This window comes from Dermacentor variabilis, chromosome 4 (assembly GCF_050947875.1).
Source record: "Dermacentor variabilis isolate Ectoservices chromosome 4, ASM5094787v1, whole genome shotgun sequence".
NCBI classification, from domain to species: Eukaryota; Metazoa; Arthropoda; class Arachnida; order Ixodida; family Ixodidae; genus Dermacentor; species Dermacentor variabilis.
Genome location: NC_134571.1, coordinates 183,508,694 through 183,652,872, shown reverse-complemented (window position 1 = coordinate 183,652,872; position 144,179 = coordinate 183,508,694). Strand labels below are relative to the sequence as shown.

General features: G+C 44.4%; 1 protein-coding gene across 1 annotated transcript; it reads left to right on the top strand.

Annotated features, from left to right (window-relative positions):
• The first annotated feature begins 31,494 nt into the window (after positions 1-31,494).
• Positions 31,495-129,782, top strand: LOC142578091 (uncharacterized). Its single transcript, XM_075687509.1, has 5 exons — positions 31,495-31,609; positions 39,394-39,544; positions 98,146-98,286; positions 104,259-104,341; positions 129,683-129,782. Exons 2-5 carry the CDS (start codon positions 39,443-39,445, stop codon positions 129,684-129,686), a joined length of 330 nt encoding a protein of 109 aa, XP_075543624.1. The 5' UTR covers positions 31,495-31,609; positions 39,394-39,442; the 3' UTR covers positions 129,687-129,782.
• The last annotated feature ends 14,397 nt before the right edge of the window (positions 129,783-144,179 follow it).

The following is a 144,179-nucleotide window of genomic DNA, read 5'->3' as shown; positions in this document are numbered from 1 at the left end:
CGTTATCCTTAATAAAAACTGATTTAAAATGAGCATTGAGTGCTTTAGAAGTAACACAGTCGCTAGTTTCTACACAGTTCATTTTGAAAACACCACTGATGACAGTACTTGCTGACATGAGACTCCAGAACCTCTCAGGAGACGACGATATGAAATTTGGAAGCTTTTCCCCGAAATTGCGTTCCTTGTCAGCCGGAACATTTGTCTTGTCCTGTGAAAAAAGTTCCATTACTCGCTGCTGGAGAGCACCTACGGCATTAAAGTTGCGTGCTTTATTTTTTAACCGTTTTAGTCGTCTTTGCATCAGCAATGTCTCTGCAAAATCCAGGGGCCCTTTCCTTTCGATCTTTTTACAACACGTGGAACAAATCCTTCAATACTGTCATTTATGAGATCCTTAAAGCTATTTCATAAACCCTGAATATCTGCAGTACTACGTCCAACAAGGGGTTACTCATGACGTCCGCGAAAGGGCTGCCGAGTTCACACAAGAATAGATGAACAAACAAATAACTAACATTCAAATTAGGCCCCTTAGATTTGTTGCCTCAAAATATTCCAGGCATCACAGTAACATAGCACTCCGCATTCCCGCTCGAAGGACAACTCTTGCTAGTTAGCAAACGGTAGTTTGGTCGTAGTTTCTTGTTGTTCTTCAGAACCACATAAATACAAGAGGGACTACCAGAAGCCTTCGCAACATCACTTTAGCGCAACTAATAAAAGAAAATGCGACAGTCCATTCTCTTGTTTTCTGTAACAAGTTTAGGCACATATTTTTCTCCTTCATCCAATGATACGCGTAACTATTTGAGAATTGACTTTGCCGGTGTTCAATTGGTTGATTTAACAGCCTGTCTAAGTTTTCTTGGGACAACGTCTTTAAAAAGGGAGGCTATACAATACTGTTTCGTTCGCAGCCGCCTTGTGGAAACCGGCTTTCTCATTTATCACTCATTAGCTAATTGGTAGAAAATATTTATCTAAATAATAAATACTTAAATATTTGCGCCAAGTAAAATGTCAAGCATAACATTGGAGACATTCCCGGTCACTACACTTATCCCAGATTTTATTTCTTTGCCTTTCGATATTGCGTCCACACGAGCAAACAAGAATGCGGGGCGAGTGCGTGGCCGCGTATCGTGCGTGCGCGACAGCAGCGCCTACAGAAGCAGTTGCAAATCCCTAACGCGACTGGGTGCCTGTTTCGACGGCCGCCTAAAGAATGGGACAAGGCTGCGGTGTGACGGGAGCTATAAGCAAAACTTACCCGCTTCTGCCGTACACCTCACTGCCGCCCTAAGCAGGTGCGCAGTCGTCCAGTGCAAACAGAAGCCGACAGCTACACGACTGCCGTGTCCGATTTTCGTGCCCGTCGAGTCCCGCCATTCCGTACAGTTAGTTGCTCTAGCAAGCGCCTAGCTTGCGCCTAGTTGCGCCTAGCATGCGCCTTGTTGCGCCTAGCATGGACCTAGTTGCGCCTAGCGTGCGCCTAGTTGCGCCTAGATTGCGCCTAATTGCGCCTAGTTGCGCTTAGCATGCGCCTACCGTGCGCGACAGCGCACGGTAGCCGCATGCTAGGCGCGTGACGGGTGCTCACTTCACACCTTTGTTCGCGTTGGTGGCTTGCAACTTGGAAGCGCGGCAGAAGTAATTAGGATCATCGTAGCAAGTTGGCAAATGTTTAATGCAACGTCTAGAAATCGAATATTCGAGTTCGCGTAGATATAGAAGCTATTATTATTGTAGCTGAATAACCTTGAAGAATTAACGAATCAACGATAACACAAAAAAGAAATATTCTCGGCTAGCGCAAGGGGACTGCCAGCTAAACACCGTTGGGCCATCGTCGTTTCTCTTAGCCCCCTTCTTTTCAACAGCTCTGCCCGAGCTAGGGGATGGACGCGATACGTGCACCTCACAGAATCGCATTTTGAGTTTTTGGTAGACTATAGGCGCCATTGAGAGTGTCCCCTCTCACCAATTTATTCACGGTACTCTTAGTGTATTGTTATTTCAATCTGTATTTTCCTGTATTGTACTATGCCTAAACATGTGAACATGGGCGTGCAGTGCCTGTTTTCTTTAATACGTTCATCTTCACATTAGGACATTTTGCAGTCTCAACACGAAATCCTTTGCCTAAGCACCCCTTCTATGTGTATTTAATGTGATGTGCCTTCGCCTGAGAAAAACATGACGAAGCCAGTTTTATTTGTAAAGAAATATAAGGTAAATTTATTACTGCACTCTTAGAACAGTAACGTCTGATCAAGGGGCATAGTCTCTAAGATTTGTCCACTTATACATAGAAATTAGATAGTAACTTTTCCTCCTGTAACCTTTAATAGAGGGGCACTTATGCGTACCTGTAAACCAGAAGTAAAATTGTAACCTTTACTCAAGTAACGAATAATACAGGGACATATTATCACAATTTCGTGCGCCTATAAAGTAAAAAGTATATAGAAACCTTTAATATCAGTACACGTAGTATTTTTGTACTGTAATCTTTCGTATCAGCCTACAGTCTTGCAACTCTTCACGCACGTGTCATTCTGCGCATGCCCACTATTATAGAACAAGTGACTCCTCGGCCATCCATCAAACTTCACCGCAATGCACTAGCTTAACTCACTGAGCAGCACTTTATATAAATTCAATTTCAAAAGGTCGGTGAAATTTCAACAAGTTTCAGTTAGCAACGTCAGGAGGATACTCTCCTGAAAATATGGGAATTTAAGGCACGCAGTCGTAACTACGACAAAGTGCCGTAAAAGCGTAAGTTCTCAGAAAAAAAAGTATCCTTTCGATGTAGGAAACGGAAAGTTCTTCAACTTAGGCTGACCTTCTCAAATACCTTTTTTTTAAGCGTTGCTCAATGAGTTACGTTAGTGCACTGCAGGGAAGTTCAATGGATGGCCGAAAAAGCCATGTACAAAATTTATGGGCATGCGCAACAGGACGCGCTTGTGGAGACGTGCACGACTCCACGCCTGTACGAAAAGTCACAAAAAAGTTAATAAAGATAGCCGGAGGGGTTACGTCCAAGATTTTTGGACATGACTCTGTCTAAATTTAATAAATGTGCTGGTGCTAAGACAAAATGACATTTTTTGCTGTGAAAGCTTTATAGCGGCGACAGAAATCAGGATTTGCGCGATAGACAATACAATTATTTAAAGACAAAATTTTAGTAATTAGCTTTTTTCATTTGCTTACATTGACAATTATCGCCGATTGTTTCTGCAGATTTTTTTTTCTATTCAGGCAGGAAATATTATAACAAAATTTCTCACATTGAAAAAAGAAATACGCTGAGTGTACCGAGCAAATGTTTCTTCGTAGAACCGAAAGCATTTCAGAGGTACGGACGAGGAAAGTATTACCCACTTAAATAGCTTGAGCGTATACTTTAGGAGAAGTGCTAGTTGCTTCTGCGGGACGAGCTCGATATGAACCTAACCTTTCAAAAGCAGAATCTGTGATTGACTGCGTCTTCCAAATAAGGCTTGTATCCTTGAACGAACACTTTGTTATTTCGCCTCATTAACCTAACTACTTAGCTCAGTAGTGGCACTTCACGTCATATTATTTTTACAAGGTGCGCCATTCTAACTGCATGGTTCGGTTCGGGTCACACAATACACCAGGTATCGTGTGGCACGACACCTCGCGGTCGGCATCGAACACGCTACCTCGTACTGAGCACTGCACAGGAAATGCTGTTGAGCTACTGGAGGAATTCCTGAGACAGTACTTGTTGCCCAAAACGTAAGTCTAAGGAAAGCGAGGGTGTACGGTTTCGAAATAGGACGATATCTCATGTCTAACGTGAAGAATTCGGATGTGATTGTTTTTGCCGGCCTTGCCACCGGGAAGCCCGGGTATACGCATTACCACTTGCGGCATAGAAACCGGCAGAGCTGCGATAAATTGTGAGTAGGAAATTGGCTCTATAATTCTGGGGCCTGTCTAGACGTTCCTCTTTCTTTCATTTCCTTTGATATGTATGGATATATCTCTTATTTATTGCATCGCAGTATCGGTTGTAGCTGAAAGGTGGTTATTCTCGGCGCAATTACTTAAAGACAAAATTTTAGTAATTAGCTTTTTTCATTTCTTTTTGTTTAGGGGACATGCCATAGCATATTGAATGCAGCCAGCACTGAAATCGTGCCTGGCACGACTTTCCAGAAATTGGTAGTCCGAATCTGCAATGAAGTGCGTTGCTGTTTTAGTTATTGTTTCTGCTCACTCTGCAGCAACATTCTGTAGATAACCATCTCGACTGGAACATCAATACATATTATGGCGTGTTCGCAGTATGTGTTCTTCAGAATATTCTACGGCTTAATGCTTCCAGCAATCAGATATGGAGTGCTGATTGAACGGCTGTGGCGCCAACCACAATTGTTTATTTACACGATAATCAGACAAGTATTGGTAATGTTCATACAAACGATTATTGTAGAAATTCTGTTCATCATCATCATCAGCCTGATTACGCCAACTGCAGGGCAAAGGCCTCTCCCATACTTCTCCAACAACCTCGGTCATGTACTAATTGTGGCCATGTCGTCCCTGCAAACATTTTAATCTCATCCGCCCACCTAACTTTCTGCCGCCCCCTGCTACGCTTCCCTTCCCTTGGAATCCAGTCCGTAACCCTTAATGACCATCGGTTATCTTCCCTCCTCATTACATGTCCAGCCCATGCCCATTTCTTTTTCTTGATTTGAACTAAGATGTCATTTTGTTGCGATTGCTATAAACTTGTTCAGCAGAAACCAACATTTCAACTCAAATTCTCTATTTTTACTATTCAAACACAGTTCGGATCATAGTGTATAAATCACCTTTACCGACTTGCTATTCTTTCAGCTCAGGTAATTTATACAAGGCTGCTTGCAGCAATTAGTATACGGGGTGTTTCAGGTAACTTTAGCAAGAGTTTAAAAATATGCCGGTGCTCTCTAAGACGACGCAACGAAATGGATGTTGCTCACTTTTGTATGTAGTGTGCAGGCTATCTTTTTGTATTTTGCACAATTATATAATTAGTCACAATTAATTAGCTAAGTTCTGCAGCAACGGATATACAATTTCACTCTTTCTATCTATTAAGTATTGCTGTTTTTCAGCTCACTGCGAATGGTCCGCGAAATAGAAAAGAAAACACCACGTGACAAGCCCGCTTGGGTGCCGTGATTACACTGCTCCCAAGCCTTCCGCGCACAAACGAGCATGGCATTTAGCCGGATGAGCTGCCGCTGCGACTGCGAGAACGTTGTTAAAATGGATTGTTTTGTATGTTGCCATTTCGGTAATAAAGAAAGAAACAAGAACGCCACTGCGACTGCATATCGCTAGCTTGAACCACCGTGAGGGAAGCACATTGCTTGCGTAAATCGCATAGCCTCCCTGCCCTGTCGCCTTTTAAGCGACTGCACGGCCTGCTAGATGCTATGTTCGTTTGTACGCTGACATTTTGGGAGCTCAAGGCCGCTCCAATTTTTTTCTTCACGACCATGAAGCAATAGTGAAAAAAACCTTCGAGCAAAGCGCTGCGTGGCAGCACACATTTATTGCTACAGCAGCACCAGGTATGATGCAAATAGACATAAATGTTGAAGGTTCGTGTACAATATGTCTATATATAAATAAATATAAGTTTAGGCTATCATAAGGAAGACGATTTCACCCCTGTTGAGGGTACAATCATGTCTCTTTGCCGCCAGTATGTCAGTTGTTAATTCTCCGATCTCCTTGCTCGTCAGTGGAGTCTACAAGAACAGAATAGTAATCTTAAAATCTTATATTTCTTTCTTTAAGTCGCACTGCACACAGCTATCAACATGTAATGAAAGATGCATAAATTACCCACAAATAGATAAAACAATGCCACAGAACATATAATGAAACAAACAAAACTTAAGTATGTTCTATCAAGGAAAGGTTGTTAACAATAAAAATTCAAGCTTATATATTTGAAAATTAATAATGAATTCAAAGTAATAATGGAAAGTAATTCACAAGTCATTTCGTACTCCACTCCAGTAAAAAAAAGAACACCGCGAAAATGTGACAGTTTAACAGTAAATACGCGATAAAAAGTGATGTTAACAAACTGAATTACCGTAATTACTATTATTTGATTCAGGATAGTTTACAATTATTTGTAAACATATGACCATATCAGCACAAAACACCAGTTCTGTGCATGACGTGTAATGCTGTGCGCACGCACAAAAGTGCGACATATACTCGAGCTCTAAGAATAAACAACACGGTAACTCACAGAGATTTAAAAAAACTGTGTTTATGAATCAAGCAAGTAATGCGATTCAATAAAACTGAGCAGCGTAAGCAGGAGCATGAATTGACGGTGAAATATACGACACGCACACACACCAGCCAATAAATAATTGAGGAAGAAGCACTGCTTACGCACCTAGGTCACATTTATTGCTGTCTTCGGCATTCGTAACAGCATTCACAATATAAGCAATGCTCACCACTCCCACGTCAGCGAATAACTTTTACCACTATTCATCAGTAATGCCGATCCTTGCAGCGGCCACACAGCGCGCCAAAAATGTCGCTGCTCTATGGCGGCAATGCTTCTTGTCAGTGGCTGGCGCACCGTTAGGAGTCTTTCTGATAACTGTACCACGCGTCACTAGCGACTGAGACACCCAAGAGGCTTGGCAAGCGCTCGCCACCAAATCGGAGAGTGTTATCACGTGATTACAACGATGAAACAAAGCGCGACACGACCGTTACAAAAAGACCGCATCGGAGATACTCTTCCCGGCATGCTTCTTGAGAGCTACACAACGTAGAGAAGATATGACTGCACTCATGCTTGGCTGAAGCTAAAGCGCGTATGATTATGGCATCTATTTATAGAGCGCAACTAAAAACAATAATCAAGCTACAGTTCCGTCAAAGTGTCACGTAGACGTATATCGTGATTCTAAGATTGTTTAGTTTAAAGGTGTTGGTGTTCCTTTGTATTTCTACATTTTCTTCCTGCTCATTTGGCCGGCCACCATTGCGACCTCATACCGTGAGCGCGCGTTCATCTCTCTATGAGACTTTACTAGAGCGGCAGTCATCCGCTGTCATGTGAATGTAGCGGCGTCCTTCTCTCGTGTTAGTTAGCGGGCACAGGTCGTGCGCGTCTGGCGTTCTCTTAGGAACCCGACATTTGCTGCAGTTTAGGAACCGCTCCTCTTAAGCGTTAGAAAGGAAAAAAAAAAAAAAAGAGCGGCATAATACATCCTGTTGCAGTGCACAAAGCATTTTTCTCCCCTACAGAATAGTTATCACTGGGCCTGCTCGACGCTTTTATTCTCTCGGTCGTCGAGCATTTACGGTATTCCAGCTTGCGCCCACCTGCGTCCTTCAGTGTGCGTCCTGCTGTCAAAGAGTGTCATGTTTTAGGAAAAGATTACAAACGCGACTACAGGAAGCATTCATACACAAAAAAAAATAAAAATAATATATTCTGCAGAAATATATATTCAATCACAATAATGCATCTGCGTTTAGTTCTTGTGTGGGTCGGTTTTATACCACAGCCTAAAATGCCTGGAGTGGCAGTGGGGGGCTTTCCATCACACTGAACCGCATTTATAATTTAAGCGACATCATCGTTCGCCACGATATATTCTGCGATCAATAGATGAAAATACGGATACCGCCGAACATGATAAGGTATAATCAAGCTTGCTGTACGAATTACGGCTAGGTGTGGCCTTCACGCGGCGCTACGTAAATCTCATCGGCCGGGCGGACAGTCCGAATTGTTAGGAATGCGGCATTCCTGAGACGACAAAACACTTGCGCATCTCCCCGCGATTTGATGTACAGAGAAAATCGCTGACAGACGTCTTGTCCGAATTTTTCGTTGGACAATTAACTAAAAAGATTCTATTGCGACCTTCGCCTGATACTCGTCATCAGCCTGATAGTCTAAAGGCTCTCAGCAAATTTTTGTATGAGAGCGGACTGGACAAGAGACTTTGAAGAGTTTTGGAGCGTGCTAGATTTTCCCCCACATCTTCATCCTGATAGTCGACGTCTTCTCTATTACTTTCGCTCTACACCCTTTCCCCTTCCCTCAGCGCCAAGGAGTAGGTCGGAACACTGATTCTGGCCGACCTCCCAGCTTTTCTATGATAATAAATACATCTCTTTGTCTCCAATGTATGTTTATGTTGCTGTGGCTTGCTTTTACATTCTAAAGGCACCTGTTCAGTAGATGTAGTTGACCACAGAATTGCCGCTAGTTGACTTGAGCATGCGGTCGTGCGAGATTTAATTTTTGTTTATATTGCGAAAACAAACATTCTGTTGGCACCAATTCAATCTTAATTTATTCCAACCTGCCTCCGTCTCGTGGCCACACACCATATTTTACACGTTAGTCCTGGCTCAAAATATGTCAGGATTGCAATGCGACACAATGATAAGCAAACTTGCAATCTATACAATAGGTCCTCCGAGCCACAAATTAATACTTTCTTTTTATAGGTTACAATCTAAAAGTTAAAAGAAATTTGGCCTTGCAGTAACCTTCAAAATAGCTACTTGGAGCTACTTCAAAATAGCTACCTCTAGCCCCGACGGAAACTAACAAAAGCACAAATATAAAGTTGGTTTCGTAACGTAGTAACGTTTATGTTAATTATAGGTTACTTGCAGCTAAAGGTAAACTTAAACCTTACCTAGCTAAGAGTGTACGGCTACTTCCAGTGCCTGCTTTAAAAGTTACCTTATCATCAGAAAATGACACTCATGAAAATTGCAATGGACCTTTGGGTATTCACTGCCGAGATTGTTCCTGCAAACCCATGTTTGAAAGCACTTCCATTCTGTACAGGACCCATAGCAGGATGACGAGGGAGATTTTTGAGGCCTACGAGATTGCAAAATTTCAGCAAAAGCGTGTAAGCAATCCTTCGGTGTCACTATCGGAAAAGCAGATACGATTCCTCGGTTTATCTTTGTAACCATTGTAGTACATGTTTTTTCTTGCCTTGCACACGTTTTCGGTTCAACGAAATGCACCGCTCAATGTTCTTTTTTGCAGTCACGTTTGTTTCCGCTCGCACGGTATATATTTAGCGATGCGTGTGAAAATAAAATCTATAGTTGAGTGTGAAGTATAGTTGAATGTGAACGCGCCTTCCTAGGAGAAAGGCGCGTTCTCTCGGGTAACCGACTGTCAAAGACAGGCAAGGAGGGGACCGTCACGCGTGAGCTCTCGTGTAACAGAATACTGAGGAGAGGTTGGAAGAAGGGGGGGGGGGATCAGTCGCGCGTTAATCCTGAGAAGCCGAGGGAAAGAACACCTGCTCTCGGGAAAGGGAGAAGCGGGCAGCGCCTGGAGGGCGTAGAAAAGGAGGCGTACGCTCGTTGGCTGGTTGCCCGTAGGTCTCCAGTCTAGTGGATTCTCGCCCACGAAACCTCAACCGCACTCGCAGGCGGCCGTCCATCAACGGCTGACGGAGTTGATGTCGAAACACGAACTTGTGGGATTGGACGCGTGCGCTCTCGGTGACTACAACGAAGAACAGCGGAAAAACTAGGGAAGACACCGATGGCAAGGGCGCGTCCTCTCGGTAAACCGCGTTGAGGATTTTGGCAGCTAACAGGTGCAGGGGGTACTGTCCCTCGACCGCTCGCTCGCTCATACGTTCGTTCGTTCGTTCGTTCGTTCGTTGGGGTTATTTGCTTACATTGACAATTATCGCCGATGGTTTCTGCACATTTTTTTTTCTATTCTGGCAGGAAATTTTATAACGAAATTTCTCGCATTGAAAAAAGAAATACGCTGAGTGTACCGAGCAAATGTTTCTTCGTAGAACCGAAAACATTTCAGAGGTACGGACGAGGAAAGGATCGCCCACTTAAATAGCTTGATCGTATATTTTAGGAGAAGTGCTAGTTGCTTCTGCGGGACGAGCTCGATATGAGCCTAACCTTTCAAAAGCAGAATCTCTGATTGACTGCGTCTTCCAATTAAGGCTTGTATCCTTGAACGAACACTTTGTTATTTTGCCTCGTTAACCTAACTACTTAGCTCAGTAGTCGCACTTCACGTCATATTATTTTTAAAAGGTGCGCCATTCTAACTGCATGGTTCGGTTCGGGTCACACAATACACCAGGTATCGTGTGGCACGACACCTCGTGGTCGGCATCGAACACGCTACCTCGTACTGAGCACTGCACAGGAAATGCTGTTGAGCTACTGGAAGAATTCCTGAGGCAGTACTTGTTGCCCAAAACGTAAGTCTAAGCAAAGCGAGGGTGTACGGTTTCGAAATAGGACGATATCTCATGTCTAACGTGAAGAATTCGGATGTGATTGTTTTTGCCGGCCTTGCCACCGGGAAGCCCGGGTATACGCATTACCACTTGCGGCATAGAAACCGGCAGAGCTGCGATAAATTGTGAGCAGGAAATTGGCTCTATAATTCTGGGGCCTGTCTAGACGTTCCTCTTTCTTTCATTTCCTTTGATATGTATGTATATATATCTTATTTATTGCATCGCAGTATCGGTTGTGGCTGAAAGGCGGTTACTCTCGGCGCCTTGGCTTCCGCACTTCACCTATTCTGGCTAGTTTATGACAAGAAGAGCAACTTAGATCGCTTCACGCACCTTGATATGAAACGATTGAGCACCTATAGAGAACAAACAGCTGGGTTATACATTTCACCTGACTTAAGCTCCAAAGAAAAGAGCAGCATCAGTCACGACGTCGTTTCGGCCATTGAGTCACTTCCGCAGACAGTGGTTCTAGCATCTTCGAACACAGCGTGTTACCCTTAAAAAGTGCAAATTTGCATTATCTCTAGCGCTTTCAGGCATAGTCGTCGTAAGTAATTTCGTCTCCTTTACGTCGAGTTGATGCTGTTACAATTTCTGAGCAACATAACCCTTTGCTGCCAGGCGGCGAGGATGGTCATCGTAAAACCTCTGTATTCAGGAAAATTCTCGCATTTCGCTGCTGTGATTGGCCATCGACGCGACTTTCACCTCGCTCTCTCACGGATTGTTATCATAAGTGGCGACACCCTCAACGTGCCAGTCACTTAAGGAACTCGTTGACCTATGAGAGCTTTGCGAACACCAACTGTGATCTCGTCTTGTGCGATACTTCTCAGTTAGGCTTATAACTAGAGTAAGTTTAGTTTACAATGAAAACAACCCAATTGCGATGTTTGTTGCTCACCTAGAGGCCGGAATTTGTGGTACTGCAGGATACCTTTACAATGATATATTTGATGGTCGGCAAGTTGCGAAATAACCTGGTTTGTCAAGAGTACAAACGTGGCTAGAAAGTAAGTTGGCACTGTATCTTTAGTTAACCATTCATTGAGGATACAAAATAATATCTCAATGAAATAAAGCTAATAATATGCTCAGCTGTTATTAGCCTTCGCAGCAAATGAATAAAAGCCTATATTTCTGCAATAAGGAGTAATTTATTTATTGTTCCATTTCGTGCGGGGCATATGCACAATCTACCTCGCACTACACAGACAAATGAAAATCAGTGTTCCTAACTTCAAAGGTATTGGAGTCTTCACTTTTCTGGCGCAGGCTGAAATTATAACACTTACTAGTAGGCATCGATTTAAAGCAACTATTGTTGAAGGTCATAATGATAATGCCGCAGCGACTTCCCTCCGCCTTAAGCTTGTTCTATCTTGCTTCATAGGTCACGGCTTTTTGGGATACTTGGACACTGTTTAACGTCCTTTATGATAGAGAGAAAAAGCTAAATCTATCAAGCGTGCCCAATCTAGGCGTCTTCTTTGCATAGCCGGGTGCTGTTTACTGCAAACATCGGCAAAACATAAAAGAATAGATAAAGGAAGCAGCACTTTGGCCCCATTGTGCAACTAAATTTTAAACACTTCAACCGCAATTACTCTGACATCATGGCGAGAAAGCTGGCTATGCTAATTATTTGACTTCGTGTTTTTTTTTATTTCACATTCAGTTTACCTGCGAAATGTGAACAAAATCATTTTTCTTCATTATTGCAATATGTTAAGACCTTGAAACCAAATGTAAAAACGGCCACTAACTAGTACATCATTGCGTTGTCAATTGCGAGGGGTTACGCAACTTAGATCGTCTGTCCGCCATTCAGACCGGTGCATAGCTGCAGAGCAGTGACAGGGGAAAGAGGCGCAGGAGATTGACACCCTACGCCACTGCCTTGCGATACTAGTCGACATTAGCGCGACCTGATGGCTACGGCACCGATAAGCTGGGTGGCCAAAGTTTAATGTTGACGACGGCGGCGGCGGCCGCGAGTGGCGAGACGACAGTTGGCTTCTTGCGGAAGTACGTAATTATTATCGAAGTTCGAAAGCAGGCTTTTGCTTATTTCAGCCTGTTTGTAAAACTGCGTCAATAGACATACATAGTAACAGTGGGAAGAAAGGCACAGATCCAAAGGCTCTTCTTCATGTCTTCCATTGGCCAATAGCAGCCTCGTATGTGGATTGGTTTATTTATTTATTTATTTATTTATATGTACTGCAACCCCGACTTGCTGTTTTAGCAGAGTGGAGTTACATTTGCTGGGTTATGTAGATTGGTCAACAAGAGTAACAATAACAGAAATACACTTAAAGCAAGTACTTAATTTGGCAATGTAAGCAGAGTGATGTACCGGAACCAGCACACGAGCATATAATAAGCTTAGCGGGACATGCGAGACAAGTCACTGCTGTAGGTATACAGGAACAAGGATTACAGATGGTTGTCAGAAGGCCTGCATTAATAGGTTTCTTTCCATTTAGTTATTGCCCTATAAAAATACTAATATTAAAAGTGTTATTTCGAGTGCAAGAAGGTGTTATGATCAAGACATGTCTCTACCTCGTGGCAAATCCTGCAAATAAAGTGTCTGCGATATGTCCACTTCATAACAAAATTTAAATAACCGAAACAGAAATTTCAATCTGAAAACACGATTTCTTTGCATTAGCGTTAGGAGTTTTGCTTTTCATAATAATGATACGATCGAGATTCACGGTAAAGCAATTATAAATAAATCTCACCACTCTCTCTTGTATTTCTTGAATTTGGTTAACGTGTTCCTGAGTGTACGGGTACCAAATTATAGATGCATAATTTAAAGTTCGCTAAACAATTGCCTTAAACGCAATAAGGCGAACAGCGGGAGTAGAAATTTCGAGAGCTCGTCTTAGGGAAAGAGTTTATAGTTAGATGAGCCACTTACAGCGTTTGTGTGTTTCGTGGAGATAAGCTCTTGCTTCCCTTGCAAGAGAAAGACGTTACAAGCTGAATATGTGTAATTAAGAGGATTACTTTTATGGGAAATTTTTCATGAAAACGGCCTTTTCAAAATTAATATGCATTTGGCATTTGTCACACCATGGAGCAGCTCTTTAAAGTGCTCCGTTCAAATGAATTTGATCTTGCTCGCTTTTGATTTCCGAGTAAAGGATTCAGTCCATCTGTATATAACTTAACCTTTACCGGTATCTCTTGTATTATATGACTTGTAAATAAAAGAAAGCAAAGAAACAAAAGGGCGCCCAAGCACGGAGCCCTCAGGGACACCAAAGTCAACTGGTACTGTGTGGGACTGGGATCAATAAAGCATATATTGTGTTTTAGATTTGAGAGATAAGCAGAAAACCAATTTACAAGCCGAGAGCTTCCACACATTACATATAATATCAAGAGTAGTTTACTGTGAGAGGCTAGATCAAAAGCTTTAGCGAAATCCATGAAAATTGCATCAATCCATTTTCCGTAATTTATGGCTTAAGCGAAATCATGTACGGTAGTTAGTAATTGAGTGCAAGTAGGAAGCCCTTTCCTGAATCTATGTTGTGAACATGACAAAATATTATACTTATCTGAAAATTCCGAAATATGCTTATGTATTATATGCTCACGAATTTTACATGAAGTGGATATTAAAGAGATTGGGCGAGAATTAGCAAGGTCATGTGTGCTTCCACTCTTACGAAGAGGCTTGACTGTGGCGGTTACCCTGTCAAATGGAACTGTGCTTTCAATAAAAGTTTTAGAGAATAGCACCGTCAGATACTTTGAAACCCACTCTGCATAATATTTGAGGAACTCAATAGGTATTCCATCCGTCCCAGGTTACTTTTTTACATCAAATTGTAAAAGTAATTAAAACAACCCTGCTTACTAATTGTCCTGTCACATATAGGTGGACACGACACATAAAAACTCGTAGGCACTGCGTTATCCTTAATAAAAATTGATTTAAAATGAGCACTGAATGCTTTAGAAGTAACACAGTCGCTAGTTTCTACACAGTTCATTTTGAAAACACCACTGATGACAGTACTTGCTGACATGAGACTCCAGAACCTCTCAGGAGATGACGATATGAAATTTGGAAGCTTTTCCCCGAAATTGCGTTCCTTGTCAGCCGGAACATTTGTCTTGTCCTGTGAAGAAAGTTCCATTACTCCCTGCTGGAGAGCACCTACGGCATTCAAGTTGCGTGCTTTATTTTTTAACCGTTTTAGTCGTCTTTGCATCAGCAATGTCTCCGACAAAATCCAGGGGCCCTTTCCTTTCGATTTCTTTACAACGCGTGGAACAAATCCTTCAATGCAGTCATTTTTGAGATCCTTAAAGCTATTTCATAAACCCTGAATATCTGCAGTACTACGTCCAAGAAGGGGTTACTCATGACGTCAGCGAAGGTGCTGCCGAGCTCACACAAGAATAGATGACCAAACAAATAACTAACATTCAAATTAGGCCCCTTAGATTTGTTGCCTCAAAATATTCCAGGCATGACAGCAATATAGCACTCCGCATTCCCGCTCGAATGACAACTCTTGCTAGTTAACAAACGGTAGTTTGATCATAGTTTCTTGTTGTTCTTTAGAACCACATATATACAAGAATGACTACCAGACGCCTTCGCAACATCGCTTTAGCGCAACTAATAAAAGGAAATGCGACAGTCCATTCTCTTGTTTTCTGTAACAAGTTTAGGCACACATTTTTTTCCTTCAGCCAATGATACGCGTACCTATTTGAGAATTGACGTTGCCGGTGTTCAATTGGTTGATTTAACAGCCTGTCTAAGTTATCTTGGGCCAACGTCTTTAAAAACGGAGGCTATACAATACTGTTTTGTTCGCAGCCGCCTTGTGGAAACCGGCTTTCTCATTTATCACTCATTAGCTAATTGGTAGAAAATATGTATCTAAATATTAAATACTTCAATATTTGCGCCAAGTAAAATGTCAAGCATAACATTGGAGACATTCCCGGTCACTACACTTATCCCAGATTTTATTTCTTTGCCTTTCGATATTGCGTCCACACGAGCTAACAAGAATGCGAGGCGAGTGCGTGGCCGCGTATCATGTGCGCGCGACAGCAGCGCCCGCAGAAGCAGTTGCAAATCCCTAACACTACTGGGTGCCTGTTTCGACAGCCGCCTAAAGAATGGGACAAGGCTGCGGTGTGACGGGAGCTATAAGCAAAACTTACCCGCTTCTGCCGTACACCTCACTGCCGCCCTAAGCAGGTGCGCAGTCGTCTAGTGCAAGCAGAAGCCGACAGCTACACGACTGCCGTGTCCGATTTTCGTGCCCGTCGAGTCCCGCCATTCCGTACAGTTAGTTGCTCTAGCAAGCGCCTAGCTTGCGCCTAGTTGCGCCTTGTTGCGCCTAGCATGGATCTAGTTGCGCCTAGCGTGCGCCTAGCTGCGCCAAGAATGCGCCTAATTGCGCCTAGTTGCGCTTAGCATGCGCCTACCATGCGCGACAGCGCACGGTAGCCGCATGCTAGGCGCGTGACGGGGGCTCACTTCACACCTTTGTTCGCGTTGGTGGCTTGGCACTTGGAAGCGCGGAAAAGTAATTAGGGTTATTGTCGCAAGCTGGAAACTGTTTATTGCAACGTCTACAAATCGAATATTCGAGTTCGCGTAGATATAGAAGATATTATTATTGTAGCAAAATAACTTTGATGAATTAGCGAATCAGCGATAACAAAAAAAAAGAAATATTCGCGGCTAGCCAAAGGGGACTGCCAGCTAAACACCGTTGGGTTATCGTCGTTTCTCTTAGCCCCCTTGTTTTCAACAGCTCTGCCCGAGCTAGGGGGTGGACGCGATACGTGCACCTCACAGAATCGCATTTTGAGTTTTTGGTTGACTATAGGCGCCCTTATCTTGTAGCTAAGGCAACGACGATGTCCAGGCTCTTTTATTCTAGCGCATTTCTGTAGCGTTCTTCATGGATCGAGTGATGTTCTGGTACTGTCTGGTTTTAGCCAATGTGTTGTGTTTCGCGCTTACTCCAGATGAATGCGGTCGGACATTGAAAGTGTCCCCTCTCACCAATTTATTCACGGTACTCTTAGCGTATTACTATTTCATTCTGTATTTTCCTGTATTGTACTACGCCCAAACATGTAAACATGTGCGTGCGGTGCCTGTTTTCTTTAATACGTTCATTTTCACATTAGGACATTTTGCAGTCTCAACACGAAATCCTTCGCCTAAGCACCCCTTCCATGTGTATTTATTGTGATGTGCCTTCGCCTGAGAAAAACTTGACGAAACCAGTATTATTTGTAAAGAAATATAAGGTAAATTTATTACTGCACTCTTAGAACAGTAACGTCTAATGAAGAGGCATATTCTCTAAGATTTGTGCACTTATACATAGAAATTAGATAGTAACTTTTTCTCCTGTAACCTTCAATACAGGGGCACTTGTGCGTACCTATAAACCAGGAGTAAAATTGTAACCTTTACTCAAGTAACGAATAATACAGGGGCATATTCTCACAATTCCGTGCACCTATAAAGTAAAAGGTATATAGAAACCTTTAGTATCAGTACACGTAGTATTTTTGTATTGTAATCTTTCGTATCAGCCTACAGTCTTGCAACTCTTAACGCACGTGTCATTCTGCGCATGCCCACTATTATAGAACAAGTGACTCCTCGGCCATCCATCAAACTTCACCGCAATGCACTAGCCTAACTCACCGAGCAGCGCTTTATATAAATTCTATTTCAAGAGGTCGGTGAAATTTCAACAACTTTCAGTTAGCAACGTCAGGAGGATACTCTCCTGATAATATGGGAATTTAAGGCACACAGTCGTAACTACGACAAAGTGCCGTAAAAGCGTAATTTCTCAGTATCCTTTCGATGTAGAAAACGGAAAGTTCAACTTAGGCTGACCTTCTGAAATACCTTTTCTTTAAAGCGTTGCTCAATGAGTGACGTTAGTGCACTGCAGGGAAGTTCAATGGATGGCCGAAAAAGCCACGTACAAAATTCATGGGCATGCGCAGCAGGACGCGCTTGTGGAGACGTGCACGACTCCACGCCTGTACGAAAAGTCACAAAAAAGTTGATGAAGATAGCCGCAGGGGCTACGTCCAAAATTTTTGGACATGACTCTGTCTAAATTTAAAAATATGCTGGTGTTAACACAAAATAAAATTTTTTGCTGTGAAAGCTTTATAGCGGCGACAGAAATCAGGATTTGCGCGATAGACAATACAATTATTTAAGGACAAAATTTTAGAAATTAGCTTTTTTTCATTTCTTTTTGTTTAGGGGACATGCCATAGCATATTTAATGCAGCCAGCCCTGAAATCGTGCCTGGCACAACTTTCCAGTGATTGGAAGTCGGAATCTGCAATGAAGTGCGTTGCAGTTTTAGTTATTGTTTCTGCTCACCCTGCAGCAACATTCTGTACATAACCATCTCGACTGGAACATCAATACATATTATGGCGTGTTTGCAGTACGTGTTCTTGAGAATATTCTACGGCTTAATGCTGCCAGCAATCAGATATGGAGTGCTGATTGAACGGCTCTGGCGTTAACCACAGTTGATTATTTACACGATATTCAGACAAGTATTGGTAATGTTCATACAAACGATTAATGTAGAAATTCTGTTCATCATCATCATCAGACTGGTTACGCCAACTGCAGGGCAAAGGCCTCTCCCATACTTCTCCAACAACCCCGGTCATGTACTAATTGTGGCCATGTCGTCCCTGCAAACTTTTTAATCTCATCCGCCCACCTAACTTTCTGCCGCCCCCTGCTACGCTTCCCTTCCCTTGGAATGCAGTCCGTAACCCTTAATGACCATCGGTTGTCTTCCCTCCTCATTACATGTCCAGCCCATGCCCATTTCTTTTTCTTGATTTGAACTAAGATGTCATTTTGTTGCGATTGCTATAAACTTGTTCAGCAGAAACCAACATTTCAACTCAAATTCTCTATTTTTACTATTCAAACACAGTTCGGATCATAGTGTATAAATCACCTTTACCGACTTGCTATTCTTTCAGCTCAGGCCATTTATACAAGGCTGCTTGCAGCAATTAGTATACGGGGTGTTTCAGGTAACTTTAGCCAGAGTTTAAAAATATGCCGGTGCACTCTAAGACGACGCAACGAAATGGATGTTGCTCACTTTTGTATGTAGTGTGCAGGCTATCTTTTTGTATTTTGTACAATTATATAATTAGTCACAATTAATTAGCTAAGTTCTGCAGCAACGGATAAACAATTTCACTCTTTCTATCTATTAAGTATTGCTGTTTTTCAGCTCACTGCGGATGGTCCGCGAAATAGAAAAAAAAAACACCACGTGACAAGGCCGCTTGGGTGCCGTGATTACACTGCTCCCAAGCCTTCCGCGCACAAACGAGCATGGCATTTAGCCGGATGAGCTGCCGCTGCGACTGCGAGAACGTTGTTAAAATGGATTGTTTTGTATGTTGCCATTTCGGTAATAAAGAAAGAAACAAGAACGCCACTGCGACTGCATATCGCTAGCTTGAACCACCGTGAGGGAAGCACATTGCTTGCGTAAATCGCATAGCCTCCCTGCCCTGTCGCCTTTTAAGCGACTGCACGGCCTGCTAGATGCTATGTTCGTTTGTACGCTGACATTTTGGGAGCTCAAGGCCGCTCCATTTTTTTTCTTCACGACTATGAAGCAATAGCGAAAAAAACCTTCGAGCAAAGCGCTGCGTGGCAGCACACATTTATTGCTACAGCAGCAGCAGGTATGATGCAAATAGACATAAATGTTGAAGGTTCGTGTACAATATGTCTCTATATAAATAAATATAAGTTTAGGCTCTCATAAGGAAGACGGTTTCACCCCTGTTGAGGGTACAATCATGTCTGTTTGCCGCCAGTATGTCAGTTGTTAATTCTCCGATCTCCTTGCTCGTCAGTGGAGTCTACAAGAACAGAATAGTAATCTTAAAATCTTATATTTCTTTCTTTAAGTCGCACTGCAAACAGCCATCAACATGTAATGAAAGATGCATAAATTACCCACAAATAGACAAAACAATGCCACAGAACATATAATGAAACAAACAAAACTTAAGTATGTTGTATCAAGGAAATGTTGTTAACAATAAAAATTCAAGCTTATATATTTGAAAATTAATAATGAATTCAAAGTAATAATGGAAAGTAATTCACAAGTCATTTCGTAATCCACTACAGTACAAAAAAGAACACCGCGAAAATGTGACAGTTTAACAGTATATAGGCGATAAAAAGTGATGTTAACAAACTGAATTACCGTAATTATTATTATTTGATTCAGGATAGTTTACAATTAATTTGTAAACATATGACCATATCAGCACAAAACACCAGTTCCGCGCATGACGTGTAATGCTGTGCGTACGCACAAAAGTGCAACATATACTCGAGCTCTAAGAATAAACAACACGGTAACTCACAGAGATTAAAAAAAAACTGTGTTTATGAAGCGAGCAAGTAGTGCGATTCAATAAAACTGAGCAGCGTAAGCAGGAGCATGAATTGACGGTGAAATATACGACACGCACACACACCAGCCAATAAATAATTGAGGAAGAAGCACTGCTTACGCACCTAGGTCACATTTATTGCTGTCTTCGGCATTCGTAACAGCAGTCACAATATAAGCGATGCTCACCACTCCTACGTCAGCGAATAACTTTTACCACTATTCATAGGGAATGCGGATCCTTGCAGCGGCCACACAGCGCGCCAAAAATGTCGCTGCTCAATGGCGGCAATGCTTCTTGTCAGTGGCTGGCGCACCGTTAGGAGTCTTTCTGATAACTGTACCACGCGTCACTAGCGACTCAGACACCCAAGAGGCTTGACGAGCGCTCGCCACCAATTCGGAGAGTGTTATCACGTGATCACCACGATGAAACAAAGCGCGACACGACCGTTACAGAAAGACCGCATCGGAGATACTCTTCCCGGCATGCTTCTTGATAGCTACACAATGTAGAGAAGATATGACTGCACTCATGCTTGGCTGAAGCTAAAGCGCGTTTGATTATGGCATCTATTTATAGAGCGCAACTAAATACAATAATCAAGCTACAGTTCCGTCAAAGTGTCACGTAATCGTATATCATGATTCTAAGATTGTTTTGTTTAAAGATTCTGGTGTTCCTTTGTATTTTTACATTTTCTCCCTCCTCATTTGGCCGGCCACCATTGCGACCTCATACCGTGAGCGCGCGTTCATCTCTCTATGAGACTTTACTAGAGCGGCAGTCATCCGCTGTCATGTGAATGTAGCGGCGTCCTTCTCTCGTGTTAGTGAGCGGGCACAGGTCGTGCGCGTCTGGCGTTCTCTTAGGAACCCGACATTTGCTGCAGTTTAGGAACCACCCCTCTTAAGCGTTAGAAAGGAAAAAAGAAAAAAAAAAGAGCGGCATAATACATCCTGTTGCAGTGCACAAAGCATTTTTCTCCCCTACAGAATAGTTATTACTGGGCCTGCTCGACGCTTTTATTCTCTCGGTCGTCGAGCATTTACGGTATTCCAGCTTGCGCCCACCTGCGTCCTTCAGCGTGCGTCCTGCTGTCAAAGGGTGTCATGTTTTAGGAGAAGATTACAAACGCGACTACAGGAAGCATTCATACACAAAAAAAATGAAGATAATATATTCTGCAGAAATATATATTCAATCACAATAATGCATCTGCGTTTAGTTCTTGTGTGGGTCGGTTTTATACCACAGCCTAAAATGCCTGGAGTGGCAGTGGGGGGCTTTCCATCACTCTGAACCGCATTTATAATTTAAGCGACATCAGCGTTCGCCACAATATTCTGCGACCAATAGATGAAAATACGGATACCGCCGAACATGAAAAGGTATAATGCAAGCTTGCTGTACGAATTACGACTAGGTGTGGCCTTCACCCGGCGCTACCTAAATCGCATCGGCCGGGCGGACAGTCCGAATGGTTAGGAATGCGGCATTCCTGAGACGACAAAACACTTGACCATCTCCCCGCGATTTGATGTACAGAGAAAATCGCTGACAGACGTCTTGTCCGAATTTGTCGTTGGACAATTAAAAAGATTTTATTGCGACCTTCGCCTGATACTCGTCATCAGCCTGATAGTCTAAAGGCTCTCAGCAAATTTTTGTATGAGAGCGGACTGGACAAGAGACTTTGAAGAGTTTTGGAGCGTGCTAGATTTTCCCCAACATCTTCATCCTGATAGTCGACGTCTTCTCTATTACTTTCGCTCTACACCCTTTCCCCTTCCCTCAGCGCCAAGGAGTAGGTCGGAACACTGATTCTGGCCGACCTCTCAGCTTTTCTATGATAATAAATACATCTCTTTGTCTCCAGTGTATGTTTATGTTGCTGTGGCTTGCTTTTACATTCTAAAGGCACCTGTTCAGTAGATGTAGTTGACCACTGAATTGCCGCTAGTTGACTTGAGCATGCGGTCGTGCGAGATTTAATTTTTTTTTTACATTGCGAAAACAAACATTCTGTTGGCACCAATACAATCTTAATTTATTCCAACCTGCCTCCGTCTCGTGGCCACACACCATATTTTACACGTTAGTCCTGGCTCAAGATATGTCAGGATTGCAATGCGCCACAATGATAAGCAAACTTGCAATCTATACAATAGGTCCTCCGAGCCACAAATTACTACTTTCTTTTTATAGGTTACAATCTAAAAGTTAAAAGAAATTTGGCCTTGCAGTAACCTTTAAAATAGCTACTTGGAGCTACTTCAAAATAGCTACCTCTAGCCCCGACGAAAATTAACAAAAGCACAAATATCAATTTGGTTTCGTAACGTAGTAACGTTTATGTTAATTATAGGTTACTTGCAGCTAAAGGTAAACTTAAACCTTACCTAGCTAAGAGTGTACGGCTACTTCCAGTGCCTGCTTTAAAAGTTACCTTATCATCAGAAAATGACACTCATGAAAATTGCAATGGACCTTTGGGTATTCACTGCCGAGATTGTTCCTGCAAACCCGTGTTTGAAAGCACTTCCATTCTGTACAAGACTCATAGCAGGATGACGAGGGAGATATTAGAGGCCTACGAGATTGCAAAATTTGAGCAAAAGCGTGTAAGCAATCCTTCGGTGTCACTATCGGAAAAGCAGATACGATTCCTCGGTTTATCTTTGTAACCATTGTAGTACATGTTTTTTCTTGCCTTGCACACGTTTTCGGTTCAACGAAATGCACCACTCAATGTTCTTTTTTGCAGTCACGTTTGTTTCCGCTCGCACGGTATATATTTAGCGATGCGTGTGAAAATAAAATCTATAGTTGAATGTGAAGTATAGTTGAATGTGAACGCGCCTTCCTAGTAGGAAGGCGCGTTCTCTCGGGTAACCGACTGTCAAAGACAGGCAAGGAGGGGACCGTCAGGCGTGAGCTCTCGTGTAAAAGAATACTGAGGAGAGGTAGGAAGAAGGGGGGGGGGGGGGATCAGTCGCGCGTTAATCCTGAGAAGCCGAGGGAAAGAACACCTGCTCTCGGGAAAGCGAGAAGCGGGCAGCGCCTGGAGGGCGTAGAAAAGGAGGCGTACGCTCGTTGGCTGGTTGCCCGTAGGTCTCCAGCCTAGTTGATTCTCGCCTACGAAACCTCAACCGCACTCGCAGGTGGGCGTCCATCAAAGGCTGACGGAGTTGATGTCGAAACACGAACTTGTGGAAGTGGACGCGTGCGCTCTCGGTGACTACAACGAAGAACAGCGGAAAAACGAGGGAAGACACCGATGGAAAGGGCGCGTTCTCTCGGTAAACCGCGTTGCGGATTTTGGCAGCTAAAAGGTGGAAGGGGTACTGTCCCTCGACCACTCGCTCGCTCATACGTTCGTTCGTTAGTTCGTTCGTTCGTTGGGGTTATTTGCTTACATTGACAATTATCGCCGATGGTTTCTGCACATTTTTTTGCTATTCTGGCAGGAAATATTATAACGAAATTTCTCACATTGAAAAAAGAAATACGCTGAGTGTACCGAGCAAATATTTCTTCGTAGAACCGAAAACATTTCAGAGGTACGGACGGGGAAAGGATCGCCCACTTAAATAGCTTGATCGTATATTTTAGGAGAAGTGCTAGTTGCTTCTGCGGGACGAGCTCGATATGAGCCTAACCTTTCAAAAGCAGAATCTCTGATTGACTGCGTCTTCCAATTAAGGCTTGTATCCTTGAACGAACACTTTGTTATTTTGCCTCGTTAACCTAACTACTTAGCTCAGTAGTCGCACTTCACGTCATATTATTTTTAAAAGGTGCGCCATTCTAACTGCATGGTTCGGTTCGGGTCACACAATACACCAGGTATCGTGTGGCACGACACCTCGTGGTCGGCATCGAACACGCTACCTCGTACTGAGCACTGCACAGGAAATGCTGTTGAGCTACTGGAAGAATTCCTGAGGCAGTACTTGTTGCCCAAAACGTAAGTCTAAGCAAAGCGAGGGTGTACGGTTTCGAAATAGGACGATATCTCATGTCTAACGTGAAGAATTCGAATGTGATTGTTTTTGCCGGCCTTGCCACCGGGAAGCCCGGGTATACGCATTACCACTTGCGGCATAGAAACCGGCAGAGCTGCGATAAATTGTGAGCAGGAAATTGGCTCTATAATTCTGGGGCCTGTCTAGACGTTCCTCTTTCTTTCATTTCCTTTGATATGTATGGATATATCTCTTATTTATTGCATCGCAGTATCGGTTGTGGCTGAAAGGCGGTTATTCTCGGCGCCTTGGTTTCCGCACTTCACCTTTTCTAGCTAGTTTATGACAAGAAGAGCAACTTAGATCGCTTCTCGCACCTTGATATCAAACGATTGAGCACCTATAGAGAACAAACAGCTGGGTTATATACTTCACCTGACTTAAGCTCCAAAGAAAAGAGCAGCATCAGTCACGACGTCGTTTCTGCCATTGAGTCACTTCCGCAGACAGTCTTCGAACACAGCGTGTTACCCTTAAAAAGTGCAAATTTGCATTATCTCTAGCGTTTTCAGGCATAGTCGTCGTAAGTGATTTCGTCTCCTTTACGTCGAGTTGATGCTGTTACAATTACTGAGCAACATAACCCTTTGCTGGCAGGCGGCGAGGATGCTCATCGTAAAACCTCCGTATTCGGGAAAATTTTCGTATTTCGCTGCTGTGATTGGCCATCGACGCGACTTTCACCTCGCTCTCTCACGGATTGTTATCATAAGTGGCGACACCCTCAACGTGCCAGTCACTTAAAGAACTCGTTGACCTATGAGAGCTTTGCGAACACCTACTGTGATCTCGTCTTGTGCGATACTTCTCAGTTAGGCTTATAACTAGAGTAAGTTTAGTTTACAATGAAAACAGCCCAATTGCGATGTTTGTTGCTCACCTAGAGGCCGGAATTTGTGGTACTGCAGGAGACCTTTACAATGATATATTTGATGGTCGGCAAGTTGCGAAATAACCTGGTTTGTCAAGAGTACAAACGTGTCTAGAAAGTAAGTTGGCACTGTATCTTTAGTTAACCATTCATTGAGGATATAAAATATTATCTCAATGAAATAAAGCTAATAATATGCTCAGCTGTTATTAGCCTTCGCAGCAAAAGAAGGAAAGCGTATGTTTCTGCAATAAGGAGTAATTTATTTATTGTTCCATTTCGTGCGGGGCACATGCACAATCTACCTCGCACTACACAGACAAATGAAAATCAGTGTTCCTAACTTCAAAGGTATAGGAGTCTTTTCACTTTTCTGGCGCAGGCTGAAATTATAACACTTACTAGTAGGCATCGACTTTAAACAACTATTGTTGAAGGTCATAATGATAATGCCGCAGCGACTTCCCTCCGCCTTAAGCTTCTTCCATCTTGCTTCATAGGTCACGGCTTTTTGGGATACTTGGACACTGTTTAACGTCCTTTATGATAGAGAGAAAAAGCTAAATCTATCAAGCGTGCCCAATGTAGGCGTCTTCTTTGCCTAGCCGGGTGCTGTTTACTGCAAACATCGGCAAAACATAAAAGAATAGATAAAGGAAGCAGCACTTTGCCCCATCGTGCAACTTAATTTTAACCACTTCAACCGCAATTACTCTGACACCATGGCGAGAAAGCTGGCTATGCAAATTATTTGACTTCGAGTTTTTTTTATTTCACATTCAGTTTACTTGCGAAATGTGAACAAAATCATTTTTCTTCATTATTGCAAAATGTTAAGACCTTGAAACCAAATGTAAAAACGGCCACTAACTAGTACATCATTGCGTTGTCAATTGCGACGGGTTACGCAACTTAGATCGTCTGTCCGCCATTCAAACCGGTACTTAGCTGCAGAGCAGTGACAGGGGAAACAGGCGCAGGAGATTGACACCCTGCGCCACTGCCATGCGAAACTAGTCGACATTAGCGCGACCTGATGGCTACGGCACCGATAAGCTGGGTGGCCAAAGTTTAATGTTGACGAGGGTGGCGGCGGCCGCGAGTGGCGAGATGACAGTTGGCTTCTTCCCGAAGTACGTAATTATTATCGAAGTTTGAAAGCAGGCTTTTGCTTATTTCAGCCTGTTTATAAAACTGCGTCAATAAACATACATAGTAACTGTGGGAGGAAAGGCACTGATCCAAAGGCTCTTCCTCATGCTTTCTATTGGCCAATAGCAGCCTCGTATGTGAATTGGTTTATTTATTTATTTATTTATTTATTTATTTATTTATTTATATGTACTGCAACCCCGACTTGCTGTTTTAGCAGAGTGGAGCTACATTTCCTGGGTTATGTAGATTGGTCAACAAGAGTAACAATAACAGAAATACACATAAAGCAAGTACTTAATTAGGCAATGTAAGCAGAGTGATGTACCGGAACCAGCACACGAGCATATAATAAGCTTACCGCGACATGCGAGACAAGTCACTGCTGTAGGTATACAGGAACAAGGATTAAAGATGGTTGTCAGAAGGCCTGCATTAATAAGTTTCTTTCCATTTAGTTATTGCCCTATAAAAATACTAATATTAAAAGTATTATTTCGAGTGCAAAAAGGAGTTATGATCAAGACATGTCTCTACCTCGTGGCAAATCCTGTAAAGAAAGTGTCTGCGATATGTCAACTTCAGAACTAAATTTAACTAACCGAAACAAAAATTTCAATCTGAGAACACGATTTCTTTGCATTAGCGTTAGGAGTTTTGCTTTTGATAATGATGATGCGATCGAGGTTCAACGTAAAGCAATTATAAATAAATCTCACCACTCTCTTTTGTATTTCTTGAATTTGGTTAACGTGTTCCTGAGTGCACGGGTACCAAATTATAGATGCATAATCAAAAGTTCGCTAAACAATTGCCTTAAACGCAATAAGGCGAACAGCGGGAGTAGAAAGTTCGAGAGCTCGTCTTAGGGAAAGAGTTTATAGTTAGATGAGCTACTTACAGCGTTTGTGCGTTTCGTGGAGATAAGTTCATGTGAAATCCAAAGACCAAGATACTTGTAGTGCTTCCCTTGCAAGAGAAAGACGTTACAAACTGAATATGTGTAATTAAGAGGATTACTTTTATGGGAAATTTTTCATGAAAACGGCCTTTTCAAAATTAATATGCATTTGGCATTTGTCACACCATGGAGCAGCTCTTTAAAGTGCTCCGTTCAAATGAATTTGATCTTGCTCGCTTTTGATTTCCGAGTAAAGGATTCAGTCCATCTGTATATAACTTAACCTTTACCGGTATCTCTTGTATTATATGACTTGTAAATAAAAGAAAGCAAAGAAACAAAAGGGCGCCCAAGCACGGAGCCCTCAGGGACACCAAAGTCAACTGGTACTGTGTGGGACTGGGATCAATAAAGCATATATTGTGTTTTCGATTTGAGAGATAAGCAGAAAACCAATTTACAAGCCGAGAGCTTCCACACATTACATATAATATCAAGAGTAGTTTACTGTGAGAGGCTAAATCAAAAGCTTTAGCGAAATCCATGGAAATTGCATCAATCTGTTGTCCGTAATTTATGGCTTAAGCGAAATCATGTACGGTAGTTAGTAATTGAGTGCAAGTAGGAAGCCCTTTCCTGAATCTATGTTTTGAACATGACAAAATATTATTCTTATCTGAAAATTCCGAAATATGCTTATGTATTATATGCTCACGAATTTTACATGAAGTGGATATTAAAGAGATTGGGCGAGAATTAGCAAGGTCATGTGTGCTTCCACTCTTACGAAGCGGCTTGACTCTAGCGGCTACCCAGTCACATGGAACTGCGCTTTCATTGAAAGATTTAGAGAATAGTACCGTCAGATACTTTCAAACCCACTCTGCATAACAGTTGAGGAACTGAATAGGTATTCCATCCATCCCAGGTTACTTTTTTACATCAAGTTGTAGAAGTAATTAAAACAACCCTGCTTACTAATTGTCCTGTCAGATATAGGTGGACACGACACATAAAAACTCGTAGGCACTGCGTTATCCTTAATAAAAATTGATGTAAAATGAGCATTGAATGCTTTAGAAGTAACACAGTCGCTAGTTTCTACACAGTTCATTTTGAAAACACCACTGGTGACAGTATTTGCTGACATCAGACTCCGGAACCTCTCAGGAGACGACGATATGAAATTAGGAAGCTTTTCCCCGAAATTGCGTTCCCTGCCAGCCGAAACATTTGTCTTGTCCTGTGAAGAAAGTTCCATTACTTGCTGCTGGAGAGAACCTACGGCATTAAAGTTGCGTGCTTTATTTTTTAACCGTTTTAGTCGTCTTTGCATCAGCAAAGTCTCTGGCGAAATCCAGGGGTCCTTTCCTTTCGTTTTCTTTACAACGCGTGGAACAAATCCTTCAATGCAGTCATTTATGAGATCCTTAAAGCTATTTCATAAACCCTGAATATCTGCAGTACTACGTCCAAGAAGGGGTTACTCATGACGTCAGCGAAGGTGCTGCCGAGCTCACACAAGAATAGATGACCAAACAAATAACCAACATTCAAATTAGGCCCCTTAGATTTGTTGCCTCAAAATATTCCAGGCATGACAGTAATATAGCACTCCGCATTCCCGCTTGAATGACAGCTCTTGCTAGTTAGCAAACGGTAGTTTGATCATAGTTTCTTGTTGTTCTTCAGAACCACATAAATACAAGAGGGACTACGAGAAGCCTTGGCAACATCACTTTAGCGGAACTAATAAAAGGAAATGCGATAGTCCATTCTCTTGTTTTCTGTAACAAGTTTAGGCACACATTTTTTTCCTTCAGCTAATGATACGCGTACCTATTTGAGAATTGACGTTGCCGGTGTTCAATTGGTTGATTTAACAGCCTGTCTAAGTTATCTTGGGACAACCACTTTAAAAAAGGAGGCTATACAATACTGTTTTGTTCGCAGCCGCCTTGTGGAAACCGGCTTTCTCATTTATCACTCATTAGCTAATTGGTAGAAAATATGTATCTAAATATTAAATACTTCAATATTTGCGCCAAATAAAATGTCAAGCATAACATTGGAGACATTTCCGGTCACTACACTTATCCCAGATTTTATTTCTTTGCCTTTCGATATTGCGTCCACACGAGCAAACAAGAATGCGGGGCGAGTGCGTGGCCGCGTATCGTGCGCGCGCCACAGCAGCGCCCACAGAAGCAGTTGCAAATCCCTAACGCTACTGGGTGCCTGTTTCGACGGCCGCCTAAAGAATGGGACAAGGCTGCGGTGTGACGGGAGCTATAAGCAAAACTTTCCCGCTTCTGCCGTACACCTGACTGCCGCACTAAGCAGGTGCGCAGTCGTCTAGTGCAAGCAGAAGCCGACAGCTACACGACTGACGTGTCCGATTTTCGTGCCCGTCGAGTCCCGCCATTCCGTACAGTTAGTTGCTCTAGCAAGCGCCTAGCTTGCGCCTAGTTGCGCCTAGCATGCGTCTTGTTGCGCCTAGCATGGACCTAGTTGCGCCTAGCGTGCGCCTAGTTGCGCCTAGATTGCGCCTATTTGCGCCTAGTGGCGCTTAACATGCGCCTACCGTGCGCTCTCGCGCACGGTAGCCGCATGCTAGGCGCGTGACGGGTGCTCACTTCACACCTTTGTTCGCGTTGGTGGCTTGCAACTTGGAAGCGCGGCAGAAGTAATTAGGATCATCGTAGCAAGTTGGAAAATGTTTAATGCAACGTCTAGAAATCGAATATTCGAGTTCGCGTAGATATAGAAGCTATTATTATTGTAGCTGAATAACCTTGAAGAATTAACGAATCAACGATAACACAAAAAAGAAATATTCTCGGCTAGCGCAAGGGGACTGCCAGCTAAACACCGTTGGGCCATCGTCGTTTCTCTTAGCCCCCTTCTTTTCAACAGCTCTGCCCGAGCTGTTGGGGGTGGACGCGATACGTGCACCTCACAGAATCGCATTTTGAGTTTTTGGTAGACTATAGGCGCCATTGAGAGTGTCCCCTCTCACCAATTTATTGACGGTACTCTTAGTGTATTGATATTTCAATCTGTATTTTCCTGTATTGTACTATGCCTAAACATGTGAACATGGGCGTGCAGTGCCTGTTCTCTTTAATACGTTCATCTTCACATTAGGACATTTTGCAGTCTCAACACGAAATCCTTTGCCTAAGCACCCCTTCTATGTGCATTTAATGTGATGTGCCTTCGCCTGAGAAAAACATGACGAAGCCAGTTTTATTTGTAAAGAAATATAAGGTAAATTTATTACTGCACTCTTAGAACAGTAACGTCTGATCAAGGGGCATAGTCTCTAAGATTTGTCCACTTATACATAGAAATTAGATAGTAACTTTTCCTCCTGTAACCTTTAATAGAGGGGCACTTATGCGTACCTGTAAACCAGAAGTAAAATTGTAACCTTTACTCAAGTAACGAATAATACAGGGACATATTCTCAGAATTTCGTGCGCCTATAAAGTAAAAGGTATATAGAAACCTTTAGTATCAGTACACGTAGTATTTTTGTACTGTAATCTTTCGTATCAGCCTACAGTCTTGCAACTCTTCACGCACGTGTCATTCTGCGCATGCCCACTATTATAGAACAAGTGACTCCTCGGCCATCCATCAAACTTAACCGCAATGCACTAGCTTAACTCACTGAGCAGCACTTTATATAAATTCAATTTCAAAAGGTCGGTGAAATTTCAACAAGTTTCAGTTAGCAACGTCAGGAGGATACTCTCCTGAAAATATGGGAATTTAAGGCACGCAGTCGTAACTACGACAAAGTGCCGTAAAAGCGTAAGTTCTCAGAAAAAAAAGTATCCTTTCGATGTAGGAAACGGAAAGTTCTTCAACTTAGGCTGACCTTCTCAAATACCTTTTTTTTAAGCGTTGCTCAATGAGTTACGTTAGTGCACTGCAAGGAAGTTCAATGGATGGCCGAAAAAGCCATGTACAAAATTTATGGGCATGCGCAGCAGGACGCGCTTGTGGAGACGTGCACGACTCCACGCCTGTACGAAAAGTCACAAAAAAGTTCATAAAGATAGCCGGAGGGGCTACGTCCAAGATTTTTGGACATGACTCTGTCTAAATTTAATAAATGTGCTGGTGCTAAGACAAAATGACATTTTTTGCTGTGAAAGCTTTATAGCGGCGACAGAAATCAGGATTTGCGCGATAGACAATACAATTATTTAAAGACAAAATTTTAGTAATTAGCTTTTTTCATTTGCTTACATTGACAATTATCGCCGATTGTTCCTGCACATTTTTTTTTCTATTCAGGCAGGAAATATTATAACGAAATTTCTCACATTGAAAAAAGAAATACGCTGAGTGTACCGAGCAAATGTTTCTTCGTAGAACCGAAAGCATTTCAGAGGTACGGACGAGGAAAGTATTACCCACTTAAATAGCTTGAGCGTATACTTTAGGAGAAGTGCTAGTTGCTTCTGCGGGACGAGCTCGATATGAACCTAACCTTTCAAAAGTAGAATCTGTGATTGACTGCGTCTTCCAAATAAGGCTTGTATCCTTGAACGAACACTTTGTTATTTCGCCTCATTAACCTAACTACTTAGCTCAGTAGTGGCACTTTACGTCATATTATTTTTAAAAGGTGCGCCATTCTAACTGCATGGTTCGGTTTGGGTCACACACTACACCAGGTATCGTGTGGCACGACACCTCGTGGTCGGCATCGAACACGCTACCTCGTACTGAGCACTGCACAGGAAATGCTGTTGAGCTACTGGAGGAATTCCTGAGGCAGTACTTGTTGCCCAAAACGTAAGTCTAAGGAAAGCGAGGGTGTACGGTTTCGAAATAGGACGATATATCATGTCTAACGTGAAGAATTCGGATGTGATTGTTTTTGCCGGCCTTGCCACCGGGAAGCCCGGGTATACGCATTACCACTTGCGGCATAGAAACCAGCAGAGCTGCGATAAATTGTGAGCAGGAAATTGGCTCTATAATTCTGGGGCCTGTCTAGACGTTCCTCTTTCTTTCATTTCCTTTGATATGTATGGATATATCTCTTATTTATTGCATCGCAGTATCGGTTGTGGCTGAAAGGTGGTTATTCTCGGCGCAATTACTTAAAGACAAAATTTTAGTAATTAGCTTTTTTCATTTCTTTTTGTTTAGGGGACATGCCATAGCATATTGAATGCAGCCAGCACTGAAATCGTGCCTGGCACGACTTTCCAGAAATTGGTAGTCCGAATCTGCAATGAAGTGCGTTGCTGTTTTAGTTATTGTTTCTGCTCACTCTGCAGCAACATTCTGTACATAACCATCCTGACTGGAACATCAATACATATTATGGCGTGTTTGCAGTATGTGTTCTTGAGAATATTCTACGGCTTAATGCTTCCAGCAATCAGATATGGAGTGCTGATTGAACGGCTCTGGCGCCAACCACAATTGTTTATTTACACGATAATCAGACAAGTATTGGTAATGTTCATACAAACGATTATTGTAGAAATTCTGTTCATCATCATCATCAGCCTGGTTACGCCAACAGCAGGGCAAAGGCCTCTCCCATACTTCTCCAACAACCCCGGTCATGTACTAATTGTGGCCGTGTCGTCCCTGCAAACTTCTTAATCTCATCCGCCCACATAACTTTCTTTCGCCCCCTGCTACGCTTCCCTTCCCTTGGAATCCAGTCCGTAACCCTTAATGACCATCGGTTATCTTCCTTCCTCATTACATGTCCAGCCCATGCCCATTTCTTTTTCTTGATTTCAACTAAGATGTCATTTTGTTGCGATTGCTATAAACTTGTTCAGCAGAAACCAACATTTCAACTCAAATTCTCTATTTTTACTATTCAAACACAGTTCGAATCATAGTGTATTAATCACCTTTACCGACTTGCTATTCTTTCAGCTCAGGTCATTTATACAAGGCTGCTTGCAGCAATTAGTATACGGGGTGTTTCAGGTAACTTTAGCTAGAGTTTAAAAATATGCCGGTGCACTCTAAGACGACGCAACGAAATGGATGTTGCTCACTTTTGTATGTGGTGCGCAGGCTATCTTTTTGTATTTTGTACAAATATATAATTAGTCGCAATTAATTAGCTAAGTTCTGCAGCAACGAATAAATAATTTCACTCTTTCTATCTATTAAGTATTGGTGTTTTTCAGCTTACTGCGGACATCCGCGAAATAGAAAAAAAAAACACCACGTGACAAGGCCGATTGGGTGCCGTGATTACACTGCTCCCAAGCCTTCCGCGCACAAACGAGCATGGAATTTAGCCGGATGAGCTGCCGCTGCGACTGCGAGAACGTTGTTAAAATGGCTTGTTTTCTATGTAGCCATTTCGGTAATAAAGAAAGAAACAAGAACGCCACTGCGACTGCATATCGCTAGCTTGAACCACCGTGAGGGAAGCACATTGCTTGCGTAAATCGCATAGCCTCCCTGCCCTGTCGCCTTTTAAGCGACTGCACGGCCTGCTAGATGCTATGTTCGTTTGTACGCTGACATTTTGGGAGCTCAAGGCCGCTCCATTTTTTTTCTTCACGACTATGAAGCAATAGCGAAAAAAACCTTCGAGCAAAACGCTGCGTGGCAGCACACATTTATTGCTACAGCAGCACCAGGTATGATGCAAATAGACATAAATGTTGAAGGTTCGTGTACAATATGTCTATATATAAATAAATATAAGTTTAGGCTATCATAAGGAAGACGATTTCACCCCTGTTGAGGGTACAATCATGTCTGTTTGCCGCCAGTATGTCAGTTGTTAATTCTCCGATCTCCTTGCTCGTCAGTGGAGTCTACAAGAACAGAATAGTAATCTTAAAATCTTATATTTCTTTCTTTAAGTCGCACTGCAAACAGCTATCAACATGTAATGAAAGATGCATAAATTACCCACAAATAGATAAAACAATGCCACAGAACATATAATGAAACAAACAAAACTTAAGTATGTGCTATCAAGGAAATGTTGTTAACAATAAAAATTCAAGCTTATAGATTTGAGATATAATAATGAATTCAAAGTAATAATGGAAAGTAATTCACAAGTCATTTCGTACTCCACTCCAGTACAAAAAAGAACACCGCGAAAATGTGACAGTTTAACAGTAAATACGCGATAAAAAGCGATGTTAACAAACTGAATTACCGTAATTATTATTATTTGATTCCGGATAGTTTACAATTAATTTGTAAACATATGACCATATCAGCACAAAACACCAGTTCCGCGCATGACGTGTAATGCTGTGCGTACGCACAAAAGTGCAACATATACTCGAGCTCTAAGAATAAGCAACACGGTAACCCACAGAGATTTAAAAAAAAACTGTGTTTATGAAGCGAGAAAGTAGTGCGATTCAAGAAAACTGAGCAGCGTAAGCAGGAGCATGAATTGACGGTGAAATATACGACACGCACACACACCAGCCAATAAATAATTGAGGAAGAAGCACTGCTTACGCACCTAGGTCACATTTATTGCTGTCTTCGGCATTCGTAACAGCAGTCACAATATAAGCGATGCTCACCACTCCTACGTCAGCGAATAACTTTTACCACTATTCATCGGCAATGCGGATCCTTGCAGCGGCCACACAGCGCGCAAAAAATGTCGCTGCTCCATGGCGGCAATGCTTCTTGTCAGTGGCTGGCGCACCGTTAGGAGTCTTTCTGATAACTGTACCACGCGTCACTAGCGACTCAGACACCCAAGAGGCTTGGCAAGCGCTCGCCACCAAATCGGAGAGTGTTATCACGTGATTACCACGATGAAACAAAGCGCGACACGACCGTTACAAAAAGACCGCATCGGAGATACTCTTCCCGGCATGCTTCTTGAGAGCTACACAACGTAGAGAAGATATGACTGCACTCATGCTTGGCTGAAGCTAAAGCGCGTTTGATTATGGCATCTATTTATAGAGCGCAACTAAAAACAATAATCAAGCTACAGTTCCGTCAAAGTGTCACGTAATCGTATATCATGATTCTAAGATTGTTTAGTTTAAAGATGCTGGTGTTCCTTTGTATTTTTACATTTTCTCCCTGCTCATTTGGCCGGCCACCATTGCGACCTCATACCGTGAGCGCCCGTTCATCTCTCTATGAGACTTTACTATAGCGGCAGTCATCCGCTGTCATGTGAACGTAGCGGCGTCCTTCTCTCGTGTTAGTGAGCGGGCACAGGTCGTGCGCGTCTGGCCAGGGGGGGGACACTCCGTATACATCCCATTGGCCGTTTTCGAGCAGACGCTCTTTCGACGCTAGCGCCAAGGTCCCCTTCAGTTACGGTCCTAACCAATGGGCGACGCATTAAGCAAAATGGCGGCGCACATGATTGTTTACGTTGTCATGGCAACAGCAACAACAGCCGCCGGGCACCTCCTCTCCCAAACGTTTTTCTTTCCTTTTTGTTTTTATTATGCCGACCCGCTCCACTCCCTTTCAACATTTCCCCCATGCCGCGCGCGCCGCTCACTTTTTGTTTGTTTTTACCCGTAAGCGGCGCGTTTTTTCTTTTTTATAGCGCGCTTGTTACCGCGCGCCACGCGCCAGCTCGCAAGCAATGCGCGCGCTACGCCGAGCATTGGCATTGCTTGCGAGCTGGCGCGTGGTGCGCCGTGGGCTATGCGTTGGCACGCACGCAGTCTTGCCCATACTTATATTATACCAGCATGTGCCGGGACATAAAAAAAATTCCACTTTCAACACAACAGATGTTTATTCTCGCTTTATTGACTTCGTTTCCGAAAAGAGATTTTTCTTACAACGTGGGGTGATACACGCTCAAAAAATGAGCAAAAGCGAGAGGTGCATGACATATACAAGAGTACTAAAGACAAGAGTTCACAGATGGTGAAATAACAAAAGAAAGTGCTAGAAAACGCGAAGGCCATTTCATGTACACACATATAAAACAAGATTTTTATATAACGTCCTCAAGACCTAAATGTAGACGAGCTCCTGATATGTGCACTAAGATATTGCACAAAATTGGACGACGTGTATGACATAGTCATGGCAACTATAAAAAGGGAAAACTCATTAGTAATGGCAAAAACAATGACACGCAAAATACCTGAAAGATAGAATAACATGCTAACATTGTTTGATTGAGAGCCATACCAAAAGAACGCTTACTTATAAATCTGCACGAAAGTATATGAAATGCTTGACATGTTCATTACTGCTGAACAAATTGAAAAAAACATGGCAGAACAAAATAACATTGTACTAAAAACTGAAACACACATTATCACATTATTTTGCACTTGGCCACAACTTGAGTAACGGTGGCAAGGGAACAGAAGATAGTCGGCTTTTGCAGCAGCACATAGAAAACATTCGCAGAAAGGCTTATTCCTCAATCAAAGACCAGGTAAAACAGGCCAACACGACTTTTCTTTCTACCCGAATGCAATGCTTAGCAATAAAATTACGTCACTTAAGGCACTAAGTCGTACCTACTGGGCTCTCCCTTGTATAATAAACACGCACTGCAAAAATCTGCATGTAGGACACTTGCAATGCTCATGCTTTCCAGAGGAAAAAAAAGCGTATCATGCCTACACATGAAGGTTGTTCGCGCGGTTTTCCCATCGGGGGTTTCTGAGATAGTACACAAACACTAACAGTAATTTTTCAGCTGTTAGTCGGTTTGTAGAACGTGATACACAGAAAAAGCACTGAGGGCGGTATGGAAAGCTGGGCAAGTTACTGAAGTTGCAGAATGAGACTTGGCACAGAAAAACACAAGTCACAGACCAGGTTACAATGAGGAATAACATCTATTTGTCAGCTTTCTTTACCGGGAAGAGGCAAGTGTAGCACAATCAAGGCGCAACGACGTCCGGAGCCTCATGGAGTACACAAATGTTGCAGGACTGTATTCGTGTACATGCGCCTTCTGATGTCCTTGGGTCTGAGCGCTCACCTGTTGTCTTTAGGCACCCGGAACAACCTTGCAGGACTTGTTTTTGAGGTATTTGTGCACCACTGTACGATGCACGAGCGGTACGAGTCGTGAAACGGGTGAAACATCGCGGAGCACAAGCACACAGCTACCGAGGACCACAGAACTGACGAAACTAGCCACGTCGGTCAACGCACAGCAGCGCACGCATCTCGATGACAGTAGATAACAAAAATAAAGCGTTACGTAGCGGACTAAGCAGCAGCCGGGCCGGCGGGGATGGCACGGCGGCGCGGACGCGTAGACAGTCGAAGGAGAGGGAGTTGAGAGGGTATTACGAGAGCGGGCGTAGAGAGAGTTGAGCGGGGGGAAGGGCTTGGCCACCTGGATCGGCGCGCGTGCGCGCGACGATCTACGAGGCCGTGAAAGGGAAACGGATTTTTGCGTCGCCCATTACAGAGATGGCGCCAATTTCCTGTGCCACCGGAACCGGGGAGTGTCCCCCCCCTGGTCTGGCGTTCTCTTAGGAACGCGACATTTGCTGCAGTTTAGGAACCACGCCTCTTAAGCGTTAGAAAGGAAAAAAAGAAAAAATAGAGCGGCATAATACATCCTGTTGCAGTGCACAAAGCATTTTTCTCCCCTACAGAATAGTTATTACTGGGCCTGCTCGACGCTTTTATTCTCTCGGTCGTCGAGCATTTACGGTATTCCAGCTTGCGCCCACCTGCGTCCTTCAGTGTGCGTCCTGCTTTAAAAGGGTGTCATGTTTTAGGAAAAGATTGCAAACGCGACTACAGGAAGCATTCATACACAAAAAAAATAAAAACAATATATTCTGCAGAAATATATATTCAATCACAATAATGCATCTGCGTTTAGTTCTTGTGTGGGTCGGTTTTATACCACAGCCTAAAATGCCTGGAGTGGCAGTGGGGGGCTTTCCATCACACTGAACCGCATTTATAATTTAAGCGACATCATCGTTCGCCACAATATTCTGCGATCAATAGATGAAAATACGGATACCGCCGAACATGAAAAGGTATAATGCAAGCTTGCTGTACGAATTACGACTAGGTGTGGCCTTCACCCGGCGCTACCTAAATCGCATCGGCCGGGCGGACAGTCCGAATTGTTAGGAATGCGGCATTCCTGAGACGACAAAACACTTGACCATCTCCCCGCGATTTGATGTACAGAGAAAATCGCTGACAGACGTCTTGTCCGAATTTGTCGTTGGACAATTAAGTAAAAAGATTCTATTGCGACCTTCGCCTGATACTCGTCATCAGCCTGATAGTCTAAAGGCTCTCAGCAAATTTTTGTATGAGAGCGGACTGGACAAGAAACTTTGAAGAGTTTTGGAGCGTGCTAGATTTTCCCCAACATCTTCATCCTGATAGTCGAAGTCTTCTCTATTACTTTCGCTCTACACCCTTTCCCTTTCCCTCAGCGCCGAGGAGTAGTTCGGAACACTGATTCTGGCCAACCACTCAGCTTTTCTATCATAATAAATACATCTCTTTCTCTCCAATGTATGTTTATGTTGCTGTGGCTTGCTTTTACATTCTAATGGCACCTATTCAGTACATGTAGTTGACCACTGAATTGCCGCTGGTTGACTTGAGCATGCAGTCGTGCAAGATTTATTTTTTTTATATTGCGAAAGCAAACATTCCGTTGGCACCAATACCATCTTAATTTATTCCAACCTGCCTCCGTCCCCTGGCCACACAACATATATTACTCGTTGGTCCTGGCTCAAAATATGTCTGGATTGCAATGCGACAAAATGATAAGTAAACTTGCAATCTGTACAATAGGTCCCCCGAGCCACAAATTACTACTTTCTTTTTATATGTTACAATCTAAAAGTTAAAAGAAATTTGGCCTTGCAGTAACCTTTAAAAGAGCTACTTGGAGCTACTTCAATATAGCTACCTCTAGCCCCGACCGAAATTAACAAAAGCATAAATATCAAGTTGGTTTCGTAACGTAGTAACGTTTATGTTAATTATAGGTTACTTGCAGCTAAAGGTAAACTTAAACCTTATCGCGCTAAGAGTGTACGGCTACTTGTAGTGTCTGGTTTAAAAGTTACCTTATCATCAGAAAATGACACTCATGAAAACTGGAATGGACCTTTGGGTATTCACTGCCGAGATTGTTCCTGCAAACCCATGTTTGAAAGCACTTCCATTCTGTACCAGACTCATAGCAGGATGACGGGGGAGATTGTAGAGGCCTACGAGATTGCAAAATTTGAGCAAAAGCGTGTAAGCAAGCCTTCGGTGTCACTATCGGAAAAGGAGATACGATTCATCGGTTTATCTTTGTAAACATTGTAGTACATGTTTTTCTCTTGCCTTGCACACGTTTTCGGTTCAACGAAATGCACCACTCAATGTTCTTTTTTGCAGTTACGTTTGTTTCCGCTCGCACGGCATATACTTATCGATGGGTGCGAAAATAAAATCTATAGTTTAAAGTGAAGCGCTGTGTCTGTGTATCTGTTTCTTTCTACGTCCTCGTCCAGTCGCGCTGATACACTCTACCATGAGTGCACTTACGCCGTCGATATGTATGAAAATTTTTGTCATCCTTGTTCATTGTTATGGCGTTGACTTCATTTGTGCTGTGTACCCAACAGGAAATAAAGGTCGGAAAATTGCTGAAAAGGAACGAGAGTTGCCAGAGACATGGCTGTGAGCCTGGTAAACCCGAAACTCAGCGTGTCTGATTCCCAGATGGCGTATTTAGAAGAAGCGAGGAGCCGGACTGGTTACCACGCGTACTTTCAAGTAAGATTTTGGGCCAGCGATTGAACGCACGAGCTGAATGTTGAGAAGGGCATGCTCATGAGTGGTTGCTGACGTCAACATGAAAGGCGGATACAATGCTAGATGTACAGTTTTCACGTGAAACGTCTTTCGGTTCGCTCTGCATAGGCATTCGCTTAGGAAAACCGCACGCCAAAAAAGCAAGAGAAATAATTTCTTCGCAACCGTGATACCCCCACGCCTTTCACTCGTATCGTTGCGCAGGAGACATAAGTCGTCACTCGACCATGCATGTTTCGCGTGCGTGAATGGCGCGATTGTTGCACCGGCCAGGACAGAATAAGAACTAAGTTTAGTCTCGAGCGTGGCATTCAGAAAGGCACACTTCAGCAGTACATTTATCAATCCGAGAGATAGCGCTCTCGTTCAAAAGCTCTCACCATTCATTAGCACACGTAATCCATCAATTCTCATCAGGAGTTGTAACGCATTCAGGCGTTCAATGTTTCCCAGAAACTTGATGGTTGTCCCGTCGCCTAAGCGCCCCTGCGTCTGACACCTGAGTTCCAGAAATGGCGTGAACTGACCCGGGAGGCAATACTGAGAGATACCCAACCTCTTTGATCGCGCCGAATAGTGTCCGTTCTCCATAGGGAGCGCAAGCGCAGAAGATGCAACAATGTCCGAGTACTGCAACCTCGAGCAGCACAGGGCAGTGTTGAGCGTCTCCAGTAGTGGGGTCGTCTCAGTATCCTAGTACCAAAACAGCATACGTAAAAAAAAAAAGAAACCGGGCCCACCGTGAATTGAGAAGCAGCACGATTACACAAAAGCTCACAAATAAGTTAAGATTTTAAGCTATATAATACGTGTAAAAAGCTGCCTCTTTTGTGGTAACAGTGCAAAAAGTGCCGCAAGGCGTTGTGTTCCCCTTTGGCACCATACTGTGCCTCTGGATGAAATGGCTTGGTGGCCAGGGTCATTGCGGCGAGAAAGGCAACTCCGCCGACTACGCGCTCTCTGTGCTGTACAATACGGAAAAGGCAGCATGCACCGCCTTATCTCTGAAGTCAGGCCAGTGCTCCTCAAATCATTCATAATTTGTTCGGGCGAGCGATGCGTGAAAAGAAAGAGACCGTTGGCACACAAAGTCAATTTACTGAAAATGACCTGATCTTGGACTAGTCGTTTCATAGTAGCAAAAATCAAAATTGTAGCATCGGAGATGCTACAATTGCAGATTCTTAGATGGCTCGTGAGCTGGAAGAGCTCGGACACGTACTGACGGCCCCGGGCGGTGAATATTTCGGTAAGAATGTCAAAGGGCAACACATGAGAAAATGCGGTAGATGTGATGATCTCGGCAGTAATGTCCTCTAACAGCGTCAGCTCAAGCAACCTTCTGGATCTGCCAACAATACTCAGAATTTAACGGAACCCTTCGGATGGCGCCAACAGTCTTAGAATATTGACATAAACGAAGGCGAAACGCACGTCGGTAACCGTGAACTTCACCTATACGGCTTGGAAGTTCTGGTTCTAGAAAAAAAAAAAAAACGGCTCCCGCCTAAAATTCTTTTGCGAATACGGGATCTAGCCCTTTACATTGAATGCGAAAACGGTTTCTTGTTACTTTAATATTTAGTATGTTTGGTATATCGCATCCTTGTGACGCACGTAACACGAGTAGTGTCCTAGGACAAAGTGATCTAGTGTCCTATACTTTTTAATGTACATACTGCCTTACAATAAAGGTCCAATAACCACTTGAACTTTCCGACTGGCCCTCATGTGGCCCGCCCACGCGCGTACGGTACAGCAGGAAGGCAATATGCAAAAGGCACAAGCCTAAAGTTTGTTGAAATTGCTGGATCTTCGTTCTTGGGCCTCTCATTAAGCCAATGCAAAGGAGCACGACGACAGGATCCTGTCTTATCGGAACCTCTCATTAGGTCGTCAGCACATGCTAAAACTTGTTTGTATTGACTTTCTTTCGTTAACACAAAAAAGAACACCGCAGAAGCGTTAGAAAATTTACCCACACGTATAAATGAGCTGGAAAATGCCATCAGAAATGTATTTCCACATTCACGTAACGCCACTTGTTTTCTATCATTACCCAAACACCCAAGGAGAATAATGTACCACCTAAGAAACTGTGCGAAAATTGGTGCGGAAAGTCAGCTCGTATTACGAATTTCTAATGCCGTCGGCAATTTTGCGTTTACTTCGACAAAACTAGTTTTATATGGAACGCATGTAGCTAGACGTTCCTTTACATGCGAAAGTGATAGAACACGCCAGCACACCGCGATGCCAGCACACTGCGACGCTAGGCTACGCGGACGAAATACACTATAATATCACGACAACTAACCTTTCATGAACACGCCTATGTTGCTTATGTTGCTAAAATACGTACTACAGCAGCTTCCACGACAATGGGCAATCTTCACAGACTCGGAAGCAACACTGCAAAACCTTTTTGTATAAAGCTATAAATCAAGCAACTACATTTTGCCCTAACTAGCTACATTTGCAACTTAACCTAAGTACATTTAGCCCTAACTATGCCCTAACTCGCGTATAGTAAGGTTAGTTAGGGCATAGTTAATTAAGATATAGTTAATCGAACTCACTGCCTATAGTGGTAGTGAAGAATAGGAGCCCTCGACCTTTGGTGGCAGTCGAACCCACTACATTTGGTGTTTATTAGGTCAAAGCTAATTAAGGCGCAGTTAATTGAGACTGGTTTAATAAGGTACTCGAACCTACGACTTTAGTAGGAGTCGACACTCAACCTCTGGTCGCAGTCATATCCACGACCTTTCTTATTATTTATGTGGAAGTTAATTAAGGCACGATAACCCACGACCTTTGGTGTTAATTTAGGCCATGCTAATTGATGTACAGCTAATAAACAAGGAGTTAAAAATGGCCTCCCAACTATCGTCTTTTAGTGGTAGTGGAAAGCATGAGCTTTGGTAGTAATTAAAACTTAGTTAAGACACACTTCATTAACATCGAGGTAATTAAGACACTCGACCCCACAGTCTTTGTAGGGGCTCGAACACTCGACATTGCTTTTCATTAAGACGGCGTTATATTGCGATGACTGAAAAAGCATAGGTGCTGCGCGGTGGTCCTAATGCTTTCGAATTCATCCGCGATAAAATAACTAAGTGCCCCTTGAATTTTTTCACATTCAACCTCGCAACAATGCAGCGAAATGAACTAGCCGCATTTTGAGTGTAATGTCATTCGCACGTGAACCACGGAACTATAGGTATTGTGAGATTCGCTCTAATGTTTAGCAGCCAATTTCGCAGAAGAGCGGCAATACGTAAACCGTTTTGCAGCGGACGGCGAGCCCAGCGAATGAGTGGCTAGATCAGTTGGCTTGAAGAGAATGAAAGTGCGAGGGCAAGGTACTTAGGGCCTGTGAGATGCAAGAAGATGTCACTGAACCAGGCAATAGAACGCGAACTGATCGCGAAGGAAGTGCGGCATTCTTTGAACAATTCAAGGAAAAAAAATTCAACCTAGACTCCGAACTCAGCCTTAATTGCCTCGCAAAAAACAGTGATGGTGGCGAAGGCCCCAGTTAGTTGGGGACGATGCGAAGGCATGCGATGCACATTTTTTTCGGCGAAGAGACCGCCAACTTGACTGTCCACGCTCCCCGTACTTCCGAAGCACTCCAGCGCTTTTCTCTGACGAGGACGACTTCATTTGCGACAGGGCGCTGAACAACCGAAAAGACCGCTTGATATTTCAGCATGAGCCCGAGTTCCAAAGGTCGTGCACAGCGCCTCCGCGATGCTGGTGGCGGCTGTGGCGATCGATTTGGCTTAAGTCACCGCGCCCCACATTTTCGAATATAGTCCGAGGATGATCTCCGACTGTTATGACTACGCTCTGAAAACGGCTACGAGGCCGTGGATGTACAAGGCGGCCGTTAGAAGGAGACACACTTTCCAGTGGCGTTCACCCCCGGTGCACAAGACAAGGCACACCCACTCGCGGCTTTGCGACAAGGTGCCGTCTCACTGAAACTCCCTGATCGCCAGCGTATCGCTGGCAATCCGGCAGCGCAGCTGCGCACGTCGCGCTTCTTCTTTGTAGAATGAAACAATTCTGGAGTTTTACGCACCAAAACGACGATATGATTATGAGGCACGCCGTAGTGGAGCACCCTAGATTAATTTTGAGCACCAGGGGATATGTAACATGCTCGCTAGGCAAGCAACACGGTCGTTTTCGAATTTCGCCCCCATCGAAATGCGAATGGATCCCGCGTCCTCGAGCTTAGCAGCGCAACACCGTAGCCGCGAAGCCACCAGAGCGGGTGTGCCGTCTTATTGGTCTTCGAATTTGTGGCTTCCCTTCATTTTCGACTGCAACCCGTTTGAATATTATGTGTGCGACGTCCTTGAGGCAAAGGTCAACGGAAAGCACCGATGCACCAAGGATACCCTGAAGACATTCATAAGTTGGGTGACAATGAACTTTGGTGGTGACGGGGGTCACCATCGAGGTTCACTGTCACCTATTCACGGTGAAAAAAGGTCACTTTTGTAGTTTTTATGGTTGTTAAAATGTTCCCTAGCGATTTAATTCTACGCTGGAGAAGGTCGTGGGGGCTGACTAAGGTAATTTTGTGATGACCTCGCATATAGGCTACTTCTATGAAGTACTGCTCGGTGTAGAGATGTGTCAAGCACTTTACATGTATTTAGGGGACTCTATGCGGAACCGAAAGGACACAGATATCGCGATTCTCTTCTTTTCGCAGGGCGATGGCGAGTCTACGACTAATAAGTTTGATTTCCCGCTGTCCAGTACCCCGACCATGTCCTCACCAACCATTGTCCTCGCCGTAAACATCGCTGTCGGATTCAAATCGTGCGTTGTCACCTAAGCTGATTTTTATTGTCTTGCTGGGCTTTACGCCTCGTGTAGATTATTTTCTTATTTCACGAGGCTGCATTTATCTCGGGCTATGCGTAGGTGTTTCCGAGAGCAATAGTGACAGACAAATGACGCTGAAAAGGCAAGAAGGTTAAACGGATGAGAGATAATTATTGCAGTGTCAAAATGTTTTGTCAAGATGAACTATTGGATGGACACAAGTGCATCAATAGAACTGGTAATAACCGCGAAATTAGCCGTTGACTCTATGAGTGGAGTGACGCATTTCAAATGTATCGCTAAAAAAGGGTACTACTTGTAGCACATGGGATCACGCTAACGTACTAATACGCTAATGGGTGGCAGAATGGCACCTTGAGGTGGAGGATGACGTTTTCTCGTTATCCCCTTTTATATGGGTGCGGATGCAGCTATACAGCGCCCGAACCTCAAGAGAACAAAATTATTTAACTGTCCAGCGCCAGATATCGATTTGTCGCGAAGCGCCAAGCACCATGTAACTGACGGTACGGCAAAACTAAGAACTAAGCATAGCTCTCTCAACAGCATAGCGAAGGTGCTTTTCACCCTTGCTTCTTGGTTCCCTCCCACTGCTGTTCGCTGCTATAAGGCAAGCAATGGTTTAATAGTGCTACGTAACAATAGCAACGGCAAAAACACTCCAGGTATTTTCGCTCTGCTTTCGGTAGTTGGCGCAACGTATATACACTAAGAAAAAAGAGAGTATCCCTTACTCTTTTCGAAGAGTCTGGACTCGTCACGTATATGACACACTTTGTGGGAGACACCCGGACTCTCTTTTGGCAGAGAGTCCCGAGACTATCTGTGCTCAATACAAGGTGTTTGTGTGACACAATAGTCATGCATACTCTGTTGTAGTAGTCGCCTATACCTTCTCAAAAGAGTTACAAGACTAGTGCTGAGGGAGTCAGCTAACAATTCTAGATGAGTCGCACGACTCAAGATAAAGTGTGACATGAACACTGCAAGAATGATTCAGGTAACTATTCTAGATGAGTCTGATGATTCCAGCAGTGTGTGTCAAGTTACTCTTAGTGTGTGGTGCCGGTCTCTTGCAAATGAAGTAATGTAACTAATCCATGTAAGTCGTTTCACTCTTGGATGGCAGTGTCGAGTCGCTTTTCAAAATGTGTCAACAACTCTTGCTGTAAGTACACACGAATACGGCTAGTTCTCAAGAAGACTACTGCGAAAAGACAACATAGGATAACAAAGAATCCACAGTAAACGTGCCAAAAAGCACATGGCAAGTTAGCAAGAAAAAGTTAATATTTCATCAGTCTTTCTAATTGTCTTCTGGAAAATTCAAATGTATCAGTCAGCACAGAATCACTATGAAAGCAAGACAGTTCTCATTACTATTAAACTGGAATCAATAGCCAACCAAGCAAAGTAGTCTTAAATAAATATCCAATATGTAGCCTGCAGCTTCATATTCATGACACTGCAATGCCACTCAGAACCATGAGACCCCAAATATTATGTAACTCATGTAGAAGTTTAATTCACCACCGCACAAGTCTCTTATAATATGTCAAGAGATTTATAAGTTCAACGTATTTCCTTGTTCTAAACTTACGACTTGACATTGTAAGCAAGTAAGCTGCACATAACAAATAAGAAAGGCTGCACTTATGTGCAAAGGAGACCCATATAATGAAGTGCAATGAAAACAACATTCCAACTTAGATTACATTATCTATGCATTATACTATGCCTGTTGAAAACAACTGGTTGGCAATTGATTATCCAATCTAACAGTAAAAACAGCTGTCTTACCTTATGGTACTCTTGTTGGCACTTTTTCCCACACAATTTGTGCATGTTAGCGTGAGATGAAAATTGATCTGAAAAACACCACATTAAAAAGTTGTGCATCAATTTTATTGTTATACAACATGCAACAGTGTATGAAAACTTCATAACTGACAAAATTACAAAAATAAATACAGCAATACTTATACTGATCATTCATTTATGTTGAGAAACGTACTTTTGCCAGACTAAGTATAATAGCTGACACAGACAATTCCACAGGTAGAAATAACCGCTAATACAAAACTTTCCATAATGCAAACACGCTGACAAAATAAGTAGCACAGGTAGCTGTATTTTGTTACGGCAAAGATAGCGCACGAATGATGAGGACAAGGGAGGAAGCAGAACACATAAACAAACTATGCCCAACTACATGCACGCAGCTGTAACAATACACATAGTGCACAAAGATTCAAAAGAAAGAAAGAGGAAGATGTGAGGAAGGCTTCTTTTACTCATCACAAGTCATCCTGTGAGAGCACATTATGCACTGGCTGTAATCTATCCTCAGCCCATACATGAATAAGTTACATTAGGTGCCACATTTACAAATCACTCATACAATGTTCTTGTGATTTCCCTTATTCCAATCTTTAACTTAGGAAGCATGACTGAGTTACGTAAAGCCTCCCTACGGCTTGGCACGTATACAGAAAGAATTGTTTCTATAAACACTGGAGGTCACGGACGGATGACTGACACATACCTCTTTTTATTCTTTTGTCTTTGTGATTATGATTATCTATCACAGTAGTCTTTTGTAGAGTGAAACACATCCAGATAATACACTGTGGGCAACCAAGTGTGAATACCTGTTCTCGATTTCTACCTTTCTCTGGTGTCCCGCTAAGGTAACAATGGCGCAAAGGATTGTCTTCCCAATGTATGCGTTCCCATACAACAGGAGCAGATGATAACCACATTAATGGTGCGTGAAATAAAACATCTGTGCTTAACTTTCCACTGCCGCTCCAATCTGGAGTGATTTTTTTTGCTTTGTGTACACTAGCACAGGTGCTACGTAGTCCCCTTGGTGCCCAAAGCAACTCTCACACCACAGCAGGATGTCCATATTTTTTAGTTCTAAGCAAAACTCTGGTTATGGGGGACAATTGCGAACTTATATTTTTGCTTTGTATCTTAATTAGGTTGTTCACCTTTAACTTTAGCCACTTCGCTACTTTTCTGCAGGTGCAGACAGGCCATTGCACCAATGCTAGGTTTTGAAAACACCAGAGCAGGGTAGAAAGCAAGAACAGATAGTTATAATTTGGGTGCCCACTCTGCATTGCATGGATATGTTTCAATGAACGATAAAACTACTTGGTAAATAAACATATGAAAGATAAGAGAATTAAGCTCGAAGCCTACCACATCAGTAACTGGAAATTTCATGTGTAAATGAACTTTTGTGATTCCCAGTGATGAAGAAACAGTTTTGACAATATGTGCCAAGGCCACCAAGTCACTCATGCTCACAGAGGAAACAAAATAAAAACAAGCAAGATTACAAGAAGTTAGAACTTGCAACCAAAAGTGAGACACCTCGCATGACTGATTTATGTATTTACTGAGCATAAATTACATCTGGCGCATAATCTGCTTGTACAAGATGACGAACAATGAGTTCTGTAAGCCTTGTGGGACAATTCTGTGTGAAAGAGAAATTTATTTGATCATTACCTTTTGGGTATGTGTATCTCAGAACTGGTGCTAGTCTGAGTTCTTACAAAGTAGACGTCATTGAGTACTGTAATTCTAATGCCTGCCACTGCTATAAATTTCTGTTAGTGAAAATTGTCGCACTGTCATGAAGCAGTTATGTTCAATAATTAGTGGCAGTCACCGCTGAAACACTCAGTACAAAACACGAAATAAATATATGCAGTCGAAATGTAAATGTCGAACAAAGTTATAATCAAGTCTACATTTCACAGAACTGTCTTTCTTTTTCTGTTAGTGTGCCAATACCAATTCCACATTCACAAACATTTTAGTATTGCACTCCTGGCAAAGGCAGGAAAATTCACAGTAACAGAAGCCCTTGGGAAGACAGCCCAGAGGCACTTCGACAAGAGGACTTGTCTTAAACTTTTCGTCGCTATGTTGTAGGTCACTCTAGCAAGGGGAACATTTTGCTGATTGAATATTACTCGAAATATTTTTATTATTTTTACTAAAGGTTTGAAAAGAGAGCCAATTGTAGAGTTCTTCATGCAGATTTCATATATTCCATTAGTTTTTGTTTAGCTGCTTCTTGAGTTATGTCCTACACTACGGCAAAATACATAGTGATATTTGCGGGCACTTTCTTGTGTATTAAATTTTCACAAAAAGCAGTGTGCGGCAGCTAACTAATCTCCCTGTAGACTGCAAAGTGCCAATATCTATTCAAACAGCATGTAAAGTTACTAGAAGTATGCGAGATTAGTAGGCAGGCAGACAGGCCTGCCTACTAATCTTGCATACTTCTCATGCTATCGTAAAAAAAATTATTGAATATACTTCAAAAACTTTTTCTCACAATAGCATGAGAATAACCTTATGCACTTATAATTGTCCTATACTAACGAAATTTGGCAAACATACTCTTCTAGATATGCAGAATGCTGATATCTAATTGAAATTGCAATCTGTAAAATTATTTAATGTGGCCTAATATTTTTTTGCACAGTTCCAGTAATTGTACAAGCCGTTTGGATAGGTATCACCACTTTGCAGTATACAACTAGCTAAATAACATATAGCATGAAGCTATTTCTGCAAATTTTATACACAGGAAAGCGCCCACAAGAATATTTTGCCATTGTGTAGGACCATAACTAAAAACAGCAGCTACACAAAAATCAATGACAATTCAAATCTAATAAAACACTTTATGAATGACAGTATATTCAAATCTCTAGTACAAGTATATAAAAAAGTTGTTTTGAGGAGTATTTCCTCTTAATAAGTGGGTGTCAGTGTTTTCTACCAAAGTGTTAGAAAATGCCTTTAGGCATACCATGGGGAGTTTTATAAATAGCACGCGCATGCACCTGCCTAAAAAGCCCCATGCCCTACTTGCATTCATTAGTCATTTCAGCAGTTTGTTGTATGTCACCATTTGCATCCCTTAAAATTTAGTGCGCAAAACCAAAAACAGCCTAATACTGTATTTACTCGTGTAATGATCGCGCCCCTAAATTTTGACGACAAAATTTGATTTTTTTATTTCCCGTGTAATGATTGCACCCCAAACTTGCCGCAGCGATATGCCATGTGCCAAGTCTAGCTAAGAATGATCGCGCTTACCATCTGTCGACTGCTATGCGAACAACTCTTTAAGACAAACCAAGCAGTTTGCACGCACCAAACATTCTTAAGCAGATGCCCCATTTCATTCCTTTCATCACTTTCCGCACTTCTATGACACAAAAAAAGCTAAAACCACACTTGCCTTTATTATGTGTAGGCTTTATAATGGTTGTGGTCAACAAAAACAACAAAAAGCGTCTTTCGTTTCTTCTCGTCTGCACTTGTGGGCACGCAACAAATCGCGAGCGGCAATGATAGCAGCCACGTTTACACTGATATGTTAGAAGTGTACCCTATTCATTCGACGACGTTTGTAACGCAGCTAAGATATTTGCCCACCCTTAGCGGAAACGTGCCATATTAGGACAGTGGTGAAGACAAATGCCGCAGCATGCCCGCCATGTGTTCCTATGTCACTGGCAGCTAAGCGTGCCCATCTGTTTCTGTCCCCTCAAAGTGGATGGACATGGCTATGTTATTGCCGCAAACTTGCCGATATTATTCATTACTGATACGGAAGGAACTGTTTGAATGCACGTAATGTACTCACGAGAAGAAAAAAAATCGCGTTCGGCGAGCTCTGCCGCCCATTTCTTTTTTCTTTGTGTCCCGCACTGCATACAGCGGCAGCCACCTCTTTGTTGACCTGTTGTCATCCCGTAGCAAATGCCAGAGGATATATTTTTTTCTTTTTGTGGGAAATCTAACCAGCGTAATGATCGCACCTCTGAATTTGAGTCAATTTTTTGTACAATAAAGTGCGATCATTATGCGAGTAAATAGGGTAACACAGTGAATTTTTAGCCTGTAAAGGGGTTGTATACAAATGGGGGCAGCCAACTTTAGTGTGACAATAAACAAATATTTGTTCTCACAATAATGAAACCAGTCATAAAATATATCCTACAAATTTGGAAATGAATGCCCAAAGAACCTTGCTGATTGTCACATTAGTTTCCTAAACAAGATCTTTTGATGTTTATAATTCCTAGTTTAATTCACTTTCTCTAGTAAATGGGCTCTGACTTAGACTATTCAGTGTAGGAGACTAACCTAGACCTGGAAGCCAATATTTAAATCTGAAATAAAGTCATTCATCCCACGACCACGTCACTGCTATGTCATCAGAAGCGTGCATCCATGGACATATAGTCTGTAAAATAATTTTTACATGATCTGTACTGTTACTCTTGCACTAATAAATTAGGAAATGCATTTGCTATTTAAAGCACTGCTGTAAACCTTTGTGTATGAGAAGTGCAATACTCAAAAGTGTAACACAATCAATGTGTGCATGAAACCTACGATGCCTTTGACATTCGTCAGTGTGACAAATAGGCACTGAGAAATGCCAAGGGCGTCATAGCTTTCTTGTTTCAAACCTTGTATGCGAGTATATTACTGGTATCTTTGCAGTGAAAGGAAGTCACATTATTATCAGACTTATGAGGGGAACTCATGTTTCTCTAGTTTAATATTTTCTTTTTTGTGCTGCTATATTCTTGACTTTACCGAAAATAATGGGTGTTTGAAATAAGTACTCTATATTGCTCTTAAATTTTTCCTGCACCAGAGCCCACGTTAGGTTACATTTCTTGAACACATTGCAGTGCTGTAGATTACCAAAAGGAAGAAAAAAATGCCGTAATTTTGCGTTTTAGCCTTCTGTATAACAAGAAGTATGAACCTATCAATTACATACACAAGTACAAAAGAACTATGAAAAACTGGGCATAAAGACAGACATACATTACAATAGCAGGAATCGATGGCGACAATTCTAATAGAAAGGAAAATGGCACTAAAGACACATATTAATTATAATAACACAAGTATTTGCTAAGAATTTGAAGAGACAAATAGAATGTCTCTTCAAATTACTCCACCCCAACATTCATCCATGGTTCGATGAGTGACCACAGCTGGTGATGCGGTTTGGATAGGTGGTCGCTGAGGTGGAGCTGTGAAATAGGTGGAACATGTAGAGGGGCCACCAAAGGTTGCACGCTGGTTGCACAGCAGGTTGCCTTGATCTCCGGACTCACTCGACACTCATGCGTTGAGCCTGGTTATACGTCGTTTACAAGAGGCCTGGCCCAAGTGTGTGGCGCGGCTTGGGTAAAATATTGAGGCAACCTGAAAAACACAGATCCATATCTATAAGCAACTAATATTCACCAAAGGGAAAACCTGAAGTTTACCATCGGCACATAGCAGATAATGAAAACAGACACAAGTCACCAGAATTGAGGTATACAGATGTGCAAAAGTGTAAATGAATGTGAAGAGCTGCTTATAGGAGGAATGTTTCATTTTGTCTTTTGTAGATCAATAGTAGTATCTTGACATAAAGTCAAGTGTACTTGGCCCTCCCTAAAAAAATTCAAATTATGTGATTTTACGTGCCAAAACCACTTTCTGATTATGAGGCACGCCGTAGTGGAGGACACAGGAAAGTTTGACCACCTGGGTTTCTTTAATGTGCACCTTAATCCAAGTACAAGGGCGCTTTCGCATTTCGGCCCCCTCGAAATGCGGCCGCCGTGGCCGAGGTTCGATCCTGCGACCTCGTGCTCAGCAGCCAAACACCATAAGCCACTGAGCAACCACGGCGGGTATGGCCCTCCCTATTTGTGTAAGTAGGCTATTCCATGCGAGCTGTCCCGACCAGGCTCACGACCACTTGAAATTTTTTTGAAAAACTGGAGGCCCTTCAATATACGACAAATGTTAATTTCAAGAAATACTTGTGTAACGCACCAAACTATGCATCATAAAAGGCATAGCCAAACAATTGGTTGCTTCATTAAGGGGGCCAAATTTTTCAGGACAATAAACAGAGGCCTTACACCAAAAATTGAACTGCTTATTAGCCACTGCTCAGTTTATTATGGGTCATTAAAAATGGACAAAATGGCCTATTAACTTTATTTTCATAGAACTGGCTTACAGTAAAAGCTGCAAATTTATGTAATCCACATATTTAGCACTTGTGCCGCATGCAAAAACTGGTTTCAGGAAGATAAATTATGCAGCAGTGAACAGAGAAGAGGATGAACCAACAAAAAAGTCAGTTTTGGTGTAAGTTTATCGGCATACTTACTATTGAGGCAGTCCTAGTAAATTTATGCCCAATACCATCTTTGAAAGTACACTGTATTATTTTTAAATTGCGAAAGCTTTATCAAAGCACTTTTGTGTTAAGCAAGAAAAAAATTGTACAAGTGGTCGCCTACTAGTTTCAAAATTTGCATCGCGTTTCGTCTAATCCACATAGCCTCTTGGCGGCTAAGGCAAAATGCATGGACTTGAGCATTCCTGCACCGATAGCAGGGAGTCTAAACTGTTTCGAAGTTAATTCTTTCATTGCTGAGTGGCTACAAGCCGCTTCACTCAAAAAGTTGCCACTTAATTACATGTATTTACCTTAATCTTGCTGTCGGCTTCCAGCCTGCTTGGCATCATCACGAAGGCTGCCAACTCCCTAGTGAACGTAGTCAGGACACGGTGGTGGTAGGATGCAGGGGCGGGAGCCACCAGAGTGTACCTGCAGCAAATTTGCACAAATGCTCTTAGTCCTACCATGTCACAATTTACAAGAAAAATGCAGCTGTCTGTGTAACATGGATACCAATACAAATAAATGTAAACAGTTAGGTCCTGCAACAGAACTAGAACATCGACAAAGAAGGAATGGTACTTATGCTTATGAAAATCCAAGCAATGAGAAAAAAAGAATGTGCATCCGATTTGTGCATGGAAGCTCAATGGAAACCTGAGCTCATACCATCAAGTGATCTGCTAGTCAACTGCAAGCCTCTTAAAATGTCATTGTATATTTTTTACACGCACTATGTTAAGCTGCATTAGAACAAGTTCAATATCTCTAGATATAAGTAAATCACGAAGCAATTCAGTTAATGAATTCCAGTGGTCGTTAATGCAGCAAAGTGCAAGCCCTGAATTAAGCTGGCCAATCTGGGTAGTGAGAAATAACAATGTGGTTCTCTACATCTTGTTTTTTTGGCTTCCGCTGTAGCATTAAAATACACAAGAAATGTCACATTCCTGATATTTACCCTGCTAATTTTTGTTCCATAATGTATAATACTTCAGCAAGAGCAATAATGCTGTCTTTTAATCGTAAATAGTGATAGAACAAGAAATTTTACTGGAGCCAATGTTTGGCAAGAAAACTTATCTCTTCTTTGTCGAAACATTGGCTCCAGCGATGCTGCTTGTTCTACGGCTCTTCATCATTTCAAGTCTCTGTCTTCCTGTGTACCTCTGTACTTTCAATGTTGCATCAATTACATTGTAATAACGGAGAATTAGTAAATGTAGCTGATGAAGAATTTGTGCTTGTTGGTAGATAATGACAGAGTAACTGCGCAACATAGAGATACGGACAAAGGAGGCTTATGTGTGTCGTCTCCTACAGCCATGTCTCTCTTTTGGATGATTACTTTATCTCGATGTAAAAGTATTACCCTTTTCACAATAATGCTGAAATGAATAAAGGCCAGGAAAGTGTACACAAAAATTACAACAAATAGCATCATATGCTAATGAGATATGCAAAAGTGCCTGCTACGATCTGTATCACCCATAAAGTACTGGATAAGATGGCGTCTTCTTCTGGATGTTGCCATTTCTTGAATACCTAAAATAAAGTACATTTCAAAATTACAAAAATACATAGAACAACAGCAGTAGCAGAGGAGATAACGCATTGTTTAGTAAAAGAAAGTAAACTAATCTGATACACCGCAGACGAAATTTCCTTTATTAAATTAGTAGAAAAATACACAACACCTCATTTCATTCAATGCTGTGAGCGTTTCTTGGTACAAAAAAAAATGTATTTCTGCATGAAAACAGTAAAATAATCATAGCTTTCTACTTTTACAAAATACATTACAGCGACTAAGCCAACTACGGCTGTATATACTTAAAATTGTTATATGCACATTGCAATAGCCAAGACAGGATAAACTTGGGTTCATATGCAGCTCACCGGGAGATACAACTTTGCAATCAACTCATTTCTGCTTGCCAAATGTCTGCACTAACATAAGACTACAAATAAAAAGACCCTCTTTTTCTTAAAACACCGGACTCGAAATAGAAAATCCAGTAGGAATAGCACAAATTCTCTAGATAACACAGCCAGGTTTTGTGCGCCTAGTAGGATTTACTATATAAAGGTTGCAGCAAATTCATGCTTTTAAGTATTTATAACCGTGAAAATAAAGATTACATGTGAGCTAATCTGTTTCCGACTTGACGCCAAATGCACATTAAATTTGTTCTGTTTCAGCGCATTTAAAGCGTTGCGTCTGTTCGCTCGTGCATGCAGCCGCCTTACCGCTACGAAAATATCTGTGCTGCCACATCGCCTGACACTGCCACACAGCGTGGTAGCGTTTTTATTATTCGCGGTAATATACCTAAAGCGCTAGTAAATCTTCAGAATACACAACTGTTTTTTTTCGACAACCTGTCTTCGCTAGCTAAAGTCACACTGGTGTTTGGTATTGTATCTACACTTCAAGTTACGCAGTACTTGGTATTCTACGGATTTTTCGATGCGACAGGCCACTCGTCACTGGAGTCGTTAAGAACGGTGTTTATCTATGGCAGTACAGCTTTGCTATAATTTCAGATGCTCTCCTGAGGCTTCCGTCTGCCAGTAGTATTTTCGCATACATACGCGCACGCATGCCTATGAAACGTCTGTGAACTGCCAAGGGAAACGTGGCGCAAAATGTAGCCGTACCGGAAGGGCCGAGTACGCGCCGTTTGTAAACTCGGAACGAAAGCTGATATGCTTACCTGAGAGGTTAAGAGAAATATGGCACAGGTCACTCTCCGCTAGTAGTCTTTCGTATGCATCTGGTCGTCTCTGCGTTGCGATCTCCCATATCACAAGGAAAACGCAGTGCAAAACGCAACACTTCCGGCTCTTGTGACGGTCCGGCGAGCTGCACTTGCTCGATGTCGGCAAAGACGAAATCGGCGAAACGCCGCTGCTGGCGGCAGTCCTCCTCGTCGCAATCACACAGCACGGATAGAAGTTCCCACCGTAACTTGCCGCAACGCCTGGTTGCAGTCGCCCCTAACGCCGCGCTTTCAGAACCACTCCATAGAATAAAGAACCACCACTCGACGACAACGTACATACTCGCGCGAGATGCAACACAACTGAAAAATGGCGTCATGCTATTGACGGCTTCGGCTTTGGATAATTTGTATCCACACAACTGAGCAAAACAGTTGCGCTAGTTTTGGTTTTCTTTCCTTGAGTTGAAACAAAAACTGTTCTACTCACTGATAATTTTACGTCACGTAAGCAACGTTCACGAATGAAACAGCCGTGAATTTAACGCGCGTCTTGAAATACCAGCTACGTTCACATCGCAGAAGCAAAATTTGCTCGTCCGAGTGTGGTTACGTTTGAAATATCTATCATTGGGCTTTCGGAGCGTGGTCGAAGTGGGAAGACGCGGCGTAATTGCGCTTAATTTGCTTAGCTATAACGGTGCGGCTGCCCTTGATCTCTGTCAAGTGCTGTTTGCTCTGATGTAAGGTATAACTACAAGGCCGCCGACGTTACTGAATAATCTATTGCACCTGAAGCTGCCAGAACTCCGGTATTTCCTCCACAATTTCTTGCGACTCCATTCCGCTGTCACCAAATGCGAGCGTAGTCATTTGACGGAGATTTAGCAACACATTTTCCAGAAATATCGTTCACCGCTGTATCACGACATGGAGAAGCAGCGTTGTTGGTCCCTAGTAAAATTTTCTGTTTATTGCGAATTTTGCGAAAGCAGTTATATGGGCACAACCGTCGAAATATATCTGTCGGTGTTACCGTGAGCTTACGTATAAAGTCAAGTGCGATAAGATCCCATCCCGCGCCGTTGGCTGCGCGCGTTAAAGGAAGTGTTCTAGGCTGAGCCCGGCTGGATGGGCGCCCCAAGTCAGGTATCTAAGGAGGTCACGTGATAAAAAGCGCGCAAGCCGGGAGAGGATGGCTCTAGTTTAGCGCGCTTCTCCTCCTCTAGCCGTTGCTCTAGCCCGGTCTTGCGCCATCCTCGCTCTGTTTTGGCGATAATTTCTGATGTATGCAAAGCTGGGGGGGGGGGGGGAGGGAAGGGTGCGCTCAGATATCGCAAATTTTCGGAGACGCTTTGAAGGAAGAGGGAGCTGAAGCGTTCGGTCCGCTCTGTTCGCGCCCTTCATCACGCCAACGCTGTGACAGCGAGTGTTCGCCGTCATTGAGTGAAATCTGTTGATGTTTGCACGTGCGCGCGTGACCCAGTGCTTGCTAATTTAAGGAGTAAGCGAATGTTTACTGCAGTTTATTCAGCCGATGAAACTACGAACCTTGCTTCGCGCAATAGTTCGTGCAGTGGTTCATGCAGCATTGGGATGAAACTGCTGTATTTTTGTTTTTATATTTCTAGGGGGTTCTAAAGCAGTGTTGCGCACGCTAATATTTGTTTCTGGTCGTGGAACGCAACGCACTGCGGTAGCCAAGTGGCTTTGGTGTTGCACTGCTCAGCTCGAGGTGACGGGTCCGACCACAACCACGGCAATCACATTCCAACGGGGTCAGAATGCGAAAACGCGCGTATACCGTGCATTCCGTACACGTTAAATAACCCGAGCTGCTGAAAATAAATCTGCAGCTTTCCATTACCGTGCGCCTCATAACAAGATCTTGATTTATGAACTTAAATCTTCAAAATTTAATTTTAAGTCACGGAATTACACTTACAATCGACACTGTTGAGTGCGCCTACTGAACTTGTTACCTCGTTGCTATGCTCGCTTTAGTAGCAAATACTTTTTTTAGGTTTACTTATGGTCAGAATGCAGTGTGACAAATCCAGGTCTTCCTTAGCATAGGAAACCAGCTATCGCTTAAGCATGTGAGGTATCAACAAACATGGTCAAGGAAAATCAATATATAGAGCGTAGGTTAGGGCGTGTTGGTATTCCATAACTGAGGTTTTTAGCGCATCAAAAGGGACGAAAGACAGTGGCGAAACGAGGACACAGCGCTGTGTCCTCGTTTCGCCGCTGTCTTTCGTCCCTTTTCGTGCGCTAAAAACCTCAGTTATCAATATATAGAGTTCGAAGTAATTGCAGAACATGACAAGGATGAAAGAATGATACACCGCATTACAACCAGGACAGGAACCCGAGGGCCTGCCTAAAACAGAAGAGTTTATCTGGTATTTCTTCTCTCGCATTAAAATCTTTCTCTCGCCAGTCTCATCTCGAATATCAGAGGAATGGCGATCTTCCACGACGACTCTTCGCGTGCTATTGAGAGTCAAACGACCCATGCGCAAATGTTTCCTCGTGTTTTCTGACTCTACTCGCGTAAAAGTGGGTCTTCGGAAGAAAAAAGAGAGTCAAGTTGCCGTGACTCACTTTTTACTCTCCTTTTTCTTAGAGGGTAGTGTGCAAATACAACAAAATACGCGTGCTAAACAGACGCCGACACTGATGAGGCAGCGGGCTGGCTGCTTCTAGATATCGGTCCATCTTATTTTTACTGCGACTAGCAGAATAGACGCCTCCCCTCCTGAAACACAAATACTTCTGTATCACTTATGAGCACGGCAGCTTTGTTCAAATGTGCGCTTAAATGCAATGCTAGCTTCGATTCGAAAAGTGTCTCAAGATGTCTGTTAAGCCTACTGCCGCAAATGTTTTGTGTGTCAAAGGGCTGCTCTGTTATGCCAGCACACTTCGTAATTTAAAAGCACTTTAGCAACTCAAAAAACACATTCTGCATTAGAATAGAATACGTCACGGGTTGTTGTAGCAAGGCCGACATTTGTGCGATTTGCTAAGGTTCCATGGTGAAGTAGGGGACAACCTTCGTGCTATCCTTCGGTTTGTATATGTCAAATGCGCTACCTTACTTCATCATGGATGGGTTCCTGTGCCACAGATATCGCTATATAACTGTTTTTCGCCCCTCTCCAAATCGAGTAAAAATAAAGAAAAAGGTCTGACGAGACAACGCAATAATGACGAAAGTTGGATTTCAACTTGTGCTACTGAAAAAATCGCTTTTACCTGTTACTGTGCCGGAGCAGATGCAACACATATTATTGCCAATTATTCACTTAAATATTAAGAGAGCAGAGCAGAGATTTGCTTCCTCAGCCAACCGAGGGAGCAAAATGGAACAGTGGTTACGATGTTGGCTCACCCTATTGGCTGCTGAACATAATTATAGCAGCTCACCAGCGGTAGAGACAGGCCAAGACCTCAACCCTCTATGTTATCGTTGTCGCTGTTGAAGCGAACGCACGTTTGTTTTATTGCGATAGCAGTTATATGGACACTCCTGGCGCATTTTGCCGCCAGCGACGCCATGATGTTCCGTGTAAATTCCACAGCCGATACCACCACCGAGGCGCTCCGCATGTTGTATGTGCGTGTGAACGCCGACTCGAATACTGGGCATGTGCCAGTAGGTATGTGCCACTGTTCAATAAACGCATTTTACGTCAGCTGGGTAACTAAGTATGTGCCACTAAGCATGTGCTGCTCTGCAATCACGAAAAAGATCAATTAAATTTCTCCGATGCTGAGTGGAAATTAGCCCATGTCACAAGAATTCCTTGAGGACAGGAACCCCACGCGTTAGCTGGCTGCGCCACAGATGCTTTCGGTACGTGCTGCTTTTTAGGGAAAGGCTTTCTCGCCATCGCTTTGCGCTGGCCCTACGATGCTCTTCAATGAACCGCTCACGAAAAGATCACTTAGTATGGGCCACTGAGTGCGCGGCAAACGAGGCAATGACTCTCAACGTTTGCAGCTACCGGCATGCCACACTTCTCGTCTTGGAAGCAATGCCCGGACTTATGGGCAGTGCCACTAGACGCGTCGTGTGTCCAGAATAAAGTCAATTTATGACAACTCAAAGGGAAGCTCATTACTTTTCGAAGCGAGATCAGGGTGCCTTAGAACACGCACCTACAAAGCGAGACATAACAAGGAAGAAGAATCATGTGCTTGCTGCGGTAAAGCTAGGGAAACGATGGAGCATGTTTTATTATAGTGTGAAGACGTCTACACAGCGGTCGATTTAGGCACCACTGGCCTCCTTGAAGCTTTTGGGTTCAGAGAGAGCACGCGGAAAGTAAACATGTCCGCGTTAGAGATTAGTAAGAGGCGATTGGCAGATCGGCGGAAGAAAAGTAAGAAAACGACAAAAAACGGAGACGTACAAAAACAAAGTTCGCAATAGGCGCTCAAGAAATTTGGTTGTGGGAGTTCATCCTGTTTTTTTTTCTTTTTCTTTTTTTTAACCTAAGTAGGACATTAGGCAGTATAATAGCAAGAGTTTGGTGGCGCAGCCCACCACCCCGTTCCTAAGGAGACGCTCATAGCATTCATCCATACATCCATCCATCCATCCATGCATCCATCCATCCATCCGAAGCGCGAGAGAGTAGCCCGGTCGTTGTATGGCGCGTTTTCCAGTGCTCGCATGCACTAGTGCGCCATGTCTTTCGTAGGCGATGTGCAGGCTTCGCGGCGGTGGCGCTAGATGGCACTGAGTGTTGCTAGAGAATCATGAAAGAGGAGTCCCGCTGCAGTACACGCCTCTTATATAACTCGACTCGAAGCTGGCGATAGATTGTGTCGCTAATATAGATTCAATTCTAACGTATTACCGTGTGCTAGCATCTTGAGATAGGTTCTGCCGCCATGTTGTTTGGCTCTGTTATCAAGACTCCGGGCTAGTGGACTTAGCCGGGCGCTTACAGGGCGACTCGTGTGATGGCACTGTGCAGGCAGCCAGAGCGTTTGTAAACACTGAAGTCACAAACCTAAAGACACAAACGCACTACCAGAATTAAGCACCGCACAAAACACGAGCGAGAGGGAAAAAGAAGCAACGCCCAATCATTCGAAAACTTCACGCGTGCTGTGCTGAAACAAGCCCTTTCGTTGGACTTGGCAGTCACTGTACTACATTTTCATAGCTCATGCAAGTGGAACATGACTTGCACAATTTCAGTTCACCTACACGAAGTGATTACTCGACGCCAATAGCGCCAACACAGTTCTTATTAGTTGCATGCATAGAGCTGTAATACCAGCTTTGACGAAGATCAATGTTACTAGACCTTTCATTTTGTATGCGAAATATTTTATTAGCGCGATAAGTTATAGAGGCGCAATCTCACGAGTGAAGCCACTGCCAAGACACAGCCGTCCCCTGTTCGCTGGGCTGCCGCAGGCACCTCGTTCCCTTCGTGAGCCCTCTGTACTTTCGTTAGGGTGTTTCGGCTGGTTTCTGCTATCACGCCTCAGTGCATTTTTTTAAACCGCGTGAATCGTGAATCTTTGGGGCTGGGATATGGCACGCTATAGAAGCTTTTATAAATAGGCTGCTAGTGGAATGCGGAGTGTCATGTCTGTCCATAAATTTTGCGTTACAGAAATGCCGTCATAGTGAACATGGAAGATGTTGGATAATGCTTAGTTGTGATGGGCATTACATTTAAAACGGCACAGAAATCTTGGTGTTGGTGTGAGCATTATTAATCCGCGCCAGAAGGATACTTGCTGCGAAAATTTCATTAAGATGCTTATCGATCTTATCAGTTGTTCTAGTGAAATGGCTCTACTGTAATAATACGCCAAACGAAGCATTAAGCGCAAGTTGATGTACACATATATATGTACCGGAGCACTTCATCGCCAGTTGTGTGCCAGCGCCGAGAAAGAAGTTCACGTTCGTCTGTGTCTCGCTCTGTAATTTCGTACTTAACTTTACGGTCGTAAGTTTGACATTGTCACCGATCACCATGCCCAGTGTTGGTTATCGTCGTTGAAAGATCCCACTGGACGCTTCGTGCGTGGGGCTTTACGCCTTCAAGATTATGAAGAAAATATTTTGAAGAAAACACTCGGACTCTGACGCCCTCTCCCGCTCGTCCCTACCTTCTAAACTTGTTTGCTCAACCCGTTCCACCTACGATTTTTCAACCCTTTCCATCACCGACATGCCGGTGGAACAGCGCTAAGACCCCTGGATTGCTTCGCTGCTTGACCATATAACTCGATCTTCACCTGACTCGCCCTCACGCATACTTCGTCGTCAATGTCCACACTTTGCCCTTCGTGAATGCTCGTTGTACGGTCGCAATTATTTAACTGACGGCCGCAGGTTGCTCCTTGTCATTCCTTGTCAACTGCACTCGGACATTTGCAGCGCTTTCCACGACGACCCCCAATGTGGCCACGCTGGCACATTCAGGACGTACTCCCGTCTTCGCCAATGGTACTACCGGTGCGGCATGCGTCGCTACGTTCGGCAGTGTGTTCGGTCATGTCCTACGTGTCAGCGACGCAAGACACCTCCTCAGCGCACCACCGGTCCTCTACAGCCATCTCCTTGCCCTCGCCCCCAGCCATTGGCCGACCGTTTGACCACGTTAGAGTCGATCTTTTCGGTCCCTGTCCGAACGCTCCTGACAGCAACTGGTGGGTCATTGTCGCATTGACCACCTCACACGGTAAGCTGAAATATCGGCGCTGCCAACCGCGACCCCGAAAGGCGTTGCTAACTTCCTTCTTCATAACATCATTCTGGGACATGGTGCACCACGTGAATTGTTAAGCGACCGTGGCCGCGTGTTTATCTCAAACTTCATCGAAGCCCTCCTAAAGGAATGTTTGATTGTACATCGCAGCACCTCAGCCTACCATACTCAAACTAACGGCATGACGGAACATTTCAATCGTACCCTTGCCCACATGCTGGCGATGTACCTGTCCGACGATCACACGAATAGGGACTGAGAACTTCCATTCATGACCTACGCTTACAACTGTGCGGCCCACGCTACCACTGGTTTCTCACCTTTCTTTCTTTTCTATGGATGTGAACCATCATAATGCACAAACACAATTCTGTCGTACCATCCTGATGTTTTTGAAGCGAAACCTATTTCTGAAGCGGCTGCTTATGCAGAAGAATGCCGTCAACTGGCCCGTTCGTTTTCACGCAAGGCCGGTGTCGTCAACAATCTCGCCATGTTGCCTCTGCATCTACTGCCCAGTATCTACGGCCTTTCTACCAAGCTCTTCTCCAAATACCACGTTCCTTACAGAGTCCTAGAGCAAACGTCGCCCGTGAACTACGTCATCGAGCCGGTCGAACCAGCTTCCGACAATTGTTTCCGACCGTGCGAAACATTTCATGTTGCACCGCTTAAACAGTGCTACGACCCGCCTGTGCTGTCCTCTGCCTAGCTCGCCATGTTGGTTCCTTTCTACCCGGGGAGTGCTGTATCGAAGCATTTCGGCGCCAGTTCTGTGCCAGCACAGAGAAAGAAGTTGACATTATTGTGTGTCTCGCTCTGTCGGTTTTTCGGGCGGTGGCTGCCTCGTGTTAGTGGCCCTTTTCTGGACTCCGTGCACACGTTGTTGAGACGAACACGCCTGTTACAATATATATATATATATATATATATATATATATATATATATATATATATATATATATATATATATATATATATATATATATATATATATATATAGTGAGCACATATTCTCCTCATCTTTTAAAAAGTTCAATAATTACTTAGTTCAAGGGAATTTTCCGCGTCTCAATAATTTCTCTCATCGTATTCGAACGCTGACTGCCCTGTTATCGGTTGTTCACGAAACTTTCTCTCAGGTCTGTAAATATTTTAAGGCAGTTTGTCGTGCACGTATCATGACCACGCACGCTTATATCGCCTTCCGTTTCTGTACCGCGGGTGCGCTTTAAAACCACGGCGCTGCAATTGTGCTTCAGAAAATTTCCTTTCCTTTCTTCTCCTCCCTTAAATTCGTTCTCTTAACTACTACAAACAGAGACAAAGCAACAGCGCTCGCATTCGATCCCATATATGAGGTATATATATATATATATATATATATATGTATATATAGGAAATTATCAGCGATAGCACTCGTAGTACAGCCCTCTCGGCCGTTCTCCTGTTCGAAAGTAGTCTTACTAGGGTTATTATAATTACACGAAAGTATTTCGCCCTCGTGAGCAGCAGTCCTTGAGATAGTTACCCGGACTAGCTTCCCATGCTAAGAGTGCCGCACTCGCACCCGCTCGCATCTGTTTAAGCTTTTCCTAGACTCTAGAGCTATACTATGCCCGCGAAGCCTTGAGCTATCGGAACGCACGTTTTCTGCGCTTGGCCGGCAGAGAAGGGGGCTTTCTTCCGGCCACAATGCGCTCCATGTCTGAGTAAGCTGCCTGGTGTGGTCTCGTGCGGACGCTGTCCTCTCGGTGAGCGCATATTCCCCTCATCTTTTAAAAAGTTCAATAATTCCAAGGATTTGTCTCGCAAACCATGCTGAGTTCACGGGAATTTTCCACGTCTCAATAATTTTTCTCGTCGTATTCGAGTGCTGATTGTCCTGTTATCGGTTGTTCACGAAACTTCCTCTCAAGTCTCTAAATATTTTAAGGCAGTTTCTCGTGTGCGTATCATGACCACGCATGCTTATATCGCCTTCTGTTTCTCTACAGGGGGACCGCTTTAAAACCACGGCGCTACAACTATGCTTCAGAAACTTTCCTTTCCTTTCTTCTTCTCCTCCCTTAAATTCGTTCTCTTAAAAAGTACACGCAGAGACAAAGCAACAGCGCTCGTATTCGATCCCATATATGATATATATACATATATATATCATATATGGGATCGAATACGAGCGCTGTTGCTTTGTCTCTGCGTGTACTTTTTAAGAGAACGAATTTAAGGGAGGAGAAGAAGAAAGGAAAGGAAAGTATATATATATATATATATATATATAGGAAGTTATCAGTGATAGCATTCGTAGTACAAGCCTCTCGGCCGTTCTTATGTTCGGAAGTAGTCTTGCTAGGCTTATTATAATTACACGAAGGTATTTCGCGCTCGTGAGCAGCAGTCCTTGAGATAGTTACTCGGGCTAGCTTCCCACGCTCGACCAAACAATCGATCAACGCGGACATCAGTCCCTTTCCATGTAAGTATGAGGCTCTGGACAGGAGCTATGGCGCTTCAAAGTAACCTGGAGCCTGACGACCCAACTGACTGAGCTATCTTTCCGGGCAACATCCAAGGGTAACGAGTTCAAAACACCTGTGCCCTTCCTTTTTTGTTTTCCTTCTTTTTTTTTCTTTCTTTTTCTTCCCCTCTTTTAATATGTCTTTTCCTTTAATTTATCACTATACAGGGACCCTCCTAAATAAAGGAATAAGAATCTTCTCTATAATGTATGACCACAAGTGTGCAGGTCATAAATACCAGGTTCTCTAGTTGAGTGCCATCCGTGCGGTATAACCGAGCTCAGATCGGTCCACCTTGACTGATCAAATGATTCCCCACTGTAGGTTAAATGAGACGTACAACTCCTGCGCGGGCGGTAGAGTATCCGCCTCGCGTGCAAGAGGACCGTGGTTCGAATCTCGGTGCCGCGCGATTCTCCACCGGAAAAAAGAAAAAAAAAACCGTCTGTTGAGAAAATTGCACAAACAGGCCTGGAGTGCGGCCTCATCCCAGTGACCAGAAGCGGTAACGCACTCTCTCACCAGAGCAGGATTGGCGACCCTGGTGGAGTACTTGGCCAGAACCACCTATATGAATACAACAATCAAACCCCTGCCCTCAGTCCCCTGCAGCCGCGAAGCAACTGACCACGGCGGCGGTCAGATCTGTGACGCAGCAGAGGGTGCTAAGAATACCTGGCTCCGGACAGGCCGCCATTTGAATCTGAACCTGGCAACGTTTAACGTTAGAACGTTATCTAGGGAGGGGAGTCTAGCAGTGTTATTGGAGGAATTAGAGGGCAGTAAATGGGATATAATAGGGCTCAGTGAAGTTAGGAGGAAAAAAGAAGCATTTACAGTGCTAATGAGCGGGAACGTCCTCTGCTACCGGGGCTTAGCGGAGATACGAGAACTAGGAGTCGGATTCCTGATGAATAAGGATATAGCTGGTAACATACAGGAATCCTATAGTGTTAACGAGAGGGTGGCAGGTCTTGTTTTGAAACTTTTTAAGAGGTAAAAATTAAATGTCGTACAGATCTATGCCCCTACATCCAGCCATGATGACCAGGAAGTCGAAAGCTTATACGAAGAGGTGGAATGAGCAATAGATAAAGTGAATACAAAATGCACTATACTCATGGGCGACTTCAATGCCAGGGTAGGCAAGAAGCAGGCTGGAGACAAGTCAGTGGAGGAATATGGCATAGGCTCTAGGAATAGCAGGGGAGAGTTATTAGTAGAGTTTGCAGAACAGAATAATATGCGGATAATGAATATCTTTTTCCGCAAGCGGCTTAGCCGAAAGCGGATGTGGAGGAGCCCGAATGGTGAGACTAGGGATGAAATCGACTTCATACTCTGCGCGAACCCTGGCGTCATAGAAGATGTAGACGTGCTCGGCAAGGTGCGCTGCAGTGACTATAGGATGGTAAGAACTCGAATTAGCCTAGACTTGAGGAGGGAAAGGAAGAAACTGGTACATAAGAAGCCAATAAATAAGTTAGCGGTAAGAGGGAAACTAGAGGAATTTCGGATCAAGCTACAGAACAGGTATTCGGCTTTAACTCAGGAAGAGAACCTTAGTGTTGAAGCAATGAACGACAATGTTATGGGCATGATTAAGGAGTGCGCAATAGAAGTCGGTGGTAACTCCCTTAGACAGGCGACCAGTAAGCTATCGCAGGAGACGAAAGATGTGATCAAGAAACGCCACTGTATGAAAGCCTCTAACCCTACAGCTAGAATAGAACTGGCAGAACTTTCGAAGTTAATAAACAAGCGTAAGACAGCTGACATAAGGAACTATAATATGGATGGAATTGAAAATGCTCTCAGGAACGGAGGAAGCCTAAAAGCAGTGAAGAAGAAACTAGGAATAGGCAAGAATCAGATGTTTGCGTTAAGAGACAAAGCCGGCAATATCGTTACTAATATGAATGAGATAGTTCAAGTGGCTGGGGAGTTCTATAGAGATTTATACATTACCAGTAACACCCACGATGATAATGTGAGCGAGAATAGTCTAGAGAAAGTTGAAATCCCACAAGTAACACCGGAAGGAGTAAAGAACGCCTTGGGAGCTATGCAAAGGGGTAAGGCAGCTGGGGAAGATCAGGTAACAGCAGATTTGTTGAAGGATTAGGGGGAACATTGTCCTAGAAAGAATGGCCACCATATATACACAATGCCTCATGACCTCGATTGTACCGGAATCTTGGAAGAACGCTAACATTATGCTAATCCATAAGAAAGGGGACGCCAAAGACTAGAAAAATTATAGACCGATCAGCTTACTGTCCGTTGCCACAAAGTATTTACTAAGGTAATCGCAAATAGAATTTGGAACACCTTAGACTTCTGTCAACCAAAGGACCAGGCCGGATTCCGTAACGGCTACTCAACAACAGGCCATATTCACACTATTAATCAGGTGATAGAGAAATGAGCGGAATATAACCATCCCTGATATGTAGCTTTCGTTGATTACGAGAAAGCGTTTGATTAGGTCGAAACCTCAGCATTCATGGAGGCATTACGGAATCAAATGAGCGGAATATAACCATCCCTGATATGTAGCTTTCGTTGATTACGAGAAAGCGTTTGATTAGGTCGAAACCTCAGCATTCATGGAGGCATTACGGAATCAGGGTGTAGACGAGCCAAATGCAAAAATACTGAAGGATTTCTATAGCGGCTCTACAGCCAGCGTAGTCCTCCATAAAGAATGGCAACAAAATCCCAATAAAGAAATGCGTCAAACAGGGAGATACGACCTCTCCAATGCTATTCCCAGCATGTTAGAGTGGGAAGAATTGGGGATAAAATTTGATGGAGAATACCTTAGCAACTTGAGATTCGCTGATGATATTGCCTTGCTTAGTAACTCAGGAGACCAATTGCAATGCATGCTCACTAACCTGGAGAGGCAAAGCAGAAGGGTGGGTCTGAAAATTAATCTGCAGAAAACTAAAATAATGTTTAACAGTCTCGGAAGAGAACAGCTGTTTACGATAGGTAGCGAGGCACTGGAAGTGGTAAGGGAATACATCTACTTAGGGCAGGTAGTGACCACGGATCCGGATCATGAGACTGAAATAACCAGAAGAATAAGAATGGGCTGGGGGGCGTTTGACAGAAATTCTCAAATCATGAACAGCAGGTTGCCACTATCGCTCAAGAGAAAAGTGTATAACAGCTGTGTCTTACCAGTACTCAGGTATGGGGCAGAAACCTGGAGGCTTACGAAAAGGGTTCTGCTGAAATTGAGGACGACGCAACGAGCTATGGAAAGAAGAATGATGGGTGTAACTTTATGGGATAAGAAAAGAGCAGATTGGGTGAGGGAACAAACGCGGGTAAATGACATCTTAGTTGAAATCAAGAAAAAGAAATGGGCATGGGCCGGACATGTAATAAGGAGGAAAGGTAACCGATGGTCATTAAGGGTTACGGACAGGGTTCCAAGGGATGGGAAGCGTAGCAGGCGGCGGCAGAAAGTTGGGTGGGGGGATGAGATTAAGAAGTTTGCAGGGACAACGTGGCCACAATTAGTACATGAGCGGGGTAGTTAGAGAAGTATGGGAGAGGCCTTTGCCCTACAGTGGGCGTTACCAGGCTGATGATGACATATATATATATATATATATATATATATATATATATATATATATATATATATATATATATATATATATATATATATGTATAGCTACTACTGCCACCATTCTCTGAAGTTAGCTCTGAGAATGGCCCGTAGGCCATTCTTGGAGCTAATTGCAAACGCTATGAAATCCGGCTTATTGCATTGTAAGGGCCGGTTGTCTAAGAGACTTGCCGCCTATATCTGAGAGCGACTGATAATGTTTTAGGGAACTGTTGTGAAGGCGGGGGTTCGAGTGCACGGAGGTTCCATGGCCAATAACGTGCCAGGTGCTGGGCGAAACAGAGGTCCAGATTGGAGGCTGAGCAAAGAAGAAGCCGAGGTGCGGACGTCCCTCACATCGGCTCCGTCGTTTTTGAATTTTTGTGCAGCCTTCTTTGCCACCATCACGGATTCAAGCACATCACTGGATTTGTGAAGTCACCGGGAATTCGCGGACACCTTTCTTTAAGGTGGGACTTTCATTTTTGGACTGTTACTGGCCTTTCTTGGTGCAAGACCCAAGTAGGCCTACTGGCCCCGCCGTGCCGCGATGGCGGAAACGCGCATGGAAGATGAAGACGCTACCGGATTAGAAGAGAATGAGGAAGATCTAGGTTGGCAAATTGTGACAAGCCGAAAATTTCGCTCCACCACAAGGATTACTGGCGATGGGAAAACATCGCTGCAGAGCCAGCGAGAGCAAGGCAACAGCAGCAAGAACAAGGGACCTACAACCACTATGTTCAAAAACCGGATTGTCAAGGCATCAAGGATGCCCCATTTGCCCGAGGAGCACAGCAAAATCATCATCCGCCCACGAGGAGGTCTCAACTTGAGCAAAGTGAGCACCACAGCGATAGGCGTGGCGGTTATTGAAGCATCGGGCCTGACTCCGCAACAAGCCCGAGAGGATGTCGTTTGCCCTAACTTCACGCAAAACATCGTGGTGGTTAGTACACCAGATCCCAGCCATGCTGCCAGGTATGTCCGAATCAGGTCAATCATTACAGTGGAAACCGAATACGAAGTGAACGCCTAAGAGACAGCTCCGCATACCACGTGTAAAGGAATGATTCGGAGAGTTGACCTCAGAGACAATCAGGCCACGATAACGAAGAACATTGTGCATGACTTTAACCCACTGGCATTGGCAGCCAAACGTATTAAATCCACGGGTTAGGTTATTGTTTTGTTTGATGGGCTCAAGGTACCCAATTATGTAAGATACGGGTCGACCCTCGTAAAGTGCTACCTGTATAGGAAGCAGTTTGATGTCTGCTATGCCTGCGGAAAGATTGGACATCGATCAAATATATGTCCAACACCGGACGTGGTACAGTGCAGAGGATGTGGAACTCAAAACCCGGAGGACAGTCACATGTGTGTGCCTAAGTGCAAATTCTGTGGAGGGGACCACCCAACTGGGGACAAGACTTGCCGACAGCGGTACCAAATTCCATACGTGGTACGAGTTCGACGACGAGAACGCAACAGATCTGCATCGGAGGCGACATCAGCACAGCTGCAATGGGATGCCCAAACGGGCACCAGGGGGCGCAAGTGCTCAAGGAGCCCCACACGGTCAAGACGCCGCTCGCCGTCGAAGGGCAGAAGCCGCTCCAGATCACGCGAAGTGCAGGTGCGCTTCGAAGGAGGAGGGCAGACGCCTGGCCACAAGACGACATCTGGAACAACCTGGGCCGACAAAGTGAAAGGTACTGTGAGGGCTGCGGAGAGCGGTGCGGAGCGGCTGGTCGGAGATAATGATGCCAGGGTGAAGTGAAGTGAAGTGAAGTGACGTTTATGCTTCTTTTCAAGGAAAAGAGGGGACCGGGACAAAAGGCGGTAAGGCCTGACGAGGCCCCGGCACCCATACAGTTGGCAATACCAATATAAATGCAAAAGAAAGAAAAATGTACATAGAAGGCGCGACAAATATGTCAAAACAAAGCTACAATGTGCGCAGTGAAACTTAATTCGGCAAAAAAAAACATGTGCAAGGTAATATGCAAGCATACATAGTTATACACGTACAAATGCAATGCGTACATGGCTGCTGAATTAAGACGCGAAAACATGCAAATGCAGCAAACTATTGTTGCTTGTCTGCAAGAAATATAGAAAGAAACGTATTTATGAAGAAACGGTAGATACATTTTCTTAAATTGGAATTTCGCCTTCAATCAAACGTCGTTTCATGTTTTTTTTTAACACATTTTTAGATAAAAAGAAATCATCTCTAAAGGGAAATTTGTTGAGGGCGTTGGGTACTTGAAAACTTAACTTTTGTTTACCATAATTCGTGCGTGTACGCGGTACACGTAGTTTTACCTCACGAAGGTTGTATTGTATAGTACTGTCAGCAATAGAGTACAAACTGTTTCTATGAATGTATTGCAACAGCCGTAGATAACACACTTGTTCAGCTTTTAATATGCTATGTTCAACAAACAAGGGTTGTGTACGTAATTTATGTGGTGCGCCTCAATAGCCCTCAATAGCACGCAAGGCTCTTTTTTTGCAGCAGTAGTAGTTTATGGTAATTTGAAGACGTAGTCGTACCCCATACAAGATTACAATAGGACAGTTTTGAGAAAAACAGTGCGTTATACATGGACACCTTTAACCAAACAGGTAAGAATTTAGAAATCCTAAAGAGCAGACCGACAATTTTGCTTAGTTCAGAAGCAAGTTTTGAAATATGAACAGACCAAGAGAGATTTTCATTAAACCACACACCGAGGAATTTTTGAGAAGAAACCTGACTGATTTGTGTATTATCATAATAAATCTGTATAGAATAACGTTCCACGGTGTTGATCGGCTTGAAAAGAATGTATTTTGTTTTATGTATATTTAAACTAAGCTTATTTACGTGTAACCAATCACGAAGCTTCAGTAAATAAGTGTTAACGATGCTTTGGAGGGTGAGTAATGAGCGGGAGGAAAAGAAAAGATTTGTGTCGTCAGCGTACATTACCAGATCTGGAGAATTATATATATCGGCTAGGTCATTGATATATGTAATGAATTATAGAGGCCCTAATATTGATCCCTGCGGGACACCATGCATTATTGTCTGTGTATCGGAGGAGATGTTATTTGCTCGTACGTATTGGGACCTATTACTCAGGTAACTTTTCAACAGGTTCAGCGCAATACCGCGAACCCCGTAGTCACAAAGCTTCTTAAGGAGAGTGTCATGATGTACGCAATCAAAGGCCTTGCGAAAATCTAAAAATAGGCCAAGGGTATATTTTTTACCTTCAATGTTATCTATTATTTTGTCTTTAACAACTAATAGCGCTTGTTCCGTGGACCTATTTTTTATAAACCCATACTGTGAATCAGCAATGACATTGTATTTATATATTTATATTTATTAGGGTAGAACAGCTAATTAAAGAAGTAACGTATCTGAGAAAGGCAAATGAAGAACTTACTAAGCAGGTTGTAGAACTTCGCAAGAACTCGCAGACTAACTCCACAAAAGTAGCAATAGCCAAACCGGTGAATAATGACAACAGCCAGGATGAAGAAAACACACCAGCTCCAAAGAAGCGGGCAATAAGCCCAGTAGAAACGACAGTGTGCTCTGCTTTGGAAGAGATCAAGGAGGCGATTAAACAACTTAGAGATGCCATAGATAAAACTACCTTCAAAGTTGATAAGTTATGGAAATGGAGACTGACGGCTGAAAAGAGGCTCACCAAAGTAGAAGCACAGGGCGATGACGACGAATACCTACCCTCAGAAGCAGAAAGCGTCAGATCGCTCCCTGGCGTGTCGGGGGGTTCTACGAAGCGTACTCTAGCGAGTAGCAGTAAGGCGGGTTCTATAAGCAATGGCTAGCAGGGGGAGCTTTACCGTGTGGCAATGGAATTGCCGAGGATTTTATCACAAAAAAGCACCTCTTATGCAGTTAATAAAAACCTCTCCAGACAAACCGAAAATAATTATGCTGCAGGAAACCTTGGCGGATGAGATCAGCCTCTCCGGATACAAAGCGACATGCAGGGGCAAAGAGCCGGGTAGGGGGTTAGCCACGCTCGTAGATAAGAAAATACCTTACATAGAACATGATTTGCGCCTTGGACTAAACAAATTAGAATATTTACTAGTGGAAATAATTTTGAAAAGGAATAGAAGCAAACCGCAAAGCCTCTTTTGCCTTAATGTTTATAGCAGCCCTAGCGACATGAAACAGAGTTTCAGGGCACTTCTTAATAAGACTATGGCTGTTTCTAAGCACGCTCCACTCGTTATTGGAGGGGATTTCAACGCCCCGCATCAAACCTGGGGATATCGCTGGAATACTAAGAAAGGGGATGGACTCTGGCACCTAGCTACAGATCTTAATCTCTCCCTCATCACAGACCCAGCTTATCCCACTAGGTGTGGTACATCTACATGCAGGGACTCCACCCCAGACCTTACTTTTGTATCAAACTTAGCGAACGCTGGCTGGAATAACTCCAATATTGACCTGGGTAGTGATCATTACATATTACAAATACTATTGGAAACACCAAGTAATGAGATAAAGCACTTTAACTACATTGACTGGGATCTTTTTCGGAAAGCAAGGAAAAGCAGAGCTGAGACAGAGGCAGGACAAAAGAAAACACTCCAAACTTGGACCACTCAGCTCAGGGAAGATGTAAAGGCGGCAACGAAGGATATTACCACAGAGGAGGATATCGAAATCATCGACAGTAGGCTGGCGCACTTGATTGAAGCGAAACAATCTATGTTAAATAGATGGAAAACGCAACGGCTGAACAGGAGACTCAGGAAGCGCATAGCATTGTTGAATAGGGAGATTGAAGAACACTCCAGAAATTTACAGAAACAACAATGGGATGAGCTTTGTAATTCCATAGATGGTCGAATCAGACGTGGTGGGAATTGGAACTTACTTAGACATTTGCTTCATGAGAACGACACGAAATCTAATAGGAGAACAGCAGTAGCACGACTCGTCCATCGTGAGAGTCAGGACACAACGGAGGAGGCCATTCTGGATCGGCTCGCAGCTAGGTATTTACCACTTATGGATAGCGCGGAGAGTACAGACCTGCCTGAATATACAGGGGAAGACTGTGAGCCTATGGATCAAGACTTCACAGAAAGCGAAGTTCGTGCAGCCCTGTACGACCTCAACAGTAGATCTGCTGCCGGTCCAGATGGCATTTCCAATAGGCTGTTGAAAAATTTGGACGATCATTCCATAAAATATTTAACAGAGTATTTCAACGAACTCTGGAAAAACGGTGATTATCCGAAGGAATGGAGAATTGCTAACACAATTCTTATTCCCAAACCAGGCAAGCAACTCAATCTAGATAACCTAAGACCCATATCATTAACATCATGTCTGGGCAAAACCATGGAGCATGTCATACTCAATAGACTAAGTATGTAGAAAACAGAAATGTTCTTCTGCATAACCTGATCGGTTTCCGTCCTGGACTTTCGACTCAAGATGCAATGCTTTTAATCAAGCATCACCTTATTCTTGCTAGCCCGCTACATACGAGAGCTCTTCTAGGCCTAGATGTAGAAAAGGCCTTTGATCGCATCAAGCACAGGGCCATATTGGATATCCTCTCGGAGATGGGATTGGGTAAGCGATTGCACAATATAGTCAAAGCCTTTCTCGGTGGCCGTTCTGCTTGTCTCAGGTTAGGCGAACTCCAATCGACAACCCTGGAACTTGGGAATCGTGGGACACCACAAGGGTCTGTCCTATCTCCCATGTTATTTAATTTGGCAATGTCAAAAGTGGCTCGAGGTCTCGCGCAGATTGAGGGTATCCAAGTTGCTATATATGCAGATGATGTAACAATCTGGAGTGCCGAAGGTAATATGGGACAAACAGAGATCAAACTAAAGGAAAGCATTTATGTGGTAGAAACAACACTTGAGGGTATGGGACTGAACTGCTCTGCTAAAAAATCAGAACTATTGCTATTACGGAGCAGTAAGCGTGGGCGCAGGCCGAACGGATATATCCCAGAGGAAGAACCCCGCATTGACATATGCGCCAAGAATGGAGAACCAATCAGGCAGGTGGAGACTATTAGAGTGTTAGGACTTCTCCTGCAAGCGAACGGATCTAATTGCATGATGATAGAATACATCTCTAACAAGTCAGAAGAAGTCATTAGGCTTCTGCGTAGAGTTACCAACAAGCATAAGGGGCTAGGAGAAGACAGTGCCATAAGATTGGTACATGCATTCGCCTTTTGCCACTTCTCGTACGTGGCTGGCATGCTACAATGGACACAGGCTGATAAGAACAAGCTAAACGCTTTAATCAGACGACTTATAAAGACTGCACTAGGACTTCCCATCAGCACGGCCAATGATAGCTTATTGCGCCTAGGGCTGCATAACACACTAGAGGAGATAGCTGAGGCTCAACAGGTGGCCCACCAGGAGAGACTAATGGGGACACGACCTAGAAGGGCGCTACTTGAAGAAATTGGCGTAGAAATTAAGAACCACACCAACGAAGGAGAATTATTAACACAATTGCAAGCGGGACTACGAGAAACAATAAAGACGACCCCGTTCCCTAGGAACATGCACCCGACACATAACCTCGAGAGACGGAAAGCAAGGGCGAAGGCACTCCTTCAAGACATAGATCAACATAAGCAGCAGGCGGTGTTCGTTGACGCTGCCTCAGTTAAAAATAAGGATGCGTATACCTCCGTTGTCGTAGACACTCAAGGTAACATACAGGATGCCATCACCGTCTATACCAAGGACCCCACAGTAGCAGAACAAGTAGCAATCGCCTTAGCCATCCGGGTTAATCGGTGGACACATATTTACAGCGACTTTAGAACAGCCATACGCAACTTTACCAACGGATATGTGACACGGATAGCAACAAAATTATTAGAGAAGGGCAAGGGTGAGAGGATCGAAATCCGCTGGTTTCCTGCACATCTGGGGGTGGTGGACGGAGCTCGGAGAAACCTCAATGAGGTGGCAAATGAAGCAGCACGAGGACTTTCTAGCCGTGCTCTTCAAGACCGAGCAACTTACACTTCACCCGGGGAACACAGGGATCGATTATTAACATATAACGAAATCACGAAGCATTATTATTTAAGCAGAAGGGAATACCCATTGCCACACGGTAAGCTTTGCAGAGTCCAAGCGGTCACATTACGTTTGCTACAGACAAGAACATACCCAAGTACATATTTTATTAACAGGATCTATCCGGAGAGGGAAATTCAAACCAACTGTAATAAGTGCAATGGCATCATTACTCTTGACCACATGCTTTGGCAGTGCCCCGCGGTCTTCACAGACCGTGACAAGGAACAAGAATGGTGGCGGCAAATGCTACACAGTGAATCACTCTCTGACCAATTACGGGCAGTCCAGAAGGCCCGCGATGCGGCTGAAGGGCTCGGCCTGACAGTCCCAACGTGGGAGCGGCCCGCGTCAACGTATGGTTGACCTTCAGGACCCAATAAAGTTCTCCATACCATACCATACGAATATACATTTTCACGTTCACAAGAGGTGCTCCAGGGTTCTTTGAGCCACTACTTGTGAACGTCTTTACATGTCCGAGCACATCCACATCACTCAAGCTCCGCCTTTTGAGGAGTCTATATCTGGCCTTTCAATCGACGAGGGAACTTAATTTCCTTGTGTGGGCCAATTCGGAATGCTGCACAACCCGCAAAATCGCACCCGTGGTGTCGCACCCCCTCGCCGGACACCACCTCCAGTGTCCAACTTTCCTCCCGCCCACCATGCAACTAAGAGGCAGTTGCATGTGAATCACGGGTCAACGCAGCTCCCACAAAAGTCATCGAAGTCGGCTGTATGCCGCAGTTAGTGGGATCTCCGTAACGGTCACTCACTTTATTTTGCAAAATTTGCATATTTTGATAAAAAGCCATACGCACGTAACAAAGCATGAAGACGACAACACAACTGGTGTGGTCAATATATGATTCGAGGATTGTAGCAGCAGAACTTAAAGAACACGGACACAGAATGGACGGCTAGACGAGGATGCAGCTGCACTGCCAACTTATTTGTTAATTGAAATTCCAACTCTTATTTATTTATTTATTTATTTACTTATTCGCCCTATCTCTTCTCTTGTCTATCTGAGGCTGTCTCAAAAGGTGACTTCCTTTCTTGTCAAGGCGACTGACAATGTGGGTACACATTGAGCTCCTGTTTTACTTATATCAAGTTCCTCAACAACCTCCCAAGTTAGCCTATCGTTCCTTTTCAGGACTTGTTCTTCATGAAATTTGGGGGTGCACGTGCTGAGTTGGCTATCTTGTTCCTTGTTCATTTCGCAACGTTTGCAATGCAAGGCCAGATTGCTGCCAGGGGTCCGTGAAAGTGATGATGCGTGCTCTCTTGTTTGATCATTAGGGCATCTTCTTGTTTGCCCTATGTATTGCTTTCAATAGGACATGGGGATGGTGTACACTGCTCCTTTGACGCAATCGCAGTATCTGCTCTGGTGCGTGATCTGACATTGTGGTTTCTTTTTTTCTTGGTTCATTCTTGCGCACATATTTTTTCCCTTGTTTGGTGCTGAGCACACTACTCGGACGCCGTGTCTTTAGCAATCTTGATGAGATTGTGGGTCAGTCCATGCACATATGAAATTTTTGCACGATTATTTTTGGCATCCGCAACTTCAGGTCCACTTTCGCTTTCTTGTTTTTTTTAATCTTCTCTACAAGGCCTTCAGCTATTTAGCACAGCATTGACACTCGGTACCCTACATTTTTCAGCCTACTTAACTGCCGCTGAAAACTTTGGTCAGTTTGATGCTCTCATGTTTTGTTTAGTGCTGAACTAAATGCTTCACTCGCTGTTGCCCTTTTTATAGTCTTGGAATGGCTTCACATGAAGCGGAGAAATTGTTTCTTTGCTCTGGGCTTGTACCTTTGGCATAGATGTCCTGGTTGGAATTCTAGTAAAATGTCGAGGGACTGTAGAGAACTGTGGTTCGGAAGCTCATCACTTAAGTTCAGCTCTGGGCACCTTGATAGAAAGGACTCCAGTGCAGTGTCCTTAAGTTGTTGGCAATCGTTTGAATACTCTGTTTGGTACAGTATCAAGAAGTCGTCCACGTGTCGATAGATCCGTGTGACGTGCCTGTCCTTGTCGGAGCCTTGAATTTTCTTGTCTCATGCTGCCAAGTACTAGTCACTCAGGATTGGTGCTACTTTTGATCCAATGCAGACCTCTCTTTTTTTCGACAAACAAGGTACCGTCATGTACAGCGATTGTGGCAGCACGATAGGCGCTCTGAAGCTCCAAGAAAGATTCCACAGACATTCCTACCAAGTTATGCAATAGAATGGCTCCTTGCTCCTTAATGGTTTCTCTCAACACATTCATCGAATCTGCGTGCAGTATTGAATAATACATCTCTTCGATGTCAGCCGAGAACCCCTATCAATCATTCATTTCGAATATTTTTATCTCACAGGTTAGTTCTTCAGAGTTCATAACCATGAATGGATCTTCTACTGTAACCTGGGAAAGTTGCGTGAAAAGATGCGCCGAAAGCAGTGATCGCCACGTGCCTGCTTCCGATAAAATGGCACGGAAGAGGATACCAATTTTATGAGTTTTTTCACTGAAGAACACCGACAGCGTGTTTCTTGCTGCTTTAAGCTCTTTGCACAGCTGGCTGCCATTACTTATTTCTTCTAGAAGAATATTGGACCGTTCTTTTCGCTTCCTTTAGGTCTTTATTGTTTACCTTGCGGAAGTTCTTGTTGCTGGCTTCTGATGCCCTTGTATCGTAGCTGCTGACATCGAACTCTACAAATCCCTCTTCCTTCTCTGAAAGGCACAATCTGAAGTTTAATTTTTTCAAGTCCTTTACAGTTTTAACGAAACTGCACACATGGCGTTTGCGTTCTTTTGAACGATCCAGTGCATACTCATTCAGCCACAACTTTGCTAGCGTCCTCTTCATTCACCTTTGCTTCCACTCGTGTGATAATGGCAAGCATCCCTGCTGCGTCTAGTCTCGGGGGAAACGCAAATTTTTTACCAAGTTCCAGTACTTCCTTAGAAGGTTGTGAGAGCTGCACCTGTGCTACTGTGAACACTGGGTTCTTGCTTCTCTAGTCGTATTATTTTTGAGCTTGTATTGTTGACTTCAAAATTGGCAGGAACCACTTATTCCACATGTGTTCAGTGCTGAAACTGGCGCTGGCCAAGTGAAGACGATAGGAGTTTTCGTAAGAGGATGTCACCTTTGGGAAGTCGGTGAGTAGGTGAATCTGTTTCCACATTTCAGCCTGTAGTAACTTCATTATCCTTCTTGCTTTTCCTTGGGAAGGCGACAACATCCCGAGTAGCAACCTAATATCTTCCACCAAAACATTCTTCTTTATGCAACACGAGAATAAGCAGGCCTAGCAAGTGAACACGGCAATGTGAAGGTATATTTGTCTGGAGTCAAGCAGATGCGGGAAACAAGTAGAAACGCTCAGAGTGCTGAAAAGGAATGTCAAAAGGGTGTTTAACTAGGCTACTTGGTTCATTTTTGAGGACTGCGGTAGCGGTCGTTAAGGAATATGGACACAGAAGGAACGGCTATACGAGTACGCAGCTGCACTGTCAACTGATATCTTCATTGAAATTCCCCCTGTTATTTATTTCATCGCCATATCTCTTCTCTCACATCTCTGAGGATGTCTCAAAAAGGTCACTCATGGTGTGCTTACACATTGCGTTCCTGTTTTACTTACCTCAAATGCCTCAAGAATCTCCCGAGTTAGTCTATCGTCGTTCCTTTTCAGGACTTGCAATGCATGAAATTTGGGGTTGAACTTGCTTACTCGGCTATCTGGTCCCTTCTTGTTCATTTCGCAACGTTTGTAGTGCAAGGCGAGATCGTTGCCAGGGGTCCCTGAAAGTGATAATGCGTGCTCTCTTGTTAGATCATTAAGACATCTTCCTGTTTGCCCTATGTATGGTTTACCACAGGACAGGGGAATGGTGTACGCTACTCCTTTGACGCAATCGCAGGGAAATCGAAATGAACAAAAAGGGGCAAGGTAGCCAAGCAAGCATGGGCACCCTCAAGTTTCAATAAGTGCAAGTCCTGAAAAGGAACGATGATAGGCTAACTCGGGAGATTCTTAAGGCGTTTGAGATAATTAAAGCTGGAGCGCAATGTGCAAGCACACTGTCAGTCTCCTTGAGAAGCAAAGAAGTCACCTTTTTGAGACAGCCTCAGATAGATAAGGGAAGGGATATGGCGGCGAAATAAATAACAGTGGAAATTCCAATAAAGAAATCAATAGACAGTGCTGCTGCGTCCTCGTCGAGTCGTTCCTTCTGTGTCCGCGTTCCTTAAGTTCTGCTGCTACAATCCTCAAAGAATCAACCAGCTGGCCCAGTTAAACAATCTTTTATAAATACATGATATTCTTTTGGCTGCTGGAGCATGTAGTGTGTATGTAAGCGTCGAAACTAATATTTGAAGCTTTCGACATTGGATAGAGATGTGCGAATATTTGCGACTTTGTAGTAATGCATCGAATTGTGCCCTATTCAAATTGGTGGTCACTTTTTCTAAACGTGAATACTTTTTCATACCTTCCGGGTATTTCAAAACGCCAACTGCACCCACACGAACATTGTATTGGAGAAAAGTACCGTAACTTTTTAACACGCATAGCATAGCCATAAAAGATAAGAACTTGCGTAGTGGAGCAGGCTGCGTCACTCAGGTATCCACACTTTACGGGTTCTACCGTGATCATTTTCGTCCTCTGTAGAGGCCAGTGCATGCGAATAAAGTACTTGTTTGCTCGTAATGCTCAAATTGTGTTTTTCAAATACAATACTTTATAAGGTGCTATATAATGACAGAAACTTGCCGACTTCAAAAATACTGTTATGTAAACGTCAGCCCATATTAATTATGACAATGACTATTCATTTCTAGAAAACTATTCGATTCAGTTTGCGTCTGCCAGTATTATATTCAGTGCCAAAAATCCCTATTTGCTCACCTTTAATATTGCATCCTTTTTGTTCTGCCTTTCACATGTACATTGCAAACAAGACTGTCACATAAACGTGCACTCGGAGCATATTACATACAATCAAAGGAAACTTCCCATTGGGCTAGTTGGTTTGTCATGACAGTGTTGCGCAAAGTGGAGAAAGGACAGGACCTAAGAGAGAAATACAATGCGCGACACCTGAGTGCAAATTAACGACTGTTTTATTTTTCGGAACATGAGACCTTCATATAGATTACTCGCATGTGCGGGGATGCTCTTCCCGGTCTACTTACGGCATATATTGTCAGTCATTAAGCTCATCTCCTTGCTGAGCGATATAGACGGCACATGGGGTCATCTAGATGCTGTAGGCTTGCACGACTTTTCTTTTTGTTTACTACATTTCAGCACGATGAGCGTCCTGTGGAAGATATCCTTGCACGTGCAAGAAGCGCAGTGTATGGCAAGGTCGCCTGGTGTTTATATCAGACTGCAGTTGTATGAATGTTCGCAAAGTCAATCATTTACGCACCTGCCTGTCTGGCCTACGTAAACAGCCCCACGTGTCAAAGGTATCTCGTAGACAGCGTCTATTGCGGATTCAACCACTCCTGTAACCTGGTTTATAGTGCATGCATTCAGGGTATTCCTTTCGCTCGTAATTCCGTTTACATTTGGGCACATCCCCTTTAGTATTTGTCGTGCTATGAGGACCTCTCGTTCGCTCGATTCAACCGAGCGAACGAGCACAGCAAAAAATGAGAGCTAACGCAGCATACAGTAGGAAATGAAAAAATCGGGAAGCAAGAAGACGCACGAGGAGGAAAGCGGAGAGGAAGGTGCAGCAGAACCACGAGGCAGAAAGCAGAGGAGTGTCTGGCGAAAGTGTGAGAACAAAGCGAAGTGCCGTGACTGTAGCTACGAGATGGGGCCGGAGTATCATGCAATGTCTGGATGGTTTGTTAGCAGTGGCTTCTGTGAACCACACCCAAGCGTCACCCATGCGCTGGCTCACGCGATTTCCAGATTAGCAAGGAAGTGACGCCACACTTCGCTCCGTTTGACCATGCCACACGAGACCGATTGTCCACGCCAGTGAAATGACAATACGTATGGAACCATAGTCGAATTTCGTATTGGGGAGTATCATCATCGTCTGTGATTTTCTTCTGTCAGTTGCATGTGCTCTGAAGTAACAAACATTGCAGAAGCATAGCTGGTCGCTTATGCTCTCATGTATCTCAAAATAGGCATTGTATCAAAGCAGATTCTTCGTTTTGTAGACGTTTGTTTCCAGAGCTGTCCCTGAACATTTTACACTTTTTGTAGAGGGGAGGCTAAGGAGCAGCTTAGAAGTTAAATCGATTCTCCTCGTATTGCAATTATTCATTTTGTATCTACTGTAATGTAAGCTATGCAAATGCTCCTTATGCAATTTTTCGCTCATGTGACGACACAGCAAAGCACTTTCTCTGCCGCTCCCCAACTGTCGCATATCTGTACACATGTACTTGTGTGATAGCGTTGCCCTTTCTGTCACGCGGGCCATATCGCCATCACATCACCCTCGGACACTATCTGTATATAATGGCTGTCTGCCGAGCTGTGGTGTACTTTTTGCTCTTATATTTCTTGGCTGTCATTCTGCCACGTTAAGTTGTTGCCATACAATAAAGCTTGTTTCACGTTCAGTCTGCCTCTTCGTTCACGGAAGCCCTGGAACACGACACCAACCTTTCACGCTAACAATGCGTTCTGTGAGCTGTACTCCATCTCAGTAGTTCCTTGCGGAACGGGAGAGCTGCTGGTCTCCCTAGCTAATAGGAAGGCTGGATGTCCCTCGAGATCTGTTCATCCGCGCCACACCGTCTGCTCGGTGTCTGCTTTCCATCCTGTCAATCCATGCTCCATTGTTGGAGGACTGACGCGAACAAAATTTGACGCCATGACCATAAGCTTTGTTTACGTGCATGCGACAGCGGAACTTCGCTTCACCTGTACATGTCAGATCCCATCTGCCCTATGCAACTTTGCCGCATGAAATGGGAAACTCATTGACATAATCAGTTAGGGATTGAGCCAAAGTGTTATGCTGTTTCTTGCAGTTTTGTCTTTCATGAGGATTTACGTAATCTGAAAAATAGTACCCTGATGTTCTAAATGTTATGTCAGTTATATCCCTTTTCCGTGATCAGAGGAGACTTTCGTGTCACTATATAAATGAGAAGTGTTTTAACAACTGATATGTGACAGGTACTTGCATATGAACAAGCGTATGTAGCCTCCCAAAGGCAAGCACGTTGACGAAAGTGTCTTTTAGCCATATTGGCACAAAACTTTCCCACAGGCCTTTTTTGCGTAAAAGCTAACCACGCATCTCTTGATCTAGCAGATTTATCTTTTATGCAACAACTCTGTGCTGTTTTCCTAGCAACAAGTTCTTTTACATGTGTACGCAAAACATAAGTCCTTCATTAGGTTTGTTACTTCTGCAACTTCCATGTTTTTTTTTAAACAACTTATTGTGCATTTTCGGAAGCTCTTCATAGAGCAGCCATTCTTTTTTGGTAAGCTTCTATGCAACGAGGCTCTACAGTTGTTGATAGACTATTGAACTAGCTTTTTATGCAACAATTAGTATCCTTGCATTTAAAACTTATCCTCTGTCCCCAATAGTTAGCTCTCTTTTGCACTAGTTGGTTAACACGTAGTATCTAAGTATATGGAAATAAATATTGCAAGTACAAGTAAATACGTCGTCGTGTTACTATTCAGTATTTGATAGTTACTATTTTTGTTCAATATGTGTTCGAAAAATTAACATTAACGACCTCTACTTATACAATGCACAAAGATGCGCCCAAGTTATAGTTGTGCTTTCTGAAGTCTTACTTTGCTGCCTACAATAGTGTCAAAAAGCAGCTTTTCAGAGAGAACTTGATTTTGTTGTTTTGTTCATTCTGTTCTTCTGCCCTACATTTAGTAAATTGATAATTACATCGCACAGAAATGAACAGTCACTCAATGAAACAGACATTTATTTGATAGAGTTCACACCCTGTTGATCTAGATTTCAAAATTATACTGATTGTGGCCGCCGTCTAGTATCTATAGAAGCATGTCTACGATGCGGTCGGAGGGTACATGAGCAGTAGTACTGTGAAGCTAGTTATAGTTCTCACAGCAATGCACCAAAGTAAGGTTTTCGCTTAAGGGGGGATGCTAGGGTGAAGGGTCAACTTTTGAAGCGCTCAACCAATTTTTACCAAATTTTCAGGGGTAGTTGATCTTGTTGTCATTAGAATATCTTCCAAATATCAGCACCCTAACGCAACGAGAAAGAAAGTTATAACTGGGAAATTGAGCAATCTTGTGTGTCAACTTAGGAAAACTATCGTTTACAAAATAATTAAAATATTCAAATTATTTGTCATTAGATTCGTTCTAGATGGTTTGTAGTGCAGGATAAGGTCAGTTGCACATTTTTTATGGCATTTCTGTAAAAATGCCATCTCTCTGAAAATGAAGTTTATTTTTTTCGCTGTCATTACATGTCAAAGATGTGCTAAATATTATATGTTGAAAAACACTTAGGCATCTGAAAAGTACATTATCTTGTTCCTCACAAAATTTCAGTCTAGAAAACACGTTGGAGGAAGCATTTGGTAAAGCAGTTTGGAAGTGATACTTTTCCTAAAGCTCTTTCTTTTGCAAAAAGTGCAAACAGAAAAATCAATTCAAAGATTTCAGACCATGGCATTTATTCTTATGATCAGAAAAAAATTAATCAAAGTGCCCTGCTGCATATGTCGAGCCCTCCTCTTCAACAGAACGCGGCTCTGCGGCGATCGTTTCAAGGCATCGGCAATTTTTTTTCAACTTTAGAGCTATCCATCGCTGCTATCCAAGCTATCCAAGCACGTGAAATGGCTTGCTTCGTTGCTTCCTGAACGTGCTTATTCGTCTGGACTCCATGTTCAAGTTCGAGCTTGTCGAGAACTCTCTTGATGCCACGTGCTCCTTCATTGAATTCTAGCAGAGCCATGGCTGCTGCAGTCTCCACTGTTCTCAGTGATGCAAATTCTGTCTTTGGGCACCTTTTCCATAGAAGAGCATTCAAGGACTCGTTTGCATTCTGTGTCTGCATCCTTGAACATCGCACAAGAAGCTCTGGCTTCCTAAGCCTGGTGTAGAGAGGCACCAGCTCTTTGGCAACATCTCTGCTGAAAGCTGGACGATGGGATCTTGCCACTGATGGCTTGTCCGCTGCAACTAGGGCTCTGTGCCGATTGTAGTGACACCAAGAGTCCTCACCAACTGGGCAAGCGTCATGTCGTGGGACTTCATCTGTTGAGTTGGAGTGAAAAGGCGTCACAAATACTTCTCGTTGCATTTTTTTTACATCTGGAGCATTGTCTTTCAGGGCAGATGTGTAGTAAGCAGTGAGTTTTTTTACAACACTTTGTGTCAGCTTCCCCCTGCCTCCTAGACCTTTCGTCGTTTTCTCTAGTTTCTCAATTTCTCTTACAAGCGCGAAAAACAAACGTCCTAACGTGGGCATTCACTTTGCGTTTCGTTTATTGCCCACTATGCGGCCGCGTCTGGAAAAACAGCATTCAGAGTCGCGTTCGACGGGAAATGCGTGCCACCAACTTGTGAAAAAAATACATTTTCTTCCTTTCTACTGCTAAGATAACTACCAAACTTGGTGAGAAGATTCTTTATTAAACAAGCAATTCAGAACAACTCCGAATAAAAAACACATTTTTTTCACCGAAATCGGTATTTTAGCCCCGCATCTTCCCTTAATCACAATAAAAAATACAAGCATCTGTAAGGGCGACAAAAATGATTTTTTTTGCATTCACCAAACGCACAAACAGAATATGACTACATGTCATGTGCTAGTTAGTATTTCAAGTGATTAAGAGAATGATATATGGGCTGCTGGATTAATCTGGTGTACTTGTGTTAAAACACAGGCTGTAAAGTTAACGTCAACATGTCTAACTATTTACGAAATTGGGGAGGTGGCAGTGAGACTCCCTGGGGAACCAATACCTGAGTTGTACTGAGGGTATGGCTTGACTACATACTTTCATCATTGCTTGTTTAGAAATATGACGATGGATTAAAACCTGTGAAATGCCATAACAGCAAGGCTGAACATTCATCCTAACTTCTCAGAGGCTTAAAGAATGATAAACAGTTATGGTTTAAAGCACAATTTGCTAACGAATATACGCCATGTTCATTTCAGTGGAAAGGAAAGAGGTGATTGAGCACAGCCATGCTATTGTAGCATACGTGAAGGAATACAGGAGTGCCTGGGGGCTAATATATGTTAGTAGAGCGAACGAGCAGCTGCACTTGCAAGATTGTTTTACTCCATTGATTCCGTTATTGCTGCAGTAAGGTTCGTGCAAATGTAAGCAATACGAGAACGAGTGATAGATTACTTGTAACATATGAATTTGTATGACAGATGAGAATGTACACCCGATTTGCCACGACTCATTTTTTCTATATTATGTTCAGCACTGAGTGTAAGTCACTATGGCTTCTTAAATGGAAATTTATGCGTTCCGTTTCACAGTGCTTATGGGGCTATCTGCATTCGTTTGACTACTTATGAAGTGGCTGGTTAATAGCACGCGTCCGCAGTGCAGATTTACACAGAACATATTGTGAATTCGCCTCAAAGCTGAAGCCAAGAAACTGTCTGCTGGTTATGAAAATGAAAAATGGCAACAAATATTTCCTTATTTTCTCGTGATACCCCGCACATTGTGCTAATGAGCTAATGTCTACAATGCAGACATTCTGTTCTTTAATCTGAGGTTGGTTCAAGTTGCACTGACACAATGAACATGCATTCGTTGCCTAGAAGCTACTGCATGCTGGAATTGGCGTTACAGCAGACATGGCAAATGTTCTCCCCTACTTAAGTCTCGAGCGCCATACGAGCTAGCATTTAAGTTCATTGCAGTGTACCTGTTTAAGCAGTTACTGATTAAGAAAGGCAAATATTAAATGACTGACCACGTCAACAATTCCGCATACAAGATCAATACACCCAATGCAAAGGTTATTAGAGAGCTTTAGATCAGAGGGATGCAATCGTTGGGGCCCCATGTACTAGGGGGCCTCAACGCTTGCGTACCCTTAATCTAGATCTCTATAGTCGCTTGATAATCTTGGTCTGCTTTGAAATGAAATATAGGTACTGCGCACCTCTTTGTTAGCCTATGCACTTTGGTTTCTTTTCAATGAGGCTGTGCATTAGCTAGCTAGGTTTTCACTACATGAATGGGACATTTGGGCCTTGCCCAACTCAATCAAATAACGTTACTTTGCTATAGCTCACTGACTTCATGCATCCTGTGCGAGCTTCTTCTTTATGCAGGGAAAAAAGAAAAAGAGAATGCATACATATATGATGTTGGCAGTAGCAAACGGTCTGAAGGCAATCATCCTTGATCGTCACCATTGCTGAGAGAGGAAGCGTGCCTGTATTCACTTTGACCAGAAGCTGTACATTGTTTAAATGCTGATAGATGTATGAATAAATAGTGAAGAGGCAGCAGATTGGCCACCCGGGCTTTTATGCATGGACATTGCTGTCTTTTGTGCCCCGTAAACCTCTGTCATCTCTTAAGGAATGAGTGAGGTAGCACTACTTCTATTTGCTGGGACATTTTTAGCACCAACAAGAATTAAAAAGATTACGTGATTTCATGCCTATGTAGGGTGTTTTTTCAGCAATATGAATTAATATTTGTTTTCTTGCTAACAGCCTTTTCTTGAAAACATATCTGGCAAGTATCTCGGCCTGAAGAAGTAACTATGATATGTACATATCACTTTTGTGTCTGTCATAATTGTAATCTGTTGCTTACGACGTACTGGTGGGCTAGTTACTTAGTCGTGATGTAATATGGCAGCGCACTTTGAAACAATGACGTAGCATAGAATTAACAAATACTAGATTTTTGTGTGTGTTGCACAGCGCTCCTGCACATTCATTCTGTGTTACATCATTGTTTCGAAGTGCACTGCCATATTATATAATGTAATCAATTGTAGGCTCACTATTAACTTGACAGCTATTAAAGAAACCGCAGCAGCAAAGTGCAACTAAGTTTACAAGCCATTGTTAAAGATTCACACGCGTGCTCGGTGATGAAGTGACTTGTCAATCAACACAGCTGTATTCCTAGATAATAGAATCATCTGTAGAGGAGTATGTTAATCGATAACACTGCGGCGCTTCAGCGTGCTACGCTGTTGCTACGACAGATCCCTTGTTGATTGGCTTAGATACACCTGTGTGTTCTTGTACGCAGGTTCCTGCAAGCTGTTACGTACAGGGTGTGGCCCCGTCCATGAAAGGAATGCGCATTCGTTGGTGGCATAAAACATACTCAGTTTATTTTCTACGAAAGACGCAGACGAGAGGCGCCTGCGTTCTTGGGGCAGACTCTCTATCCCTGTCCAGGAGACGAGACGCTGCGGGTGATGGAGAATTTTTTGAACTCGACTTGGGGTGGGGTCGCTTCCTGTTTCTTCTGCACAGGTGCTTCGTCCAGCCAAGGAGCGGTTGTGCGTCGCTTGTACACAACACGTTTCTCCCTTCTCAGATGGAGTCACCGTAGCGATCTAGAGGGCGCCGTTTCCGCTGCGGACATGACTCTGCAGTCGTGTTTGGCTCAGTGTCAGGTGCAGAGCCAATGTGTGGTTTGGTCTCTGATCACGAAGGCTCCAGCGTTCCTGAGTGATGGTCTCCAATGACGTGGCGTTATCTGCTTTTATCCCAAGAATAAATGGGAGCAAGGCACTGCTCGTGATTAGCGTACAGCTCTTACCCTGTGCTGCCGAATCTTCTATGGAGTGTCTCAAAGCACCAGGCTTGATGTGGTCACATTTCATCGCAATAACCCGTTAGAGCCTTTAATCAGCCATGATCTGTCACCTAACTTTTCCAAAACCGTCCCCTCCGACCAGATCGGGTTCCCTCCGAAGTTTAGAGAGAAAACTGCCTGTCCGACAGCGAGTACTCTTGATGTTGTGTCCCTGTTGCAGTTTGTATGGGTTTTGTTCGCTTTTGCTAGGGGCTGAAGCGCGTGAGAGCTGTATGCAGCTCACGCTCGAACACAAGCGCGGCTGGCATTTCGCCCATTGACGTGCAGATGGTGGTGTGTTGCAATAGCAAGAACTGGGCCAGCATACACTGTTGCATCCTTGTTCCATTCCATGTTCCAGAGTGTTCCATCCTTATTTTCGGCTAATGCTTGTTCCCTTTCAAAAACCACACTTTCTGCTTGGTCATTCATTGTAGGATCATACGATGCGCTTGTTACATGGGTCACCCCATTCTTCTTTAGGAAGCTCTCAACTTCTACAGAAACAAAGGATGGTCCGTTATTTGTCACAAGCTTTTTGGGGAGACCAAAAGCTGCGGAAAGGTTCTGGTGTTCTTCAGTCAGTGTCGCCGACTGTGTATTGCGCATGGAGCACACCTCGAACCATTTGTTGAATGCGTCCACAACAATTAGCATCATTCTGCCTTCTAGGACCAGCGAAGTCTTCATGAACCGTGTCCCAAGGCGTTCTTGTGCGTTCCCATTTGGATACAGGCGCCCTTTGGTGTTTACAAGTTGCACAGGTTTTGGCGAGCCGTTCGATATTCGCAAATCCAGAACGGGAGGCGTTCCATTCTGAATAGTGGTTTTGTGGTGTTCACTGTGAGCAGTGCTGCTGTTTGATCGTCAGCTTTCATTTGTTGATATGCTTGATAAAGATCCAACATTGAAAAGAGTGTTCCACCATGTAGGTTTACGAACACTATGTCTGTAGTTGGTTGCGGGTACGATGCCTACGTCACTACTGCATTAATAGTACTCCCGTAGTCACCATAGACACTAAGTGTACCATCGGTCTTCCGAACAAGTACTAATGTGGTTGCCCATTTGGTATGCTGCGTTCTTTTTAGGATCACTTGGCGATGTAGACAATCAAGCACCTGATCCATAAGCGCTTGCAGCGCCACTGAAATCGGGTGAGCCTTGGAAAACTTCGCCGTCGCACCGTCTTCAAGTTCCAGGTAAATTAAAGGACCCGTATAGCTGCCAGTGCCTTCCTTAAGGACGTCTGGGTGTCATCCCAGGACCTCTGTAATCTCTGGTGCTAGCGCTCCAACGTGGTTGATCCCCTTCCCTTGAATGTGAAGTGCCGAAAACCAATCTCTGCCTAGGAGGTTGCCCCCGGTGCCCTTCATAACCAACAACTGCAGCAGATAATCCTTTGATCTCAAGCTCACACGAACTTGTTCGCAGCCCAGGATGTGTAATTCTTCACCTCAACATGTGCGCAAATTGAGCGGCTCACTTGAAAGCCACAGAGTGTTTTTCTTCCACGTTCTGTAGTCCGTGTCCTCGCTTATCAGGGAGCATGCCGCAATATGTCCACCTAAACCTACACTGGTTTTTCTTCGACTCTCAAGCCCACGAGGAACTTGGGGCAGTGTGTAGGTACTCACTGTGGACAGCTTGCAGCAGGACTCACTGACAGGTAGTGGGTTGACACTGTGTGTCCGTTGCTGCTTGTTTTCAGAGAGTGGTTCCGTGTTTTTCTTTTTCTTCGAGATGCTGGCACGCTCGACGTCACCTTTCTTGGAGCAGAAACTATATTGAATTTGTCGGCTGCCTTGAATTTCCATGTTTCAGGGTCGTTCAAGCCTTCGCATCGATAACAGTGTCGTACTGACGTATGCTTGCCTCCTGGCTTGATTTGCGACGTCCTGGTAATTCCCCTGCGTTTGCCCCTCCCTTGATTCCTCGCTGATGCCTTGACTCACTTGGCGCACAGGGCTAAGTCCAGAGCGCGTTGAAATGTCAGGGCTTTTTCTGCGAACAGTCGCTCCGGAAGATGTTTGTCCCAGACGCCGCGGACGAACCTGTCCCAGAGCATCACATGTTGGGGCGGCATAGATGGGTTCGCTGCGGAAGTGGTATTTTGGGTGTCAGGCGACGTCGTCGATGTTGTAGCCGAAGGCGCGTTCCAAATTTGCAGTCGGCTGTCGAGATTCTGAGGGCTGCAGCTCAGCTGCTGATCGACTAATTTGGCCGTTGGTCGCGTCTTTGAAACACGTACCGGCTCTAAATCTCGGATGTCCGGATGTTCGAGTGCCACCTGAGAAGTGTCACGAAATCATGGAAGTTGACTTCTCCCTGGACCATCGGCGCCATCAGCGCGCACACAGTGTTCGAAAGTGTCGGCTCCACAAAGCGTGAGCAAAAGTGCCCACTTCTTCGCTTCGTCGCTGACATAGCTCACCATGAAGTAATTGTCGTAGCGCTGGACCCACCATTCCCAAAATTTGCCTGAGAAAGGCTCGACAGCGCCATGCACTTGCCCTTTATATCCATGGTCTTAACTTCGAAAACTTATCCGCTTTGCAAATCCCGCCTCGTCAAGAGTGTTATTTACGGTGTCTGGCCCCATCGGTGAAAGGAGTGCGCGTCGCTTGGTAGCAGAAAACAGACTGAGCTTATTTTCTACAAGAGACGCACGCGAAAGCTGCATGTGTTCGAGGGGGCAAACACTCGGTCCCTGTTCGGTAGCCGAGACGCTAAGGGTTACGGAGGATTCTCAGAACTGGACTCGGAGTTGGGTCGCTTCCTGTTTCTTCCGTACTGGTGCTTCGTCCAGCCGAGGAGCGGTGGTGCGTCACTTGTACACAACGCACGTGTTCACCAGCAGAGCTACAAAAATTGCGCCATCGCGCAGGACACAACCGAGTACATAGTGAAGTATGTTGTTGCAACAATATGCGGTAGGAACAAAAAAACACAAAAAAAGAAAACCGGCGCAGGTAACGTGACAGCACAGTGTTCCAAAGGTGGGTCACCACATCACACATGCAGCACAGAATGTGGCGGTACAAGAGTCATGTTTTCGCCAAAACGCGGAAGCGTCAACCTACATCGACAAAACATGCCGGTATCGTCTGCTGTTGGCGATAGTTGCCGACTTGGAACAGCTTTGCTCTGCGCACTGCCGAACGTTTGCCAGCTTTCAACCGACATCGCGTCCCCAAATCGAAGTACGGATGCCAGGGCATTCGTACCACTCGAGCTAAATAATAAGAAAAGTAACTTATAAGAGAGCAAACGCAAGAAAAAATCCTAGTACGGCGCGAAATTTTGCTGGTCGCCAGCACGCGAGGCTGTCAACTCGCTGTTGCATGTTGCCAGCCGCTGGTTCCCTATTTGGACAACCAGAGGGCGCATGCGAACCACACCGCACCATGCGGTTTCAGCGTAAATGCAATTTTGTGTCCGATCGCGACGACCGTCCCCTTTTCACAAACCGCCCGCGTGCGGCTTGTGGCGATGGGCGGCTCGAGCGTAAATCGGCCCTAAGCACTCCCCACACGTGGCCCGATCCCAAAGAAAGTGTAATACCGACCCGACCCGCGGCGGACACGAAGTAGGCGTTCAGCGCTCCCCATACGTGAGCCGATCCCGAAGATAGCGGAATGCCGGGCCGACCCATGGCGAAGGTGCAGTTCGCCATTATGTGGCCACATACAGAGCTTCGCTGGTCATTCTTCTTCACAGAGTTCACAGATTTCACAGAGGAAGGGCAGTGAGATTTTTCGCAACGTCAAACCGTAAATTGCATTTGCAAGGATCAGTGAGGATTGATTGCGCTTGATTAAAACTTTATTCAGGGTGCTTCATCATTCATAAAATATTAGTAGAATTCCTTGTAAGTACTGTTGTTTCCATGACGTCCCTTGCTTTGATACAAGTACTCCACTGGTGTCAAAGCCTTTACTATCGCATCTGAACATAAATGTGCAGAAGTATCAAGAGCAGGGAATATGTGATATAAAATTTAGCATAAAACTTTTCCCCCCCACTACATGCCTCTTGCCAATGTAGTATGGAAACAATGGTATATTGCAGCTTGAGCTTATCTTGCTGACAGTACATCTTTGCAGAGCACTTTTTATGTTAACATTTTTAATCTAGCTGAAATTGTCGAACGCACGCAATAACGTATAGTATGAAACACATCAAGCACCACTGTACACAACTACAAGTACGAGGGTAGCCCAGTGAAGATATCGCCGTCTCAAGCTTCGTTCTCCCTGGTTTAGCGGCACGCCGAAAACGAAAAATTTGTTTCATTCCATCTTTCAATCATATTGAACAGATGGCTATCTGTATTTCTGTATGCTGCAAACTCAGTGACTGACAGTATTAGATCAGTGACTGACAGTATTAGGTCCACCAGACCTGTACCAAAATTCTGAGCACGCACTGCTTCGCCATTGAAAATAAACAATGTAAATTTACTTGTTTGAAATGCTTCTTTTTTGCCAGTTCAGGCGCCTCGGTCACCTGCCGACATAAAGGCATCTGTAGTCTGGTAAGAGTGCCGCACGCACGAATACCGCCTTGAAAGCTGTAACAAAATATCCTAAACAAGGAAGCGGTCAGCGCGGCGACCCCCATAAGCAGCTGCAGCAGCAGCCGTATTGATCACTAGGTAATGATGATGGTATTAGTTTTGATTTTGCCAGGGCCACTTCTCGATCGTATAGTTGACAACGCTTAGTGGCATTGTTGAAGGTACAGTTTCCGTTCTCTAAGTTTATATAGGTTTTCTTTGTTGACGCGCTCGTTTTACACACGTTGCCCTGTCCTCCTGGCGCTGCCCAACCGATCGACGACGATGCGGATCCATAGCCAATTCTCGGATTCGTCGAACATTCCGTCGAACGCGGACGATGTTCACACCGATACACCAAGGAGAGCAATTAGAGGACGCGTTCGCTACTCGCGGCTGTCACGAAGGAACTACGGGGAGGCGAGGGAAAGGGCACGGGCTCTCGTGCAATCGAGTTAAGAGGATGGGCCGGAAGGACACGGGGTCGAGGGGGGAGGGGGGTTGCTCGTTCTTTGAGGATCCACGCACATGGATCACTATTTTCGACGGTTTCTGCATGATTTCTCTTGAAGAGAAACGAACCCTCTCAGTAAAGACCAACAAAAAATAATGTGTGTAACAGACGTTTCTCTCGCAGTGCTGAGTGTTCGTCTTGCATTCAGCAATGTAAGCTTTAGTAAAGCGTTTGACCGTATCACTTTTGAGGTTTTATTAAATGAACGATCTTTCTACGGAATTCACGGCTATTTAATACTTACCTAAGCAACACAAACCAGTCAGTATACATTTGCGGGAGGCAATCTTCTTTTCTCAGCGAGTTAATTGGGGGTCGCGCAGGGAAGCATATTGACACCTTTCCTATATAAGGCCTTTAATAATAATATTGTCAATTCGGATACAACACAGTTCATTATATATGCGTATCACGTTACTTTACTTATTTCTGGACAGATCGCCGAACAATTCAAAGTAAGATAGAGTAACTGATTTACCTGGCTACTCTCTTGGCCTCTTTCTTAGGGGCTACATGTTAATCTTCCAAAATAAAGTTGTCCTGTTCTACGCGAAAACTAAGCTTCCCAATTCAAACAACGATAACATGCATTGTGGACAAGAACAGAATTTGTTGACGAACACAAGATGCTTGGTGTCACATTTCACTCTAAGCTTTTCTGGGACACGCACATTAATAAGGTTTGCAAAAAACTTTCATCTGCAGCAGGACTGATATCACGCTGTCGCGCTCTTCTTCTTGTGTGCATTAAACTTTATATCTATCAAGGTCTTTTTCAATCACATCTTACTGCAATTTTGTTTGGGCAACGGCTTCTTCCACCAACATAACCAAGATAATGACACTTCAAAAGAGGGTAGTTCATGACGTAGCGAATCATGCCTACTCCACGAATACAGAATATGCTTGCCGCGCATATTGTTCCTGCAACATGTATGTACAAATTTTGCATTGTAGCTTCCTGCCTCTTCTCATCGATTGCATTTCGGGAATTTCTAAGCAGATTCGCATCATGACAATTTCACAACAAGCATATTAACACTACGAATGATTCTACGTGGTTCCTCCCAGCCTTCCGCACTAATTATAAATTGCAGATGTTAAAACACAATTTACCTGTATAATAAAGAAATTTGCCGACATTCATCATTACACTTTGGTTCAACTAAGACAATACTTTGTTGGTGGACAATTCATTTGCCATTTTCCCTATGCTTAAGCTGCTTGTATTTTAGTATATTCTAAACGTCATTGGGTATCCTTGTTTACTTTACTTGCATTATTGTGTATATTCAATGTTGTGTAATCAGATTATCTTGTAGAAACTATATCCTTCCTTATCGCTTTGTTCTGCTTTATTTTGTATTTCGAGTTTCAGTTTGAGTTTATTCCATTCATAGCTTCATCACTGCCTGCTTTACCGACATAATGTGTTCACTATTGCGTAATTGCCATATTACTTTGTAATATATTCAGCCTTCTGTTATCCTTTATAATATGCTTGCACGTTCTTTGGCTAGTGACGATATGTTGAAACTGCTGCGTGATCACGGTTTCTAGGGCCTAGTGAAGCTGTTTAGACCAGCGTTTAGCTCCACCATGTATTTCAAGTTTGTATTTTGGAAAAAATAATGAAACAGTTTTGATTTGATTTGACATGTATCTCATCACCTGATGTTTCGCCATACCATGGACTAAGGGCTACTTTATCTGCCCTTAGAAATATTTGAACGTACCACAATTTTAAGAGCCTGAGTGACACTACTATGGACAAGAAATTGACAAAGGCAAATGTCGCGCGACTGCTCAGTGGTTATCAAGTCCATTTATACATGCAATTTGCAGCAGGGGTATACGTCCGATAGATATTTAAGTTGATTCCTCGATCGGGATTGAGGAAATTAATCTTTTTCTTCTTCGGATACAAGTATGACAAGGTGGCCGGAAACGACAGGGTAACATAAATGGCAAGAATCAATGAGCATGCTCCGTGATAAATTTTAAGCGCTGTGAAACTATTATTCAGTAAAGTACAGTTTTTCAAGAATAGTGCTCAATATAGGCGATTCAATATTAACTGCCAATGAACATGACATACGAGTATACGCTTGCGATTTCTCAATACTGCACTACTAATGCAGGTTCGAGTTTCGCATATTCTCTGGCAGGTCACCTCGCCACCTCGTGTACCAGTACCCAAACCCGGCTGTAAAGGGCAGTACGAAACCGGTCGCCTGGGCCCAGTTCAATGAGAAGGACTATCCTCTGCCAGCGCCGGTCGCCAAGACCCTCGTACGCGCGGGAATGCGCATTCTTCGCATCACCTTTGACGAAAATCTTGCTATACAGGTGACACTAAAGAGACGAGAACGAATCATTTGCGTTTAATGCAATTTTCGTACAGATTTCCTAGTATAACTGCGTTACTTTCTGACGTGTACATAAACCGAAAACAGACAGCCTTAACCGATTTGTTCTTTGGTTTATGTCGTTGTTGCTATGCGTACTGCTATGCTTTGAATCATGCGGAACCAATGACCCCAATCTGCGCTGCTTTCGTAGCATTGTTTGTAATACGTTTCTATGCTATTTATGCTTTACTACAAGAAGCCCGATAAGGTAAGGTATTAGTCGCGCTGCCTTGACAACGGTTAGACATTCTACATCACTGCGTGGCTCCAACGTTTGTACTAAGAACGGATACTACGTCTGTAGCAATTCAGGGTGCGAAGGAAAAACACGACGACGATGATATAAAACGAAGAAAAAGTGTGGTGGAGACAACGGTTTCAGGAATATCAAGGGATTAACATAATCGGCATTAAATTCTCGAGCCCCGAAAATTAAGGAAATGCGGCACAGAAAATCATGAAGGAAACACTAAATTAATAAAATTAGAAATGAACTTAAGCCCGAGGGTAAGCATGGAAGCAATTGGTACGAGATAACTAAATGTCGCTTTCGAACAGATTGAAAGGAGAAGTCGTGTGGCTACCGAACATACTGGAAAAGCAAGAATTTGCGGTGGAATTGGGCGAGTAGCAATGTATGCTCAGTTGCTGTAATTGGAGCACGTTGAGAAAATCACAGACGTAATAAAGAATATACTTAATAATACCAATCTAATCGTAGGCACGGCTTTCAATGTCTTTCACGTGAGTAGTAAAACATCGAGAATGGTGAGAAATATGCGAGTCAATCCCAAGTGACGCAAGAAACAAGAAAAGTCCGTGATGCTTGGCACAGCGAGTTGCTGAGGATGAAATTAATTTCGGAATCATCGGGCGCTGACCCACGCAGTCGGATGACGAAGGCACGCATGTAACAATCATCCTCACTCACGCATCTAGCAATCCGGTTGGGCAGCCAATCTACGCTAGCACGCACTCTGTGGCGAAACCTATTCTAGCGTGCTGTCTACGGATGTTGCAAGTCCGCGGCCTGCACCTTTCGATGCATTGCCAACATCATCCGAACTGGCGCTGACCCATTCCCCAAAGGACAGCAAAACCATCGTGTCTACATCGACTTCGTCTCCACAGAGATGGTGAATGTCGATCCCTGATGCTTTCGCCCGTCCGTGCCGCAATTTCCAGGTCTTCCACGTCTTTCTGTGTCACCGCCTCGTTGCGTGCTGCGTCGATCGAGCAAGGAAGGTTGCTATGTGGTGCCAGCGACTAGTTGCATTTCAGCACCTTTACCAAACGACATACCCTGCACCCCAAGGTCTCTCGATGTCATGACCTCGAGCCACTACATGCTTCCTAGAAGCGCCCACTGCGGTACTCACGTGAAAGACACCGTTGCTGCTGCGCAGACGCAACCTCCCCTCTTGAATTGGTGAGCTCCTCGCGGGACAGCCTCGACTGTCATTGTCGTGTGTTGAGGTATGGTATGGATATCAGGTCGGGGGCCTACTCCATATGTCCATGCCGTGTGGAAGAGCAATGCGTGTTTTCCGTGGGGTAAGCATTTATGTGGGCATGTCGCATGGTACATACCTAGATGTGGAGACTTGTTGGTTCGAAGTTGCCACCAAATTGCTCGGACTTCTTTTCACCTGAGAGTGAAGCTTCAACCCGGCTAACAAAATAGAGCTGGTGATGCGGGTGAGAAATGCCGCCACGGGCACGTGGTTCAAGCACTAAAGAGGCCTCCCACTGCGCATAGGAAGAAAAAGACGCGCTGGCTTCATTCACGTCTTTTTCCGAAAAAAGTTTAATCACAAACACTCGCTTCGTGGGACTTACCACGTAATACGCCTTCGACTTTCTGTGGCAGTGATAGTAATCTCTGGAGTTATCTGCATTGCCAGTCACAGATCATTACAGCCTTTGTTTCATGATGTCACTGGGATCAGAGGGAAGGTCTTCATCCCATTACCATGCTGGAAAGGCACAAGTGTAGCTCAACGTTTTTTACCCCAAATATAGGAAAGGTGGTATGATACGTCCGCCACCAGCACATCGTCTTAGCGTAACTGCAGCTATGAGCAGGGGAAACTTGCTTGGCTTCAGTTTAACCGTCTTTAGAAATGTATATCGCGTTGAGAGAACTTTTTTAAGATCGGAAAGCTTGTTTGTGCGCGTTAATTGTAACTGGACGCACTCAGCACCGGCGGAGCAGCAAATGTGAAGGGGAACTGCAATTGTTGCCAGAAGGAAAGGGTGTCGGAAGGGCATGTTGTTTCTTAGTACAGTAGGATTCCTGAGCGAGAAGGTGTGGAAATACTGTTAAGCATTAATAACGATTCTTCGATGTCTCGTGAAATTTCTAACTTTTATTACAAATTTCTCACACTTCCTGCAGTTTTACATTGATTCTGAGCCTTTAATGGATGGTCTCCAGAGTTACATCGACCTACTGAACCACGTGAGCATCACGACGGAGAACGGGTACGTTTTCGAAGGCCACTACACGGCTGAGGATATTTATGGCCCTTTCGACGTGGTAAGTCTCGCAATTCCTCTAAAATCTAAATTTTTTTCTACGCTTTCACGTCATACATTTTCGAGCGTTACTTCAATTTCCACCTACATTACATGGCTCTTATCCACGTTAATGTTTATATTCGCTCTCACTTGCTAAATGTGCGCAAACAGTTTACAGACATTTTTTTAGAACGCTCGCAAAATAAAATAGCCTTTTCATTAGCCAATCCATTTAATGCACGCCTCACGGGATAAAAATGATGGCGTCATAACTACGAGTTTCGTTATCAGATGGGAAATTCGCCTTGGCGGTATATGTTTTTCAAGGTACTTAATGGTGCGTACAAACAAAGTAGCGAGCGCGAATCCTTGCCGTTAGGGCCATATTCGCCCACTTTAGCATTCCGCAGCAAGTAAAATGAGAAAACGCTCCACCATTCCCCAGTACAGCAGCAAGAGAATATGCATAATAGCCGGGTTTTACTCACAAGATATCACCATCGGTGCAGCCAGAGGCCAATGAAGATGCTGACTGATTTATGCGGATTTTCAGAAAACATTTCCATGCCAGCGAACTTGAACAATAATTCGGAGAATAGAGTTAAATATGTTTGTGATGTCATTATGCTCCACAAAGCAAGAAAGAGCAGCAAGGACCCAATATAAACTCTTGTTTAGTAGACCCACGAGTAATCATCTCACAAACTACTCCAATGTGAGGAGCACGCTCGTTTTCATAGAGTATTCCGTGTTATGCACTATGAAATAGAGGAGCCTAGGCAACTGATCAGTGATGGACCCGATTGGTCCCTTTTAATGGCATGAATAATGATGATGAATGACGGTCTAGAGGATGGGCGCAACTTCTTTTTCAATACAATTTCCAGCAGTATTTCTATTTCTGTTTCACATGATTGCCTGATCAATTTTTTTCACCACATGAATATTAATCAAATATTGAAAAATAAAATGCTTCATGCCATAGAACTACGTCTTGAACTTGGTGTTTGGAGGAAAGAGGCACCGGTCATAGTGTGTCCCGTAGTTGAGAAAAACGAAAGCGGTAAACCAGAAACATCGTCTTAACAGGGGCTAGATTTAAATGCCTTTTATATCTGAATGGTAGCGAATCATGCGTACATTCCGCAGATGACTTTCGATATCTAAATTTGCAGTGGAACACGAGCAAATGCTTCTCACGACAGTGCGAGATGACTTTATCAAGTTTCGGTTGTGGAGTTCCCCACCTAGATTTTACCTTCATAAATCTGTTTTTTCCAAAAATTAACTTCTGCTCTTTTTGTAATGAACCAGGAACTATTGACCATTTCTTTCTTTGTGGCCGCCGTTTCTCCCCCCTTCGCAGAATGTTCCTCATAATTACAACTGGTATTCAGGGTTTAGCACTTACAAAACCGAATATTTAAGGTTGCGCTGCTGGGGTTGTGGCACGTGGGCAACGTTATTTTATTTTATTTTTTCCTAAGTTTATGGGCAGACCCTCTATAAATTTTTTGTATGAGTTGTTTGCATAATTCTTTGTGTTGCATGTTTGCCTTTACCCGTTTCGGTATTTTGTTGGCTTTACTTTTCAATAAATCCATTGTGGCCAATACCCCGTCGTATTTACGAGCCATGTTTCTAGGCAACAGTAACAACAACGTCATTGGTATGTGCCAGTGGTGCTGAGAAACAATAACGTCGTGGGCTGCTCATTTCAGACACCGAACGTCAGATGCTTCACTGACCATAGGTCGCACAATCTTGTGTTCTTCCTCGTATGTTTTGGAACTGCCAGCGCAGGCTAGACGTCCTCAAGTGGCGTGTGATTTTCACCTCCATATTGTTGAAGTTTGGTGTGGCCACTATAGACGGTAAATATTTCCTTCGCCTGAGAAAGGCACAGCTTCAGATGCGCAGGAAGGGGCGGTAGTAGCAACTACATAGCTCAGGATGCCGCACGGACGGCCTCTCAGATCACGAAGTTAATGACGTAGCAGTGCTTAAAGTCGGGACTACGGCCCAGTTCTGCTTCATTTTTGGGGGAGAGGGTCGCCCGCTCTTGGCAGGTCAACAGTAGCATTGCTGTTCGCTGGCGCTGCAGGTGCTTTTATTTTTTTAGGTGCTATATTATATATATATATATATATATATATATATATATATATATATATATATATATATATATATATATATATATATATATATATATAAATATATATATATATATATATATATATATATATATATATATATATATATATATATATATATATATATATATATATATATAAATATATACCAGTGACCACCCGCAGCCACCCGTTAGGGGCCCCCCTCTATTGAAAGGACACATTCAACCTTGTGGCGTAGGGTCTGTCATGTGGCTTCGGCGTCATTCACGAATACGAATCAACCCCAACTCGCTCATTTCTTTATCTTATGAGATAAGCCTTGTGCTTCAAAAGCCAAGCTGCTGTACGACCACACACAGCCTGTTAGCATCGTGTTCCGAAAGAGGCGAAAGTGAGTACCAATTGATTCAGTGGTACGTGAATTATTTAAATAGAAAACACTACGTTAACCAGCCATTCCGAGCGTTAAGGCTGAACGCCCACGCCGAAAGTGCTGAGGTGACGTCGACGTAACTCCGCCCATGCTAGCTTAGGAGAAATGAAAATCGGGCCAGTTGACATTGGCCAGACATGATATACTCTTGAGACACATAAGAGAAAAGGCGAAGGCAACACACACATGAATTGCTACACTCAGAAACATTCCCCTACTTATATGACCCAATTTATTGATCCATACAGCAAGTTCACTTCGCCACAGCAAATGACAATTGTGTGGGGCGCTCCCACATGGGAACGCAAAGCGTTAAAAAAAAATCGAAGGTGCTTAAGCTTCACGTTTACGAGTAGAAGGCAATAGCATTCAAAGATCTCAGACTGCTTCTCACGCTTTCCGGCAAATGGAGCTTATGTAACCGTAACGTTTACTGGGAAACGCTGGTGGCGAATGCTATGCACGAAGGCGAGCTTTCTTGTAGAAACGCGGCCTCTTGCGTGGGCCGATCTAGCTGGCAGGGCACAGCCGCACCAAAGAAGTTACACCATTGTCAGGTTTATGCTATTGTTTCGCGCTTTTAATATTTAAGTCTGAGAATATTTAACATAATATGACATGCGCTGTCGGTGTTTTGTTTCATGACATTTGTTTGTGGGCTATCATTCTCAAAATTCCGAGAAATAACTTTGTCAAGAATACAAGAAATTGCATGAGCAAATTTAGTGATTCAATGGCGTGGCAATATAACTAGCATATGCCGCATGTCATATAGCAAGGCGTGGCATATACACATACCTAAAGATATACGGCCGTTTTCCTTCGTCGGGACGCCTACGCCGACACCGGGTTTTCTGCGACAGGGGCCGTTAACACTGTAGCGCTAATAAATCGACGTCAGTGTTCATCAGTAAATAAGCAGCCAATGTATATGCTTATTCGTTTATAGAGCATTTGCGAAATAATACTTATGCAATCAGCCGACACGAGCAAGGACAAGGCGCTTTGATATTGAACGCTCGAGTGCAGTGCTGCACTTTTAGAACTGTTAAGAAGGAGAAAGTGGCAGTGGCTTATACACTCTTAAACAAATGTAAACACTCTGCGGTATATATTTGCCACGCAAGAATAATCGTCATCTGTCTTGCTTGTGTTTCCTTTCTTAAAAACGCTGCGTTCGTTACGTTCTTGTCGAGAATGATCTGTCATGCTGATAACGCGCATGCCGTACGTGACTTGGAACTACCGGGCTCGCAGCGTTAAAAGAAATGAAATGCGGGCAAGGCAGATGACGGTTATTGTTGTGTGGCCAATATACTCCCCAGAGGGTGTTATTTTGCTTAAGAGAGTAGGTGTGACGGGTTTTGTTGGCAGAAAAAAGATGACAGTTTTCATAAGCAGGTGTAGGCCGATAACATTCGAATCACAACGAAAATGAGCTCACAATAACACGGGACTCTGCGTTGAGTCATTTTTTGATTGATTTTTTGGAGTAGTGCTGTTATCGAGGCTACTCAAGTCGACGCAGCGAAGGAAGTTTGACAAGGACACTCGCATGTGAGCAAGATCAACAGTGGTCGCCAGTAAACTTTCTGTTCTACCACGTCTGGACGACACTGACAACGAAATATACCCTTTCAAAACAACACTGACTTGCCCACCTTGCCTAACTTGCCCAGCAAAATGACGAAAACACCCCATATGACATGATGTGCATGCACTGATTATGTGTGATTGGTCCGAATAAGAGAGAAATAAGTATTTTTGCTCTTACGATCTTCTTCCCCATTAGCCCTCGGTTATTCGTCAAAATATTTTGGACAGTGTCCACTTCGGCTGCCTCATACGCGGCGTAAAAAAAAGAATTACCACGTCCCAATTACTTGTACGTGCGTATGATTGGCGAATCTGTAAAAAAAATTGGAATTTTTTTTAACTTGTCGTAGACCGTCAGAAGAGCCCAGTACTAAAATATAGAAGGGGCTGCATTATCGACATTCCGCTATATTGATCGAGGTCTGACTTAGTAGCGATGTGTACAAAATGGTGCTAATGGCCCCGTTTCGCTTTGGCAACGTTGTGCACACTTGACGTTTTGACTACACTCTTACGCTCTCAGGCAAAGTTACAACCTTTGGGGCGTATCTCTGCCACACAAGAATACACTCTAAGAAAAGTTTACACCCTTTGGAGTGTATATTTGCCAAACAACAACAATCGTCATCTGCCTTGCTTGCGTTTCCTTTCTTAAAAGCGCTGCGCCCACTAATTTCCTGTCGGGAATGCTATGTCATGCTGATCACGCGCATGCCATTCGTTACTGGGAAGTATACATTCTAAAAAACAGTTGCACCATTTGGGGTGTATATTTGCCGCACAACAATAATCGTCATCTTTCTTGTCCGCATTTCTTTCTTTAACGCGGCGAGTTCGGCACTTTCCAGTAACAAATGGCATGCGCGTTATCAGCATAACATAGCATTCTTGACAGGAAAGTAAGTTGAATGCAAACAAAAGTGAATTCCTATACGCGAGATGAGCATTCGGTTGGGCTCTTAAAATAACGCTACAGGTCACCACTCGTAGATTGCGTTGCCGGTTACGTGCTTTTCAAGTCAGGAAATTGGTATAAACACAGAGGCAAGAGTTCTACGTTAACTGGCCCTAGATTTACCGGTTACAAGTGTACTATCCTCGAGTGTCTCAACTCTTGGGCATATCCACGGAAAGTACGATGTCTTGCCATCAAGAATTTCCTTGTCGGTTTAATGGGATACGCACTCGTAATTCAGGCCTCATAGTTTCGTTTTTTTTAACAATTAAGTTGGAGTAGCCGTATTTTATTTTCATTTCATCATTCATTGTTATAAAATGATTATGACTTGATTCTAGTTTATCGCTTTTCAAATTTTGTGTCAATTATTTTACATTTCTTTCTTGTATTATGTAGGGCTACCTTGTCCTTTTCTAGGCCGCCGGAGTGGGTTTGGGTCACTGACTGTTTGCCTCCTCCCTCCCACCCCCCCGGCCCCGACAAGGGCAGCTCGATCGGTGACAGTTTAGTCGGTTGTATTCAGGAAAAGGCCAAGAATTCCAAAAAGAGTGCTGAAGTCGCGCGTTCGGTGCATCACTTTCAGGACCTAACAACACGTTGGTTCATGGCGTTCGTTCTTGACACCGACAATCTCATTTATGAATAGTAAGGAACGTGCCAGCTGCTGTGGGAATATAGTCGCGATGATTTTCCAAAGACTCCGATGCGAATTTTCATAAAATTCTACTTCGTTAAAGGGGTACGTGTATGAATGCGCCGGGAAATGCTGGCCGAATCGTTGAAGTTTGTAACAAAATAATTTTTTTCTATAATAAACACATACACCTAATCTTTAGCTGTTAAAAAAATACTTCGTCTTGCCTTTGCAGATCGGTTTTGAAGCCGATGCCACGCCGAAGCTCGCCCCTGGTGCTTACATTGAAATCACTGGAATTGCGGATGAAGGTGCCGAGTAAGTCCTGGTCAAACACCACTTCTCTATTAGGAGCAGAGCCGCAATCCGCCCCACGGTATAACATCCCTCTGAAGCGCCTGTCTAATAAAAAGAAGCGTCTGCACAAATTAGCCAAAAGTTCACCTAACATAGCCCGGTAGACCAAGTACAATCTGGCGGCAGATTAGCATATAGCCACATTTAAACAAGACAAGGATCAGTTGCTTGGCAGTACCTTGCCATCAACGCTTAAAACCGATACCAAAAAATTCTGGTGCGTCATTAACCCCAAGGCTGTTGCCATGATAACCTTGACTGAGAGCTCTGGAAATGTTATTCCAGCTAATGAATGAGCGTCCCCACTTAATGATGTTTTCATGCACAACTTTTCATCAACTACATACATTACACTTCCATCCACGCACGACTACGATTACCAATCAATGTTTCCCATAATCATTGAGCCAACAGGCGTCGTATCAATTATCTCATCGTTAAAACTGTCTTTGGCTCCAGGACACGATTTAATAAACGCGAAATTTTTGAAAAGCACTCGCGGTTACTTTTCTATTTTTGTAGCAATTATATTGCACCAGTCTCTAGATAAGGGTTCTTTGCCTGCTGAATGGAAGATAGGGAAGGTGATCCCACTCCATAAGTCGGGTGACAAGCATTGTCCATATAACTACCGCCCTATCGCGCTCACTTCCAGTCCATGTAAGATGTTAGAACATATACTTGCCTCTAATCTTGCTACCTTTCTTCAAACTAATTCATTCTTTTCACCATCGCAACATGGCTTCCGCAAGACGCATTCATGTGAAACACAACTAGTTTTATTTACACATAAGCTAAACGTCATTCTTGACAACTCTTCAACTGTCGACTATATATTTTTTAGACTTTGAGAAAGCGTTTGACAAAGTGTGACATAACCTTCTAATGTTTAAGCTGCATCGAATTAACATTGATCCCCGACTGCTTGCATGGCTTGAGTGCTTTCTTTCTAACCGTTCACAGTTTGTCTTTGCTAATCAGCCAAGCAGAGTACAGACCGGCGTACCTCAAGGGTTGGTACTTGGTCCCCTCCTTTTCTTAGCTTACATAAATGATCTACCCTCTTGTGTTACCTCTAGCATTCATTTATTCCCCGATGATTGCGTAATCTTCAGGGAAATAATATACGACACTGATATATGTTCTCTTACATCCGATCCTAACGCTATTTCTACTTGGTGCCAATCATTGTCAATGAAATTAAATATCAAAAAGTATAAATTTATGCGCATGTCCTGAACTTCTAACCAGCTTCTTTCTTACTATGTTAATAATCTCCCCTTAGACCCTCTTTTATCGTACAAATGTCTTGGTATCCGTATTACTGGCAACCTCTCGTGGTCCGTGCACGCTTCTTAGGTAATTAAAAACGCTAACCGCATGCTGGGATACCTAAAACGCAATTTGACTAAGGCACCCTCTTCCTTAAAATTAATGCTATACAAGTCATAGTCCGCCGAAAGCTGGAGTACGCCGCAGTAGTTTGGGATCCCTCTCAGAAAAACCTAATTCACTCATTAAAAATGGTACAATATAACTCTGCTCGTTTCGTTTTTCCTAATTATAACCGAACTGCCTGCACTTCTGTAATGAAATTAAACCTCGATTTGCCATCTTTACCCTCTCGCCATAAAGACCTTAGACTTTCCCTTTTTCACAAGATATTTCATCATCCTTCCCTTCGCGATGAACTTATCTCCCCTCCTCAATACATTTCATCAAGGTTAGATAAGAATAACATTTGGAATTTCATTATGCCAAACCAATGTCATGTCTCATTCATTCCTTCCGCGTAAATCGGCTGAGTGGAATCGCCTACCCGCCTCAACCGCTACTATTGTTGACCATCAGCACTTCATGGCAGTATTAGGTAACATTGTATATACAGGAGCATTTCATATATGTTCTTGTACTAACAATTGTATCACTGTTTTGTATCACTGTAACACTGTATTACTGCACTGTATGCACCGTATTTCATTTTATTAGCCAGCACTACAAGAACAGTCAGATAACATTATATAACCGAGAGCTATCTATTTCTGTACTACTAACCATTTTGCTGCACTGTACTTTCTTCTGTATTTGATGTAACCACTCCCCTCTTTAATGCGCCTGGCCCTGAGAGTACACGAACTAAATAAATAAATAAATAAATAAATAAATAAATAAATAAATAAATAAATAAATAAATAAATAAATAAATAAATAAATAAACAGAGCTCATATATACCTCTCTAGTGATTACGTCTCTTGCTCTCGTTGCGCAAAAGAGCAGCCTAAAATGTGCAACGGCCAGTAAGACTGCATCCGCATTGTCGCTCATCCTTGGAAACCTCTGAAGGGACCAATAAACGAGAAACCGACGTAATATTGAAGAAAGCCCGCGCGATAGCAGCATTCTGCCAGTTCATTAGAAACAAAATATTCTTCTTAACCTTTTCGAAGTGGACATTTGGGCCACAGGGCTGCTTCTAATTACCTCTTAAATATTTGCCTCGTTTGGCTGCACTGCATAGCTTTGCCCACTCTCTGCAGTTTCCCTGGAATTATACTCCGCGCTTATGGCACCAGGAGCATTTGCCAGCGTATATGTAAACTCAGCAATGATGGCAGGACTAAATTAAAATGTGGGCTTCTTCCAACGTTGCTTCTTTTCGCTTATTCACTGCATAGCCAATCGATTGAGCTACGAGTCAGGCCTCGCTAATTTTGTTACGCTAGCGCTGATGCGAATTGCTGCGAATAGATGAATAAGCGAACACAGACGGCTCATTTTCCTAAGTCATAACAGCTGTTCACAGTTGAGCATAGTGCCAAATGCTGTACATGTGCCCAAATGAACTAAGAAGCATATTTTTAAATCGAGTGACTGAACGAACGCAGCTGCTTTTGCTTGTGGATAAAACCAGCGAGTACCTTTCAGTGTCCATACGCTAGCTCCACGCATTTCAGTACAAACCAAATTTAAGAAAAATAAACGTTGCAAATTTCCTGCAGCCTGTGTAACTCTTGCAACTACAGCTGTTGTTTTTGTTATAGAAAGCAGCGGGAATTTCTATTGAACACCGTAAATACCTACTAGAGGAGGAACTCCTCTGAGCAGTATGCGATACAGCGATTCCACCTTCAAGCCCATTTTCTTTGCCGTCTATGCATGCAACCTTTAATTGAGGACGTCCATTCCAACTCGCCATGACGAACTTTCGAGTAGCCATGCCATATTCAGTTTCTGCGTCAGAATATCAATAACACCCAGTTTTTTTTACACACAACATTCACAGAATTTTCTTTGTCGTAACTTTGTTTATTCTAGGATATTTTTTTGTTATTTGCATTAACACTACTCGGGGAGCAGTTTGCTTCGGAGGAACGAGACAGCGCTTTCGGCGGCGCGCCGCACTTCCCTCAGCGAAAACGCACGAATGCAAAACAATTACAACTTCTGCCTTGTTTCTGTTTGATGAGCTGTCGAAAACGCAACTGACTGTGCGCCAACGCACTGTACTGCGTTCCCGCTGCAAAATGTGGAATGATGCAGAAAAGACGTGCGCAGTAGTTGGCTGCAAAAATAGGGACTGGCATAATAGGAAATAAAATGAATCTGAGTCACCAAATTCACAGCTCGCACGGCTACATAATTCACGGCTACATAAGGACTGCTTGTTTTTGAGGCCTGTGTTTCCCTTAGCATGAGGAATTTCGACTCACCCGCGAGCCTTGTATTGCTAACACACAAAGAAAGGACTTCAACCCCGTAACGTTGGAAGAGTGAGTACACCGCTCTTGCACATGACACAGACAGCGGTGCCGCTTGCCTGGCATAGTAAGTTTCTCGCAGATTATCGACACGCATCTAAACCTACTGGCACGAAAACTTACGCCCAATCTATTGCTAATGTTTCAATAATACCTTAATGAGCGCATACTTCAATCAATGCGCGGAAGCATGGGTGAAGACGCGTACAGCAAGACATGAATGTGCGAAGCTGAACGTTTCGTGGCGGTCCAAGCAGTAAGCGAGTGACTAGCGACTGTACGCTACAAGCTTTTCCGAAGTACAGAACACCTACTTTCGAAGCCTTGTACACAACAAGACCACGTCTGTCGCTACTAGGCACACCACGGGCAAATATACAGAAAATAAACAATTAGATAGTCACCGCACAAATGAACAATTATATAGTCACTGCACCGAGAAACATTACTGCGTCAGAAACTTGAAAAGCCGCTGCTTCAGGATGTTTGCCAAGTAAAGAACGAAGATCATAACACATGAATCTCCATTTAATTTAACAGAAGAAGGCGTGGCCACCTTGGAATACACCTGTAGCCCCACTTTTTCTATAAGCGTTGCATGCGCTGGTCACGCTGTTTGGACAGAAGTTAATCAGCTAAGAAAGCGCTTACCTGTCCGCCAAATCTGCGGCCAACGCTTCGTGTTGTCCACTCAGTCACTGTCGACAAATCTTCTGAAACAGAAATAAAAATAGAAATAGAAACTTCGTTGCAATGGAAAATATTTGAAGGAGGGGGGCGTCGGAGCCTCTCAGTCCAGGGCCCCACTGGCCTCTGCCACCTGCCCTGACCTGGCTAATTATGAACTTTTGTCCTGCCAGGTCGGAGCGGGCGAGCTGTGCATCCCACTGCTCCCTTGTGTTGCTGGTATTTCGCCGATGAGGTTGCTTAGTACACTCCCAGGTTATATGTATCAGGCTAGGTATGCCACCGCACCAAGGACAGTTGGTCCTATAACGAGCGGGATACATGGCGTTTAGCGATTCTAAATGGGGGAATACGCCGGTCTGTATATTACGCCAATCAGCGGCTTTTCCCCAGCTAAGTTGTGGGTGAGGCGGCGGGTATTTTCTGCGGACTCCGCGCTGATGAGCAAGGATGTCTTTGGCATTTAAATTTGTGGAATTTTGTGAGGGATATTGCGAGTTGTTGGGATTAGAAGAGGACGCCGTCGCTCGGTTAGTGAACCCTCGAGCTAACGCGTTAGCCTTTTCGTTCCTCTGTACCCCGCGTGGCCCGGGCACCAGAGTAGGCGATGATGGTGGTTGAAGGATTTGGGGATTATCGCGAGGCTAGCCGCAGTCACGTGCCCCTTGAGAAACATGCGACATGTCTCCTGGGAGTCCGTGACCACGACCGAGTCCCTTTGCGAACGTTCCGTGTGAGCGAGTGCGATTGCCACAGCTAATATTTCAGCCGAGGTGGGGGATCCCGCCGTGGCTGACGCGGTAATTTGCTGTTGGCTGATCGCGTTCACGACTGCCAGGGCGTACCTTCTTTCGTAGCGCAGCCCGGTCGCTTCTGCATACACAGCTGCGTCCGTGTAGTACATGTTGTACCTATGGTTATTAGAGTACGCTGATTGAATATGTTGTGCGCATGCTTTGCGTCTCTCTTTGTTGTACTCGGGATGCATATTCCTTGGAACCGGGGCTACTGTAATTTTGGATCTCATCGAAGGAGGGAGAGGTATGGCCTGCTCTGTGAGATAAATGGGGTATGCGGGGATGTTGAGTCTAGCCAATATTGCCCTACCAGTTTTTGTTAAGCTGAGGCTCTCCCTCTGTCGCATCAGGGTGGCCTGCCTCAGTTCGTCGAAAGTATTGTGCACTACCAAAGCCAACATGGGCTCCGTTGAAGTACACTTAGGCAGGCCCAGAGCAGCTTTGAAAGCGGTTCGTATTATTGTGTTAGCCTGCTTTTCCTCCTCCCTGTTCAGGATTTGGTGCGGTAAGCCATACGTGATTCGACTAACCACTAAGGCCTGTACGAGCCTTAGGGTATCGTCTTCTCGCATTTACACTTTTCGATACGTCACGCGACGCATCATTTGGGCTATGTTGTGGGCTGTGGATTTGAGGGTCTTGGGTGTCTGTAGTGCTTTCCCGTCGCCCTGAAGCCACAAGCCCAGGACTCGCATCGTGGGTACCTCTCGGACTGGTTGACCCTCAACCACGATGTTAATCGATCCTCCGGATTTGTAGCCGTTCGCGTGTATCCGGATGACCTCAGATTTTTCGAGTGCGCACTTCAGGCCACTCCATGTAGAAAATTTCTCCACCGCTAATACTGCGCTTTGGAGCGTATATTCCTTATCCCCTAGTGAACCTTTGCTCGTCCACAGCGTGATGACGTCCGCGTAGAACGTGTAACCTAGGTCGGGTATCCGATCCAGATCGCGCGCGAGGCGACATATCGCCATGTTGAAGAGAAGAGGAGATAATATAGCTCCTTGAGGTGTTCCTTTCTGAGGCATTTTAAATAAATCCGAAATGATGTGGCCGATACTGATGCTCGCCTCGCGGTTGGAAAGAAACGATCTTAAGTAATTGTATGTGCGCTCACCACAACCCGCGAGTTCGAGTTCCTCTAATATTGCGGCGTGAGAGACGTTGTCGAAGGCTCCTTTCAGGTCTAGTGCTAGGACTAGTCTCTCCTCGCCGTACGGTGTATTAGTTAGAATTTCCTCTCTAAGTAGGAGGAACGAGTCCTGGCAAGATAAACCCATGCGAAATTCTATAATGGAGTCCGGGAACCAGCTCCGCTCTTCCAGGTACCGCTGCAATCTGCTATTGATAACCCTTTCATAGAGCTTACCCAGGCAGGACGCGAGCGACACCGGCCGTAGTGTATCAATCGAGGGATTCTTTTTTGGTTTGGGGATCATGATTATTTTAGCCAATTTCCACTCTTGGGGCAAGGCTCCCTTGGCCCATCACTCGCTATTGAAAATCTTTGTTATTTTCGCTAGGGCTACCGAATCTATGTTTCGAATCATTGCATTTGTGATCGAGTCTGGGCCCGGTGCCGAGTTTTTAACTGCGGATTGTGCCGCCTCATACACTTCCTCGTACGTTATTTATTCGTCTAATTTAGGGATCGCCTCCCCCGCGTATTGTCTCTTCGCGTACGATGATTCCGTGACATATGAGGGTCCTATGTTCTTTTTCTGAAGAGCATGGACTAGATCTTGGTCTGGTACCCTCGAAGTTGTCTGCTATAATTTGGAGCTTCTTGTTACTCTTAGTGCGCGTGCTCATCGGGTCTAGCATGCTTCGTAGTATTCGCCAGGTATTGGTCATTCCCAGAGTTCCTGATAGGGTTCCACAGAACGTCGCCCACTCGTTTTTAGCGAGCTCGTTGGCGTGGCCTTGGGCTTGCTCTGCCAAGGGAGCGATGCGTTGTCTCAGGTGTTTGTTTAGACGTTGTCTTTTCCACCTCTTGGCCAGTTTCCGCCTCTCTTCCCATAAGTTGACCAGGTGAGAGTATCAACGGCACCTCCGCTGTACGCTCAATGGCTCTAGCGGTGTCACCGTGTGTTCGTCGAAGGAATTCAGTCCATCCTCGCATGTTAGTCGGGGCTGTATCTGACTCCTCCAGCGCTCTCTGGAATTCTCTATAACGAGACCAGTCAGTTAATTTAGTCATTCCGATTGTTCTTCGCATGTTGGGCGTGGAGAGCGCTACTCGGATTAAATCGTGATTGCTTCCCAGGTTTTCGTCAAAGGAAACCCATTGTGCGTCTCTGATGATAATTGTAAAGGCACGGTCGGGCGCCGTGTTTCTGCTGAAGCTGTTACCCGTGCGCGGCGGTTTGCCGATCAGATTCATCGCCCGTTAGCCCAAGGCCGTTGCGGTGCGCTCGAGTAAGAACCCTTTGGGCGACGTTTTCGCGTATCCCCATAGTATGTGTGGTGCAATAAAGTCACCCACTATCACCGCCTTATCCCTGGTACCCGCTAACTCTTTTGTTGGTGAGAGAATGTGGGATAGGTCGTCCCCTTTGCTTTTGGGAGGACTGTACAGATTTGCGATTATTGTGTGTGCCTTATTTCGTTTCTTTGGCATCACACTGATAACTATGGAATTAGTCTCTCCCTCAGTTTGCGGAAGTGTTAATAATTGAGCGTTTATCGACTTGCTCACCAGCGTGGCGACCTTCGAATTTTCAGGATCGCTCAGAGTGTAGTATCCCTGCAGTTTCGCCGGCTGGGCCGCGACCTCCTGCAGACATATCACGTCCGGAGCGATTCCGGAGTTTTTGTTAAACTGGTGGAACACTGCCGCTTTCTTGGAGAAGGAGCGGCAGTTCCACTGCCATATCTCTAATTGTTCTGAATTTTGTATTCGTTGTGATGTTGTAGCGTGATTAGCCATGTTGCCCACTCTTATTTTAAGCCCGTGACGTTTCCGTGTCCGAGCCGACGGATTCTGTTACGCATTGGCTTACTTTAGTTTTTGATGAACCCGCACCTATCGCAATTGCGCGTTTTTTGGTGGTAACAGCCTTCGACACTGCCTGAAGCTGTTCCGCCACGAACACCTTGTGTTTCTCGAAGTCGTTCGTGCATAGTTTTTGAAATTCCCTTAACCTTTGGGTAACTAACGTCATCATTTCATGCATAAGTATTTTCAAGTTTTCCGCGATCATTGTCTAGACCTGCGCTGCCGTTATCTGCGCGTTATTTGAAATTTGGGTTGTCGGAGACTGCGCGGAGACGGAGTTTATATCAGCCGTCGCTTTCGTTTTGGCTATTTCTTCAGACTGACGCTGCGTTTCCAGCTGTTGTATTGTGCTATTGAAGCGCGCCTCTAACTCTGACATTTGTTTCTCAAGTGATTGTCTTTTGTGTTCTTCTCCTGAGAGCTGTTCTCTTAGTCGCGCATTTTCCTTTTCCTATTTCCGAATACGTTTATCATTTTCATCATTAATCTGTTTTGGAGCAGTGGGAGAAACAACCCTCACCCAGCTCACCTGCTGTTTTATAGGCAATGGCGAATTCGACCGCTGCGAAGCCCTGGAGCTGGAGGGGTCCCTCGAGGGGGTATTGCTCTTCGCTCTGCTTCCGTGTGGAGATCTGGATCTCGATCGGTGCCGGTAGAAGTCCTCCTCTTCCATGGACTGGAACCAGCGCCCCGGTGCCTTTTTTGTGTTCTGTCCCGACCGCTGCCGCGAACGAGACTGGCGAGTCGTCTTCACGCGCTTGGCGGCAATCAGTTTGTTCGGGCACCGACGCGTCTCGTGCCCCGCCGCCCTGCACACGGCGCACTTCACTTCACATTCGTGTCCTGGTGGGGGGGGGGGGGGTATTTTCGAGTCCCCATATGTTCTTGGGGTTCGGACAAACGTCCGAGCGGTGTCCTTCTTGCATGGACTTCAGGCACATTTGGATTGTTGGCCTGTACTCGGTACACCGCATCTCTACTCCCATGTAGTACACGCATTTGACGCGCGTGCCTCCCGAAAAGGTGAGGAGTGCGGTATTTGAGCTGCCTAGCATTCGGGCCCTTTCGATGGTGACTCCTTGGGTCCTGACTCGCAGGTGTTGCTGGAGATCTGCTTATTCCGTGTGTGCTGCGAATCCGTGCACCACCCCTTTGCAGCTATCGTCTGGATCCGCTACGTACGCGTTGAAGGGGTGTCGCTTGCCTCGCAGCTCCATGCACGTGATTCGACGAATGACGTCCGCCACTTCCAGTGAAGGTGTGGAGAGGATGATGATATTCGTTCCCTCTCGGATTCGCAGTATGAAATCCTCTCCGGTGATTTTTTACTGGTTCGGTCCGTTTCCTGTGATTATTGTCCCGGTAGCCCGAATAATCGCTTGTGGTATTTCTATTCTCAGATATTCCTTGAGCATTAGTTCCTTGTGGGGCTTCAGTATAATCTTGATGTCGTTCCTCGATAATGGTGGCAGAGGCTTCCCCTTCTTTGGGCGCATGTTGTGACGACCGATTTGCCCGTCTCCTTTCGCGCCTCCTGCTGATGGCTGTCCGTTTATGTTATTATTGTTGTTGGAAGCCTTTTCCCTGTCGCGATAGAACTAACTGCCAGCCGTCCGTCGCCTGGTTGTGGGCGGAGATCTCTTGGCTTGTGCTAGTCCCCGCTTCGGAAATTATTCTTGTGTCCCCGTTTTCGTCTGCGTTGTTAACCGGATGCGGGGGGGTTATTTGGAGGTCCATGTCTTCTGATGTAGCCATCTCCTACACTCGGCAGAAGCGATCCGGTGATTAAGTGGTGAGGCGGTCGCTCACGCGCTAAGCCTATCGAGGCCTAACGGGGCTTCCGCCGCTTCGAATTTTCAAAGTCGCGTGGGATGACGAAAAATTCACTCACGGAATTGAACTTGGTCTTGAGGCGGAGCGCTTGTCGAGTGGAACCCGATCGGATAGTCGAGGCTGGTGCAGTTGACGAGTTTTCGGCTAAAACGTCCATAGTCGGCATATCCCATGTGAAGAGCGTGTTCTGCCTGAACTTAGTCGTCTTCTCCCCGCAGAAACAGGGGTTTGCTGCGTGCTATCTGGCATCATGCACATCGATTGTAAACAAAGAAGCAACGGAGGCAGCTGGGACAAGCAATGCACGCGTCACCACGTGATTAAGCATGGCGGTGCCCACGGGATCGCTGCGAAAACTGTGCATATTTTTGAGCATAAAACGTTTCCTGAAAGAATAATTTTGACTTATCCTTGGATTCCATTTCAGACTAAATTGCATGTCTGAATCCCCCGCGATTCATTCGGCCACGAACGAACGAGTAATATATACACCTACTTTTACTAGTGGGACAACTCGATATATTCGGTCCACAACAGCGAACACGTACCACTTTCACTGCAACGCAACAAATGCGAATGACTGCGTCGCTCTGTTGCGAAAAATCATTTCCAAGTGCTATTTACACTTACGAATCCTATTTATTCTTTTTTCAGTCTGGTAGCAGGAGCCTTTACAGTCAGAAACCAATTCACATCGATTGTGTGCAGATATTGTGAGGCCTACTTTAAAGTTCAGTTCACGAGATCGCGCACGATTCGCGATTTCACGGCTGCTGAAATAGGCGCTTGACAGGTGCACAGGCCAAGCCTGTTATTCATATTTATGTTGGACAGTGCACGTTACGATTTAGCGCGCGTAGATTGCGTCAGATAACTTCAAAGGTTGACGGCCAGAGTGTAAATTTTGAAACTGTTGATGCTGCTCCAGTTGGCGAGAACTTATTAGCTCAGATGACCAACAAAGAAAAAAAAAGTCTAGTTTTTTTCTACTCGTTAGGACGAGCCCAAAGTATAGGAACCACCAGTGGTTTTGCACATCAGGGAATCTCGTGAGATGTATTAAGCGCCGAAAATATTTTTAAAAATAATCTTTTTAGCAACAGCTTCCGTCTGCATCAGACGCCGCGCCGGCGACGTTGGGTAACTTGCGCCCCTGAGATGACACCTGGCGCGCGTTCCTGTCACGCAGTGTCAAACTTTCAGTAAGCCAGAGGGGGTATCCCGACTTCAAGCCGCAATCAAGCTACGTCGCCAGGTTGCCGACCAAAAAAGTTATCAGATGGTTGGTTCGCTACTACGCGAGGAAGCTGACAATCGATTCGGGGGAGAAGGTTCACGTGTACGAGCACAACTTCCTGGCACCTGCTTGGTTTTGTGTGAGAAATTTCACGGTTTACAACATCTTGGTGGTAAGTAGCCTTGTCGCGTTAATTTTACACGTCTCTGCTGCTTTTCATTCCAACTGTAAAGTCATAAACGGACAGGACCCATCATTTGCAGTTAGTCTTTCCCGCACTTAAAAGGAGACCTAAATTGATGGTATATTCCGTCAGTTTAATTACGATGTTTAATTGCATCTATGGACGGAAGCAGAATCAGTTTATTCTCGACGAAAACTAAGATAATTACACAAGTATATTCGGAAGGAGATCCCGTACTCAGAAACTGAACTGGGATCGCCTGTGCATGATAAGAATAATAATTTATACAAACAATGACAACGTGCAAAGTTTATCATAAAAGCTTTCAGGAGGCAGGACATAAATAAACAGAAAGACAGCAGGTGAATGCATTAAACAATAACAAGGCTTTGGATTAGTCAACAATAGGGAAAACTACAAAGAGAGCTTATTAAAAAAAAGTGAGAATGAAAATGGAAAATAAATGCGGAGAAGAAATACAGACAGTTAAAGTTATATATAAAAACCGTAGTACACCGAAAAAGGAAAGTTGAAGGAACCTAAAAGAAAGTTCTTGAGTTGTGCGTGAAACCTGTGAGCTTTCAGCAGTATTCAAGGAAATTGTAATGTGTTCCAAAGAGATAAACAAGAAAAGTATAATGATTGCTTGCCGTAGTTGGTACGAACGCAGGGTAAAATGAAGTGCATGTTGCCTGTAAATGTAGTATTGTTCATATTATTAAGGGATGTCTTTGGTATCATGGTTACTGGAATATCATTGTTTAATGACCTAAAAAGGAAGTGGCCAGGTTATATTTTACAAAATCAGTCGCATTCAAAATATTTGATTCATGTGAAAACTGCTTTGCGCTAATGCTAAGAGGTGAAAATGTTATTAGGTGAATAGTTTGATTTTGAATTACTTGCAACAACGTTAGTTCACTGATCTCTCCAACGCGCTACTGAAAATATTGTGTTACTAAAATTGGCGTTGTTTACGGCAAACACGTCCGGGAAGAACTTGTTACGGCGTTTCGTGCCTCTCGATGACTTCAAAAAATGTCGTAACGTTATCAACGTGTTGGTGGCGCTCATGCAGCTGGCACTAGCGAAGCCGTGTGACGCTTTGATCTCGTTAGATGATTCTGCGCAACGTTGAACTATTCCACTACCCAAACCGAAGGCGCATGAGCAGAAGCTCTCATGAGTTGCGGCTGGCATTGACCAGATTAGCACAAGATTGCGCTGCGCGTTCAGCATTGTCATCGTCCAGTTGAGACATCGCCTTCTGGCGCACCTTGTCCCCAGTATTTGAGATATTGGTACCTATACACAAGAGCACACCTTGTTGCTGCGCCTATCTTGACACTTTGTTGCCACTCACAATGCTTAGCACCCAGGAGCAATAACTGCCACTGTACGTGCCAAATTGCTTGAAAGACTCGATCAAATCTTGCACGTGCCAATTGATCTGGCCGCGAATATCAGCGCATCAATCACTGCCAATAAAAGTGATTTATTATTTGTCTTTAATCATATTGTCTATGGTGGTGGACACTTAAAGTTTTCAGAGAAATCGTTAGAACCCAGTTCCGCGGCTTTAGTTCTTATTTCGGTTACTGATTTAACGTCTAGCTTCGCTCAAGTTTTCGAAGACTGATTCGCTGCGAACACACTGAATGTTTGAGCGCTCTTTACCAGTCCTTTTACTTTGCAACAACAGGTGTCCACAGATGGAAACAATACATTCCTTTTAGTGCGAAAGCTCTAGTCCAACGCCTAAGGTCAATCTCGGCGCGCGTGTGACCTTCAACCGCCGGCGCGCAAGTATGAAGGTGTGACGTTACGTCGCGTGATCCTCTCTGGAGAGGCGTCGCCGCTGTGTAGCATGTGACTAGGCGAGTGTGGGGTAAAAATAGGGCGACACAACGCGAGCGTGCGCACACGTTGCGGCAGGTTGGCGAAAACGACAGGGTCTGTAGTTCGGCCTACGGTTCGACACGTGCAGCGTCGAACGACGCTCGCTTGCTCGTCTACAACTTCGGGCTATAAACGCCCTTGAACAGCTGTTTCGGCGGTGCTTGGTCGCTCAGTCTCGACATGGACGAAGCACGCGCTGGTGCGATTGCGTAACCCCTTCGCCGCAGGCGCCAGGCCATAGAGAAAGACATTAAACAAGAGCGGACACTTCCACAGAGCCCAGCAGTCGAATTAACTGTAGTGCATCAAAGCGCGTGATTAACACCTCCCGGTTTCGGGCGCGCGTTTTTAACGCTATCTGGCTCGCGTTGCGCCCGCTGCGCTATTCGATGCGATTTTTTATTTTTTTTTTGCTTGTGCTGCTCAATCGCGCGTGGTATTGGAGTGGAATGGTTTCACGATGTATTGAAAATGGTTGCGAACTATTTTTACGACCCTGAATCGAATCTGTGACATGCGCAATTTCATAAATTAGACGCAAGACACCTTATAAATGAGGAAATGTCTATTTCGCTCTATAGAAATGCTCGTTACGGGCTTTCTGTGCATTCATACAACGTTGCGGCACCAGGTAATCAGCAGTAGTTCCCGTACGAAGCTTCACATGACGACGCCAGCTAGAAGAACGTAAATTACAAGCATCTGTCATTTTCGTACTTGGTCCTTATAGGAACGCTGTGTGTAGAAGCGAAACGTGCGAAAGTGGTGAAGGAAGGAAGGTAATCAACTTTATTCAATGTCCTGCACGCCACGAGGGCTTTGGGCTCTCATGGAGTGGGCGTCTCCCATGACGGAACCGGGAGGTTCTGTTTCCTGGCGGCGTCGTGGAACTGCTGGAAGGCCCAGAGTTGGGAAGCGAGTTCTTCGGTCCGGATTGCTTCTTCAAACTTGCGCTTGTCCGGTCGGGAGTTTATTTAAGCTTGCGAGCACGGCCAGAGTAATGACAGATGTTAAGGGATGTATTGCAATTGGTGAAATAAGACTTGTCGTAGAGCTCAGGCATTTTTATTTCAGAATACTGCAGGCCATTGCTTGGCCCAAGCACGAAGCATGTAGTGGTGTAGTCTGTTTTTGCGTGGGTTATGTGTCTGTTTGTAGCATTCTGAGTGTAACCGCTTGAGCTCGAGTGAGCAAGCGGTGAATGGGCAGCATTACAAACGAAAGCAATTTGATTTTGCATACCTGGAGCAGGAAATACCCCACTCGTCGCAAACATTACCAATAAAATATAAAGAAAATATTATTTCCAAGCATTCCTACATTCCCAGACATCGTTTTCTGCACTTTAGGAGCACAAATACACGGGCGACTGCGCGTTTGCAAAACAATTTGGTCTCAGCCCGCGCGGTAATATGCTACATACAATGAGGTGGCCACAACATGGCTCTCAGCCAGATCATGCTAGACGCTGACAGAATGCATTCTACTCGCACAGAAGAAAAATGCGGGGGTGCAAAGCGTTTTTTTTTCAGCAGACAGAAATTTTGAGTTCTTTGTTTTTGAGCTCCTCTGCGTTATATATATTTTGCACGTTCTGTCGCCGAAAGCAACAGACTCCAGTGTTAACACTCTTGGCAATCACTCGTCGCGTCTTTGACAAGCGTGAGTACCGAAAGAAGGTGCGCGTTGTGGGGACACAGAAAGCGTCACGAACTTGTCCCAGCAAGATTCAGTACGCGCAAAACTAAGTGCGTCACACGGCCAAGCTGCTTTTGACTAACTGCGCCACCACACCGGGCGCGGCCACTGTGCTTGAAAAGTGCCCCTAAAGAAAACGAAATTAGTAGCAATAATGTTCAGGGTCAGAGAAGGCGCCAAGACTAGTCCTAGCAAGATTCATCACGCCCGAAACTAACTGCGTAGCGCGCCCGAGCTGTTTTTCGCTAACTGTGTCACATCGCCGGCCGTAGCCACTGTGCTTAAAAAGTACCTTTAAAGGTACCTAAAGTAGTTACGATAATGTTGAGGGCCCGAGAAAGGGCCAAGACTTGTCCCCTTGTCCCAGTAAGATTCAGTACACGCGAAACTGCGTCACACGGCCGAGCTGATTTTCGCTAACTGCATCATAAGGCTGAGTGCGGCGAGCGTGCCTAAAATCTACCGAAATAAGTTACAATAATGGTGGCCTCATACGAATCATGAGCTCAAATTAACTACGCCAGGAAGGCCAAACTGTTTATATCACTGACTGCGTTACAAGTCTCGGTGCTATGCCATAAAATCCTAAATTGCTTGAAATGCGCCGCAGACTGTTAAACAAAATTTCTCGCCTTGCCGTAGCCAAATAGTGCAGTGGCGCCGTGTCGAGGTGCAGAAGGAACGCAAGAATACGCCGGGAGTCCAACAAACAATGCTAAATCAAAGAAAATTCACAGTTCCGCCGCAAAAGCAAAGCACCGATTGCAATAGCAAATTAGTAGATAGCTGTACGAAGTAAGGGTAGTAGTCTTATCGGCCTATAAACTCGTATACATCCGCTTACTAACTAAATTAATAATGAAAGTATAGGTAAGCGGGACTACACGAGGACGTAGAAAGAAACGGACACAAGGAGACAGCGCTGTCTTTGTGTGTCTGCTTCTTTCTACGCACTTGTTCAGTCACGCTTAAACATTCAGTCATCGATTCAAACCAACTAGCCCACTAACGTGTGATAACTAAATTAACCAGCACGGTGTCACGCATGCACAGGTAAACATGAGCACACATCGACCCAGTGTCGCGGAAACTGTAAAAATTCTGGAGTTAGGAATCACGGCACCAGCATCGAGCCAATTGACCTCCATGCATCTGTCGCTTCAGGGCGTACGAACTATCGAAAGAACAGCCCATATGAAGTCATCGGCGCTACGCGAACTCTGAAAACACCGCAGATAGCTTTGAAGATGAGGCCCGTGGGGGCGCGCACTTTGGGCACGTCGCAGGTAGCTTTTAGGACACGCAAGCGCCAGTATTGCGTCCCTACGGCGTCCGCCAAAGGCGTCTACTGCGGCGTCCGCGATTCGCGTGGCCAACGCCGTAGCAGACGCCGCGGTTATGTCCACTCTGTACGGAGCGGCGGGCGAGGATGAAATCGAGGCACCGTAGCAGCCGCCGGAGAACGCCTCTCCTGCCTCGCGCGCCACAGGAAAGGGCACGGATCCGGGCTGCGTTCCACGCCCGCGCACGCGAGATTGAATCACGTTCGCCGGCTCACCCACACACGCATTCACTCACACGGAAACTCACGGCGACGGCGACGGCAGAAATCCACTTGCATTGTCCATATAATTGCTATCGCAAAAAAAAAAAAGAAAAATAGGCAGACGGGTCGCCGAAAATACGCCACACAGTATATGCTCATTTGTACGTAAAAATTTTTTAGGCTTAGCGCGAAAGAATAAAGAAAGAAGAGAACGTCCATAAGTTCATTTCGCATTCTTTTTTTTTTTTTGATGATTGCGTGAGCTAACGGATGGGCCTAACAGTAGGGGTTACCAGTTTCATGTTGCCAGTTTTCGCCGAGTGTCCCGTCTTGTTGAATTTCTTTCTCTATGGCCACGCTGTGTCCGAGCACCCTGCCGATATAGCTCGACGGGAAGAAGCACTGAAGAACCGCGTCTTATAATGCTTAACAGAGCTTTCGCTCGTATAGCTAGGTTGAATCCACGATTAATCACAGCCACTTCTTTTACCGTCGCTGATTTAACATTTAGCTTTGCTCAGCCTTGCAGAGGATTAATTAGCTGCGACCACCAGTGAACCTTTGAGTTCTCGTTACTAGTCCTTTCATTTCTGAACTACACGTTTCCACACTTGCAAACAATACAGTTATTTGTAAAGTTGCTGATTTAACCTCTAGCTTTGCTCAAACTGTAGAATGAATATTAGCTGCGACCAGCCGTGAATGTTGAAGTGTCCCTTTCCAGTTCTTTCATTTGGAACCAACAGGTTTCCTTAGTTAGAAACAATGCACTTGTCTTTATACGGTCACTGATATAGCGACTAGCTTTACTCAACCTATCAGAGGATGCATTAGCTGCAACTACCAGTGAAGTTTGAGTGCTACGAATTCTTTAATTTGGGAACAACAGGTGTCCACCAGCAGGAGAACCCACCGAACTTTACAAGATGCAAAGTTAATTACAGAATGGTTCTCAGTCACAGTACACCCAGCGGCCGCCGTCACAGTTTCTTGCCAACATTATTATAAATATTCGATGCAGTGCTGATGAAGACGAAGGAGATTTAGCGTTCGCGAGAACGGCAGGAAACCACGAAAGACGGGCTGCCTGTCTTATTTTCCCTGAATTGGGTGCACCCAGTGATTAGTATTTGGGAGTTCTTCGTGCCCTGGTTCAAATGGGATAGGACTGCATTAATTAATAAAGGGAAAATGCGACATCCACCCGTTCGCAGAAATTGCTACAAGGGAAACCCATGCGGGTTCCTCGAAAGAAAAGGCTCGCAGTTGAAGGAAAATTTGTCATTTTCCGGGACTCGAACTCGGGACCGCCGCCTTTTCGGGGCCGCCACTCTACGATCTGAGCTAACCAGGCGGCTTGCAGATTGCAGGGCGAAGTCGAATTTGTCAACAACTCGAAGCAAAGGCAAGACTTTTGACGTACTAGTTCTGCGGAAACCTGGAAGGCGGAGAGAAGTTCTTCTCTCCCCCTTGCAGGTTTCCTCAGTACTTTTACGTCAGGAGTGCACTATGTTCTGAACCCGAATCGCATGGTGAGGCAACCTCTTTGAAATGTTCCAAAGCCAGGACAAGAAGGTAGCTTCCCAATTTTTTTTGCCAGCGTTACTTTGTTTTGTATTATCGGCACTCTTGATGCGCGTTCGAGCCCTCATCGTGCATTCTCTCTAAGGAGGCGCATGCGCCGTTCGAGCGTGGAGGGCCAGTGGGTGTCCAAAGAAGCGGAATGCGTCTGGAAGGATAAAATAACAAAACAAAATGAGCGTGCCGTCATCACTCCGCTTAGCCGACTCGCTGGCGAAGCCAGGATTGCGTCCTACGTTACGCTGTGGTCATCGTAGTTATGAGCATGCGTATTATAAGCACTCTAACGTCACTGCTCATCTGCTGCTTGCATGCACTGGTATGAGCGGTATGGTAACAGTAAAGGTTAAACTAACGTTTCCTATTATTTCACTAGGCTCTAACACTCGTAAACTTGCTCAACGATGATGCATCACGTGTATCATCGAGGTGTGACACGTGAAAGGCGGCTCGTGGCGCTACTGACCGTCTCAGCATCCTTAGACACCTTGTTGAGGCCAGGGCGCAGCGGCTTTTTGGCTAACAGCCTTTACCTTGCTTGCTACGTCACGTGAATATTGTAACGACGTGGGATCGACGAGTATGCGTAGCAGCACCGCCAAGAAACGCAATTTATCAGTCGTCCAAGGGAAACAACAACGTCTTCTTCGTCTGCCCCGCTTCACCTAAAAACCCGCGCTACTTCAGCGTCATCCCCACAGGCGAATACCCGCTGCATTATGGTTCTGCCAACTATAGTTGTGTCATTTGCTCCCCCTTTAGAAAAGATCATCGTGCCGATGATACAGGCTTGGAAAGCAGCGGTAAAGAACTGCGCAGTCTTGTCAGTCCTCATAGTGCGGCTTCATACGAAGCACGTGAGCGACCTCGGGTAAATGCCGTCGGCGCTTTGAACAGTGCGAGCTGTCTGGAACGACTTCGTAGTTGACGTCACTGATGCGTCGGAGAACTATGTAGGGCCCGATGTATTTGCGTAGGAGCTTTTCAGAGAGACCACGCTGTCAAATAGGTGTCCAGACCCACACTTTGTCGCCCATGTTGTATGTTACGGCTTTGTGCCGAAGATAGTAGCATCTGGCGTCACAGTCCCGTTGTTCGCGGATTCGCAGACGCGCAAGCTGCCTAGCTGCCTCTGCTCGGTGCGTTATCTCTTCAGCACCCGTCCCGTTGTCGTCAAATTCATGAGGGAGCATTGCGTCTAATGTTGTTGTAACTTCACGGCCCTATACGAGACTGAAGGGCGTCTTGCGAGTGGTCTCTTGACGAGCCGTATTGTACGCGAAGGTGACATAAGGTAAAACCTCGCCCCATTCCTTATGCTCTACATCTACGTACATGCTTATCATATCAGCCAATGTCCTATTGAGTCGTTCTGTCAGTCTGTTTGTTTGAGGGTGATACGCTGGTGGGCGGTACCACTTAGACGTAGAATGATATCTAAAAACTGGGCCATGAACGCAGTACCTCTGTCCGTGACGACTACTGCGGGAGCACCATGCCTTAAAACGATGGATTCCAGAAAAAATCGTGCCGCTTCATCTGCTGTAGCCTGTTGCAGTGCACTTGTCTCGGCATATCTAGTGAGATAATCCTTGTCGACCATTATCCACCTATTACCAGTAGTAGACGTTGGGAATGGGCCCAGAAAGTCCATGCCTACTTGTGCAAATGGTGTGGCCGGTACGTCAACAGGGTGCAGTAAGCCGGCTGGTTTGACGGGTGGCGGTTTAAGACGTTGGCAATCCACACATGTCTGAACGTAACGTTTAACGACCGCAGTAAGTCTCGGCCAGTAGTAATTCTGCCGAATCCGTGCCAATGTGCGAGTGTAGCCCAAGTGCCCAGCAGTCGGCTCGTTGTGGCAGGCGTGTAAGATTTCACGTCGAAGCGGTGCTGGAACAACAAGTAAGTAGTTGCTGCCCCTAGGCGAGTTCTTCTTGTAGAGGACGTTGCGACGCAAGCAGTATGATGCCACCCCTCTTGCAAAGAGCCTCGGCACGCTGTTGGTTCGTCCTTCGAGGTAATCAATAGGCGGCAGCAATTCAATGTCATCCCGTTGATGGCGTGAAAGATCGGCAGTATTCACGAGTCCCAGAAAAACCGTGTCGTCATCCTCTTGTGCTGCCGGCTCAACAGGAGATCGAGAAAGGCAGTCGTCGTCTGCGTGCCGTTTTCCCGACTTGTATGTAACACCAAAGTCGAACTCTTGGAGTCGAAGACTCCAGCGTGCGAGCCGGCCTGAAGGATCTTTCAAATTAATGAGCCAGCAGAGGGAATGGTGATCACTAAAGACGGTGAAAGACCGACCATACAAATAGGGACGAAATTTCAGAGCTGCCCATGCTATTGCGAGGCATTCTTTTTCAGTGGTGGATTAGTTAGCTTCGGCTCGGGATAGTGTCCTACTGGCGTAAGCAATCACTTTTTCGCTGTTGCCCTGCCATTGTACTAGCAACGCCCCTAGACCGACATTACTAGCGTCTGTATGCAATATCGTCGTAGCTTCCTCATCGAAGTGTGCTAATACGGGAGGTGATTGCATGCGTTGCCGGAGCTCGTGGAATGCCAGCTGCTGGTCTTCGCCCCAAGTAAAAGGCATATCTTCTCGGTTGAGCTGTGTTAACGGCCATGCAATACGCGAGAAACTCGCAATAAATCGCCGGTAATATGCACAGAGTGCCACAAAACGTCGCACGGCTTTTTTGTCTGATGGAATCGGAAAATTAGCGACGGCGGCAATTTTATCCGGATCAGGTCGGACTCCTTGGCTACTGACGACGTGACCGAGGAACTGGAGCTCATGAAAACCACAATGGCACTTCTCAGGCTTCAAAGTGAGACCGGCAGAGCGTATCGCTTCAAAAACAGTTTTCAGCCTTCGTAAGTGTTCGTCGAACGTTGCGGAGAAGACAATCACGGCATCCAAGTACACCAGGCATGTTTGCCATTTGAGTCCGGAGAGCACATTGTCCATTAGACGCTGAAATGTTGCTGGCGCCGAACACAAACCGAAAGGAAGTACCTAAAATTCATAAAGTCTGTCAGGCGTCACAAAGGCCATTTTCTCACGGTCTCTCTCATCCACTTCGATTTGTCAATAACCGCTTTTCAAATCCATTGAGGAAAAGTAGCACGCGTTTCGCAACCTATCCAAGGAATCATCAATACGGGGCAGTGGATAAACGTCCTTCTTTGTGACCTGATTGAGCTTCCGATAGTCGACGTAGAAGCGCAGGCTACCGTCCTCCTTCTTCACTAAAACTACAGGTGATGCCTAAGCACTATTAGATGGTCGAATAACGCCATCTTCGAGCATCGTCTTCACTTGTTTTTGTATTGCTTCGCGTTCCTTTGGGGCCACAGGATAAGGGTTTTATCGGATGGGTCTGGCGTCGACATCAGTAATGATGCGGTGTTTGGTAAGTGGCGTTTGACCAACTCTTGACGCAGAGGAGAAACAGCCCTGGTACTGATTGATGAGCTCAAGAAGACGGTTCCGCTCAAAGGCCGTTAACGTCGGATTAACGTCTACAATAGGCGCAGCTGTGTGGATTGTAGAGGCCGACTCCTGCGCTAAGTGGCAGTCTTGTATTTCTGTCACTTCGTCGATATAGGCGTCAGCAGTGCCTCTAACGATGTGTCGGCGCTCCTTACTAAAATTCGTCAGCAAGAGCTCGGCGCATCCGTCGATTACATTGATAAGTGCTCTGGCAATGGAGACCCCGCAATTCAGTGCTAGCGCACTGATGTGTTCAGCTACTCCAGTCCCATTTTGCAGGCTGTCACAGCGCACCTGTATGAGAGAGCAACTCCGCTGCAAAAGTATGACGTCGTCCACGGCAATACGTAAGCGACGTTGTTGTGGCTTCTCATGGGTGACATTATCCGAACTCGTGGAAAATGTGACGCTTCTCTCACGGATGTTAATCACGGCGCCGTACTCCCGTAGGAAATCCATGCCCAATTTAAGTTCTTTACCACACTCAATAAGGATGACGAGGGTGACGACAAAGGTTGAACCGGCGATTAAGAGTCGGGCCGTGCATTTCCCGACAGGTGTCATCAACTGACCTCCGGCGGTTCTTATGTTGGGCCCGTGCCATGGTGTCTTCACCTTCCTTATTTTATCAGCGACCTGTAAGCTTAGGATTGAAAAATGGGAGCCAGTGTCAACCAGAGCGGCTATTTCGTGGCCGTCAATGCATACGATGAGCTCGGCGCTGACGATGTCAGTTACGTCTTTCGTACTTCTATCCGTCGTATTCGTCGTTGTGCTGGGCGTCTTTTTCGTCAATGTAGTCTTCTCGTCGTCGTTCGTCGATAACGGGGCATGTGGAGCAGTTCGAGTATTGGCAACCTCACCCCCGGAGGTCGCTGCGGCTAGTTTCCCCGTCGAGGGCTAGGCGATCTGTCGCTAGTGACGTCGGCAAAACTGCGACGAGTCAGCGAATTGTAGCGCGCCGGAGATGGAGAAGGAGAACGTGGTCGGGGTATCGGCGTATTTTGTGGCTGACTGTTCACAGGAACGTCGTTGTAAGCGCGTTGACCGTCGTACGGAGATTAAGCATAGTTGGCAGGAAAGCTTGGGTGTTGAGTGGCGCGATAGTTGTTCCATTTGTGGCGAACTCTATAGACGTGTCCAGCTTCACCACAATGATAGCACACTGGTCGACGGTCGACGGTGCGCCACAAATCGGTTTTCCAACGCTGATAGTTCGGCGATAACTCTCCATGGAGCCAAGGAGTGGCGTGTGCATGTCGAAAATACGGCGTTGTTTGTGCTGGCATGATCGGCGGGGTCGGTAGAGTCGACGAGGGCGACGACGTCGGCTCTGTTTGTGGCGTAGGTGGTGTTGTATTTATGGGTGTCAACGGCGTTGAAGTTGCGTTGTGTGGACGGCGAACAGCCTCCGCATAAATGAGGCGCCGCGCAACGTTCCTACAGTTTGGCGCTGATAAAGCTTGCCGGACTTCCTCCCGGACTACATCAGCAACAAAAGATAACGCTGGCGTTGGTTCCGTAGGCGCAACCACAAAGCCGAGCTGCCTAAGCTCTTCTCACACCACCTCTCGGACAACTTCACGCAGAGACATGTCGCTACTCGCAGCCAGTACGGAAGTGTTCGCCGCCGAGTTTCTCATATCATGCTGGCGGTATCGTTGATGCAGGGCCCGTCCAATGGCTGTAGCCTCTTTTGTGAACTGGGCCACTGTTGTCGGTGGATTTCTCACAAGGCCGGCAAACAGTTGCTCCTTCACTCCTCGCAAGAGATATCGCAGCTTTCTTTCCTCTGGCATGTCTGGGTCTGCCCTACGGAAAAGACGGGCCATGTCTTCCGAGAACATAGTAACACTCTCATTGGGCTTTTGAACCCGGATTTCAAGGAGACGCTGTGCGTTTTCCCTCCTGTCGATGCTTGAAAAGGTATCCAGCAGCTGTGCGCGGAAGTCGCCCCACGTGGCAAAGCTCCTTTCCCGCTTCACGTACCACGTACGAGCATTGTCCTTCAAATAGAAATAGACACTCGAGAGTTTGTCCGCCAAGCTGGTCTTATGGTTATACTGGGCGACGCGCTCGAACTGGTCTAGCCAATCTTGGACATCTTCAAAGGCATCACCATGAAAGCGCTCCGGGAACATAGCATTCTGTAGTGTTTCTTGCGATGGAGCTGCGGTGGCCATGTTATTTCTAGGAGGCAAACGATTTCTCGAAGGTTCTTGCAGGGGACTGGACTCGGGCGCTAAGCTTAGTAGGCGACGACTGAGCCGGTGGACCAGTGTTTCGATGCGCGATGGTGATTCCAAGCTCGATCGTCGGCTCCGCGAAGGGGTGCCAAGCATGAAGAATACCCAGCACCTCCACCAGTGTAACGACGTGGGGTCGACGAGTATGCGGAGCAGCACCGCCAAGAAACGCACTTTATCAGTCGTCCAAGGGAAAAACAACAACTTCTTCTTCGTTTTCCCCGCTTCACCTAAAAACCCGCGCTACTTCAGCGTCGTTGCCACAGGCGCATACCCGCTGCATTATGGTTCTGGCAAATATAGTAGTGTCAATATGGTGCACCCGCGTGCAGTTGGAGCGCCACCGTCGAGTTCAAGCGCAATGCTAGCTTTGCTATCGCCATCAGTGCTTCATCCTTGGGGCACAACTGCAAATGTATAACACGCCTTTCTGTTGTTACTTATTTTGCCATTTCTTGATCTTCCCTTTCGAAGCCAATAATCATTGCTTGTTTGTCTTGTTGCTTTATGTTCGAGGGAGTTCCACTTGGGAATAAAATGGCAAAAGTAGCATTCAGTCTGTCAGGTAAAGTCATAATTAATTGACATGTCAACAGGAACCATAAAAAAGTTCGATAGTACCAGCTCTACTAAATTATACAATACGGACTGGCAAGAGCTGGAACTGTTGGTGGTCAATTTTCTTTAAACGCGGGCCGCCCACTGCCAAGTACCTACGTTGCAGGACACCGCTCTTAAGGGAGTTTGCCATTCGTTTGCCCCGTTGTTTGTGTTCTTGCCTTCAATTATGCGACGGAGCTGCCACGGCCGGGCATTCAGCTCTACTCTCTGATACACCACAGTGGCCGTTGCCGAGTGTCACAGTGGACATAAAGTTAAATTTTTTATTCAAATTTTATGAACGCCCACATATGGGCATTATATAAAGGGGTGTTACAATAAGTCAATGATTGCTACAAGACACGCATTTAGACAGATAATAATTTTAGAATAACATAAGAGCCCAAGCGAAAAAGAAACGTAAAAGCAGAATAACGAACTCAATGTGTACCTAAAAAGAAGACAACACGTTCAAAACCTTCGAGACTGATATGACCATTAGAATTGGCGCGACAAAAATTCAAGGTTATTTAGAATGCATAACTGAACGGGGAAATGAGCCTCGAAATACAGATTCTATAGGAGATACTAGCATGTATATTTGTGTTCTGTTTATGTTTGTAAATTTATACAACGTTTCTGCTTTGGAGACAGACGCCTCTACGTACTTGAATTATTATTTACTTAAAAGCTTTGTCATTCTTTACCTTCGATGCATTTTTGTTCTTGTTGCAGGTGACGAGTTCAAACCTGTGAAAATATAAATCTGTTGGTCCCCGTACCGAAGAATGCCAAATTTATTTCATGGGTTACGGAAAGAACCACAATAAACAAATATCTGGTTATTCTTATAACACTCTATAGGGTTCCTGTCTTCCGCACTTATCTTGACATTCACTTCTCTCAGCTCATGCTCAGGAATTTAGGGCGTTACCTGCTTGATTATCATCTGCCCAACCTCACGTAATTGCACCAGCCTAACTGAATAGGCCGCATCTTGTAAAAATTATATTTCAGAATGGCGCTGGTATTCCAATAAAATTTATTTAGCAACATCGGGAGGGTACATACCTTTATTAACCTGCGTATTTACGGAACTTAGTCACTATTACTTTGCTGCCTTATATAATAATTTTGGTCAGGAACGAAACACCATAAAAACGAAGTAGGAAAGCTTCCAGTAATTGTCGTAAATGGTGGTATTATTGGAAAGGTGTTCCATTTAAACGTTGCTATTTGAAAGGTGATGAAACACAGGTGGACTGTTAAAATGTAATTTTATGCATGCTGTCCACTGAATTACGCTGATTCAATGAAATGATCAATCGATCACTCGTATAATAAATGAATAATTTCTTTAGCTTGCCCAGCAACAACCATAATGCATCGGTGCTGGCGCATATACTGGGCATACGGCAGTGGCCACACTGCTTCGGAGTAAATGCCGGATTGTGATGCAAGCGAAACAAGCGCCTTGCGCAGCCTTATTGCTTTTAGTAGCTACGGTGGGACGCAGAAGTAAAGAACTACTGCAGGGAGGTGGAGGACAATTGAAGGACGCCAGCTCATTTGGTTGCTGACATTTTCCACGAAGACGAAGGGTATCTACGAAGCGCGATCAGCTCAAATAGACGAACTTGTAGGAAGACGTTGCTTAACCATGAAAAAATACAACTTATGCCCGTAAATTAGGCGTTGCTAGAGTGACACCTGTGATACAAAGAACGGTCACTTGCGTGGCAAATGCCATCTGTGGCAACATTGCGTCGCAGTCGCTGTAACTTTCTCTATGTGCGCTTAGCATTGCTTTCGGAACACGATCGACGCGTCTCGTATGTTTGCCCGGACGTGGTAACCTGGGGTCGCATTCTGTAGCGGTCCACATTCGAAGCGGTTCGCTCTGGTTGTTACGCAGCTCGGAGAAAGAGAGCTGAACGTGGCAGCGCAATGAGGCCACTCAACGAGCGGCGATCTGCCGGAAGGTAAGCTCATCGTTTTTGTCATTGCTTAGGACAATATACGCATTGAAGGATGTTGATAATTCGAGAAAACTTATTGACTTGGATTACAAATATGAATCGATGAAATATGGGCGCAGTTCAAGGCAGATGCAAGGATTTTTCACTGATCATTTTATTTCCACCGTAAGAAAACGCACTAAGAAACAGATTCCATGGATTACACTTGATGCTATTCACCTAAAACGTAAAATCAAACGCTTAAGAAAAACGAACAAGACAAGTTTGATTCCTGACTATCGCGCTCGTTTAAACTCTCTTAGTCATTAAAAAGTAAAATAAAGGAAAATAAACTAACACTACTGCAGTACCACACTGAAAGCGTTCATTAAAATTTTACCCCACAAGTTCTGGCGATTATAAGCTCCCAATGGTCAAACAGTACGGCAATACCCACTAAAGAAATAGATGCTGACTCCTTCAACATTCACTTTCAGTCAGTTTTTACGCATGATAACGGCTCTACTTGGCTTACCCTCGGAAGAGTATGTAAAAACACGCTGATAGATTCTCCAACAATATCCGAAGCGGGAGTAATCACACTGTTGTTAAAAATTGAGAAAAAAAACTTGATGGACCAGATGGATGTAGAAGTATGTTTCTGAATCAATATGACGAGCTTATGAGCATATACCTCTGCTTAATATATAAAAAAATCACTAGACGATTGTCGCTTTCCAGCTGAGTGAAAGGTGGGGAAAATTATTCCAATGCATTAATCGCGCAGTGCTTCATCTGCGGCGAAATATAGGCCCATATCCATCACATGCACGTGTTGTAAATTATTGGAGCACATTATTCCAAAATTTATGACAAAATTTGTTGAAGCCAATAACAGACTCGATAGAAAACAACACGGATTTCGCATTGGCTTGTCGACGGTTACACAACTGATTGAAATAATTCACAATTTTGCAAAATGCCTCAATAGCCAGTCACAAATTGACGCCATATTGTCAGGTCTGTCAAAGGCCTTTGATCGAGTATCCCATGCTAAACCCCACTTTAAAGTTGCTGTACTGTTTCGTGAAGGACCACTGATACGCTGCATATATAATTGCCTCAGTGACCGCTATCAGGGGCGCTATAACGTAAAACTATTCCAAACTTTTCTATTCCAATTCTGCTATCAGCCCTCCACGATAGGTAAAAAACTTTTTTCGACCACCCCCACTTCACCTGTCTGTCACGCGACGTCACGAAAACCGCGATACCTTCCCATCTGATATGATGTGTACACACTGATTTGATTTGACAGAAAAAAGAAAAACAGTTATTTCTGATTCGACCCCTTCTCGCGATTAGCCCTCGGCTATTGGTAAAAAGTTTTCGGGCTGCACCCACTTCACCTGCCTGTCACGCGACGTCACAAAACCGCAAGAACTCACCGCGTCAAAGTGACGTGTACGCGATAAAGATGCATTAAAGGGCCCCTGAAACGGTTCGGACAAATTTTGTAGACGCGTAGGGTACAGCTTAAGTAGAACATTCGCACCACAATTTAAGTGAAGCGTTACGTATTAACGGAGCTACAAGCGATTAGAAGCTACCCTCCTCCCTAGCTATGCTTTTCCTCCTCAACTCGTTCGCCGAGCGAGTGGGGCTAAGCTCCGCCTTCACTGGTTCAGCGTCACGATGCGACGTGACATCGTCCACTTCCGGTTGTTTTGGAGCCCGCCCCCGCCCGCGCGAGACCGCACCGCTAGCCGCTTGGCCGTCGACCCCAAGCGAGAGCTATCGAAGCAGCGAGCGTTGCGAGCATTCTGTCGTAGCGCCGAACGTGTCTTGTATTCCGGTAACCACAGGCAAGCTGGTCATTTCGGCAATTGACTGTAGGCATAAACTCAAGCTGATGAAGGAGCTTTAGCGTAGACGTACGTGAGCGGCCTGATCGGTCTTCACGGTCCATACACTTGTTGGTGCAGCGCTTAACCAGCCAAACAAAGCGCTAATATTGCTCTAACCAAGTGTAAAACATTTTAAACATTTACAAAAACAAAGTGTTCATGATTACACTCCTGCGAAAAATACACACCAGCAGCAACGAAGAATACACACCAGCAGCAAAGAAGAATACACTTCGTTGCTGCTACTGTGTATGGTTGAGCTCTGTGCCACCAGGTGGCTGCACCGTGCAGACCATTCGCATTTGCCCTTCTGCTCATCTCATGGCTCATCCCGTTACCGCAAAGTCAAGCGGCCAGACTCTGTCACCTTGCGCTTGCGTTTTCCCTAATACCGGACTCGGGAAACGCTATTGCGTCAGTAATCTTCCATTGTAAAGTGACGGCCACAAACGCGCAAATCCTGGCGCCGATCGGATAGCGGCAGTCCGATGCGCAGCAGACAGTTCGCTCGTACGCTGCCTTGCAGAGCACACGATGTCGCAGCTTGACATATTGCCAGTCGCTACGTTTGCAGTCCACAAGGCAACAAAGTCGAATCATAGTGCTCGCGAAAAGACTGAGACCGACTCTGACCGCGGAGCTCTCTTCAAAATGGAGTACGTTGTAACACAAGCAGACGACACATGCTGTGTGCCGGAAGTGCTTAAGTGTACTGAAAAAGTATTCTTGTGCATTCTGTTTATGTTACTTTCCTTTCATAAAAACAAATTAGCTCACATTCCAACTATTACGAAGATCATTTGTTTACCATAAAGTTGGAAAAATTATCGATCACGCGCCCTTGTCAGCCAATCGGATAGCTCGCCCCACTGACGTCGTATGGGTGATTTCGGTCATATGGGTAGGGGCGGCTTAAAATTCCGCCGAGCAGTGCGCTGCGATGGGCAGCGATGTGCATATTTAAAACCTTATAATAAATTACACGCTTTACGCGGAGCACTCAGATGTGTCAATTAATGATCAGAAGGACCTACTCTAACGACTCAATGCGTTTGTAGAAAATCGTCAAAAGCGTTTCAGGGTCCCTTTAATATGCCGAACAAAAGTGAATTTTCTTCGGAATAGCTGCAGACTGCCCCGTTCCGAAAGGAATTAAAGATGGCCACCGCCGATCGCTCAGACGCTGGCTACTCGCACCTGCCGGAGAGCATGGGTGTATTTGCGTATAATAAAACTTCTTGCGGGGCCGTGTAACGTTTTCGAGCACTTTCGGCACGTTTACCCCCTCATTCTGCCAACTCTTCTTTGCTGAGGATCCGTTTTAGCGTCATTCTTGAGCTTCCGTTGCATGCCGCTGCGATTTTCGACCAGCCACCGCAAGCTTAGTAAGGGAAAGCCGACCAATCGTAGACGCCAGCACCACCCTCTTCATCCGGTTATCGACTTTCAGTGCAGTGGCTCGGCCCCATCGAATCCCTCTCCACTTGAGCGTTCTCCTCGCCTCTCGTCAGCCAATTAGATACGACAAGCCGCTCAGTGTAGGCAATGTTATGCGTTTTTCAAGCAAACAAAAGTGACCTCCTATGAACGAGGAGAGGGTTTGATTGGTCTGTTCAGACAACCCTGCGGGTGACCGCCCGGTACTTGCGTTGGTGGTTACGCAAATTTGACGTCAGGAGATTGGAACAGAAACATATTGGAATAGTTTTACGTTATAGGGCCCAGTTTGAGCAGCATTATGAGCGCCCCTCGCAATTAGTGCGCATTCTTTCTGGAGTCCCCCAAGGCACAGCTTTAGCTACGCTTTTGTTTCTCTTGTACATATATGGCATTCCAAATGCACCCGATGTAAAAAATTGATTATTCGCGAATGATTGCGTGCTGTACTCAGAAAAACAGGACGCTAGTGATAAGTATGCCTTAGGAGAGATAGCAGAGTGGTGCAGCAGACGGCAAATTACGATTAATTTAGACAAAACAGGTTTTTGTGTCGATAAGAAAAAAAATGAAAACATGACTATGTGCACTCTTTGAATAGCATGAATATCCGAAGTGTGACTGAATACCGGTACTTAGATGTTTTAATTACTTTTGACCTAAATTGGACTGCGCATGTCCAGAGCATAACCAGCAAAGCAATATCCAAAGTTTTTTTTTTTAAGAAAGCCCTGCGTCACTCTACAAAGGATACAAAACATTTAGCCTACCTCACGTTCATCCGACCCGTTCTGGAATATGTGAAAATAGCCTGGTTCCCTTAGAGAAAAATAATGCCATACTCTTGAATTGGCGCAACGAAAGCCTGTACATTTTATTTAAAATTGTTATAAGCCCACTCAGTCAGCCACAGAACTTTTACGCTTCGCAGGCGTCCACATGCTTTCCAGCCATGCTAAAATACACCGCCTTAATTTTTGCATTTAATACTTAATATCTCATTAAGAATGTCCTGTTCTGACTTTGTTCATATTGACCTTCGACGAGAAACTAGATACAAACATGCCTAAAAATTTCAAGATTTTTTTTGTCCCAATAACACTTCCAGATATTTCTTCTTTTCCTCAAGTATCTCGTGACTGGAGTGAACTGCATCCATCGATTACATCTCAGCCAACCATAGGAAAATTCATCAAGCTGTTTGAAAGCTCTGTTCTTTCATTTCTTTTACATTGTCGTTGTAAATTGTGTTCTACTACTGCAGTGTTCTTTGTCCGTTGTGTTCATTAGCTGTAGGTGTCTTTATTGTTGCTTTATTTTGCCTCTTTTCTCTATAACACGTACTTTTTGTATTATCATGCTCCTGGCAGAGCATCACAACTGAAACCAATGAAACTAATGTAGAGTTTACCACCTGTTTTATCCCATTCCTGCGAAAATTCCAAAAGGGATTGACAGTAATGCGAAACAAATAAATAACAATTGCTAATTGTATGCTCGAACGTGGCTCGTTCCCTCAAACGCTGAAGCTAGCTACAGTGTGTCCAGTATACACAGGTGGTACAGACTACACTTTTAACACTTTCCGACCTATCCATATTACCGGTGACGTCAAAACTTTTTGAGACAATCATAAACGTTCGCCTTGAGAATTTTGTCCAAAAGAAATATATTATGTCTTAAGCGTTGTATTGGTTTAGAAAAAAAATTATTCTTTGATGATGCATTACTCTCTGTTACGGACATAATGATAAAAAGCATTGAAGAAAGATTATACGCCATTGGTCTTTTGTTGGATATCAGAAAAGCTCTTGATCTTGTAAACCATGCCGCATTGTTGGCGTAAATTTAGGATTATGGATAAGAGATACGCTCTATCAGAAGAGGGAGAGCTTATGATTAATTCGCTGTTATTTACAAGGCAGGTGTCAGCACGCGCCCTCTAACAATTACAAATTTCAGAAATAAATAAATATTACAAGGTGTCCAACAAGGCTCTATACCTCGACCCTTGTTATTAAAAAATTTATTTCTAGGGTTTAGGTGCCGAAAACACCTTCTGATTATGAGGCACGCCGTAGTGGAAAACCCTGCAGATTTCTACTACCGGGAGTTCTTTAACGCGCACCTAAATCTAAGTACACGGGAGTTTTCGCATTTCACCCCCATTGAAATGCAGCCGCCGTGGCTGGGATTCGTCCCCGCGATCTCGTGCTCAGAAGCCGAACACCATAGCCACTGAGCAACCACGGCGGGTACATTTTTTGTTTAACCTATACAACAGTCATCTTTCTTACATACGAAATGATTAAATTTCATTTATGCTGATGACACAAATGTGTGTTTGGCAGACTGGTCAATGCAAACGTTGCTGAATTCAGTAAATAATTACTTAAACCTTCTGTTTCCATAGTTACACGGCAAGAAATTACAATTACATGGCCATCAAACGAAATATATAATGTTTGCGCTTATTAACAAATTGGTAAACACCAAGTTAACAACATGGTTTCATGATGTTGAAATAGAACAAGCAGGAGCTCATAAGCTGGAGGCTGGAATTCATCCCCTTGAGTCCAGATTTAAGCAATTTATTGTCCTGAATTTTCTGAAGCTATACATTGCACCCCTCCGCCTTTTGCAATCCATCTTCATCAATTCTCCCGATTCACTTTTCAGAACACAGTGGCGGCGTTATCGACAACCACAAGTTGTTTTGGTCTTAACGCTGTTATGAAAACTTTATGTCCGGCTACCGTAACTCATTTCTCCAAGACGTAATTCATTTATGGTGAAACTTATTTTCGATGACTATTTGCCAAAACCTTAAAAACTTCTTCCAGCGCGCATGTCTCCTTAAAGATCCTAGTAAATTTCCGCCTCATTTGCTCATTTCTACGGATGCAACACAAAATTTGGGAAGGCTGGAGTTGGCATCTCTTCAAATCAGCTTAACTCGTGTTTTGCTGTCCATGTCGGTGATTATACCCCAATATTTCTTGTGGAATATCTGGCAAATATTCAAGCCATGAGAAAATTGGGTCCACCGACTTCTAAAACAATAGTTGTTGCAGATGGGTTTTCAGTTTGTACACATTTAGCTTCTAATAATGGGTCACACCTTCTGAATACATTTCCGACGCTTACCGCCAATAATTTAGCTGAAGTCTGGTTTCTCTGGGTCCCAGGTCATAGTGGAATCTTCCAAATGAATCATCTCACTCACTCGCATTCTCGTCATTAAATGGCCCAGTCCTAAATATTCTTCCTAAATTCGCTGTTATAACAGATGCCAGATTTAAGCATCTTCTATTTTTACGTGGTTACGATTCATCCCTACTTTCCCCAGATGATTTACGGTTTCTTCATTTTCGATGGGACTCGAGCAAATGTCTTTCACAGCAATGCGAGGTGATCTTAACAAGCTTCCGCTGTAGAGTTCCCCGTCAAAATTTTCACCTTCGTAGATCTGGTTTATCCATAACTTACCTCTGCTCTTTTTGCAATGAACCAGTATCTATCAACAATTTCTTTCTTTCTTGCTGCCGCTTCTCCTCCCTGGGCAGAATGTTCCTCTTATTTCCAACCAGTAAACTCGATTGACCGCTTACTACACCAAACATATTGTCCTTTGGCGCCTGTCGATTAGGCACAAGCCATGGGTCAATGATTACTCCTGTACACAAGTTCATTGAAGCATCAAGAACAATTCACTGCTGGGGTACTGACTGTGGGACGCTTTACTTTATATTTATTTCACCTAAATTTATACCTAGACCATAAAGAAATTTCTGTTAGCATTTAGTTGCGTAACGTTTCGTTTTGAATGTATACCTTTAGTCAGTTTTACTATTTTATTGGATGAAGTTTTCAGTCAAACTAGTGTGGCCCATTCCCACGTGGGTACGAGCCATGTTTTGAGGCAACGCCCAGAACAGGATAGCTGTTGGGAGTTCGGATCGGCATAAAGTGCGGAGGGTGCGGAGGCGCGCGCTCGTAGGGCCAAAAAGAGCCAAGCGTAAAACGCCTTTACCCAGCCTTTTCAAAGCCTCCCCGGTGACCGGGAGGCCTCCGATAGCCTTTGGACAAGGCCCCTAAGGCGTGGAGGAGCGTGTTAGAAGGGCTCGTGGAGACACTGGTGAGCAAGGCCTTCACAAAGTCGCCTCAACCTTACCACGATGGCCAGACAGGAACTTGGTAGCAAACTGTGCCGGTGACAGCGATATGGTCCGCTAGTTCTAGGATATCTTTTTCCTGTTCGTAAGACGAAGCAGCAGCTATAGGGGTACTCATCTACTCAAACTCTGCTACAATAGTCTGCAAGTACAAATAACGTTGCATGTGTGTGTGTATGTGTGTGTGCGTGTGTGTGTGCGTGTGTGTGTGTGTGTGTGTGTGTGTGTGTGTGTGTGTGTGTGTGTGTGTGTGTGTGTGTGTGTGTGTGTGTGTGTGTGTGTGTGTGTGTGTGTGTGTGTGTGTGTGTGTTTGAATAGAGGCATCGTTTCATTCTGGAACCAACGTACAGCTTGGTTACAAAAGTCACTCGCAGACCTTAACTTACGACAGGCACTCGGTGCAAACTTTTGCAGCCTCGCACTTCCAAAAGTACCCTACGTATTGAAGAAGATCTTGCCTCATTTCTGGTCAAGCAGCTATCTTGCAAAACTTTTTTTATTTACAAATACAGCTGTCTCAGTTTCTGAATCATAGCAGAAGCCTTGTCACAAGTCTTACTGCTTGATCTGTGTACGGCCAATGCAGAGTCATAAAAGTATTGGATAAATCTTTGTTTAAGTTTAGGTGGCACGAATACATGGAACGTTGAAGCGCTCACTTCATTGTGCTCATATGTTTTATTTATTTATTTATTTATTTATTTACATGTGCCTCACTGGCCTTCTAGAAGGCATAGTGTCAGGGGGAAAATACGGTAATATCTTAGTATGGAATCGGGAAAGAAATAAACATCAGCTTAATGAAAGAAGTACGCACAGAACATAGAAAATTAATACATTAGCAAATACAATATGTAGAGCAATAACAATAAATGGGAAACAACAACATAATAGCATAATAACACTGTAAACATTTTTTCATGTTATACAGTAGTAAGTATTGTAAAAAAAATTGGGAGCACTGAAATTCTTTAACTTGTAGAAAAAATGCAAGAAAATTACAAAAGACATGACGTGTTTAGATGGTTGAAACGGCATATTGATCGGTTATTAGATTGCGAAATGCAGTGTGTTTAGATTGGCATGCAATGCTATCTGGTAGTGCGTTCCATAAGCGGACCGCACGGTGCAAAGCTGAAAAATCAAAAGCGTGTGTGTTGCCATAAATTCGGGTGTAGTTGAACTGATTGTTCAGTCGTTGTGACGTCGAGGATGCTTTTTTCAGGTTTGATAAGGTTACGCCAACTGTGTGAACAAATCCACGAAATAATAATAGAAGGGAAATATCACGGCAAGTAGTTAGTGGTTGCAACGAAAGATCGATATTTATTTGGGTTACACTTGACTGGTTGCTATAATTTTTAGAAATGAAACGGCTCGCTCTATTCTGGATGCTCTCCAGGAGTTCGATGAGGTAATTTTTATGAGGAGGCCATATACAAGAGGCGTACTCCATTTGTGGCCTTACAATAGTTAAGTAAGCTAGTTTTCGTAGTGGTGAAGGCGCACTTCTTAAGCTGCGGCGCATAAATCCTAATGATCTGGAGGCATTAGCTGAAATGGAGGTGATGTGTTTAGTCCACGAAAGATTGTGTGTAAGGAGCACTCCTAAGTACTTACTTCTGTGGTGTGGTCAACTATGTTAGAGTCCAGATGATAAGAAAAGTGAGAGTTAACAGTTTTTCGAAAAAAGGAAACTACTTTGCACTTATGTATGTAGGGTATGTATGTAGGTATGTATCGCAGCAATAGACCGCCCTTAACGAGAACGCCAGAATAGAACTCACAGTCACTTCCAGTGTTAAATGCACTAGATTCACTTAGCCACTCCATGATCCGCTGGCACAGTCCATTCTCGCATTGCACTAACTTGAGGTCATACCGGCTCAGGACCTTTTCGTACCTGTCCTCGGCATCGACAGCCGTAAGCAAGTGCGGTCTCTTTGCTGTAGGAACTGGTAACAGTGTTCGTGACAGCGCATCGGCCGCTTTTGTATGCGTAAAACTCCTGTGTTGTTTAGTATTCCACATCGCTAGACTACGCCTCGCCGCCTCGCTAGCGCTTGCGGCGTTGCGCAAGCGCCATGTGAAGGCCACGCTCCCTGTCAAAGCCAAGTTCTACCAAGATACATGTCAGACTTAAAAAGGTAGGAATGAGAGCTAGTTGGTATGAATCCATCGGTGAAAAAACAGCTTCAAATAACCACATACGACGGAGGAATAGCGAAGAGGCTCTGTCTGCGAAATTCTTGGATTTATGATGCTCACACACAGATATACAATTGAAAAGAAGTTTGGGAGGATGGGGAATTAACATGTACTTCGAACCGCGCATGCGTCAAGTGATTAAAAAGTGAACTCGTAAGAATGAAACTAAAATGCACTACCAGATTAGTGGTGAAGAGACCTAAACTCTTTGCCAGGAAGAGCAAACGATGGAGCATTGACGCATGCGTTACTATACACATCATGGCTAAAGCTTCAAAAATCCAGCGTGCTGTTGGGTCTCTTTACAGGCGTAGAACCCGTGTCTCCTGAAAACCGAGATGGCAGCCATACTTCACACCGTGGATGCCGAGATTGTTCCCTGTTCTTGTCTTCACGTTACTGGCATGCTCGCGTAGGTGGTCGTTTAACTAATGGCCCTGTTGTCCTACATCCGATCGGCCGCACGACGTGGTTATCTCGTAGGCAGCCTCGAGTTTGCACGGGGAATAGCTGATGACGGGCTTCTCGACAAGGCACGTGTGCGGCTTTGCTAGGATTCACTTTTTTGCAGAGGGGCCAGAGCGGAATACTCAACGCGCACCCCGCATGTACCGCGGCGTTCTTAACACTGGAAAACTGAACATGAGGGAGCACCAACACTTCGAATTTCCCAAGGTATGGCCGGACGTGGTCCTTGAGGTCCGGACCTCACGCAATAGAGAACGAGCCAAAGCAGACAACATGGTTTCAGGAGAGCCGCACGCCTTCAGTCGCTGTACCTGAGTATCGCAGCTTCGGCACACTTGGTGATGGTAGGGACGGGCTAATGTGTTCTTTAGGGTGCCATTGGCGATGGCCTTTTCCGCGAGTTTTGAGTGATTTGGCGAAAACTGCATAAGGAGCGCCTTCGATCGTGGCGCATAGGTGCAGCATGTATTGTGTTGGCTGAAGTGCAGCCTAATTTGATAAAGTGTATCATGTCAACGACAGGTAACCCCCGGATAAAAGTGAGGCCTGGGAAATGGCGATGGGATAAGCTGAAAATTCTTTCAATTTTGTTTTCACTTCCTCAAATTGAACACAGCACACCACAAGAGAATCGTCTACATATCGGAAGATGATAACCCATCCCATGGGCGCGATGTTTTCTTTAAGTACACCACCGTAATGGCCGGAAGATCACTCGAAATGGGTACAATGCGCGAGCCGATGACGACACCTTTCTCCTGTACGTAGAACTTATCATTGTGATTGACCACAGTGGAGTGAAGGTACATTAGGAACAAGGGTTTAAACCTGGAGGCACTGGTGCCAATAGCGTTCTCACAATGCACCATGTCATGTGTTTTTGTCTCCTTCTGTACCACTTCCAAGACGTCCCCCAGAGGCAGGGCCTAAAGGTTTTAATATCCACCGAGAAAGCTTGCGCACACTATCGACAGAATTTGACCAAAAAGTGTTAAACCTCTGACTGTCTGCGAACAATGAACGGAGCCTTTACCTCTAGCAGCGATAGACGCTTTAGCAAGGTTTTCAATCACCTTTGCCAAGAACCATCCTCAGAGGCGATAAGCCTGAAGGGGGAACATTTCGCCTACCACGCAGTACCTTTGAATTTTTCAGTGATGTTGCTAGCTTCGGTAAACCCGCCTCTTAACAAAATTCGATGGCCTCCCTCTTCGCACTTTTTCGGTGCAAGTCTTTTGCCAGCTAGAAGTTGTGCAGAGCTCTGTCAGCCAGTTGTCGGTACACTTCAGGGCGCATAATGAGGAAACTCCTCCTTGTGAGACTGTACAAGTTTGAAGTCGTGATCACGTAATGTGGCAACCACGTTTGGCAGGCACAGCTGACCCGAATAAGCTGACATTGATCGTAGAGATTCAATGCACTCAAGTACAATGCGATCCGAATCTGGGGCCGTGGCAGTGCTGGTTGAAGCCCTAACAAGGGTCAAAGCCTCAGCGCTGTCCTACCTCGATCAGGGATGACAATGTCACCCAAGTGTGTGACAGCATGGCCGATTGGTGGAGCGGTTTGCCTATTAGGCAGATTGGTGACGCCTTCTTTGCACAGAAGTTCTGTGAATGGAGCACTTTTCATTTGATTATGCTTAACCAATAGTGTGACCCTCATTTGTACCAAATATCGTAGAGCTCCCTCAGGACACTGGGAAACACAGCGTAATATGGCTGTATGGCGCTTTAGAGCACTTGTTGAAAGCCTTTTTCTAAAAAAGGCATTGCATGATATTCATGTACTTAGCTTCGCAGAGTAATTTGCTTTAGCCTTTCGCCTTATTTGCTACATCACATTTTGGTGTAGCATATGCAGTTATGCTAGAGCCACGGGCTAGTTTCTGAGCCCACCCCAAAAAGCGTTCATAACCCTCAGGAGATCTTATTGCAAACACCACAATTAACCCGCACACTTGAAGCTTTGGTACGCATTACCCATAAAGTGCCCCTCAATTTCGCCCAACATAAATTGCGTGCCGTAATTATTAGACCTATGATACCGGAGAAGCCGGCTACGCACCTCGTATCAGACAAGAAAATTGAGAAAAAGCGAAGGTTTTTGTGGATTGGTGATTGAAAGATTCTAGTGTGAAACAATGAGAATTCGTGTGTATTTCTATGTTCCATGCGAGCACGACCTTGTCGGTGTGGCATAACTAGTTTTCTCGTGCCCGCACTTCAATACGAATTATTACTAACAATGTCTCATCATATTAGAAGCTGAGAACATCTGTACTAAGAGATCTACGTGGATATACCATGGCAACATTCGCAGCATAAGAAATAAATTCAAACACCTTGTCCGTACGTATCTCAGCAGTTTGAACGGCTGGACGTCCTCACTGTCACTGAAGCGTGAATAAAGAAGGTCGAAAAGAATTGTCATTCCTGGTTACACAACGCTACCGTGGCGGCGCGATTCGCCTATCCGTGGGAGAGGTGTCGGTGTTATTGTGAAAAATTAGCATTCATTTACAATCCTTCCGTCACTCTCACGCTGCACACGCGTCATTGAATCCTTATTCATCAGGCTGGAATGCCTGCTTACATTCGGTTCAGTTTATCCTCGAATGCTTGCTTCGTCTCTTTTCTTGATGGAACTTGAAACGAAGTTTAGTGCTTTAAAGAAAATATAAAACTATCAGTTGTTATTGTTGGTGATATGAACATTGAAAATGTCACGTAGTAGCGACGGCAAATAACAAAGTAGCAATACTGTGAATGACGAAACTAATTTTTATTAGGTGAACCTGTGCCCACAAAACAGGCTACACTTCAAGCCCAACGATAACGGCGCACACAGTCGGCAATCCTCGAAATCTGGTTGGCCGGTCATACGCATCGGCTGTTATACATGAGACATCGAAGGTTCCAGAGTAATCGCTCGTGCCCGCGTGTCTTCCAGAAAGTTCTACACAGTTCGCGTTGCACATGCGATAAGATTACCCACGCTTCAGTGACAACAGACAGAAACACTTAACTGCCCGTTCGCTTTTGGAATCGTTTTACATTCAATCAATTAGACGCACGAT

What these genes read in the sequence shown, in the direction of transcription:
- LOC142578091 (XM_075687509.1), top strand. Translation starts at nt 39,443, where the DNA reads ATGGCTGTGAGCCTGGTAAACCCGAAACTCAGCGTGTCTGATTCCCAG. An exon ending in GTTACCACGCGTACTTTCAA is followed by an intron (nt 39,545 to 98,145) that starts GTAAGATTTTGG and finishes CACTTCCTGCAG; the next exon opens with TTTTACATTGATTCTGAGCC. An exon ending in TTTATGGCCCTTTCGACGTG is followed by an intron (nt 98,287 to 104,258) that starts GTAAGTCTCGCA and finishes TTGCCTTTGCAG; the next exon opens with ATCGGTTTTGAAGCCGATGC.